The sequence below is a fragment of the Schistocerca serialis genome, chromosome 7 (genome assembly GCF_023864345.2).
Source record: "Schistocerca serialis cubense isolate TAMUIC-IGC-003099 chromosome 7, iqSchSeri2.2, whole genome shotgun sequence".
Classification (NCBI taxonomy): Eukaryota; Metazoa; Arthropoda; class Insecta; order Orthoptera; family Acrididae; genus Schistocerca; species Schistocerca serialis.
In genome coordinates, this window is record NC_064644.1 from 225,931,605 (window position 1) to 226,075,783 (window position 144,179).

At 41.2% G+C, this 144,179-nt stretch overlaps 1 protein-coding gene across 1 annotated transcript; it reads right to left on the reverse strand.

Moving 5' to 3' along the window:
* Window positions 1-32,681: 32,681 nt before the first annotated feature.
* LOC126412988 (octapeptide-repeat protein T2-like) lies at window positions 32,682-113,629 on the reverse strand. Its single transcript, XM_050082879.1, has 6 exons — window positions 113,594-113,629; window positions 96,709-96,911; window positions 79,657-79,921; window positions 42,727-42,919; window positions 32,824-32,883; window positions 32,682-32,731 (listed from the first exon to the last, which is right to left on the reverse strand). The coding sequence occupies exons 1-6, from the start codon at window positions 113,627-113,629 to the stop codon at window positions 32,682-32,684; spliced, it is 807 nt and encodes a 268-aa protein (XP_049938836.1).
* Window positions 113,630-144,179: the final 30,550 nt, after the last annotated feature.

Consider the following 144,179-nt stretch of genomic DNA (forward strand, 5'->3'; position numbering starts at 1 on the left):
ATTATACATACAGGAACAGGAAGCTAAGACAGGCCTGTGCGCTTGAAGCCCGTCTGTGTTCTCCTGTTGTAGCAACCAGGTAACGTGCTCGTAAAGCTATTCAGACATTCGCAATGTATACGGCAGTCTAAAAAGTGAATATCGTTTAAGGCGAATGTAGCCAAACTATTAGAGCTATCACGCGCTTGTATGCTGAAGAGTATCCAGATCGCGCCAAGCACCCACGCTCTATCTTTGATAAGATTATAAAAAATGTTCTTGAAACTGGAAGTGTGGGGAATAAAATACGCCAAGGAAGAAGGAAGAGCAACTGATGAAAGAAATGAAACTAACATTTTAGAAGCGGTAACATATAATAAACGTCACTGAGAGGCATCTCGAAAACTACATTCCATCGCATTTCATCCTCTTCACATTCCGCTACATCTACAGACTCGTGGCGATGACTTCCAAAATTGGTTACAGTTCACCGAATGTTCTCTACGAAAAGTGCAAAGTGATGTAGCACACTCATGAAAAATTTAGTTTAAAGAATAAGCAGCGTTTACAAAGCATAGGCAAGTCAGTCTTCCTAATATGCACTGATCGTCAACTGAAAATCCGCGCTAACAAAAGAAGTAAGCCGGCCGTTGTGGTCATGCGGTTCTAGGCGCTACAGTCTGGAACCGCGCGGCCGATACGGTCGCAGGTTCGAATCCTGCCTCGGGCATGGATGTGTGTGATGTCCTTAGGTTAGTTAGGTTTAAGTAGTTCTAAGTTCTAGGGGACTGATGACCTAAGATGTTGAGTCCCATAGCGCTCAGAGCCATTTGAACCATTTGAAAAGAAGTAAATGAAAACAACGAACCTGGTCTGTCAAAGATTCTCAGAACTTGCATTATTGACCCCTGTTTCATTGAGGAGAATCAAAATACACTCGAGTATCTCTAGTTCCTAAGATGTGCGGCTGCCGCAGTCATTGGAAGACATCCCTCTGGAACTAAGGCAATCAGTGTAGCATCAACATGACGGATGAAGCGGAGCATATGTGGACGGGGGATCACCCTAGCGAAGATATGGCCTGAAAATGGGGAAATCCGTTGAGATAAATGACGTTAACAATAATAACAGACTCTCTTAAGAGAACATTTGGAGAGCTTTAGACCGGTCATTCAGGAAGCGCAAAACGGTCTGAACACTCACCAAACTCAAGACTCTGTACTTTCATCCGTAGGAGAAACAGAAACAAGATGTCTGTTAGAAGACGCAGGCGGCTCCCGAAGGTATGAAATGCTTTCTGACACAAACAATTATATCGCTTTATTCGTCAGGTCTTCTGACAACGGGACTACTCTCCTTATTTCGAGTAAAGTTTACAAAAGTCGTTTTTCAGTCATTATTCTCACAGGCATGCTTAAATTAATTATGTTGACGAAATAACCGACTACGCTGGTAGCGTAATAGCGCAGTCAATAGAGACAACGGGAATAGTTCGTTCAATCGGGACATTTTGTAAGGTGGTTGGAGGGAATGCCACAAACAACATACTTGAAATCCTGATTGGTGATGAATGTGTGGGATGTACCACTGTTGTACATTTTTCTTGAATAACTCGAAAACCGTGTCCTCCAGGAAAAACGTGTCCCAGTACAAGACTAAACTACGTTAAATTTCCTTCAAAAAGATCTTCCTCATTTTTTCTGTAGGACAATAATTTGTGCGTAGCGAGCGAGAGAATTTAAAATCTCGCACTTGACTTATGAAGCCCAGCTATAACAGTGCGGGCTGCTTAAAACGACGGCAGTAGGGGGCATCTGGCTAACCCTGTATTTGGCATTAACCGAGCGGACGTTTGCGGAACTTCAGCTGGCGGCGGAACAGTGGTTTGCTGCGTTGTTATCTTAACGCTATTTTATCGAGCCCCATACATAAATTGTTGTTAAAGTTATCGTAGAAAAAAGTATATAATTCAATGAGAAAAAAGAAAAACAATGTTGGCGTCGAATTCGGCTACTGTAGACGATAAAAATTACTAGAGAACATCAGGAAATTCACCATATTGTCCGCTATAATTTGGTGGAAACCGCACCTCGACATATTTACACTACATCTACATCTACATCTACATTTATACTCCGCAAGCCACCCAATGGTGTGTGGCGGAGGGCACTTTCGTGCCACTGTCGTTACCTCCCTTTCCTGTTCCAGTCGCGTATGGTTCGCGGGAAGAACGACTGCCGGAAAGCCTCCGCGAGCGCTCGAATCTCTCTAATTTTACATTCGTGATCTCCACGGGAGGTGTAAATAGGGGGAAGCAATATATTCGATACCTCATCCTGAAACGCACCCTCTCGAAACCTGGACAGCAAGCTACACCGCAATGCAGAGCGCCTCTCTTACAGAGTCTGCCACTTGAGTTTGCTAAACATCTCCGTAACGCTATCACGCTTACCAAATAACCCTGTGACGAAACGCGCCGCTCTTCTTTGGATCTTCTCTATCCCCTCCGTCAACCCGATCTGGTACGGATACCACACTGATGAGTAATACTCAAGTATAGGTCGAATGAGTGTGTTGTAAGCCACCTCTTTTGTTGATGGACTACATTTTCTGAGCACTCTCCCAATGAATCTCAACCAGGTACCCGCCTTACCAACAATTAATTTTATATGATCATTCCACTTCAAATCGTTCCGCACGCATGCTCCCAGATATTTTACAGAAGTAACCGCTACCAGTGTTTGTTCCGCTATCATATAATCATACAATAAGGGATCCTTCTTTCTATGTATTCGCAATACATTACATTTGTCTACGTCAAGGGTCAGTTGCCACTCCTTACACCAAGTGCATATTCGCTGCAGATCTTCCTGCATTTCGCTACAATTTTCTAATGCTGCAACTTCTCTGTATACTACAGTATCATCCGCGAAAAGCCGCATGGAACTTCCGACTCTATCTCCTGGGTCATTTATATATATTGTGAAAAGCAATGGTCCAATAACACTCCCCTGTGGCACGCCAGGGGTTACTTTAACGTCTGTAGACGTCTCTCCATTGAGAACAATATGCTGTGTTCTGTCCATTAAAATTGCTACACCACGAAGGTGACGTGCTACAGACGCGAAACTTAACCGACAGGAAGAAGATGCTGTGATATGCAAATAATTAGCTTTTCAGAGCATTCACACAAGGTTGGCGCCGGTGGCGACACCTACAACGTGCTGACATGAGGAAAGTTTCCAACCGATTTCTCATACACAAACAGCAGTTGACCGGCGTTGCCTGGTGAAATGTTGATGTGATGCCTCGTCTAAGGAGGAGAAATGCGTACCATCACGTTTCCGACTTTATTAAAGGTCGGATTGTAGCCTATCGCGATTGCGGTTTTATCGTATCGCGACATTGCTGCTCGCGTTAGTCGAGATCCAACGACTGTTAGCAGAATATGGAATCGGTGGTTTCAGGAGGGTAATACGGAACGCCGTGCTGGATCCCAACGGCCTCGTATCACTAGCAGTCGAGATGACAGGCATCTTATCCGCATGGCTGTAACGGATCGTGCAGCCACGTCTCGATCCCTGAGTCAACAGATGGGGACGTTTGCAAGACAACAACCATCTGCACGAACAGTTCGACGACGTTAGCAGCAGCATGGACTATCAGCTCGGAGACCATGGCTGCAGTTACCCTCGACGCTGTATTACAGACAGGAGTGCCTGCGATGCTGTACTCAACGACGAACCTGGGTGTACGAATGGCAAAACGTCATTTTTCTGTTCACTGCGTCACGATGGTCGCATCCGTGTTTGGAGACATCGCGGTGAACGAACATTGGAAGCGTATATTCGTCATCGCCATACGGGCGTATCACCCAGCGCGATGGTATGGGGTGCCATTGGTTACACGTCTCGGTCACCTCTCGTTCACATTGACGGCACTTTGAACAGTGGACGTTACATTTCAGATGTGTTACGACCCGTGGCTCTACCCTTCATTTGATCCCTGCGAAACCCTACATTTCAGCAGGATAATGCACGACCGCATGTTTTAGGTCCTGTACGGGCCTTTCTGGATACAGAAAATGTTCGACTGCTGCCCTGGCCAGCACATTCTCCAGATCTCTCACCAACTGAAAACGTCTGGTCAATGGTGGCCGAGCAACTCGCTCGTCACAGTACGCCAGTCACTACTCTTAATGAACTGTGGTATCGTGTTGAAGCTGCATGGGTAGCTGTACCTGTACATGCCATCCAAGCCCTGTTTGAGGCATATCAAGGCCGTTATTACGGCCAGAGATTGTTGTTATGGGTACTGATTTCTCAGGATCTATGCACCCAAATTGCGTGAAAATGTAATCACATGTCAGTTCTAGTATAATATATTTGTCCAATGCATACCTGTTTATCATCTGCATTTTTTCTTGGTGTAGCAATTTTAATGGCCAGTAGTGTATTCGTTCAGGACGTATTTAGACTGGCTTGTCTTAACTACCTGGGGAGGTAAACAACTACATCTACATCTACTTAGATATTCCGCAAATAACACTTAAGTACCTGGCAGAGGGTTCATCGAGCCACCTTCACGATAATTCCTTATTATACCAACCTCGAACAGCGCGCGGAAAAACTAACACCTATGTCAAAACTACTTCGAAAAAACCTTAAACCTAACGTTGGTAGCAGGTAACGAAATAGCTTCTCTTTGAAAGTCCTGTAGAAGTTCCTAGTGTTGTTTTTGAGTATGTTCTGTTCTATTTTTAAATTTCTACTACACTCCTGGAAATGGAAAAAAGAACACATTGACACCGGTGTGTCAGACCCACCATACTTGCTCCGGACACTGCGAGAGGGCTGTACAAGCAATGATCACACGCACGGCACAGCGGACACACCGGGAACCGCGGTGTTGGCCGTCGAATGGCGCTAGCTGCGCAGCATTTGTGCATCGCCGCCGTCAGTGTCAGCCAGTTTGCCGTGGCATACGGAGCTCCATCGCAGTCTTTAACACTGGTAGCATGCCGCGACAGCGTGGACGTGAACCGTATGTGCAGTTGACGGACTTTGAGCGAGGGCGTATAGTGGGCATGCGGGAGGCCGGGTGGACGTACCGCCGAATTGCTCAACACGTGGGGCGTGAGGTCTCCACAGTACATCGATGTTGTCGCCAGTGGTCGGTGGAAGGTGCACGTGCCCGTCGACCTGGGACCGGATCGCAGCGACGCACGGATGCACGCCAAGACCGTAGGATCCTACGCAGTGCCGTAGGGGACCGCACCGCCACTTCCCAGCAAATTAGGGACACTGTTGCTCCTGGGGTATCGGCGAGGACCATTCGCAACCGTCTCCATGAAGCTGGGCTACGGTCCCGCACACCGTTAGGCCGTCTTCCGCTCACGCCCCAACATCGTGCAGCCCGCCTCCAGTGGTGTCGCGACAGGCGTGAATGGAGGGACGAATGGAGACGTGTCGTCTTCAGCGATGAGAGTCGCTTCTGCCTTGGTGCCAATGATGGTCGTATGCGTGTTTGGCGCCGTGCAGGTGAGCGCCACAATCAGGACTGCATACGACCGAGGCACACAGGGCCAACACCCGGCATCATGGTGTGGGGAGTGATCTCCTACACTGGCCGTACACCACTGGTGATCGTCGAGGGGACACTGAATAGTGCACGGTACATCCAAACCGTCATCGAACCCATCGTTCTACCATTCCTAGACCGGCAAGGGAACTTGCTGTTCCAACAGGACAATGCACGTCCGCATGTATCCCGTGCCACCCAACGTGCTCTAGAAGGTGTAAGTCAACTACCCTGGCCAGCAAGATCTCCGGATCTGTCCCCCATTGAGCATGTTTGGGACTGGATGAAGCGGCGTCTCACGCGGTCTGCACGTCCAGCACGAACGCTGGTCCAACTGAGGCGCCAGGTGGAAATGGCATGGCAAGCCGTTCCACAGGACTACATCCAGCATCTCTACGATCGTCTCCATGGGAGAATAGCAGCCTGCATTGCTGCGAAAGGTGGATATACACTGTACTAGTGCCGACATTGTGCATGCTCTGTTGCCTGTGTCTATGTGCCTGTGGTTCTGTCAGTGTGATCATGTGATGTATCTGACCCCAGGAATGTGTCAATAAAGTTTCCCCTTCCTGGGACAATGAATTCACGGTGTTCTTATTTCAATTTCCAGGAGTGTATTTCAGTTGTCTAATGTTTCTATTTTTAAGAACAGTGATTATGAAGCCATTCGCGTGCCTGCACGCTTTACGTCCTTGCTCAAACTAGCCACGGAAGAGATGTTGTTTCCAGAAAGATCTCGGAACTTGGAACAATGGACGTGCTCGAGCAGGATGCGGTATACTGACAGTAGCGTATTCGCTCTTTGATGTCATATCGCGCACAGTTTCTGTCGGAGAGCGGGATGCGAAGATGCCGCGAGAACCGTCCAGCCTTACCTTACGGTTTTGTGTTTCCAGAGGCTTTATGTAGCCGTCACGTTACCCGCAGGTGCCGGAACATGCCAGCCGCGGAAGGGCAGGCAGGTAACGGCGAGAACGCAACCCTGACCGCCGCAGGGTCAGCGGCGCCGAGTCGCCGACGTAAACAAGAGGAGCTGAAAGCCCTCCTAGCTGTCCCCGCCTGCTTTTGTGCGCAGCGACACGTGGGCGCGGAAGCCATTCACACAACAAACTGCGCAGCAGTATCTCCGTCCACGACCGATGCCAGAGGTTGGATCTCAGAACGTGATGCCGGCGCCCGTCTCCGTCTGGCAGATTCTACTGCCACGTCTGGCGAATGCGCAGGGCAGGATTGCGGCAGTCGACATGGGATCCTCATTGATTCCATTTTTCAGGATAAAATTCTGTCAGCAGTTGCAAATATATTTTTATTTTGCTTTACCATTTCCGACAAACTAATTCGTTATCTTGAGAAGCTTACAAAATCAGGGATATTATAATTCTTTAGGTCTTGGCTATATATTTATATAAACTGTAAGAAGTATATTAAAGAAACGTATTTAGTATTGGTTTAGCAGATGTCAGTATCTTCTTCGTAGAAGCAAAATGCCTTGATACGTCCAAACATGTACATATTGTATATGGTTATCAGAAACACAGATTAAGAGATTTTGACAGAAATGGTACATAGTTCCAATAATCTATAAAAAGAGAAGATTAGCCCATTCATTTTATATATCCCGCAAATAACACTTAAGTGCCCGGCAGAGAGTTCATCGAGCTACCTTCGCAATAATTTTTATTATACCAATCTTGAACAGAGCGCGGAAAAAACGAACATCTATATCAAAACTACTTCGAAAAATCCTTAAACGTAGCGTTGGTAGCAGGTAACGAAATAGTTTCTCTTTGAAAGTATGTATAACAATAATTTCATTATATACCTGATTTATACTTTTTATACGCTTTCATTTGTGTTCCTTGGTTCTAACACACAGCTTGACATGAACAGAGATGTGATTCAGTTGCTGTAAATTATCAATCTATCAACATTTGTTTACAATAGTCACATAAAATATGCACATTTTTTGACATATCATTGCATTATTCTTGTATGAGGAAGATATTAACATCTTCTAAACCAAGTAAGTTTCTACAATATACTTCTTATAATTTACATAAACATGTGGCCACGGTCTAATGATTTATAATATCCCTAATTGTACAGGCTTCTGAAGATGACAAATTAATTTGTCAAAACCAGTAAAGCAAAATAAACATATAAATATTTGCAACTGAAACTGAATTTTATTCTTTTGTTTTGAAATACAGACTTAATTTTATTATTTAGCAGTTAGCTAATTCCCTATACCCTTCCCCCCCCCCCCCCCCCTAGAGCAGAATAAAAATTATGTGGAGCCATTGTGAGGAACAGCTCGGTGACTTTGTAAGATACCTGAACAGCCACCACGTCAAATTAAAATTTACCATGGTAGTAGAAAAGGACAAACAGCTACCTGTTCTACATGTACTGGTCACAACGGATGGTGAAAACCTTGGACACACCGTGTATCGAAAACCGACACACACGGACGGGTAACTGCAGAAACTGTCAAAACACCACCCGACGCAGAAAAGAGGCATGATTAATACGCTCGAAACGCGAGGAAGACGAACATCTGATCCGCAGCACGTCAGACGCGAGACGCAACACCTGTAAAGCGTTCTGAGAAGTAATAGATACTCCAATAGTTATATAAGAAGTTGTATTGCACAACCCTTTGGATATCACTAACGCCAACTTTATACTATGTTTCAGTCGTAGGAGATATACCGAATGAATAGCATTGCACAGCAATACACAGGTGAAAAGCAAAGTCGGCCAATATAGCTCACTCTCGTAATAGTACAATTAGTTGTCCTGATAAGATCTTGCCTACACTCAACGACGTAATCTGCGTGACTTGGAACAATCGTCTATACTAATACGACGACGTCACGTATGATTATATTCAGCTTCTCACGCTATAAATTACGCACAAATCTCAACTACTTCAGGCGTTGACTTCCGCGACCCACTAATATTCACGAGGGGCGTTTGAAAAGTCCATGCAAAACTAAAAACTACTTACGTGTTTGGGGTAAACCTTTTTTATTTTTCGACACAGTCTCCTTTTAGACTTTTACACTTCGTCCGACGCTTTTCTAATTTGTTGATCCCTTCCGAATAATAGGAATTGTCCAAGTCTGCAAAGTAGCTATTAGTTGCTGCAATCACCTCCTCGTTTGAATAAAATTTTTGTCCCACCGGCCATTTCTTCAGATTGGGGAACAAATAGTAGTCCAAGGGCGCCAAGTCTGAAGAATACAGGGAATCTGAAACGAGTTGGAATGCTGTTTCCAATAATTTTGCGACCACATCTGCTGAGGTATGTGCTGGTGAATTGTCGTGATGGAAACGGACTTTTCTGCGGTCCAATCGCCGGCATTTTTCTTGCAGCTCGGTTTTCAGATGGTCCAATAACGACGAATAATATGCACCTGTAATAGTTTTACCCTTTTCCAGATAGTCGATGAGGACTATACCTTGCGAATCCCAAAAGACAGTCGCCATAACCTTTTCGGCCGAAAGAATGGTCTTCGCCTTTTTTGCTGCAGATTCTCCCTTGGTAACCCATTGTTTAAATTGTTGTTTGCTCTCAGGAGTATAGTAATGTATCCATGTTTCATCCACAGTGAGGAAACAGCGCTTAAAGTCCTGCGGATTCTTCCTGAAAAGCTACAAACCATCCTTGCAACACTTCACACGATTTGGTCAGGCATGAGCAATCGCAGAACCCATTTTGAGGACAGCTTTCTCATGTCCAAATGTTTATGCAAAATATTATGTACCCGTTCATTCGCCAGCCGGAGTGGCCGAGCGGTTCTAGGCGCTACAGTCTGGCTCCGCGCGACCGCTACGGTCGCAGGTTCGAACCCTGCCTCAGGCATGGCTGTGTGTGATGTCCTTAGGTTAGTTAGGTTCAAGTAGTTCTAAGTTCTAGGGGACTGATGACCTCAGAAGTTAAGTCCCATAGTGCTCAGAGCCATTTGTACCCATTCACTCGAGATGCCCACAGCACTAGCTATCTCACGCACCTTAACTATTCTGTCATCCATCACCATATCATGGATTTTATCAATGATTTCTGGAGCCGTAACCTCCACAGGACGTCCAGAACGTTCAGCATTACTTGTACCATATGGCCACTCTGAAAATTTTGAAACCATTTATAAATTGTTCTAATTGAAGGTGCAGAGTCACCATAATGTTTGTCAAGCTTCTCTTTAGTCTCCTGAGGCGTTTTGCCCTTCATAAAGTAATGTTGAATGACCACACGAAATTCTTTTTCGCCCATTTTTTGACAATCGCTCGACTTCCTTGATTCACACGAATGTCAAACACAAAGAAATAGACCAATCTGGCTGAAACTGTGCGTTCTTTCCAAAGATGCTACTAAACTAAACATGACCTCGATACGCACCAGTGGTGCCATCCCTCGACTTTGCACGGACTTTTCAAACGCCCCTCGTATAAATCAAAACACAGCACTCGATTATCTCTTTGAGAGAGAATTATCGTGTTCTCTTCTAAATGGCCCTTGATTTGTCGTTTATGACCAAAGGAAAAAGCTATCACATTCTCAGTAAACTTCCGGTTGTTTCTCAGTAAATAACTATTGCGTAGGACGACTGTTCTCTCTAATATAGACTACACCTTCAGTGCATCCAATGAGATTTCCGGAATTTACTATATTGCGACGCTAACGCTGAAGTCACACAATAAATCCTAATCGAAACATCGCTAAGTCACTATTCCTTGGTCCTTGCGTACGCCTATACAACAACAATAATACAGTGCAACGCTACTAGCCCTTGTGTATGTATGTGTGTTTATTGAACCGGGGACCTAGAAACGACGGAGAGGCTTCGTCCCGCCCCAGCCACAGTGATTCACAACCCCACAACATGCTACAGCAGTCCACCCACCCCCTGCCGCCCCACACCGAACCCAAGGTTATTATTTCTAAATAACAGGGTGTAGTATTCATCATTTGGATTTGCAGCTCCTTGTGTTTCCTGTGTTTGCAGCTAAAATTGCAGGATGTGAGGCGCCGCCAGTTATGCAAAACACCGGTTTTTCAAGTACCCAAACATGTTTCAGCACCGCTGTGCCACCATCAGTAGGTTTCCGTTTTATTTAATCTGAAATGTGAACAGTTTTACTAAATGATTACAAAATTATGTGGATATTTAGTTCAAACAATAGTTCGTTTCTTTTTGTTAATATCCTTACACTTGGTGTGCATGATTTTTCAGGACCACTTTTGTAGTATGTTTAAGTGAAAAATGTTTAATTGTATTGGTTCCAACATCTATGCAATGCAGCGATGCACGAACCTTGTAACTAGAACTGAGATAAAAATTACGCAATGATTACACTTTTAGAATATTATAAATGAACATGTGTGAGGGTGAAAAGCTCTCTTGTCCTCCTGCTTTCTTGTTATTATATCTTGGATGGAATTAGAACTTTGTCACTCAGCTGCACTGATAAAAGTGAGTTTCATCTATTTTTTTAATACGTGTTATTAAAGCGTAACAAACAAACTGCATGTTACAACTATATTATTTGAAGATCCTCCTTCATTTTAGATAAATGGAAAAAACATATTTCATTCATTAAAACTGAGGAAATTAAATGGGAAACTTCTCATTTGGTTATTTCAAATGACATTTTGTGTGTAATTACTATTTGCATATTGTATTCATTAGAACCTGCAGTCATTTATTTTTCTCGAAGTCCGATCATTTTTCTGAGTGCAGTTACTATGAAAATATTTCTTTTCACGGTCAGCAAAATGTCTAACGAATTGTTTCGAAGTTAACTGCGGGCATAGCTATTTTTCAGTTCAATAGTAAATAAAAGTTAACAACATTATAATCATTCTTGACGTCTACAAAAATAAATGTGATTGCACAAAAGAATATCAGGCCCCACTTTTCTTACAGTTTTACCATGAAAGATAAAATTTTTAGAAAAATTTTATGCAACATTTCATGCTCTTGAATAGCGGATACAGAAGAAGCAAATTTCACATAATTACAGGCGGAACGTTATATAGTCTTAGGCAGCTCACTAAGTATATTATTAAAGTACGCATTACCTTGTAAGTGTATGGGGTAAATTAATACTTATTTGATTCAGACTAGCACCCATTTCCTTGCCCGTTGCCGTCAACACATTTAGTAATGTGTGTATCGCATAAAAATACATTTGCACGCACAAAATCAGTTACCGGTAAAATCTTTGGGTTTTTTTCGACATTTCTCACACTTACCCGCTTTGATCGCGAGTAGTTTGCGAGGTCATTTTCGGTAAATCTGCGGTGACGTCAGGTTGGCTCCCTTGGATTGCTCCCTGAGCTCCGACCACGCTCATAACAACTGCTTATTTCTTCTGCACAACTACCACTGTCCGTCAAGAATACTATATTCTCCGACTCATAGTTGATTGTATGCGCATCAGTATTTGTACATTCTGTTTTTCGTGTGTATCAAACATTTGTTAACATGGATAATTTGACTTACGCAAAGGTTTTACATAATGACGCCGTATTCAGGCAACAAGCAAAAAACGTTATCACTGTCATGCGGAATGGGGAAACGGATTACTTCTTTCGCAAAGTGAGGGGATTGGAAAGGATTTCCCAACGGATTCTGCTCTAAGTAAAGAAAAGGTAATTCATTAAAGGCCAAATTTAACGCTCACCAGTCAACATTTTTAAAACCATTAACCAGTAACAAAGCAGCTACTGAGGCTTCATTCCAGATTTCAAAAATTAATGCACAGAATAAGAAACCCCACGAAGACGGTACTTTAATCAAAACTGAATTTTTAGAAGCTGCAGATTCATTATTTGATAATTTCGAAAATAAAATTGAGATAATGTCCGCTATTAAAGTTGTACAGCTTTCTGCAAATACAGCAATAAAAAAGGTTGGGGCTATGAGTTCTGACGTTACTTAATTTAAAATGGACTTTGATCACTGCATCTACTTTCTCTACAACTTGGCGAATCGACTGGTATAGCTGATATAGCTCAGTTGACTATTTTTGCAAGAATGACTTTTGATAATTTCAAAATAGGAGAGAAGCTGGTAAAGAGTGTACCACTAACAAGATACATTACATGACAGGGCACATTTTGAGCAGACAAGATCTTATCAATCAAAATATACCTGTGAAGAAATTGGTGGGCTTAGCAATTGATGGAGCTCCTGCCACAATAGGTGGAGAGAAGAGATTCATATAGCCTTGTGTCGTAAAGACAACAGCTTTCCGAAATTCCTGGCTTACTGTTGTGTGGCTACTCCAGCAGTCACTCAGTGGAAAGTTTTTAAGTATGAACAATATAATGAAAATAGGCATAACAGAAGTTCAAAAACTTTTGTTCAGGGCACTGACTGATGAACTATATTGCCAGTATGGAGATCTACTGCTTCATATGGAAGTTCGTTAGCTTAGTAGAGGCAGAGCTTTACAGCAGTTTAAAGAGTTGCTTCCTGCTTGTTGAGTATGTGGCAAGAGCCACACAGCAATACCACAGAGGCTGCCTCTGCACAGGCACATCACTCATCTGTTGTCTTCTCAGTTCCGAGCAGTCACCCCAAGATAACGCTTGCCTACAGTCTCCTTCCATATCACATCCATCAACATATCGTATTTGTCCACCGATTGTGTTTGCTAGCTGCCAGAGAGAATACTTTCAACATGGACTACACTGCTTCCGCCTAACTCTGCCACCAATGGCAAAAGAAGACACGCTGCCAACTTTCTCCCAGTACCTGCTGACCAGCAGTTCCTGCAGTTCAGCTTTCCCTTCAGTGCCAACATTTGCTGCAGTTGCACTATGGAGCACATTTTCACAAGTTCCGTTCAGAGGATACGTTTCTGAATTAGTAGTGACCATTTACGGAGTAATAAAACAGTCTGCTACAACTGTCTACGTGGAACTTCCAGTCATAATGACAATATCATCTGGCGAGAAGCAGAAAAGTTATTTATATTTCACTGCATTATGTATAGTACATCAAGTGCCATGCATGAAAAGTACAATTTTATATCCTGACTATTAATAAAAGTTATTGATTATTTTGTATTGTGTTGCCACATTACTGTTCTTGTGATGTGCTGTCAAGCAAATGTTAAACTGATTTTAAGTAGCATGCATCTGTCACATATTGACGATGTAATGACTTGCACATTCTTAATCTTAAAGTTACTGGAAGCCATCGAGTGCATTCCAGTATCGGAAATCAGAGACTGTGATGTAACAAAATAAAAGTGATGTTGTTATTCAATGGAAAAGTTGGAATGTGAGATTTCGCTTACTGTTTTATCAATCACAATTGGCATAAGAATCATGGATTGACCATTGTCATAAAATATTGCATTATGAAATGTGAATAGTTTTTACTTGCAGTTTCGCGTGGCTTGAAGCAGTCACAGCTAGCGTGCTATTGATTAAGAAATTGCATTATTGTCTTCCTAATTACTTCATGATCGTAGATACGATCATACCTGGTCGTGAAGTTATTCTTATGACAAAACAATTTCCCAAGGGACCAGAAAGTTCTTAAGGGCGCAAAAACAACTGTAACATCACACAAAAGGGAAATTCAATATTAAAGCTGATGCAAGACGACGATAAAAGTTTTCTTTTTGTCAATGTAACATGCACATTGGACTGCTGATCTCGGTGTCTGTAATCTTAGCAAAATGCATAATTAAAATGAAAATAATACTGAGGATATGACAGGAATGAGCACTGCTAAATGATTCAGTATTTCCAGAACAAATATTTATTATAACTAAAACATATATCGTACCTTAAGCTTAGTACTACACTGACGATAGATTTTTATGTCCGTTTCATGTCCATTGAGCGCTCTTTTATATAGCCATTGTCCTCTTTGAGTCGCTCGTGCGTCGTCACGATAAGTTATAACAGTTCTTCTTTTTACACTTCACTCAAACTTAGACATAAAACGTTTTTATACATGTAATAAAAAATTAGATCAGACCGCCACAAATCTGCGTCCGTCTTACTAAAGAAAAACAGTACAAGTCTTTAGCACTCAAGACTTCATTTGTTCTCCAGCGAACAAAATAGTGATGGAACGCATATCTATCCGTATTTTTCTGTTTATATTGCCACCCAAAGGCGACGAATTACATTATTTAGAAAATTCCACCATCGCTATGTGACACCTTATTATACATTAATCATTATTTATAAATAAGTATTTGCCTTCTGGCTGAAAGTATTAACTACTCGTATTTGCTGTTTTAATGAAGTCAAAAATAGCGAATATCACAAGACACAATGCGGAGAACAGTCAAAAGTGATAGCGTTTAGGTTATTTAAGGAACCATATGCACTCGAGCTCAGACGATATTTAATTTACTGAACTTAGATTATATGTATCGATTTTTTAAGACAAGAGAAAGCAAAACAAAGGAATTAACACCGCTCTCTTGTCGCAGCCAGCAGGCATCAGAACTCTTATTAAGAAACGTTAGCGACAGCCCTGGACATTTGCACAAGCCCCGCCCATTTACCCCCCTCCACACCAACCAAGAGCGCATCAATATGATCTTTGGTAGTCATCGTCGCTGTCGTGTTTTTGTTCTTCGTTTTTTGTTTTACCGCGGTTGTTCATACTAGCAGTGTTGTGCTGTTAGTACTTCTTACCAGTTTGTGTAAAACTGTCAAAATGAAACATAGATATGCACTCTCAATAAAGTCAAAACTGATTCTAACAGACTGATATCTAACAGACATTAAAGTACGATAAGATGTGTTGGAATGACACTGACGAAATTATGTATATATGTTTAACAATAGGCAGCTCTAAAGCTTTCAAACACTGAAGAAGAACTCAAAGTAATCTCGTGTCTGCTATAAGCAAGCAGTCATAAGAGTACACAAGCAAAAATTCACCCATTACACAGGCAAATATTAATGAAGAATGTCACTGTATAAATATCTGACTGCTTGGATTACGCATTTCTACATTATCCCACTCTTATATTCTTTAGTCTTAATGAGGTAATCAGAAACAAGCCAAGGCATCGACTTTGCCTTGTTTATGCACAACATTGACTTTAGACAATCGAGATAATGGACAGCATCCTTGGCGATACTATCTATTAATATTTCCCAACAGAATTTCTTACACTACGCGAGATGACGGAAATTAGGGCTCACTGCAGTTAACAAATATCAGATTTTTTGATATAGTGCAGATGAAAGCTCATGAAATAAAAAAGACAGTGTGGATACCATTTTTAATTTTCATTCTTGTTGATGATTTTTCAACTCGCATATTCACTGAACATATTTCTAATTTTTTTCACAATACTACCCGAAAAACTGTATTTCGTACTAACTACTGATTTTCTCCTTTGTTATGACTGCCATATCTGTGATACGAACAACTTTGATGTTGGAACATGCGGCAGACCTTGCGCGGAGCTTACGATATGGATTGGGCGGGACTTGTGCACTGTCCGGGGCTGTCGCTAACGTTACGTCTATTATGTCATTCGTTGTCCTAGAAGGACGTAATATTTTGTGTGGCTCCACAGTTATCCATACTGATACTTAATTTGCAGAAAAGAGGCGCAGAATTAAAAAGTCGCTCTCATTTGTGAATTATCTTCAATTATTTACGTAGAATTTTACATGTCATTCATATTGTAATGTATATGTTGAAATGAATAGATGTTTTATTTAATCATATGCTTTTCTCTGTTTTAGTAGTTTTAGTCACCCCATTGTCATGGTTGAAGCTGAGGTCAGATATCCGACTTTGTCTACAAAAAAATTATAATGAGCCCCTGGCTACGTTCCGTACATCTTCGGACGTGCGAAGCTCGATAAATTCACAGCGTAAATTGCATTTACTTTATTGTGTGACCTCAATGAACAATGCTACGTAAGATTTTATGAAACATTAAGAAATTCAATTCCAATCTTAAAGGCGAAACAAACTTTAATCTCTCAATTACTTATCCAAACAATTATTATTATTATTATATTATTATTTTATTTTATTTTTATTTGTTAAACTGGCGACTGTGTGCCAGGACGCATTATTATGTCTGTACTACAACTAATTGTGCTTTTTCATGTACTTCCTGATCGGCAACAACTTATGTGACGAGAATATTGAAGAAAACGAATAAAATCTGGAGACAATTTGGACTGGAAATGCAATATTCGCATCAAGACATGTACGGTAAGACGTAGCACTCGCGCATCCGCAATTGATTCCAAGCACTTTTTTCATTCAAAATTATTTTTCTCAACATTAAATTCAATATCGAGTTTCCATTCATTATTTTTTTTCAAATTCCGTGAAATCTCATTATTCAGACGATTACATTCCGATCCAACAAGATTCAAGCAACCTGGCTAGTCACCATTAACACGTATGCTACTTTCGATCTTTAAAGTCATCTCTCAATCATTCTCAGTCATTTAAAAACACACATAGGAAGTACATTTTCACACTGCGCGTTTAAACAGTTTTTTTTTCTTGCACACAATTTATTCACTATATGGTAAAAACTCGACACCAGTACACAATGGAACAACAAACAAGTAACGCAAACATGGATACAGAGACACAGAAATTAATACAGACACGCAAACACATCAAAATAACCCGCTAGAGACTCACACAAACGCCGAAAGGAGCAATTCAGAACCAAACCCGAGAGACCACGTCATGTCTAATGACGCGGCGGGGCACGCTCATTTTGCAATCAAAATGTTGCCGCTATACTGAATTCAATTTTGGAAGGCATGTCCAATATTAAGCAAGATGTAGCAACAAATCAAAGACAAAATGACGAAAAATTCGGACAATTAATGACAGACAATGCAGCTTTCAGAAATGAGATAAAATCAGACTTCGCCACACTGAAAGCATCAAATGAACAACTGACTCAAAAGGTAGATGGAATTCATACACGTCTTTCCAAACAGGTCGACGATCTTACGGAAAAATTTGAAAATTTAGAGTTACGACAAAGCGACAATGCCAGTCGCATCCATGAATTTTTAAACAAACTGTGAAGTTATTAATTGCAAATTAGAAGCAAACACGCACGGATGTGACGAAATTAATTTAAAGGTGAATACAATAGAAACAAACGTAGCTGACATTCACAGATTGACACAACAATACAGAGAGAGGCTGAACCCCATTTCTCTAAAGTGGAATACATGAACAACAATAGACAAGTAATCGGTGACGACATGCAAACAAAGACAAGTCAATGCCAAGCACGACAGAATAGTACACCGACTACACATTTTATCACACACATAAGAAAATCTCAATTCGGAAATGAACACATGTACAGACACGAATTTCAACACTCAAATACACAATACACTGACACGTATAGCAACAGATACCCATCACCTGAAATACAATACAATTATCATTTTGATGAAGAACCATGTACACACAGAGAAGAATTCAATGATTACACGGAAAGAAACAGACGAACACGCAACAAAGAAGAAGAAAGTCTACTCAAGGACCGTAAACTCCAACCCTTTATACCATGCAAAAACACTGTACACACTATCATCTTAAAAGCTTTTAGGAACGCATTCCCACGTTCGTGGAGCGACCACAAACGCATTGCACACGTTGTGGATCACATTCAAGGAGACGCTGCTGTCGATGTGTAACATACGAGCAGTTTGAACACGCCTTCTTGAATAAGCTTTGGTCTCACACTGTGCAGGAACGTATCCGCAAACAAGTCACTGAACCCGAACACTTCAATCCTAAAAACGGCAATCTGCGCCGATATTTCGAGAAGTACATGATACACTTCCTTAACGAACCAGTGAAACCAAAAGATGTGATCCGATCACTGAAAGAAAGACTTCCTTGTAATATTAAAGAGAAATTACTGTAGTTACCGGACGACGATCCTGAATATTTTTTGAAAAGGTAGATGCTGTTGATTTACTGTACGAAGAACAAGAATCAACACACAACTCACGTAATAGGAATCAACATGTCTACATTGCCACATTACCAAACACGCAGCAAAATTCACAACACACAGTAAACATGCAATACAATCACCAAAACTCACGGCTGCACACAAACAACAACTGTAACTATACACAGGGAGATAACCCGTACAAAAAACGAAGAAACGACAATTTTAATTCAAGAAGGAAAAACGGAAACAACAACGGACACAAAGCCAAACAGAAACACTGGCAAAGAAACAACAACACAGATTACACAAGAAATGGAACAAGCAGAACAACAACCAGTATTATGCGAGACAGTGTTCCTCAGTCACGACCTGGGGCTCAGTAATGACTGGTTCTATATAGTTTACCTGGTTTGTCTGGTCATTGGTAAGTGTAGTTGTAGTTTCATTAGCTACCTCAATAATATTTACATTAGGATATTGTCTTTGCCAATCGCCTGTCTGTTTTCGGTTGGCTGATGTAATTTGTTGGTTTGTGTTGCTTGTTTGTGCAAAATTCCCTTGTGGCATCTGAATACGATTTTGTGGTGGCGGTTGCTGTGTTTGCCACTGTCTCGCATAATACTGGTTGTTGTTCCACTTGAAGTGCGGTGTAGGTGTTCTATTTCTTGTGTAATCTGTGTTGTTGTTTCTTTGCCAGTGTTTCTGTTCGGCTCTGTGTCCGTTGTTTCTGTTATTCCTTCCTGAATTAAAATTGTCATTTCTTTGTTTTTTGTACGGGTTATCTCCCTGTGTATAGTTACAGTTGTTGTTTGTGTGCAGCTGTGAGTTTTGGTGATTGTTTTGCATGTTTACTGTGTGGTGTTGTGAATTTTACTGCGTGTTTGGTAATGTGGCAATGTAGACATGAAATCACACTGACAGCAGCTCCTGTATCGATAATTATGTTAGTAGGTATACCTCCTACAATGCCTGAGGTGGAAGACAGTACAAATCTTTTCTTTACATTCTGACATTGTGTGTTGTCATTTATCAGATCATCATCTAAGTTTCCACTTTCATTCTATCTTAAGAATAGTGTAGGCAGCTCTTGTTGTGTAAATGTTAATTTTTCTTGTTTCATTAGCAAGTATGTATTCAAACATAATTTCTAAATTGAAGTTGCAGCCACACAAACCAACAAATGACATCAGCCAACCGAAAACAGACAGGCGATTGGCAAAGACAATATCCTAATATAAATATTATTGAGGTATCTATTGAAACTACAACTACACTTACCAATGACCAGGCAAACCAGATAAACTAGAACCAGTCATTACTGAGCCCCAGGTCGTGACTGAGGAACATTTGGGGGGCAACTTCAATTTAGAAACCATGTTTGAATACACACTTGCTCGTGAAACTGTGAAACAACAAAAATTAACATTTACACAACAAGAGTTGCCTACACTATTCTTAAGATACAATGAAAGTGGAAACTTAGCTGATGATCCGATAAATGACAACACACAATGTCACAATGTAAAGAAAAGATTTGTACTGTCTTCCACCTGAGGCATTGTAGGAGGTATACCTACTAACATAATTATTGATACAGGAGCTGTTGTCCGTGTGATTTCTCACAATTTTTATACTATGATGAAGGAAACTTCTAAGATACCAGAGTTCCCAGTTCAAAACTGTTTAATATTAACTGCATGAGGTAATAAGTCAAGTAGGGTTAATAGGCAGGTATTTGTGACTGTTAATATGGTAAATGGAATCAATTTTTTTTTCACTTTTATTTAACATGTATGTAAATATTATTTATGTATTTGTATAGAGTTATGATATTTTATATATGTTGAATCTGTGAACCATGATACGTAATAACTTATGATTCATGGCATGACAAATAAAGAAAATAAAGTCAACAAATTGCTCAGCTGCAGGTGGTACACCTTCGCCTTCGCAATTTGGGGGGCAGTTTAAGGAACCATTTGCACTCGAGCACAGACGATATTTAATTTACTGAAATTAGATTATATGTACCGATTTTTTAAAACAAGAGAAAGCAAAACAAAAGAATTAACTTCGCTCTCTTGTCGCAGCCAGTAGGCATCAGCACTCTGTCATTCATTGTCCTAGAAGGACATAACATTTTGTGTGGCTCCACAGTTAGTCATATTGATACTTATTTGCAGAAAAGAGGCGCAGAATTAATAAGTCACTCTCATTTGTGAATTATCTGCAATTACTTACGTAGAATTTTACATGTCATTCATATCGTAATGTATATGCTGAAATGAATACATGTTTTATTTAATTGTATGCTTTTCTCTGTTTTAGTAGTTTTAGTCACCTCATTGTCATGATTGAAGCTGAGGTCAGATATCAGACTTTGTCTACAAAAAATATATAATGGCCCTGGCTACGTTCCGTACATCTTCGGACATGCGAAAAAAGCTCGATAAATTCATGGCGTAAATTGCATTTACTTTATTGTGTGACTTCAATTAACAATACTACGTAAGATTTTATGAAACATTAAGAAATTCAATTTCAATCTTAAAGGCGAAACAAACTTTAATCTCTCAATTACTTATCCAAACAATTATTATTATTACAATTTATTATATTATTATTATTCCAGTTATGCTAGAGCCCAGCTAATTGCAGACACTCTGGGCAGCTGCCCTAGGGGAGAAGTATCACTTCAGAGAATTAACTGGTAACTCCACCCACCACCTAGACACTGTTGTAAGGCATCACAGTACAAAATAGTCTCTAAAAGTCAGGTTTTAGCAGATGCTGCCAGTTTGATACTTGCCCATAATGTCAGTGGGCTTACACTGTTCAGAGTGCTACATCAGTGGTCCCACTCATGAAAGGCCTTTGAACAGGGCCCAGTGACATAAAACACTGTTGTTGCTGGCTGTAAGAGGAAGAGCAGTGACACCTAGCTTTCAGCTGAACACTATTGCTATCAAACATGGAAATTTTTAATGTTAAGTTCAGACACATCCGCACCTACCTACCTACCCAGTAGGAGAAGGGGAGGACTCTTGTTGTGGTTGGCCAGAGGCTCCCTGGAGGTGCAGAGCCACTCATCAAATTGGCTTAAGACTGTAAAGTGCCAGTGGAATGATGGACTGACTATAGGAAAGGAGAAACAGTGATCTGCCACAATCCTTTAAAAACTCATGTCTTTGTATTCAGACAGAGTTTTCAGTCAGAGCATTGGGATGCCAACACCATGTCACTCATTGCTAGCCTTTGGTAGACTCCGACAAGTGTGTTTCTCTCACTTGGAGTCCTGATCTCAAGTTCGTACCTCAAATGCAGCTAGTGTTTACTGCTTCTATTAGCACTCATCTCAAAGGCTCTGACACTGACTTCCCTTGTGTAACCAGTTGCACCCTTTGTTTGTCTAATGTTTAGAGTTAGTCTTGAGTGTAGTCGTTAGTTTGATTGCAAATAAAAAATGTTAATGAGACCCCGAGTATCCGTGAGCCTCTTGCTGCAAGCATGTTACTGCGTCTTAAAATCCACGCCGCCATAGGTGCCTTGTGACAGTGCTTGGAGCTACTGCAAACAATCAACCTGTTTTCACTGAAAGTTTCTTTTTCTACATTTTCTCCCAAACACTCTAAAATTGCCGTCTGTAACAGCTTGTCTTCCTTCTGTCCTGTGTTAGGACATGACAGTACTGCCACCTTAGTTTCATTCAGTTAAAACATCTCATCACTGCATTAATTTGCAATCTCCAGATAAGGATAAAGATATTGGCAGAACAATTTCCGATGTTGCTTCATTCTCAAAAAAGTTGGAACTGTGGATAAAATCTCATCCAAGATGAATACAAATATTTCGCCTGTTTGAAAAAAATGCTCGACAAGCAAAAGGCTCTTCATTCTCTCCTTACATCTGCAAACAATAAGTCAGAATTCTTTCTGATTTGGGAAGCTAGTTCAACAGACATGTCCACGGTATCAAAAGCATTTCAGTTGTTGCACAGTTTGCCAGATCCCTTTTGTAGAGACTGAAACTGAAGAGTTCTGCACTTGTATCATGAAGCATTTTAATTTTCAAGAAAAGAAGGCTGCAATGGAGCTGAAACTGATTGATTTTCAAAATTATTTATCCATAAAATCACTCTCTTCCAGGTCTGAAAATATTTCGCCTCTGGTTGATAAAGAAAAATAGTCTATTTTGGTCCAGGTTGTTCTCAAACTGAAGGCAGCGATCATCTCAATACATCTGTGTGGAGTTTCTTTTTCCAGTAGGTGTTAAATTTTTAAAAACCAAGCGCAGAAAGAGACTGACTGGTGAACTCTTGGACAACAACTTATTGTACTGTTTCTCCTGAGTGGACTTGGGTTTTAAAAAAATGTAAACTAAATATTATGACAAATTTTATAATCGACAAGTACGCCAAAGAAGAAGAGATAGAACTACAATGGACATGTTATTCCATGGACTCTTGCGCTTCTATGCATGAAATATCTTTCCTTTGTCATTCGCTTATCTTATCTGCTTGGATTCAGACCTAAGAGGACGTTCTTGTGTAAAGCTCATCTTGCTGTACCAGCTGATAATGTAAGTTGTACTTAAAACCCGAAAAATATAATTGTTATTTTGTCAAAAGAATTTGTGTATGTGGTCAATCTATTGTAAATCTGATACCTTTATTGTCTTAAGTAGATATGGGCCTTAACAAAGAATTTTCACTGTTAGGCGCGATCTTAGAAAAATCTTTAACATTTTCTTGTAGCTCATCTACAAGACACGCTGTTGGTTAGGACTATTAACTTTATTTCAGATCCCACGAGACCAGAGGCAGCTACTAATACTTTAACAATTTTACTTACAGATTTTCTTTATATAACGAGATAACATCCCAGGCAGAAAAGGTCTGGTCACAGGATTCCAGTTCCATTATAGGATTTCATTTGTAGATGCTACTCTTGTTATCTTATATTGGGGAATCGAAACAAAACCACAGTGTATCGACGATTACGTAACTACCCTGAGAACTGAGCTAGTTTACTGAGTACTTATACACATCGGGCTAAATTAAACAATGTATTACACTGTTAATAATATTCCTACATTAGTTATTTCTCTTTTATGCTGAGCCATTGCATTAATGTGTGTTTCTTTTCTGTATAAGTCACAGCTCATATTTTATTTTATTACATTACACAAATAGTCACAAAACAAATAAAAAAATTATATTTTATTACATTACATTATTCAAACAATAGCTACTAACTACTCTCCTAACATTAAAAAACTTGTTTATGACAATAAGAGTATTATCTTTCTCAAAAAAATTAATAAGTCTGATAAGAAATTCTGTTCTTACATTTATAATTTAGTACCTAGTTAGATTTCTGTTTCTTTCTTATGCTCCTTCCAATTTCTATTTCTTACACGTATGAAGTTCAATTCGAATTCACTTCATATAGACTAGGAATGTAAGTCTGTAGATGATACAGAAATGTAAGATTTTTTTAAGTTGTTATTTCTGTCACATTTGCTTTTGGTAGCGCACAGTAGGATTTAAAAACAGTAGAGTAGCTCAGAAGCGTCATAAATGTGGCGACCACTGCTGTAGAAGATTACATTTTCCCACTGCAGACAAGAGTGGTATAGTGTGTGGGCTGCCTCCTAGATTAAGTTAGAACAGAGATGATGTAGTGTACACAGCAGCACTCCAGCTGCTGCCTACACCTGTCTGGCAGCGGCTTTTAGCACAATCAACAAATACCAAACAAGATCAAATGAGAGAAACAATTTGTGCAGTCACAAATTGTTGTACAATGGTGGGTGACAATGCCATAAACAACATACTAAAAGTCCTGACCAGTGGGGTGTGAGTGTGGGGGTGAGCAGGCATTTAAAGACATTGTTTTTTATGTTTTCCTTGAATAACTCAAAAACCATAGTTTCTAGTGAAAATTTTCCCAATACAAAACTAAACTACATTAAATTTCCTACAAAATGGCCCTATTTATTATTTCTGTAGGTTTCATTGTGTCTGGGTGTACAGAGGATGGAAAATCACGTATTATTATGAGGGCATGCTCAAAAGTAATGCCTCCAAATTTTTTATTCAGTTCTTAATATCAGCTGAGGAATTACATGTCATGCATATTACTCGACTGTCTTTCTCCCTTACAGAAGTGTGTAACTTAACTATGTCAGTGCATGAGGAACATTGATTAATTGAGTTTATAAACACAGAAGAAGTACCTCCAATTAAAATCAATAGAAGAATGGAAGGTGCATATGGTAATGTGTGATGCTGGGTTGTCTGTGCTCACTATTTTGACCCCAAAAACAAGAGAGCACCAATGGAGTTCTGGCACAAAGAATCAGCAATGCCAGGACAGTTCAAGACCATGCCATCAGCAGGCAAGTCAGGCTCACAGTGCCCTGGGGTGTCCAAGGCGTGGTGCATTTGGAAATCATGCCTAAATGCACCACCATAAAGTGTGCGAAGTACTGTGAGACCCACAGAAAACTGAAAGCATGAAATTCTAGTGTTCACCCATACATGGAGCACCCTCTCCCTCAGTATGGTAATGCCAGACCACATAAGAGTGCTGCAACGTTTGCTACAATCTTACACCTTGGGTTCACTGTCATCGATCGTCCTCCATACAGTCCCAACTTGGCGCCATCCAATTTTCACCTGTTTCCACAACTTAAAGAACACTTTTAAGGACTTCCCTTTTATAATGATGAATCAATACAAGCAGAGATGAGGTTGCAACTCTGTGAACAAAATCAGACATTCTACAATGATGGTGTCAACAAACTGGTCTCTCATTGGGAGAAATGTGTTCATCACTAGGGTGTTGAGGATAAAATAAATAGAAATGAAGAATAAAACTGTAGAATAATAATAAAGTTTTTTTTATTTAAGAGCTTTTAAGATTTTTCACATAAAAAATCCAGAGATATTGCTTTTCAGCATACCCTCATAAAAATTGTCTTTTAATGGTATAAAATTGATGCTTGTTCTTAACAAAGTGGGTTAAGAACATTAATTAAACATGTGTACCACTACTAAGTACAGTATAAATCTTTTAAAGCATAAACAGTGTTCTGTGGATGTGACTGGCTGGTGGGAGCAGTGGGTGGAGGGCAGATGTTTGAGAGAAGGCAGGTTGCAGCATTGTGGTCATACACTTCCTTCTCATAGGTCTGCAAAGTGGAGAACCAGCAGGTAAGTCCTTATTAGAGAACCAGGAGATGAGTCCTCACCTCTATATCCCACTACATCACAAGAACCAACTACAGGGCATTCTACAAAGTTATACCACCTCTTCCACAGCCCCCTTTATGCATCACTGGCAACACAGTGTGCAAACAGGCACAGGGTGTTTATTTTCTGCAGAGTGCATTAACACTAGATGGGATACAGATTGGATCTACTAATAATACTAACAAAAGAAATGCATGTGGACAGAATCTACATAAATCTCTTCACAACATTGCACACTGATAGAGCGGAAATTGATTCTCAGTCATCCAGTACAGCAGTTGTATCAGGCAACTTTCCTCGCCAAAAGCAGGTAGTATTGCTGAAATAACTACGGTAATCTTGAGATGCAAGGAGAGCAAAGCAGATACTTCCCACCTACCATTCCAATTGATGACCTTTTCGTCCAGAAGTTGATCACCAAGATGGGTCCAACTACAGCTGAAAATGTCACATGCACCTTGTCCTCAGATCGATCACAACCGCTCATTGCTTACCACAACATACAGTCACTCCTACAACCCACCATCTCAACCAAAGCAACAATAACCTTTCTTTTTATTGTGACCACTTTGTGTATCATAACATGTGACTATGCTGTATAGAGAAACGATTAACTGATGAACAAAGCATGTAACATATTTGTAATAAAAACTTATTGCAAAAACTTAAAACTGCCGAAGTGCAGTGTGTTGTTTCGTGTAAAGTGAATACTACATCAACTTGTCTTTCAAATGTTTACCTAAACAGTTAAAATACCAGCTGTTCATACTAAGCCATGATACCTAACACTCTATTACCAAGATGTTAAGCAGTCCATGATGATTACCTTGTTTAACAAAATATCATGGTAGGTGGATTACAACTTCCACTTGAACTGTCTGAAACTATTTACACAAAAAGGAAAACTGTTGTGCGACAACATCCAAACATTTGTTGATAAAGCACCTTTGTACTCAAATAAATGTAACTACTTAATTACTACTACTATGTACCAACACTGTAATTAAAGAACAGCTGAGTAATGCAGTCGAATGGCTCTTTGGAGATCTATAACAGACATTGCCTTAGCCATTCAAGGAGCCATTGTAAAAAATTAATATTATGTCAGAGATCAAATTTTAATCTGTATCATTGCAAATTATTAGCACTGCTTCTGTAATTTCCTGTTTCATATTTTTCAAAAGAAAAATTGTGCTATATAAAGTCTCCTTATTATCTTTTGCCTCACAACTGTCTTCATGTAAGGATGAAAATCCTTGTTGTCTGTAATTATGGATATTATAATAATCTTCCCCCCCATGAACCATGGACCTTGCCGTTGGTGGGGAGGCTTGCGTGCCTCAGCGATACAGATAGCCGTACCGTAGGTGCAACCACAACGGAGGGGTATCTGTTGAGAGGCCAGACAAACGTGTGGTTCCTGAGGAGGGGCAGCAGCCTTTTCAGTAGTTGCAAGGGCAACAGTCTGGATGATTGACTGATCTGGCCTTGTAACAATAACCAAAACGGCCTTGCTGTGCTGGTACTGCGAACGGCTGAAAGCAAGGGGAAACTACAGCCGTAATTTTTCCCGAGGGCATGCAGCTTTACTGTATGATTACATGATGATGGCGTCCTCTTGGGTAAAATATTCCGGAGGTAAAATAGTCCCCCATTCGGATCTCCGGGCGGGGACTACTCAAGAGGATGTCGTTATCAGGAGAAAGAAAACAGGCGTTCTACGGATCGGAGCGTGGAATGTCAGATCCCTTAATCGGGCAGGTAGGTTAGAAAATTTAAAAAGGGAAATGGATAGGTTGAAGTTAGATATAGTGGGAATTAGTGAAGTTCGGTGGCAGGAGGAACAAGACTTCTGGTCAGGTGACTACAGGGTTATAAACACAAAATCAAATAGGGGTAATGCAGGAGTAGGTTTAGTAATGAATAGGAAAATAGGAATGCGGGTAAGCTACTACAAACAGCATAGTGAACGCATTATTGTGGCCAAGATAGATACGAAGCCCACGCCTACTACAGTAGTACAAGTTTATATGCCAACTAGCTCTGCAGATGACGAAGAAATTGAAGAAATGTATGATGAAATAAAGGAAATTATTCAGATTGTGAAGGGAGACGAAAATTTAATAGTCATGGGTGACTGGAATTCGAGTGTAGGAAAAGGGAGAGAAGGAAACATAGTAGGTGAATATGGATTGGGGGACAGAAATGAAAGAGGAAGCCGCCTGGTCGAATTTTGCACAGAGCACAACATAATCATAACTAACACTTGGTTTAAGAATCATGAAAGAAGGTTGTATACATGGAAGAACCCTGGAGATACTAAAAGGTTTCAGATAGATTATATAATGGTAAGACAGAGATTTAGGAACCAGGTTTTAAATTGTAAGACATTTCCAGGGGCAGATGTGGACTCTGACCACAATCTATTGGTCATGACCTGTAGATTAAAACTGAAGAAACTGCAAAAAGGTGGGAATTTAAGGAGATGGGACCTGGATAAACTAAAAGAACCAGAGGTTGTACAGAGATTCAGGGAGAGCATAAGGGAGCAATTGACAGGAATGGGGGAAATAAATACAGTAGAAGAAGAATGGGTAGCTTTGAGGGATGAAGTAGTGAAGGCAGCAGAGGATCAAGTAGGTAAAAAGACGAGAGCTAGTAGAAATCCTTGGGTAACAGAAGAAATATTGAATTTAATTGATGAAAGGAGAAAATATAAAAATGCAGTAAGTGAAACTGGCAAAAAGGAATACAAACGTCTCAAAAATGAGATCGACAGGAAGTGCAAAATGGCTAAGCAGGGATGGCTAGAGGACAAATGTAAGGATGTAGAGGCCTATCTCACTAGGTGTAAGATAGATACCGCCTACAGGAAAATTAAAGAGACCTTTGGAGATAAGAGAACAACTTGTATGAATATCAAGAGCTCAGATGGAAACCCAGTTCTAAGCAAAGAAGGGAAAGCAGAAAGGTGGAAGGAGTATATAGAGGGTCTATACAAGGGCAATGTACTTGAGGACAATATTATGGAAATGGAAGAGGATGTAGATGAAGATGAAATGGGAGATATGATACTGCGTGAAGAGTTTGACAGAGCACTGAAAGACCTGAGTCGAAACAAGGCCCCCGGAGTAGACAATATTCCATTGGAACTACTGACGGCCGTGGGAGAGCCAGTCCTGACAAAACTCTACCGTCTGGTGAGCAAGATGTATGAAACAGGCGAAATACCCTCAGACTTCAAGAAGAATATAATAATTCCAATCCCAAAGAAAGCAGGTGTTGACAGATGTGAAAATTACCGAACTATCAGCTTAATAAGTCACAGCTGCAAAATACTAACACGAATTCTTTACAGACGAATGGAAAGACTAGTAGAAGCCAACCTCGGGGAAGATCAGTTTGGATTCCGTAGAAACACTGGAACACGTGAGGCAATACTGACCTTACGACTTATCTTAGAAGAAAGATTAAGGAAAGGCAAACCTACGTTTCTAGCATTTGTAGACTTAGAGAAAGCTTTTGACAATGTTGACTGGAATACTCTCTTTCACATTCTAAAGGTGGCAGGGGTAAAATACAGGGAGCGAAAGGCTATTTACAATTTGTACAGAAACCAGATGGCAGTTATAAGAGTCGAGGGACATGAAAGGGAAGCAGTGGTTGGGAAGGGAGTAAGACAGGGTTGTAGCCTCTCCCCGATGTTGTTCAATCTGTATATTGAGCAAGCAGTAAAGGAAACAAAAGAAAAATTCGGAGTAGGTATTAAAATTCATGGAGAAGAAATGAAAACTTTGAGGTTCGCCGATGACATTGTAATTCTGTCAGAGACAGCAAAGGGCTTGGAAGAGCAGTTGAATGGAATGGACAGTGTCTTGAAAGGAGGATATAAGATGAACATCAACAAAAGCAAAACAAGGATAATGGAATGTAGTCTAATTAAGTCGGGTGATGCTGAGGGAATTAGATTAGGAAATGAGGCACTTAAAGTAGTAAAGGAGTTTTGCTATTTGGGGAGCAAAATAACTGATGATGGTCGAAGTAGAGAGGATATAAAATGTAGGCTGGCAATGGCAAGGAAAGCGTTTCTGAAGAAGAGAAATTTGTTAACATCCAGTATTGATTTAAGTGTCAGGAAGTCATTTCTGAAAGTATTTGTATGGAGTGTAGCCATGTATGGAAGTGAAACATGGACGATAAATAGTTTGGACAAGAAGAGAATAGAAGCGTTCGAAATGTGGTGCTACAGAAGAATGCTGAAGATTAGATGGGTAGATCACATAACTAATGAGGAAGTATTGAATAGGATTGGGGAGAAGAGAAGTTTGTGGCACAACTTGACCAGAAGAAGGGATCGGTTGGTAGGACATGTTCTGAGGCATCAAGGGATTACCAATTTAGTATTGGAGGGCAGCGTGGAGGGTAAAAATCGTAGAGGGAGACCAAGAGATGAATACACTAAGCAGATTCAGAAAGATGTAGGTTGCAGTAGGTACTGGGAGATGAAAAAGCTTGCACAGGATAGAGTAGCATGGAGAGCTGCATCAAACCAGTCTCAGGACTGAAGACCACAACAACAACAACATAATAATCTTATCTAAGTTCATTTATGTTTTATTTAGAGGCAATTGGTCCAGATTCCTTTGCTAATGATGTATACAGAGTCAGTTTGACCAGCTATTTAACTACGTTAGGAAGCAATTGGTTTGGTGACATGTCGATTCCATAGCATCACATACATATTTGCATACTACAAACATAACCTTCCTATCTAAACTTCTTATTATAAATTTCAATTACTGTTTCTATGTAATGCAAATAATCTGTTCCATTATACTTCATAATACCACAGTTTGCCATCATTAAGCTCTTCCACTCCCCAAATCCCCAATGATGGCTCTGCACCATCTCTAAATGGAATAAATAAATAGCAGGTAATGGAACAGTCTTTGGCCTAGTAATAGTCTTACAAGTTACCACAGAAATTCAGATTATCCTTATTTTTAATGTGCTTTTGCTGGGGTCACTGTGACGTGTCCCACCTCTAAACAATTAGCTTTCAGAGGATTTAAGTTCAATTGTTTTATTAGACATTCATTCTTTGATAGGTACATTACATTTCAATGTACAGTGGCTGATAAAAAAAGTAAAGAACGAAGAAGGGAAGGAAGAAGTAAAATGTAACTTCATGCTTTATGATGTCATTTCAATGACAACAAAATCAAGTAAAATTTACAAAGTACTTGGCAGTATTGGCCCACTTATGAGTAAGATGTTGCACCCACTCTGTCCTGGATGAATATACTGATTCTGTTGGGAAGGGTGTTATAAAGCCGTTGTGCCCTCTCCTCAGGCAAGTTTGACCACATTCATAATTGGTCCTCAATAGTCTTTATGCTGGCAATGGAACAGAATTGACATACAAGCTGCTTCCACACATGTTCTACTAGGTACAGATCTGAAGATCTTGTTGGCCACAGGAGTACCTCAGCATCGCACAGACAGCTGATTGAGTCTTGTGCCATGTGTGGCTTAGCATTATCCTGTTGTAAAATGACACCACAATAATGTCACTTGAGAGGTAACACATTAAGACAAAGGATATCTGTGACATAGCATTGTGCCAACAGAGTTGCCTGAATCACTACCTGCCATGACCTGAAGTCATACCTGATGACTCCCCCCATGCCAGGAATGACATGGCTGAGCCACTCCAAAACACTGCAGAATGGGACATCACACTATGTAGCTGCCATGTTCACCAGTGATGGTCATCTGAGAGAGTGTAGAAACATGATTCATTGTCAATCACAATGCAGTGCCATTTATCTGCAGTCCATGCTTCTCAGTCATGGCACCACTCCAAACGCAGGTGTTTGTGTTGTGTTGTTAATGGAAGCCTACACATGGGACAGCAACTGCCTAGTCCAGCTGCTGCTAGTCTCTGACCAATGGTGCGGGTTGACAAATAATGTTGCACATACTCTATTACTGGTTCTCGCCTGACAAGAATAACGATATGCTTGATGCAGAACACGATGATCCTCCCTTCTAATAGTTATATGTGGTCAGCTGGGACATTTACTATAAGTATGCCTTCCCTTATGTTCTGCAGAATCAGGCCACTGTCACATCTGAATGCCCCAAAAACCTGGAGATTGGATGATTCAACCAGCCAGCCAATTGAGGACCCTTACGAGGCCCATTTCAAACTCTAAAGGTGTTGCTGCATACTCATGTGAGACAACACCTCCAGGTCCTTCACAGTGATCACTCAACATCTGACACTGGTCGCTCCCCTTATATACCATACCAGACCACCTAAAAAAATTTATGAACAACACTAATGTGCTCCAGTGACTGTTCTACCTATAACAGAGAATTGCAACTCTAATCACCTATATACACACTGTGGCCTGTATAGGTACGAATTTGCACTGACATCCAACATGTCTTCTGGGTTCTTCACTTTTTTTCTCAGGCAGTGCAGAATTATTCTTGTGCAGGTAGTAACGGACACTTTTCCCTCCTTTTTAAGATAGCAACATTAAAAAATCTATGATAGGTCAGAAACAGCCTGTAATGATATTTACCTCATTAAAAACAGCATATTAGTGATACTTTTTCATATATTCTTATTTTTTATGAGGCAGTAGGTGCACAGAATGTAATCAAGAGTGAAATGTCTACTACATTTTCATAATCACAAATTATTTTCGAACTTATTAAATGAAACAGAACAATTTCGTACTTTGATGTTCTGATATGTGATGTATATAACTAGAATTATCGAGGAATGACATAACAACATAGTATTTTAATGCAAATAATTTTTTGTGGAAGATATTACAGTAATATACACTTAATTTGGAATCTGACTGTCATCAATCACATTATCACTTGTGGTCTATGTTTGCCAAGGGATGGGATTAACATACCCATCAAATTGATAAAATTCTGAAACAGAAAATAGTTAACAGTTAATCAATCAACATTCAAATATGTGAATTTCTGAAGCAACTAAAATTATTTTTTCTGTTCTTACATACCTGCAAGATTTATAGCAGGATGTGGTTTCCCAGTATTCCTCTGATTCTTATTTTTCAACTCTGCAATAAATAATGAGAACTGACTCAATTTTTGGTTATCCACACTTTGAATCAGCACATTAACAGAATAATATATTGCACGCTGTCTTCAGGACATAGCGGAACAAAGGTATGTGTCAATAAATTCACAATAGATTTTAACCACACAGTTATTATTAGAACCTCATAATATACCACAGATCTCGCAAACAAAACTTACCAACTGAGAAGGCCATACATAATCTTATGAACTACATTCCAGTAGAACTAAACAGTTAAAAATACCCTGTTGACATTTTGTATGATCTTGCCAGGCCTTTCTGTAGATTATTAAGGTCTGCTAGGGAAACTAAAATGGTATGTCATGAAAGTTCTTCCCTTGCATGGATGGAGTCATATGTAAACAACAGAAAACAGAGGGTTACACTAGCAAATGATAGGATATGATTTCATTCAGAGTTCAGAAACATGAAATATGGTTTGCGACAAGGATTGGTGTTTGGCCCACTCCTGTTCTTGGTCTAAATACACAATTCGCCTGGGACACTGGAAGAGTCTTTAAAAACTGTAATGTTTGTTGGTAACAAGTACATTGACAAAGGACATTCATACCAAAACAGCCAAGAGAGTAGTGGAAAAATATTGCAGCTTATTCATACCTAACATTTAACCCTTAATTTTACAAAACCACATACTATGCAACTTGAGACAACTCAAAAGGACTAACCAGAAGTAGAGGTCAATGGACATACATGAGAAGAGGCTCCATGTGTGAAGTTCCTAGACATCCAGGTGGATAATAAACTGATGTGACATCATCAATGTGGACAAGTTAACTGTAAAGCTCAGTTCTGTCTGCTCTACACTCAGATACCTCTCTCGTTGTGTTGACCTGCAGCTGCTATTGCCATCATACCTAACATGCTTTCACTCATTACTGCCTGATGGCATAATCTTCTGGGGAATTTCATCTGAGGTGGAAAAAGTGATTTTCCTACACAAGTGTGCAACAAGAATATTGTGTATATAACCAGACATCTTGCAGAAGCCTCTTCAGGGATCTAGGGATTCTTATACTCACACATCAATCCGTCTACCACCTAAGACTGAATTTAGCATTTCAAAACCATGATATTAGAGGTATAAATGATATGTGTACACACTATGCATCCTTCTCTAAGGTTCAGAATGGAGTTTTACATGCTGGAGCAAAAATCTATAACAGGTTGCCAGTGGGCATAAGGCAGGAAATTTAAAATTCCCAAATATTTGTAAAAAAGTACAAGGATATTTTATTAGCCATTCCTAGAATTTATCAGGATAATTGGACTGAAGAATGTAAATTCAGCTAACTTTAGTACTTGTATTAGCTAGGCTCTCACTTCACCAGTATACAGACAGCTAATGGTGGTCTGCGTAAAGTTAAACAAATGTTTTGTTTCAAGTATCAGATAACTGCAGCTGAGTAGTACAGGAGGAGGAGCAGGTGCTTTGTCCATAGTAGCTGTTTTCCTCCTAACATTCAATTATTTATATAAAGTAAATTCACATAATTATCAGGAAACTATATTGGCACTAGCTGTAACTGTTATTAGCATACTTTACAGCATTATTGGCATACTCCACAGCTGTTAACACACCTCTGAAACTCTCCTTTATTATGGGATTTACAGAACATAATGTGTAAGGGAGAGAGTGAGAAAAAGATTGAGTATGCCTCGGAAAAAGGATTTTCTTAATGGTGGGTGTAGTGCCAACTGAGCAAAATCTAATAGATATATTTTAACTTTTAACTTGTGGTGCACTACTGCTATTAGAAAGATTTTGAAAAATGAAGAAAACTGCATGACAGTTGCTTAATCCATAATCTTTTATTGAGTACATGACCAATTTCGGAACAGTTACAATTCCATCATATGGTGAAAACTGCAATAGTAAAAATATTCTGTTACATGTGAAATGGAGGGGATCCTCAAGTCTGAAATACCAAATAATAGAAAGAGCAGAACATTAGTTACAAATAAAATCATTTAATTATTGAGGTCATCTTTACCCCGATGGTGTCATGGAACCAACGGAATGTCAAATGAGTAAACTGGACCTGTAACAATCCAAAAAACAGACATCATGCCTGGACACCAGAAGTTACCCAAATAATGAGACATGTAAAATAACAATAAAACTGGGGGGAGGGGGGGAGAGATGAATCACATATTGCATGGAATTACTTACAAAAATTCCAGAACAGCAGATCCCCTGTGCTGCATGACTGGAAACACAAACAGGAAAACTATATAATAGTAAATACTAGGCATGAGTACAGAAGCTGCACACAACCCAAGTGCAGGCACTGTACAAAACAGACATGAGAGTCATGAATTGTGGAAAAGCAGGAAGTAACAGCAGAAAGGGGATGGAACCTTCAGAACGTCAAGAGAGAAGAGAATGTGTACGTGTAAACAACCCAGGAAAAAATTACATTATGTGGACACCTTAATCTAACTGGATAATGTCATAATTAACTAAAATATTTTTGTGATACAAATCTGTTCATTCATTAATTGTATCAAGACAATGAGAATGAAGACTTCTTAAGATTCCAATGTCTTCATTCAGTATCCAATCTTTCTCTGCAGTGTGTGAGACAATTAAGTTATCACTAATGTGCTGCAGCTGATGCTTGTTTTCAATCAAATGCATTGTCATAGCTGACCTGAAATTGGCCAGGTCTTTACATAAAAATTCCTGGCTGTTTGGCCAGTGTATCTGCTCTTACACAACTGGCTTTTATCACTGTCAATACGATACACTCTTGGATAGGAGAAAGCACCCTTATGGAAGACTTCACAGTTCCTTGATATACTGCCCAAATCTTTTAGTATGAAAAGTGCCAGAACTATGTTGGCTGATATCCATTTCTTTCTGGTCCTCTCTGATATGTATCCATGATATGGAATTTTATAAAACTTTTAACTTTGCTCCTGCATTTTAATTATTTTAAATTTGGTGACCAAAGTCTGTAGAGGAAGACAGTGGACAGTGTATCACTTCAGAAGAGAACCTGAAATGAAAATGTGACAATTGTACGTACAGAGAACTAGCAAAATCATCCACTATATCAGAAACAAATGGTACAGTACCTTGTATAAATTATGATAAAAAGAGCAATAATCTTATAAATTGCTCCAAAAACAATAATTGACTATAAAAACCCATTCATAAATAACTTAGTACTGAAAGGGACCATCAAGAAGATACAATGATTATTCAGTGAGATCTGATGCAGTGTGATAAATTTGTTAATAGTCTAAGGCAAGAACCTAATTAGTATAATCAAAAAGGTTTTCGTATTTGGTAGAAGCATTTCACAATTATTACAGGAATCCCCAGATGAGATCAAGTCACTGAAACAATTAAACCAAATGGTGAACTAAGTGATATTACAAAGGATACAGGAGCCTTGGGGAAGCATCTTGACAAACAAGACCATACGATAAGTGGTGCTTGGAATAGTTCAGGCTACAACTGCAGCTACAGTGTTGAGAAAGATGTCTGTAACTCTGATGAGAAAAGAGAACACCGAAGTGAGGATGGTTTCACTCTTCCAACATTTAGCCATGGATGAAACATTCGGTAAAACATGACAATAAGGAGTTTAGCAGAGTGTTGCAGAAGTCAGGCCAGTCACAAATTGAAATGGTTGATGCAATATCACCAACCCAGCATCATCACATACGCCATGGCTTGCATTTCATTATAGCAGGGAGAAAACGTATTATAGAGATCACCAGCAACAGCATTAGATAGAATCAAGACAGCATCTACCCATCCCAAAAATTTCCAACATCCACCACAGATATTTCTTATGATAGAAGAAAGATGGGGTTCTAGCTGTTAATAATCTGACAAATACCAAAGTAGAAGTAAAGAATCTGACAATCACCACTGTTTGAAAATATTCCATCAGTCTACAAGGGGTCTGTTAAGCAAAAAGAAAGAGCTGCTGCTTTCATTTCAAGATGCTATTCATATTTAGATGAAAAAGCTTTTTATGTACTTTCCTTAACAGAGCATCATCTAGAAGTTACAGAAACTGAGCAGATAAACTTCAAAAGTTACAAAATTATATCTAACTATAATAGAACCAACTTAAGAAAAGGAGGTGTTGCTATTTTTATTCACAGCACTCTTAGGTCAGAGGCTCTAGATTTTAGATATCACTGTATTGAACAACATTTTGAATGCTATGCACTCAAAGTAGAACTAAAACAGTCCATCATGTAAGGGCAAATCAAATGTAAACCAGAATTTCTTTGTATAAGTTTATTTAATTTTCAGAAAAGTTCATATAAACAAACTTACAATTTATTGCACAACATATGATGGTACCTCTTGCTCTGCCACTGTGATTCTGACTAAAGAAATGGTATGATGTTCTAGCTGTGGACAACAATCACTGGAAATGAAAGCAGCAATGAGAAGAAATAATGCTGCTCTCTGTTCACAAAAAGGCATGTAAAACATAACTTCCAGTTTATATTTGCTTGATCCTCATAATTATAACAATATTCAGTGTACCAGTATGAAATATACCATGTTCCTTGCTTATTGTGTATGGAAATTTTAACATTCACTTTCTATCAAACAGCAGCAGTCACAGACAATTAAAAATATTGATGTATTGCTTTAATTTGCACCCAGTGATCACATTTATCCAAAATTTTTGAGAAAGTAATGTATTCAAGAGTAGCTTCACATGTCTGTAAAAATGAAGTACTAACAAAATGTCAGTTTGGTTTCCAGAAAAGCATATATGCTTTCACCAATCACATTTTGAATGATCTGAATAACCGAACACCACCCATTGAGATTTTTTGTGATCTCTTAAAGGCTTTTGATTGTGTAAATCATGAAATTCTGCTAGACAAGCTCGAGTATTGTGGCATGAGTGGGACAGTGCACAAATGGTTTAATTTGTGCCTAACTGGAAGAGTGCAGAAAGTTGAAATAAGCAGTTCTCATAATATGCAAAGATCAGCACATTCCTCAAACTGGGGAACTATCAAGAATGGGGTTCCACAAGGGCCGGTCTTGGGTCCTTTGTTGTTCTTAATATATATTAATGACTTGCCATTCTATATTCACAAAGAGGCAAAGTTAGTTCTCTTTGCTGATGATACAAGTATAGTAATCACACTTGACAAACAAGAATTAACTGATGAAATTGTCAATAATGTCTTTCAGAAAATTACTAAGTGGTTCCTTGTAAACGGACTCTCACTGAATTTTGATAAAACACAGTACATACAGTTCCGTACAGTAAATGGTATGACGCCATTAATAAATATAGACCTTAATCAGAAGCATACAGCAAAGGTAGAATATTCAAAATTTTTAGGTGTGTCCATTGACGAGAGATTAAATTGAAAGAAACGCATTGATGATCTGCTGAAATGCTTGAGTTCAACTACTTATACAATAAGGGTCATTGCAAATTTTGGTGATAAACATCTTAGTAAATTAGCTTACTATGCCTATTTTCACTCATTGCTTGCATATGGCATCATATTTTGGGGTAATTCATCACTGAGGAATAAAGTATTTATTGCACAAAAGTGTGTAATCACAATAATAGCTGGAGTTCACTCAAGATCATCCTGCAGACATTTATTTAAGGATCTAGGGATATTCACAGTAGCTTCTCAGTATATATACTCTCTTATGAAATTTGTTATTAACAACCAAACCCAATTCAAAAGTAATAGCAGTGTGCATAACTACAATACCAGGAAAAAGGATGATCTTCACTATTCAAGATTAAATCTAACTTTGGCACAGAAAGGGGTGAATTATACTGCCACTAAAGTCTATGGTCACTTACCAAATAGTATCAAAAGTCTGACAGATAACCAACAAGTATTTCTACTCCATAGAGGAATTTTTAGATATAAATTAAGAAAAAAAAGAAGAAAAATTATTTAAAAAATTAAAAAAGAAATAAAAAAGTTGTTATATTAACTTAATTACATTGTTAAATTAACTTAATTATGTCATGTATTGGAAAATTTGACTCGTTCCACATCATTATGAAATATCGTATTCATGATCCATGGAACTAGTATTAATCTAATCTAATCTTGCCTAAAACAGAGTGATAGCATAAATGAAGTAGTGAAAGTACACTGTAAGAAATACTGTAAAAATCTTAAACTGTGTAATCAAGGAGGCCAAAAACATTCATTATGCACAGAAAATTAACAGGTCAAACAATAAAACATAAACTATATGGAAAATCATAAAATCTGAAACAAATAGGACAAGAAATTAGAACAGTTAAGTAGAACGGTTCATAGAAACTGAAACAGATAAGAATGATTAGAAAAGGGTAGCCTAAGAATTCAATAACTTTTTCCTTTCTGCAGCTGAAAATACAGTACGTAAAACCCTCTGTTTTCATCAGGAGTCATTGAATTTTTTAACACTCAACAAACACCAACAATGACACTACACCTCAAATCCACAACACCTAATGATCCTGTTTAAAAAATCTTCAGATGAGTAAAACAGAATATCAAATAAGGCACTTAATCAGCAATATCTTGTTTTGTTTGTGGAAGCAGTCTATGAAAACTGTCATATTTCCTTGCAGATTTAAACATGATACAGCTATGCCAGTACACAAATATGGTGAGAGACATGTAATATCTATTGATCTTTCTGTTGCCAGTTCCTTCAAAAATATATGAGAAGGTAGCATACAACAGGTCTGCCTCTGTAGTTGAGTCATCAGCATAGACAGCTGCCATTTGGAGGGCACGGATTCAATTCCTGGTACTGCCAGGGATTTTTTCCTTGGTAGGGGGCTGGAACAGATCCACGTAGCCTTGTGATGCCAATGGAGTAGCTACTTGAATGAGAAATAGTGACTCCAAGGTCTGCAAGGTGTGCTGATCCCATGCCCCTCCACACTGCAACCAGATAATGCAATTGGCTGAGGATGACATAACAGTCAGTTGGTCCTGATTGTCCCAGCTGTGCTTCTATTTAAAATAAAGAACATCGACAACCCTCTTATAGTCAAGAGGAATCTCTCCTTCTGCATGTAATATTGTTCACAGTAAGCTTCTTTTGAAAATAAAGAACTTCAACAACCCTCCTACAGTCAAGAGGAAACTCTTCTTTTCCATGTAATATTGTACTCATTGACTTGTCCTATACTGCAGTACATCATTTGCACAGACTAAAATCTAATATCACTGAATACAGGAGATACGGTAGCTCAGAATTTAATCTCACGCCAGATTCGAGGTTTTTAAAAAAGAGTATTACCTCAGATGTGGAGACGTAGGGAAGATTTTCAGCTATGATTTTGTTGGCAGTACTAATGTGGCACACACATGAAAAGATTCAGGAAAACTATAAAAACCTAAGCCTGGGTGGACAGATGAGGATTTGAATCATGCTCCTCCCACCTAACTGGCCAACTTATTTGAATTACAGTTTTTTTTACCCTGTTTAATTATGCTCTAGTCTGTTTTTGTTCTATTGTTGGACATATCTTTAGTAAACAAGGCTGGCTGTTTTCTGTTTCCTGATATAACAGCAGATTTTCAATCACTGTGTGCAGCGTCATTTCAAAGGTTATTTCAAGGTAGTCCTCTGAATTAAGAGTTCTCTCTTTTCCATGTATTAATCATATTTTTCCCCTGTTTTTATTTAAATTTTCTTTCAACTGTCACGAGAGAAAACTGCATTAAGAGACTCAAGGAATATTCTTCAAGATAAACTATGATCTTAAACAAAGCTGAATTGATGAATCAAAAGAGTAATATATCAAATTTCTAATTAATAGAGGGAAAAGAAAATAACAAAATATTTAAGAATGTTGTATTTAATGTGCTAATATACTATAAAAATAGAGGGGGCAGAGGAGTTTAAAGTTCCATCAAACACAAAGTTATTAAAGTACAAAAGAAAAAAATAAAGATGCATAGGTGAGAAGTGGTAGCAAATAAGAAGCCAAAAATAAGACTGAAGGGTTAAGACCAGGTTTCTGAATTCAAAGAAAACATCTGTCATTTGTGAAGTATATCTGGACCAAAACACAATCAAATTGCTTATGTGGATCCTTTATGTTTCACACTTCCAATCTATGAAAAAGTGGTCAATTTGGTACATTTTCGGCCAAACGGCCTCCTTCACTCACACACACACACACACAAAGGACAACTCACACACACACAACCACTGTTGTGCCTCTCTGTGGCTCAACGTCTTCTCTACAGATTAGTCAGAAACAATCTGAAAAGCTTGTAAGGGTGTTGCAGGGGAGCTTGTGCTGAGAAATAATTGTTAAGAAAAAATACAATATTCCATGCTGTTTTTGAATTATTTAGTTTTGAAGTTAAAGAATCAGGTCAATGCATGCACAAGTTCAAGCTCTTGCATGTGCTAAAATGCGATAATGTGCAAACATCTGTGAGTCAGAAGCTCATTTCCTCTTAAAATGTGCCTTTTTCAGAAGTGATCATTTTAAGCTAGGTGAACAGAAGCTAACATCTAGAGCAAGTTTGGTGACACTGTCTTGGGCGGGCTGCTTCAGTTTGTGTGTGTAATTATCTTATCGGCTAACTTCAATGCTAAATAACTCAGAAACAGCATAACATATCAAATTTCTTTCTTAACAATAATTTCTCAGCACAATCTTCCCTGCAGTGCTTTTCAAACTGTTTCTGGTTACCCTGTATATGGTGAGTAGCAATCTATCCTTTTTCTAATAGTGTTGTTATTCCATTCTGTACTTTCCATTGTTTAAATTAGATCATTCACATTCACAGGTAAGAATGAACCATTTGCATCTTTCTTAATCCCAATTTTCCTTTATCACATAACTCAGCTGTCAGCAGAATTCCCTCTTTTCTTTCTTCAGAATGATCTGAAAGTGTGATTCCTCATATATCTTTTGATGTTGCCATTCAATTATGTTTTATAAATTAACTATTGAGTGGACCTTTTAGTCAGGTTTTGTGAGCAAACTATTGCATACATTCTTTAATCATAGTTATTCTACAATTTATTACATGATCATTTAATTACATTATCATCCTGTCTGCACCAACAGATTTTTATGCAGTATACATGTGCTGGCATACGCTTTCACCAGCACACAAATCAGCTCTTGGAAAAATTATATAGCAGGCACTGAACTAAGCATGCCTATGACAAGAGAAGACCATGACATGCACCCAGGTTACGTGCCGATAACACCCCTGGACAGCGTGCATATAGGCCGCTGCCACCAATCGAGCTCTCTCAGTCTCTCAATATTATTACCTCTGTAGGCCACATCGGGACTTAGTTTGCATTGCACCTCAATACGTCACACTATGCTCTAGTCTTCCACAGTGATAGTCATCGCCTTGCTCCTTAGCTAACTGTGAGGGAACGTTAGTCATTGTATATAGTAGTGATATGGACACGGACAAGAGCAAAGAATTAATGCACATTTTTTATTGCTGTTAACTGCACTGAAGTTAAGTACTCAATTGGTTCCCATAATAAAGTGTATTTTAACCACATGTGCATTTTATGTTGTAGTGAGTGAGATGAAACCGGACACCCACGTATCAACCATCCTCTCCTCATCCAACCAAGAACCACTAAACATTACAAGAGGGCACTGCCACAACAATACAAGCGCAAAGAATGTAAAGGGAAAACATTTTTAAGAAATTACCAAATATATTATCAGTATCTGTGATTTTACAATCCACCTACTGAAGTCTTTCTGATGAATAGTTTGCACTGAACCTTCCTGAAACAGCTGTGAGAGTTAAATACTAATGACCTGTAAGTATTGCTCACCTTTGTATCGGGCCTCACGTGCAGCTTGCAGCATCTTCTGGTACTCCTCCTGCTGTTGCAAGAGAATGGCTTCCAGTTCTTGTTTTGCCTGCTGTTTTTTTCTCTGCTGCTGAAGACGTTCTGCTTTCTTTCTGTTACACTGCTGTAGCAGAATTTTACGAAGCTTTTCCTGCTCTTCTTTCTCTTCTGCTTCCTGCATACCAAATTATTTACTTGTGAGTTATGCAAAATTAGTTAATCCTGCTATCAAATTACAAACTTTTCATAAGTGAATGACTTAAAATAAAAATGCACATTGTTCAATTGATGTAACAATAACAGTAGTAACTACCATGGCACTGTAGCCAAAATTAAAATATATAAATAAAAAGGTGGGCTTGACATCATTACTGAAAAGAAAAGTCAACAATTTCTTCACTCGGACAACTTGACCTGTGAATTCCATAATGAAGGAAGTTCTTCAGATACATGAAACACAGGCAGAAGCAATCACTTCTGGCAATTTCTGCAGAGTATCTAACAAAAAATGATGATTAGTGCTAATTTACTCCCACTGATAATTATGGGATTCACTCCTTGGATACATAAAGTATATTTAGAAAAGTGTGCCATTATCCTATAGTTGTCAGTACTGTTCAAGACAAGAAAAAGTGCTATAAACCTATTTCCAGAAAGAAGTATTTGTTGAGATATAGGGTATTCCATCCTGTGACACCTATCTGTATCTTGGCAATACAGGAGATCAATAATATTACTGTAACTCTTCAGGCTCTCCCAGTGAGATCTTGACATGTGGAATAATCGGGTCTACTGCCGGATGTTTGTGTCGCTCTGGCACAATATTTCGGCCAAGTAACTCGTTGCCTTCTTCAGGTGCTACCTGAGACTGTCGTGTTGGAGGATCTTGTCCAGTATTTATGCCCAGATGGCGCTGGGTGCTCTCTTTGGCGTCCGCACCCGCCTGGCGCTGCTCCTGAGGTGTTGTCATTTCCCTGGTGCTCCGACATTCGTCTGTGCTCGGCTCGTCCATCATCTGCGGTCGTGGCGGTTGTCAGAGGCCCGTCCTGCGTTGGGAGTTGCATTCATGGTCCGCACCCACCTGGGGTTGCTCCTGCGGTGTTACTACTTCTTGAGGAGTTTCTTGGTTCATTTCGTTGGGCCCTGATAATCTCCAGAGCCAGACTCCACGGCGAGCTGAGCTGGTAACCGCTGTCTCAGTTTATTAGGTTGTCTGTGACCTTGATCTCGATGGCCTCCTTTATGACACTGTCCCAAAATCTTGGCGTCTGTGTCACTATTTTGGTGTTGTTGTAGTCCATTGAGTGGCTGAGCTCCAGACAGTGCTCTGCTATGGCAGATTTTGTTGCCTGTCCGAGTCTGGTGTGCCTCTGGTGTTCTTTACACCTGACATCCACCGTCCTGGTTGTATGGCCAATGTATGACTTTCCACACTGGCACAGGATGTTGTAAATGCTTGGTTTATGTAGCCCCAGGCTGTCCTTCACACTCCCTAGAATTGTACCAATTTTAGAGGGTGGACAGAAGATACTCTTTATATCATATTTTGAAAGAATTCTGCTGATCTTTGCAGAAATAGGTCCAGCATATGGCAGGTATGCCACCTTCTTTGCCTCCTCTGGCTCCTCTTGTGTACCCTGTGATTGGCTGGTAGTACGAAGTGCCCTTTGGATGTCTGTGGAGGAGTATCCATTTCTGCTGAACACCAGCTGTAGATGTTCTATTTCTGTGGCCAGACATTCCGTATCTGACAGAGCTTGAGCCCTGTGAACTAATGTTTTCAAGACTCCATTCTTCTGTGCTGGGTGGTGGCAGCTACTGGCTTGAAGGTATAAATCAGTGTGGGTGGGCTTATGATACACACTGTGCCCCAGAGTGTCATCTGCCTTCCTGTAGACCAGGACATCCAAGAATGGGAGCTGTCCATCCTTCTCTAGTTCCATAGTAAATTTTATCCTTGGGTGGCGTGAATTTAGATGTTCCAAAAAGTCATCTAGCTTCTCCCTACCATGGAGCCAAATGACAAAAGTGTCATCGACATACCTAAGAAAGCACTTGGGTTGGTGAGTGGCTGATGCAAGTGCCTCCTCTTTGCACCTTTCCATGAAAAGGTTGGCTACCACTGGTGATAAAGGGCTGCCCATTGCCACTCCTTCCATTTGCTCATAAAATTGACCCCCATAAAGAAAATATGTTGAGGTCAGTACATGCTTGAACAGGTCGAGCAGGGCACCATCGAACTTCTCGCCAATGATATTGAGTGAACTGGTGAGTGGCACTCGTGTGAAGAGCGACACCACATCGAAACTGACCATGATGTCAGAGTCCACGATGTGTAGCTGCCTTAGCCATTGTAGGAAGTCCTCTGAGTTCCGAATGTGGTGTGCACATTTGCCCACATATGGTGCCAATATCTTCTTCAGGTATTGTGCAGTGAGGTATGTCGCTGCGCTGATGTTACTGACAATAGGTTGAAGAGGGAACCCCTACTTGTGGACCTTGGGGAGTCCATAGAGTCTGGGTGGTACAGGTGCTTTGGGATAAAGCTTCTTGATGACCTGTTCAGGTAGACCTGTCTCCTACAGCAACTTCCGGGTCTTCTTGTCCACCTTGTCATTGGGGTCACCATCTAGTGGTTTGTAAGCAGTGTATTCCAGAAGTTGTTGCACCCAACAAAGGACAGGCCTCAGAGAGCTGCCACAGATAGAGACCAAGTCGGGCGCAGATGTCCAAGGGAGCACTGGGGAAGAAACAACACCTTACAAGCAGCGCCAGGTGGGCGCGGACTGCGAACAGAACCCCCGACGCGAGACGGGCCTCAGACAGCTGTCACAACTGCAGATGGTGGACGAGGCAGGCGCGTACGTCTGTTGGAGCACCAGGGAAGTGCCAACACCTCAGGAGCAGCGCCAAGGGGTGCGGACCATGAACGGAACGCCAAACGAGGGTCCGTCCCCAGACATCTGCCACGGCCACAGATGGTTGATGAACCAGGCGTGGACGTCCGTGGGAGCACCAGGGAGGGGCCAAAACCTCAGGAGCAGCACCTGGAGGCGCAGACCGCAAACAGGACATCCGACACAGGACAGGCCTCAGGTAACTGCCACAGATGGCGACCAAGTCGGGCGCGGACATCCAAGGGAGAACCGGGCAAGAGACAACACATTACAAGCAATGCCAGGTGGCGCGGATGGCAAAGAGAGCACCCAGCGCCCTCTGGGCATAAATACTGGACAAGATCCTGCAACACGACAGTCTCAGGTAGCACCTGAAGAAGGCATCGAGTTACGTGGCTGAAATAGTTTGCCAGAGCGACACAAACATATGGCAGTAGACCCGATTATTCCACATGTCAATAATATTACTACTCATCATAACACATCTACATCTACATCTACATACATACTCCGCAATCCACCATACGGTACGTGACGGAGGGTACCTCATGCCACAACTAGCTTCTTCTCTCCCTGTTCCACTCCCAAAGAGAACGAGGGAAAAATGACTGCCTATATGCCTCTGTACGAGCCCTAATCTCTATTATCTTATCTTTGTGGTGTTTCCATGAAATATAAGTTGGCGGCAGTAAAATTGTCCTGCAGTCAGCCTCGAATGCTGGTTCTCTAAATTTCCTCAGTACTGATTCATGAAAAGAATGCCTCCTTTCCTCCAGAGACTCCCACCGAGTTCCTGAAGCATTTCCATAACACTCGCGTGATGTTCAAACGTACCAGTAACAAATCCAGCAGCCCGCCTCTGAATTGCTTCTAGCAGCCCACCTCTGAATTGCTTCTATGTCCTCCCTCAATCCGACCTGATAGGGATCCCAAACACTCGAGCAGTACTCAAGAATAGGTCGTATTAGTGTTTTATAAGTGGTCTCCTTTACAGACAACCCACATCTTCCAAAAATTCTACCAATTAGCCAAAGACAACTATCTGCCTTCCCCACAACTGCCATTACATGCTTGTCCCACTTCATATCACTCTGCAGTGTTATGCCCAAATATTTAATCAACGTGACTGTGTCAAGCGCTACACTACTAATGGAGTATTCAAACATTATGGGATTCTTTTTCCTATTCATCTGCATTAATTTACATTTATCTATATTTAGAGTTAGCTGCCATTCTTTACACCAATCACAAATCCTGTCCAAGTCATCTTGTATCTTCCTACAGTCACTCAATGACGACACCTTCCCGTACACGAAATCATCATCAGCAAACAGCCACACATTGCTATCCACCCTATCCAAAAGATCATTTATGTAGATAGAAAACAACAGTGGACATACCACACTTCCCTGGGGCACTCCAGATGATACCCTCACCTCCGATGAACACTCACCATCAAGGACAATGTACTGGGTTCTATTACTTAAGAAGTCTTCGTGCCACTCACATATTTGGGAACCAATCCCATATCCTCGTACCTTAGTTAGGAGTCTGCAGTGGGGCACCGAGTCAAACGCTTTCTGGAAGTCAAGGGATATGGCATCCATCTGATACCCTTCATCCATGGTTCGCAAGATATCATGTGAAAAAAGGGCAAGTTTCGTTTTGCAGGAGCAATGCTTTCTAAAGCTGATGCATGGACAGCAACTTCTCTGTCTCAAGGAAATTCATTATATTCGAACTGAGAATATGTTCGAGAATCCTGCAACAAACCAATGTTAAGGATATTGGTCTGTAATTTTGAGGCTCAAATGCAAGCTAAGTAAGGAGCCAATGCAGTAGAGTACTCTCTGTAAAACCGAATTGGAATCCCATCAGGACCTGGTGATTTATTTATTTTCAACCCATTCAGCTGCTTCACAACCCCAGGGATGTCTATCACTATGTCCTCCATATGGGAATCTGTACGAGACTGTACATCCTTCAGCCCTTTTTCACCAAGCAAAGTGGCGCTGTGGTTAGCACACTGGACTCGCATTCTGGAGAACGATGGTCCAAACCTGTGTCTGACTATCCTGATTTAGGTTTTCCATGATCTCCCTAAATCACTTCAGGCAAATGCCGGGATGTTCCTTTGAAAGGGCATAGCTGACTTCCTTCCCCATCCTTCACTAATCCGATAGGACCAGTGACCTCGCTGTTTGGTTCCCTCCCCCAGATTAATCAATTAACCAACCAATCAATCAATTAACCAACCAATCAGCCCTCTTTCTCAACGAATTACCAACTCATGTGAACACACCTGCTGCCCTTCAGATTTCATCATATGTACACTCATGTACATGGTTGAATGATATGGAACACCAATGCCTTTAAATGTCCACATGGTCATAAATTGATCGATTAAGGTCAGGCAAATGAGGAGGTTATGCTATAAACCTGTCCAACCAAATCAGCACTCATTAAACATTTGTGTTAGATACTGACAAACAGGACGTAGAAAATTGTGTTGTGCCCTGTCATATATAAACTACATCTACTGTCATTCTGCAAGAGTAGCATTCTCCAACAGAACAGTTCAATTAACATGCAAAGTTGCTGATAAACTGCATCTGTTTATTTGTCTGGTAAATTGATCCTATGAATCTTTCTCTCACAACCTAAACATTTCTTCCTCAATACTTCATGGATTTTGAGAATCTCAGCTCACCCATAAGTAAAATGCAAGTTGTGGACTTTGGAACTTCAGTAACCATTGGCAGAACTTTAATCTGACATTGTAGTCTAGTAAACCATGAGCTTCCACACTGTATAACTGATCTACATCTACATCTACATTTATACTCTGCAAGCCACCCAACGGTTTGTGGCGGAGGGCACTTTACGTGCCACTGTCATTACCTCCCTTTTCTGTTCCAGTCACGTATGGTTCGCGGGAAGAACGACTGTCTGAAAGCCTCCGTGCGCACTTGAATTTCTCTAATTTTACATTCGTGATCTCCTCTGGAGGTATAAGTAGGGGGAAGCAATATATTCGATACCTCATCCAGAAATGCACCCTCTCGAAACCTGGACAGCAAGCTACACCACAATTCAGAGCGTCTCTCTTGCAGAGTCTGCCACTTGAGTTTGCTAAACATCTCCATAACGCTATCATGGTTACCATATAACCCTGTGACGAAATGCGCCGCTCTTCTTTGGATCTTCTCTATCCCCTCCGTCAACCCGATCTGATACCGATCTGACACTGGTTAGCAATACTCAAGTATGGGTCAAACAAGTGTTTTGTAAGCCACCTCCTTTGTTGATGGACTACATTTTCTAAGGACTCTCCCAATGAATCTCAACCTGGTACCTGCCTTACCAACATTTAATTTTATATGATCATTCCACTTCAAATCGATCCGCACGCATACTCCCAAATATTTTAATGAAGTAACTGTTACCAGTGTTTGTTCCGCTATCATATAATCATACAATAAAGGATCCTTCTTTCTATGTATTCGCAATACATTACATTTGTCTATGTTAAGGGTCAGTTGCCACTCCCTGCACCAAGTGCCTCCGCTGCAGATCTTCCTGCATTTCACTACAATTTTCTAATGCTGCAACTTCTCTGTATACTACAGCATCATCTGCAAAAAGCCGCATGGAACTTCCGACACTATCTACTAGGTCATTTATATATATTGTGAAAAGCAATGGTCCCATAACACTCCACTGTGGCACACCAGAGGTTACTTTAACGTCTGTAGACGTCCCTCCATTGAGAACAACATGCTGTGTTCTGTTTGCTAAAAACTCTTCAATCCAGCCACACAGCTGGTCTGATATTCCATAGGCTCTTACTTTATCAGGCAACAGTGCGGAACTGTATCGAACGCCTTCCGGAAGTCAAGGAAAATAGCATCTACCTGGGAGCCTGTATCTAATATTTTCTGGGTCTCATGAACAAATAAAGCGAGTTGGGTCTCACATGATCGCTGTTTCCGGAATCCATGTTGATTCCTACAGAGTAGATTCTGGGTTTCAAAAAACGACATGATACGCGAGCAAAAAACATGTCCTAAAATTCTACAATAGATCGACATCAGAGATATAGGTCTACAGTTTTGCGCATCTGCTCGACGACCCTTCTTGAAGACTGGGACTACCTGTGCTCTTTTCCAATCATTTGGAACCTTCCGTTCCTCTAGAGACTTGCGGCACACGGCTGTTAGAAGGGGGGCAAGTTCTTTTGCGTACTCTGTGTAGAATCGAATTGGTATCCCATCAGGTCCAGTGGACTTTCCACTGTTGAGTGATTCCAGTTGCTTTTCTATTCCTTGGACACTTATTTTGATCTCAGGCATTTTTTCGTTTGTGTGAGGATTTAGAGAAGGAACTGCAGTGCGGTCTTCTTCTGTGAAACAGCTTTGAAAAAAGGTGTTTAGTATTTCAGCTTTATGCGTGTCATCCTCTGTTTCAATGCCATCAACAACCCAGAGTGTCTGGATGTGCTGTTTCGAGCCACTTACTGATTTAACGTAAGACCAGAACTTCCGAGGATTTTCTGTCAAGTCGGTACATAGAATTTTACTTTCGAATTCACTGGACGCTTCATGCATAGCCCTCCTTATGCTAACTTTGACATCGTTTAGCTTCTGTTTGTCCGAGAGGTTTTGGCTGCGTTTACACTTGAAGTGAAGCTCTCTTTGCTTTCGCAGTAGATTCCTAACTTTGTTGTTGAACCACGGTGTGTTTTTCCTGTCCCTCACAGTTTTACTTGGCACATACTTGTCTAAATCACATTTTACGATTGCCTTGAACTTTTTCCATAAACACTCAACATTGTCAGTGTCGGAACATAAATTTTCGTTTTGATCTCTTAGGTACTCTGAAATCTGCCTTCTATTCCTCTTGCTAAACAGATAAACCTTCCTCCCTTTTTTATATTCCTATTAACTTCCATATTCAGGGATGCTGCAACTGCCTTATGATCACTGATTCCCTGTTCTGCACTTACAGAGTCGAAAATTTCGGGTCTGTTTGTTATCAGTAGGTCCAAGATGTTATCTCCATGAGTCGGTTCTCTGTTTAATTGCTCGAGGTAATTTTCGGATAGAGCACTCAGTATAATGTCACTCAATGCTCTGTCCCTACCACCCGTCCTAAACATCTGAGTGTCCCAGTCTATATCTGGTAAATTGAAATCTCCACCTAAGACTATAACATGCTGAGAAAACTTATGTGAAATGTGTTCCAAATTTTCTCTCAGTTGTTCTGCCACTAATGCTGCTGAGTCGGGAGGTCGGTAAAAGGAGCCAACTATCAACTTAGCTTGGTTGTTGAGTGTAACCTCCACCCATAATAATTCACAGGAACTATCAACTTCTACTTCACTACAGGATAAACTACTACTAACAACGACAAACACGCCACCACCGGTTGCATGCAATCTATCCTTTCTAAACACCGTCTGTGCCTTTGTAAAAATTTCGGCAGAATTTATCTCTGACTTCAGCCAGCTTTCTGTACCTATAACGATTTCAGCTTCGGTGCTTTCTATCAGCGCTTAAAGTTCTGGTACTTTACCAATGCAGCTTCGACGGTTTACAGTCACAATACCGATTGCTGCTTGGCCCCCGCATGTCCTGACTTTGCCCCACACCCTTTGAGGCTGCTGCCCTTTCTGTACTTGCCCGAGGCCCTCTAACCTAAAAAACCGCCCAGTCCACGCCACACAACCCCTGCTACCTGTGTAGCCGCTTGCTGCGTGTAGTGGACTCCTGACCTATCCAGCGGAACCCGAAACCCCACCACCCTATGGCGCAAGTCGAGGTATCTGCAGCCCACACGGTCGCAGAACCGTCTCAGCCTCTGATTCAGACCCTCCACCCGCCTCTGTACCAAAGGTCTGCAGTCAGTCCTGTCGACGGTGCTGCAGATGGTGAGCTCTGCTTTCATCCCACTAGCGAAACTGGCAGTCTTCACCAAATCAGATAGCCGCCAGAAGCCAGAGAGGATTTCCTCCGATCCATAGCGACACACGTCATTGGTGCCGACATGAGCGACCACCTGCAGATGGGTGCACCCTGTACCCTTCATGGGATCCGGAAGGACCCTTTCCACATCTGGAATGACTCCCCCTGGTATGCACACGGAGTGCACATTGGTTTTCTTACCCTCTCTTGCTGCCATATCCCTAAGGGGCCCCATTACGCGCCTGACTTTGGAGCTCCCAACTACCAGTAAGCCAATGCAACCGCCCGGATCTTGCAGACTGAGGAGCAACCTCTGGAACAGGACAAGCAGCCATGTCCGGCCGAAGATCAGTATCAGCCGGAGACAGAGCCTGAAACCGGTTCGTCAGACAAACTGGAGAGGCCTTCCGCTCAGCCCTCCAGAATGTCTTTCGCCCCCTGCCACACCTCGAGACGACCTCCCACTCTACCACAGGTGAGGGATCAGCCTCAATGTGGGCAGTATCCCGGGCAGCCACGGTCGTAGTCCGATCGGGGGATGCGTGGAATGAGCTGGCCATCCCCGACAAACCCCCATCCGGACCCCCACAGTGATGCCCACTGGCAACAGCCTCAAGCTGTGTGACCGAAGCCAACACTGCCTGAAGCTGGGAGCGAAGGGATGCCAACTCAGCCTGCATCTGAACACAGCAGTTGCAGTCCCTATCCATGCTAAAAACTGTTGTGCAAAGAACGTCTGAACTAATCTACAGAGAGCACAAACAATTCGACACAAAATTTAAATGGTTATTAAAATACAAGATTGCCTAGTAAATGCAGTAATGCTGCTACTTGCGCACTGCTGACACACTGCTCGGCGGCGGAAGGAGACTACGCGATTTTACACTATTCAGGTACTAAAACGCAATGCTACAACTCTCAAATACTATAATATGCCCGAAATTTGTGAATTAAACAATGCAAATACCAAAAACACTCAAAGAAATTAAGAATTAAACTATGTAACAAATAAGTGAGCTAAGAGTATACGACTTGCTGCTGCAGCTGCTTATCCAATGGCGGCACAGAGAATAACAAACTGCTCTTGCTGAACTGACCACAGAAGAGTGTGATTCATTCCTTAGCAGCTTCAGCTCCCTGCACTTTTGTTTCAGGATCACCTGAAACACTAGTTCCTCCATATCTTGTGTCTGCTGTACCCTTTTTTCCTCACTGTGAATGATTCCCTGTCCCTCAATTGTTAGAACAACATGCTGAACTTCGTTTCAAATGAAATGTGGCACTGATGATGATGTTAGATTTACAAGAGATGTGCCTGTTTCTTGATGCAGCTGGCTAAGACATAGCAGACCACATCTGCCATTTCCCATGATAATAGGAATTCATTTTACAGATTACATTGTTCACATTCCATGTAATAACTGCTCCTTGTTCTGACACCTGCACAACCTCAAAACACCATGAACAGTATGGTTGATGCCTGACAACAACATAAGGGTCAGAGGACTAAGTACAGAAATACCACCCATTAAGGTTGGTTGGTTGGTTGGAGGGAGGGAGGGGACCAAACAGCGAGATCATTGATCCCATCAAATTAGGGAAGGATGGGGAAGGAAGTTGGCCATGTCCTTTTAAAGGAACCATCCCATCATCTGCCTGAAATGATTTAGGGAAACCACAGGAAACCTAAATCAGGATGGCCAGATGCAGGTTTGAAGCATCGTCTTCCAAAACGTGAGTCCAGTGTGTCAACCACTGTGCCACCTAGCTTGGTACCACCAATAAGAAATGAGCAATTAACATCAGCTGGAATGCAGCCTACACCACATCCTTTTTTTTTTTTTGTGTGTGTGTGTGTGTGTGTGTGTGTGTGTGTGTGTGTGTGTGTGTGTGTGTGATGTTTTCATCTACTACTTTATATTACACATTCATTGATGCTGTAGATAGTTTCCCTAGTGTGGTTTAAGGGATCATACCAATAACACACCGGATATGATATATAGATATACATGGATTTTATTCACATATGACACAGTACAATGTGTACCCCTCATAACATCTTCTGTGTGAGTGCCCATCATAACCACATAATCTTCCGAGGGAGAATGCTGGTCAATGATCCTATTTGTGGTGGCGTCCACACATCTTAATTAGTTTCAGAGACCACATGAAATATAGCATCAAAAGATACAAATATCTGAACATTACTGTGAGGAGCTAGCATTGTGTGCCTATTGTAACACTAAGGGAAAGTGTTGCAATACTAAGAGAAAAAGAAAGCAAGAGGGAAAACAGGTGGAATTTAAATTGACAATGAGAGGAATTGAATCAAGGTAACTGATCACATGGCTGCAAGAAGAAGTAGAGTTAAATGGGAAAGGATTCTATTTACACTTTTTAGGTTGTATAGAGACACAAAAATGAGAAAGATGTTCAAATTAAGATTGCAGGTTCTGTAATAACTAAGGCCAATAGATCTATAATGAAGTAAACAATTTTTTAAATGTTTTGTACTCTTATGTACGTAATATAAAAGTAGGACAGAGTGAAGATAGACTAAGTACAAACAAGGAATGTATCACCAAGAATTTGTCACATAATAAAAAAATACCCAAGTAGTTTATTTTGAAAAAGCATTGTGTAACAAGGAGAAATGGGATATTATCAACATTAGAGATTTGACTAACTGAGAGATCTGATTAATAAATTCTTTATTGAACTTTATATTGCAATCTAATAAACAAAACTCTACATCATTATGTTATTTCCAGGTGTGAGAATATCATTGACACTGCATTAAGAAAACTGTAGGCAGGCAGGTGCAATCAATACACATACATAACACCCACAGCAACAACTTGTAACTATTTTCTTTCAACATTTGCTGTGCCTCTCCATATATTAGACTCTGCTATACTACTCTTATCTTCTGCCCATACCACCCCCTGTTATACCCCCCTCTCCATACTTCTTTCCATCATTTTACACCTCATCGTTCATGAAACCGCTTCCCTACCCTCTTCACTCCTCGAACCATCAACCTACGTTGAGCTTTAGTTTTGAGTGAGATAGAGTTTTGTGTATAGCAGTAAGAATATTGTATATAGTAGTTATCTATATACCTTGCAGACTTCTTTTTAAAGATACTGAAATTTTTACTCTGACTCCCTAAAATATTTACTCCTTAATGGTCTGTGTGACTGACAACAAAAATTGGTTTCAGATGAACAGTTATGTACAAAATCACAATACAAGACACAGAAATAATTTTCATGCAGGCTCAGATTGGAATTACAAGCTCAGGTCACAAACAGTTCCACAAGCTCACACCTACCACAAAGCGAGAAACTGAGAATCCCAACCAGTTCAAAGGAAAATTAAATCATTCTTCACATTATCTGAATGTCTAAACAAAAGGAGTGAAGAGTTCTGTTAGTTATGTGGCAAGTAACACTGTTTGTTGCAGAACTGCATACAAGTAGTAATATACTGTATACAGGACTCAGTATCAGTATGTGAGTGAAACTATTTTCTTTCAAAAATACCAATGAAATCAGGTACAGGTGCAGACTGAAAATCTAGTTTTCAGTGGTGTGGGAACCACAGTTCACCACTTCACTCAGCTCCCTAACTAAAATATAAGTTGACGTCATCCCAACTTTCAACATGCCACAGATACCTCAGATTTTTGTAATAATAATAATAATAATAATAATATGATGATGATGAAACATCTAAATTATTTTAATGCACTGAAGGAAAAAAATGCAACACCAAGAGGCAGTTGTGCAACATAAACAAAAGTTGGTAGGCATGTTTCTACATCTAAAAGATTGTGTCTATTCAAATTTCATACCAGCTGAATAAGAGTGGTGCTAGTAGCGCCACTATGAGTGCACAAATCATGGTTGCTTTAAATACACACTGTAAAATTCGTGAGAATTAGTTACCTTTGAGACTGGATGTGGTGAGTTGATGTTAATCAAGAATGCCTTTAAGGTGACAAATATGCCATTATCACCAGCTCATTGAGTCTGAATGAGGTCATGTAAGAGGGCTACAAAAATCTTGATGTTCCCTCTGTGATAATGCAGAAAGACTTGGCAGGAATGTAGACACTTTATATGATTGCTGGCAGTGATGGTCACCAGAATGTATGGTCACAAGAAGACCTGGCTCCAGATGGCCATGTACCACTACCAAGAGGGAAGACCATCATGTTAGTGTATGGCTCTGGTGTATTGTACTACATCTGCAGCAGCAATCTGAGCAGCAGTTGGCACCACAGTGACACGGTAAACTGTTACAAATTGGTTGCTCCAAGGGCAGCTCCAAGCCAGATGCCCTATAGTGTTCATTCCACTGACTCCAAACAACTACCATTTGTGATTTCAGTGGCATCAAGCAAGAACTCATTGCAAGGCAGGGAGGATGTCTGTTGTGTTTTCTGATGAAAGCTGGTCCTGCCTCGGTGCCAGTGATTGACATGTGTTGCTTACCAGGAGGCTAGTTGAGGGCCTGAAACCAACTTGTCTGCTTGCTACACACACTGGAATTAAACCTGGAGTTATAGTCTGGGGTACAATTTCATATGACAGGAGGAGCACTCTTGCAGTTACTTCATGTGCCCTGACTGCAAATTTGTATGTCGATCTGGTGATTTAACCTGTTGTGCTGCCTTTCGTAAACAGCATTCCAGAGGGTGTTTCCCAACAGGCTAATGCTTGTCCACACACCACTGTTGTAACCCAACATGCTCAACTGAGTGTCAACATCACCTTGGCCTGCTCAGTCACCAGATCTGTCACCAATCAAGCACATACAACAACTCCAGTGTCATGCATAAACAGCATTAAACATCCCTGTATCAACTGTCCAAGTGCAACGGGCATGGAACTCCACCCCAAAGACTGACATCCGGCACCTGTACAACAAAATGCATGCATGTTTGCATGCTTGGATTTTCAACATTCTGATAGTTACACCAGTTATTAATGTACCTGCATACATTAGCCTGTGAGCATGCAGTGTTTATCAATTGAATATGTTACCTACAAAAATGTATTCCTGAAATTTCATTACTACACATTAATTATTTTTTAGTGTTGTGATTTTTTTCTGGCATTGTATAACAATAATAATAATCTATTTAGATCAGCACTTAGTAAATCACTTCAGCAAAGCTCCCAAGAACTTTCAATTCAGTGAAACACTTCATCTGAAAAGCATTTATCTGACAGCTCAAGAAGAATATGTGTCATGCAATTGATTTAAGAACTATAATAGCAACAGGCTCTCATACCTTTGGCAATGTCTTTATTGACACAGTATAAAACTAGATGAGAATTCAATTATCGCAACAACTAAGGATACAGGTCTGCAGACAACAACTATGCAAGTGTGTATTGGGGAGTAACATTGTTTCTTCCTGCCTAGGTTTGGGAAAACCAGTCTTTCTGTTGTTATTTTTCTTTGTGGAGTGTCTCTAACAGTCTGTCTTGCCTTACTCAGCTTCCGATGGGATGCCAAATCTATCTGTTGTCGCATGAATCAAGTCAGGGATGTTGTAGGTATCTGATAAAGTTAAACTGTAATTGGCATGTTAATAACTCCACAGGTTGTGCAAATGGATGAGTCAGATGTACCAATATGTATAACGTATCCCAAGCTTAGCAAGGGCACCTGTTGCAGGAACACAGCTGTTACCACAGCCCAGTGGCATGAGCATCCATAGCAGCCAAATATAAGGCCGCCTGGTGGTGGTTTCTTTCCACTGTTGCTGTTATATGAGTTGCCTCTACTTGTGGAATCTGCAACTCGGTGACTTTATTTTGAGTAGAGTGCTGTGAATCTGGAACTTATGATTTCCACCACTGCTAGCCTATATGGAACTTTGATTATGAAATGCTTATTATTCAGCTAAGAGTGAAATTAAATTATTGTATGGCACTGATGGCCAAGAGTCCCCACCTGGGGAAGTTCGTCTGCTGAGTTGGAAGTCTTTTCAGTTGATGCCACATTGGGCTATTGTGTGTCTATGATGATGAGAACAACACAAAACCCTGTCACTGAATGGATAAAATCTCCCATTCAGCCTGGAACTGAACCCAGGCCCACTGCATGGCAGTCACTGACCTCTCAGGTAAGGAGAAAAACACTTAAGAATGATCTCACATGAAAATGCAATTTATTTTGTTCCACAGCTATGGCAGGCTCTCATAATAACTTCAGTTGTGACTCAGATGAATATTCTATGAAGAACTTCTATTGCTTGTTTCACAGACTAATGGACAATTTTATATTGTTGCTATGGAAGTTACTTACGTTCAGTAAACATTGTGGTCTAAAGCAAGGATTAGAATATTGGCTACATTAAGGTAACAATTTGGCTTCACCAAGCATTGTCATCAAAGACAGATATTTCAAGCTGTAGCAGCAACAACTAAAACGGTACTAGGACTTTGAGACATAGCAAGTTAGAAACTCCTCTATCTGTTACATTTTCTACTCCCATGAATAACAAAATTTTTCCTGATTTTTTTATTCTATTTTCAGTTTAGTTGCACATATAATCCATAATACATACATGAATATTGCAGAAAGTTACTTAGGCAGAGTTCCTGATTGCAACAATTGAATTAGTTTTACAAGAAGTGCACTTAATTAAAAGTTATAGATAATTGGAAATTCTACTACAGTATGTAATAAGAAAACATTATGAGCTAATCAACAAAATAGGAAGTGCTGTTACCACTTATTTGAAAGCAAACATTTAGCTCTTTCTGAGAATTCTGTCTGAACAGGCCTTGGAAGGCCCAATGGTACTGACTGGCCACTGTGTTATCCTCTGCCCACAGGTGTCACTGGATGCGGATATGGAGGGCCATGTGGTCAGCACACTGCTCTCCCGGCTGTATGTCAGTTTACGTGACCAGAGCCACTACTTCTCAGTCAAGTAGCTCCTCAGTTTGCCTCACAAGGGCTGAGTACACCCTGCTTGCCAACAGCACTCGCAGACCGGATGGACACCCATCCAAGTGCTAGCCCAGCCCGACAGCACTTAACTTCGGTGATGTGATGGTAACTGGGTTTACCACTGCGGCAAGGCCATTGCCTCTTTCTGAGACCATACTTTAAATTACTTGAAACTTATAAAATAACTGATATTGAAAGTTCAGGCCATCAAAATTTCCATTGCCAATTATTTCTTTGTGCTTGTCAGATTCTGAATATTGCCACTGTCTTTTGTTACTATATTTTTTTCCTACTCAAATCACACCCCTCAACACTTAATTAAGCCACTAACTAAGATTCTCATATTATAAAATGTCCACTAAAATGGCAAATGTCACTCTGGGCCATGAGAACAAGACTCATGGTGATTCCCAGCATGACACAAATCTTTTCAAATGCAGATATCACAAATAATTTAATAATCTATGATAAAGAGATAGTAGAAATAAAAAGAAAAACAAAACAATAATGCATCACTGTTTGAGGAAAACAAAACAGACTCTTATTCCCTTTCAATCTGCACTATGCAACACAATTAAAAGGGTCACTTTATCGAAACCTCATAATTGTCTCTCATTCCAAAGGAGAAGTTTGAAATTTGGCTTAAAAGTGCCTACAACCTTCCTCTGTAATGGTGCAAAAGCATGCTGCCCTCTGACATCACACTCACGCTTGGTGATGCTTCAAACAGCAACACATGGGGAAAAGGACAGAGCTCAGAAGTTCATGTGAGGTGTAAGGTGGATTAATGATGTTACATGGACACCAAATTTCACCACAATTCTGCCGAATGCCACTGTTGACCTGTCACCTGAAGGGAATATCATCACCCACATCTCACCCCTTCTTTTGATGCCTTTCTGTTGGAGGTCTGAATCATGACATCCAATGTTGAAATCCCATGGTTTCCTTAATAGTGGCCGAGGATAACATTTCAGTACACTGCACAAGACCAACACAAAAATACCTCAGGAAGTGGCATGGAAGGATATTAATGAAACCAGTCTTTCCCTTGGGGCCTTCATTTACACAGCTTTTTGAGATAAAAAATGACATTTTATGATTTATGTGCAACAGAACAATTTTCTTGACAATCTAGACCCAGTTGACATTCACCACATGATTTAACCATTCTCTAAGTATGTTATGGAGCTGCAATCCCACTGAACAAGATCTGACCCCTTTGTAGTGCAGCATTAGTGCAATTTTTATTCTGGTCTACAGGGTGGAAGTATTAAGGACCTTTCAAACCTTTAAATCAAATTTGAATGTGATCCGAAGCAGCAAAGGATGTTTATGCTTTCTCAGCCTTCCTACTTTGTGCCCTCCTGTGCCATGATCAAGTTGAGTGCAACATTGAATAAAAGAGCAAAGGGTCCCTCTAAGACACCAAGGTTCTGCATTTGAAAAATATGCCTGTACAGAGACATGTATTCACCAATGAATACACACCAGCAGGATAGGCTAAACTATCGACACAACTTCAGATGAGTGTCACTATATCACTGCATTAGCACCTTCTGCTCACTTGTGAAAACTCAGGGATATTGAAAATGTTGCCTATCCTGCCAGCACCTAGTCATCACAGTGAGTGCATTTTTCAAATGCCCATCAAAGGTGTGCATGTGGCATTGAGGGTGTTGCTGAACTGACAGGTCTTGTAGGGCCCCTATGCTGTTTTATTCATGCATGTGTCAGTGTTGCATGTGGTGCATGTGAGGCATGTGTTCAGCACACCACTCTACCGACCATTTGCAGACTTTCCGACCATGGAGGTGCTACTATTTGGCCAAGAAACTCACCAATTGGCATCAAGAGGCTCAGTGCACCCTGTATCACTGCTCCCAACAAGGAAAAATCCTTGGCAGTACTGGGAATCGAACCTGGGTCCTCTGTGTGGTTGCCATCTACGCTGACCACTCAGCTACAGAGGTGGGCTTCAGGAGAAAAGGCTACTTATAAACACAAAAAAAAAAAAAACACATTCCAAAGTTTCTGTTTCAAGCTGATGCATGCAAAACCAGTGTGACAATGAATGCCAACAAAATTACATCTTCCTTAGAAGCAAAGTTTTTACACCCATGGCTTCAAAATGACTTCAAATGGTGTACACATGTAAACAAAATAAATGGAATTCTGAACTAAATGTCCTATGCTATGTTTTTTCTCGATTAAAACAAGTTTTCTCACTTTCCAAATTGCCTACTTTGCCCTTTTCACAAGCATCCTACTGTACAGAATTATATTCTGGAGTAATATACCACATAATTCTATCATTGTCTATCTCACAAAAGAGCTGTATGGGAAATGCATCATGCTTGACAAACAGATTCTTGCAAACCCCTCTTTCAAATAATCAATCCTCCAACTCTCCTGTACGTATGTACTAGAAATTTGAAAATATTTCACAAATAATTTAAAAGATATAAATAAAAACTTTAATACTAGTGCTACACAAATTTACAGTAGCCTTCCTTGTATGTGTGTGTGTGTGGTTCAAAATGGCTCTGAGCACTATGGGACTCAACTGCTGAGGTCATTAGTCCCCTAGAACTTAGAACTAGTTAAACCTAACTAACCTAAGGACATCACAAACATCCATGCCCGAGGCAGGATTCGAACCTGCGACCGTAGCGGTCTTGCGGTTCCAGACTGCAGCGCCTTTAACCGCACGGCCACTTCGGCCGGCTGTGTGTGTGTGTGTGTTTGTTTGTACTGTACCCCACAATCTTGAATAAATAAATAAAATTTAACATAATATACAATTATTTTCAAGATAGATGCCATACTTATAGTTAAGATATTCCCAATCATAACAGGGTTCCATATACTTTTATAATTTACTAACCTACAACATTTCCCATAAACCAAACAACAGTCAAAATTCATCATTCATTCAAAACGACAAAATCTAACCCAGCCAGTTTTCAAAAAATTATTTAATTTATGAAATAAATCAGTCTTTAAATAGCACACTCCACCCCAAAACCACTAGTCTGTAACAGAAGTCATACACACAACAGCTATGTTCATTGGTATGTCAAAGTCAGGCTTCATATACGAAATGCGTGAAATGTAAAACTGTGTCAGTAATTTTTGAGAACATTTCTCGTGGAGAAACTTTGGTCTCACTAAAAGTACTTTAAAAATGGGTTACAAACAGTCTCAACTGCAATGAAACATTTATTTCAATGATTACCACTTTTTGTCAGTATGCGACCATCCTCAGACCCTTTATACCATGATAGCAGGCACTGGTTGTGAGCAGAGCACACATTATGACACAACAAACATCTTCTAGAGTTGACATTCATGGAGTCATAACACACTTTAAATATGTCAGTTAGACTGAAAGTACATGGTCCTAAATCTTAGAAGCTATGTCATTTTGTGTCAAAATCTCTGGCCAAAAATAATGCAAGCAACAGCAGTGGCAATTGGCATGAGAAAGTTTGTCACAATCTGTCCAATAGAGGTAACAGCTCAAAAAATGTATCACATTCAAGTAATATCTGGGTATAACTTATTAACTTAATGACAATATCTTGTAATTAATTTGCACTGAGAATTTACACTTGACCTTGATGATTGTGAGTATCTTTGACAATGGTATACTGCTATGACAAAGTCCAGTGTGGCAAGAGACAGTGTTAATTAGTGAGAACCTAAAAAACTGCGTGTTATCCTGTATCCTGGTGGAATTATTCTGCCACAAAGTATGGTGAATAATCTAATGACTATTATGCTGATTATCCTTTTGCCACACTAAACAATTGCTAATTATTTCACTGAGGGTAGGTCTACTGCACTAAAACTGGGTAGGTAGAACTGTAACCAAGTACACCATGTTACATCACTTTACCTGTATTAGAAGTGAACCTAGAACCTGAACTGGCCATCAAACATTAATATTTCAAAAGTGGTTTAGAAGTGATTAATATCCAACACACATACTATGTGGGTTAAATTGCTGGAACTATCCTTCTGCCACCAACAGTTTTCAGGTTGTCACAGTGATTGAGAGAAGAGACACCAACCATCAAGAGGAATAAAGCAGGTAAAGTGATTAGTTACAATTTGCTTATGCACTTAACTAGCTCACCCCTGCAACAGTCACAGGGGGCACTCTGCCAGACATCCTGGCATTTGAACCATTTGAGTAAGCTCAAGAAGACCAGTAATGACTTGCCAAACTATTTAACACAAGCTGATTGTGTACTTTTTGCTGATGATACAAGTCTCTTTATTAAAGCTCAGAATGAGACTGACCTTAACAGCAAAATTGAAACAACAGCAGTTGAAGCAAGTAAATGGTTCAGGGACAACAGTTTATTTGTGAATGAGGGGAAAACATTATGGATGAATTACAGACATGTTTCAAATAATATGAAGCCCAATATAACTGTGAAGCTAGGCCAACAGAATATACTACAAACGCCAAATATAAAATTCTTAGGAATTTGGTTACATGAGCATCTAAAATGGGACAAGCATATAGATGTGCTCAATAAAAAGTTAAGTAAATGTTGCTATGTATTTAGAATGCTCAAAAATTGTTGCAGTGATCAAACAGTATTGTGTACATATTATGCATTTATGCATAGTCTTTTGCGATATGGTGTCATATTTTGGGGCAATTCAAGTCAGGCAAAACGCTCCTTTATTATTCAAAAACGAGCGATAAGAATCATAAAAGGAGCTGCACTTAGAGATCCATGTAGGGAAATTTTCAAGGAATATAAAATCATGACTCTTCCATCCATTTGCATCTATGAAAGTATATGCTTTCTGAAGTCTCACCCCCAGTTTTCTTCTTTAAACAGTGAGTTCCATGACTATACAACAAGAGTGCAATATACCACCCAAAAATTCTCTATAGTGCTCTTCCCTTAAAAATAAAAAGGATTCAGCAGCTGAGCAGTTTTAAAAGTGAACTCAAAAGAATGTTAATCAGTAATAGTTTTTACAGTGTTAGTGAATATATGAATTCTTCAGAAAGATAGCGTGCCTTAACCTATCTTATAAGTTACTCATATACAAACTTGTGTCGTGGGGTAGACTCTTTTATGTACACACAAAAATTAATTAATCTGTCAATGTATAGTGTTATAATCATTGTTTCTTGTTGCTGTCCATTATAAACAGAATATATGTAACTTATTTGTGTCCTATATTGTTACAAATTTATATCATGTAAGCTATAATTGTTTAGCCCATATATTTAATTCAGATTATTCACTGATAGTTTTTACATAATATGTTGTTATTCATACTTTTTCTGTATGTAACATATGACAAATCCCATATCATTGTACATGATAAAGACGGGTGGTCAATAAACTGAAACTGAAACCAGTAAGTATATAAAAATGCCTTGGACTGCCTCTTCAGGTAATTGTGATGAAATGCCTGAACTACCAATGGACCTTTTTTGCTGTCTCCAAAAACCTCAGTTACAGCACTTGGTTCAAATATTAGCCCTGTTGTTCAATCCATCAGTGTTGCCATTGGGGATTGTCTTTATCATTTAAGCATTTTCTTTAAACAAAATCCACAAGGTATCCCCATGTCTGGAATTCTTAAGACTTTTTCAGCAGGCTAATATTTCACACATGGCCCAGATCCCACAATATAGCAAGTTTCCAAGTCTGACACTAAAGTGGTGAACCGGTTGCATGTAATGATGACCAAATGGCCACAGTCTCTGCAAATCTAGGCTAGTGCCAGGGTCATTCACTGTAACACACTTGGTCTCCCATGGGAAGATTGAACTAGGTGGTGTTTACTTCAGAATATAATTCTGTACAGTAGGTTGCTGTGAAATTGGGCAAAGTAGGAAATTTGGAAAGTGAGAAAACTTGTTTTAATGGAGAAAAAACATAGCATAAAACATATTTAGTTCAGAATTCCATTTATTTTGTTTACATGTGTACACCATTTGATGTCATTTTGAAGCCGTGGGTGTAAATACTTTGTTTCTAAGGAAGATATAATTTTGTCGGCAGTGGCTCCAGCCAGAGATCAGGTGCTGGTGCCAAATAAAATTTTGTTGAAAGCAACAGTGCAGAGATTCCAATGATCTTTTTTTTATACCAGTGCATTGGTATCACTGATAAACCAGTGTACACACTTAAGTGTGGGCAATCCTGCATTCAGTGAAGCGCCATTCAAAGTTGTGGGCATAGAGTCACCATGAAGTGCCACTTCTGTCTCTCTTTTTCCAGATCTGGTAAAGAATATTTTTGGTGTGTCCACTTTTGGATTTTCAGTGCATCCTGCTGCATGCTACCTCATATTGTCAATACCCTATGCTGCCATTGATTTGCTTCATACCCAGTCTGTGCCATTCTTTGACCCTGGTTTAGGGAAACCTGTTGACTTTCAGGTATTGTAATGTATTGTAAGCAATTTCCTTTGTTGAAGGACTACATCACTTCAGGAATCTACCAATAAACCGCAATCTAGAGTTTGCCTTACCCGTTACTTGTGTAATCTGATTGTTCCATTTGAGATCATTTCTGTTAGTCACACTCGGATACTTGACGGACGTTACCGCTTCCAAAGACTGGGCATTTATTTTGTACTCGTACATTAATGGGGATTTTCACATGGTTATATGCAGTAGGTTACACATACTAATATTGAGAGATAACTGCCAGTCATTACATCACACATTTATTTTTTTCAAATCCTCATTGATTTGTTCACAACTTTTGTGTGATACTAATTTCCTGTAGACTACAGCATCCTCAGGAAACAGTGATGCCACTGTCAATGCCATCAACCAGATCATTTATGTAAATCATAAAAAGCAGCGGACCTATTATTCCGCCCAGGGGCACACCTGATGTTATGCTTGTTTCTGTTGAATCTCTTCATTCAGAACGACATACTGCTCTCTGTCTGTTAGAAAACTGTTTATCTGACCGCATATGTCATCGGATAGACCATAAGAGCACACTTTTTGGAGCAAGCAACAGTGCGGAACTAAGTCGAACGCCTTCCGAAAGTCGAGGAATATTGCATCAACTCGGGAGCTGGTATCTAGAGCCTGCTGTATATCATGCACAAAGAAGGCCAGCTGTGTCTCGCATCACTGCTGTTACCTAAAATCATGCTGGTTTCTGCAGATGAGCTTCTTAGAGTCTAGAAAGGTCATTATGTCTGAACACAAAATATGTTCCATGATTCTACAACAAATCAATGCCAGTCCAATTTTCTACCCTTTTATAGATTGCTATGACACTTATAGTAGTAAAGGACTTTTGCGATTTGGGGAGCAAAATAACTGATGATGGTCGAAGTAGAGAGGATATAAAATGTAGACTGGCTATGGCAAGGAAAGCGTTTCTGAAGAAGAGAAATTTGTCAACATTGAGTATAGATTTAAGTGTCAGGAAGTTGTTTCTGAAAGTATTTGTATGGAGTGTAGCCATGTATGGAAGTGAAACATGGACGATAACTAGTTTGGACAAGAAGAGAATAGAAGCTTTCGAAATGTGGTGCTACAGAAGAATGCTGAAGATTAGATGGGTAGATCACATCACTAATGAGGAGGTACTGAATAGGATTGGGGAGAAGAGGAGTTTGTGGCACAACTTGACTAGAAGAAGGGATCAGTTGGTAGGACATGTTCTGAGGCATCATGGGATCACAAATTTAGTATTGGAGGGCAGCGTGGAGGGTAAAAATCGTAGAGGGAGACCAACAGATGAATACACTAAGCAGATTCAGAAGGATGTAGGCTGCAGTATGTACTGGGAGATGAAGAAGCTTGCACAGGATAGAGTAGCGTAGAGAGCTGCATCAAACCAGTCTCAGGACTGAAGAGCACAACAACAACAATGACCTGGGCCTTCTTCAAGTCACTTGTAACTTTCCGCTGTTCCAATGATCTCTGATAGATGATGGATAAGAATGCTCCTATATTTGTAGCATAGTCAACATAAAATCTTATGGGAATACTGTCTGGGTCGGATGCCTTCCTGACGTCTAAGGATCTTAACTGTTTTGCAATCCCAGATACACTAAACATTATGTCAGCCGTCCTTGCGTTTGTTTGATAATTGAAAGAGGGAATGGTGCTGCAGTCCTCTACCGTAAACGAGATTTTGAAAGCTAGGTTTAGAATTTCGGCCTTCTGTTTGTCATCATCCGTTACATTACCCGTACTGTCAGCAAGAGAAGGTATTGAATTATTTGCAGCGTTCATAAATTTTTATGTATGACCAAAATTTTTTGAGTTATTTTTAGAATCTGCAGATAAAATATTGCTTTCAAACTCGTTAACAGAATCTCTCATTGACCTTTTGACAGCTGCTTTCATTTCGCATAATTTCTGTTTGTCAGTGGGGCAGTGACTACGTTTAAAACGACTGTGCAAAATTCTCTCCCTTCTCAGCAACTTCCTAATATGGTTGTTGAACCAAGGTGAATCCTTTCCCTCCCCTATATTTTTGCTAGGCACATATTTCTCTAGCATGTGGTGGACAATACCTTTAAATTCCGACCAAAGATGCCCAATAGCTTTGTGTCCTGTGGTGAATGCTTGGAGCTGACTGTGAAGTTATTCATTAATGACACTTTTATTTGCCATTAAGGTCACTAATAGCTTCTTCTACATTAACTTCCTCAAAATGATCGGGTCAGCTTGTCGTCAAGATATCTAGTATGTTCTCATCTCGAGTTGGTTTTCTAACCAATAGCTCAAGGTTGTATGTTGAGAGTGCTCTTAGTATGACTTCACATGAATCTTTGCTTCTGCCCTCTGTGATAAATGTGTAATTTTCCAATCAATGGACACCAGGTTAAAGTCTCCACCTATAACTAATGGATAATTTGGATATTTATTTCCTATGTACTCAAGTCTTTCCCTGAAATGTTTGTTGCAGATGCTGGTGGTCTATAAAAACATCCTAATACAATAGTCACTCCTTGTCTGATTGACAGCTTTATTCACAGTCCGACCCATTATCGATCTCAATTGCATTTAAACAGCTTTTTACTTCAATGAACACCACCACCTCCCATGAGTTCAAAATTTCACTGCTTTTTATGTCTGGTTTCAACCATCTTTTGGTATGGTACCTAATACAATGTTGGCATTACTACTGTTTATTTCAGAGAGTAACTTGGGGATCTAGTTACAGACACTTCGACAATTTACTAACATGAGATTTAGCATATTTAAATCTTTTTGAATGACCTGTTTAAGCGAACTAACAATTTTTACAGTTGGCACACACACATCAGTGTCATGAGCTGGTAATTTTTCAGACCAACAGTTTGTTTCCCATGGGGAGGAACCCAATCTAAAAAAAAAAACATTGTGCACACCACAAGTACTGTGCTACCTGTGTAGGCGCTTCCTATGTGTAGTGCACACCTGATCTATCAAGGGGCATCCTACAAGCTTCGATCCCATAGCATAGGTCGAGGAATCTACAACCATTTTCATCACAGAGTCGGCATAGCCTCTGGTTTAGATTCTTCACTCAACTCCAAACCAGAGGACCCCAGTCCACCCTGAGTACAATGCTGCAAATCATCAGCTTGGCTTCCACTCTTTGAGAGATAGAGGCCGCCTTCACCAATTTAGCCAACCATAGAAAGGACCCAAGGATTTCCTCACAACCCCGATGACTGGCATTGTTGGTGCCAACATGTACAACAATCTGCAGCTGGCTGCACCCCGCATGCTTGATAGCCACCAGAAGAGCCTCATCCACATCCCGGACAAGGCCCCCCCAGCAAGCACACTGTGTGAGCGTTGGACTTTTTCCCCATCCTAGCCACTATGTTCCTGAGGGGCCCCATGACCTACCTGACATTGGAGCTCCCAATAACTAACAAGCCCCTATCGCCGCATGCTACATGCCTGTCCCAACCCCCTCCTCCAGAGCAGCCACTATCCTGGCAGAAGGTGCATTCTGATCTGGCTCAGCCTCCCCCCCCCCCCTCCCCCAGCATCAGATAGCACACTGAAACTATTTACAAAGTGCATGGGATTTGGCAGGAGCCTGCTTCCCCTATGCAGCCTTCACCTTGCAGCTTGAGACCTCGACACAGTCTGCCACCCACACTGGGGTAAGAGTGGGCCAGCCAACTCAGTCACACCTGAGGTTGGCTCAGTGATGGAGAGCTGTGACATCCTCCCCCCCCCCCCCCCCCCCCCCCCGCACATCTAGTACAGCAGAGGCTGCCCCAGGCACCCCATCCCCACTGCACCTCAAAGTGGCACTCTGGAGACTGTTGACTGTGGCCAACAAAGCTTCCAGCTGCGTTTGGACTGTGGCCAACTCATCCTGCATGCACACAACAGACACAGTCCCTATCCATCTAGCTAATATGCGATTTACTATAAGAAACTTAAGAAAATCTACTGCCACACAAGATTAACAGCTACACTCTAGTTGGCAGAAAGGACATTCAACAATGAAAAACAATAAAAATGTATGGTAGAAGGTAGATCTGGTGCTCATTTTCCTGCTAGGCGCTATCTAGTGAATACTAAAGAAAAAGTAAACTGCTAGTACTATCTAGTGAATATTATTAAAGAATTAAACAGTAACCTATGATAAGCTACACCTACTTTACAAAAGGTTTGAAATTATGCTTGAAATTTGTTGTAAGTGCTAAGTGCTCTCATTATGAAACACTGGATAAATATAAAATGGGTAATTTGCACTACATTTTAAGGGCAGATGCAGGGCAATATTGTGAAAAAATTCGATATTTTTGTTGCATAATTATTAGATTGATTCGTTATGAATAATATCGCAAAGTGTCATTATCGAATTCTGGGTGGAAATATGTTTTAAAAAAGTTTGTTTGAGGGTCTGCGCCTGCCGCATTCCCTCTTTCTATCCTGTGATCCATACCTTCTTTACACTAGAAATTTAATTTTTTTGTGCGTTAATTTTTTGTTCACACAATCGAAACGAACTGCAGATGACTCTAAAAGGCTATGAAAAGATTATCTTTACTCGTTCCTTTATTTACAATGTGGTTTTTTTAGAAGACAGAAAACCACTGGGAGGTGTTAACAGCCTGACAGACAAGGAAAGTCACACTTTACAAATACATTATGGAAAAGCTATTAGGGGTAACTTATATAGTGCAAAAACAATGTAGCAAGCCGTGTGAGCAATATTCTTTCACAAATGTTCCGCAGATTATAACCCTCAAAATTCCTTTTGTGGTGTATCGTGGTGCAGACATCTTCAGGCAGAAGCCAGTGGAAAGCCGTACACCCACAAACATGGTTCACCACTTGCTGTTTTAGTTGTTATAAAACCAACTTTCAATTACCTAGGCAATCCTGAACTGCTGAAAAAATGTGTTCATGGGAAAACACAAAATACAAATGAGAGCTACAATCACATCAAGCATTAAGATCGCGCAGTGGTAAAGTCGTAAGTGAAAACTTCACCAGTAAAAACGAACTTAAAAGTGCAAAAAACTGCAAGGTTACAATTTAGTAGCGAGGTTTTGTAGAAAAAAACAGTTTTGGAGGATCGTGCATTCTAGTAGAAGAATCACTAATCTTTGAGGTCAGGCAGACTTTTAATTGCTTGAACGAGGAACTATCATTTGAAAGCTGCTGCATTGAACTTTTGGAATATGGCACATTAATTATTAGTGTATATCATATTCCTGACTATCCCACTAATGTACATTTTTAGATAAACTTGAAACCTTGTTGTGTAGATAGCAGGTAGAAAAGGTATGTAAAAAAGTCATAATTTGTGCTGACTTCAACATAAATGTAAGAGTTGATAACAGGTTTGCTGTTTCTCTGAAGAACATGTTATCTACAAACTGCTTAACATTAAACTTTAGTGAGTACACTAGAATAACAGCATCTTCTACAACATGTATAGATATTATAGAGAGCAGCATCAACTATGGTGCTACAGAAAAGTTCATCTTAGAATTAGGTATATCTGACTATTCAGCCCTTTTTATCTCATTGCCAAATTTAGATAAAACTGTAACAGTGAAATGAGTCAGTAACTTCAGCCAACACAATGTGAATACATTTGTCTCAAGAGTAAATGAAACATCCTGGGCTTTCAGCAAGCAGTACTGAGTAACACAAAGTACAATGCTTTCGTATCAGAATTCATTAATGTTTTCAATTAATGCTTCCCCTTCATTACAGCACGTGACAGAAACTGTTAAAAAGAACTCATGGATAACTGAAGGCATCAGGATCTCTAGTACTAGAAACAGAAAACTGCACATGCAAGCAAAGAACAACATTGATGCAGAGTTTGTCAGCTAGATAAACAAATAAAAAAGAATATTTGGTAGAGTAGTTACCAGGCAAAACAAATGGCAAACAGTAAATACATATCAGATCCATAAATAAATCAAAAGCCCTATGGCAAATTGTCAGGAATGAAATAGGTGCAGAAAAAACAAAAAGTTTTAATCACAAATTAGAAATAGATGGGGAAATGTTTACAAACTCCAGACATATTTGCGAAGAATTCAACAGGTGTTTCATAAATTCTAACAAAATTGACAAATTTCTGGGAGTGACCATAAACAAAAACTTGTCATGGACTGATTATGTGGATTGTTTACTGAAGCAGTTAAATAGTTTTGTTTATGCAATGAGAGTTCTGAATAAAGTAACTGACTTAGCTGTTAGGAAAATTGTGTATCATGCATATTTTATATCAGCTGTAAGATTTAGCACAATTTTTTGGGGAGTTGAAGAAGGAAGCCTCCACAGAGTGTTCAAGCTACAGAAAAAAATTATCAGAGTTATGACTGGAACAAACAATAGACAATCTTCCAAACCTTTATTTGCAAGCCTTGACTTACTGACAATTCCTACCATGTTTATATATGAAACACTTTTCTTTGAGTTAAAAAACCCACATCTTTTTGAGGGAAATTCATTTACACATACTTATGAAACAAGGCACAAGCAAGATTACATGTTACCTTGCCACAGACTAACATTATTTCAAAATACTCCATGTTACATGGCTTTGAAGCTTAGCAATAAAATCCGTTCAAAACTGAAGGACTGCACGCTAGAATCCACCTGTCCAAACATTTAAAAATATTTAAAAAGCAAATGCTACTACAGTGTGGATGATTTTGTAAATGAGGAAGACAACTTGGAGATATTACATCTGTTTTGTTTTCCTGTTGTTACTACATTACGTTCTGTGTGTATGCTTACGTTCCCTTTTAATGGAGGTATATGTTCCTTTTATATGTGTCCATATTTATAAACTATGTATCATGTGAACTATGTACTTAAATATCTAGATGTAAACATATATATACTACTTTTATGAAAGTTTGTGGTCTTTGAGGTACGTCCATATTTATAAACTGCAGAAACAAACATGTAAAACACTTTAAAAGAATGATTTCAAAACACTGTGGAAATTTTAAGAAAAAGGAAGAAATCTAACATGCAATTATCTTTTTATGTTGTAATGTGCTTCTGGGAGCATCCATATGCGTCATTTTAATGTATCTTGTTTTATGTATACTTAGGTAGGCGTCGAATTATTCATTGATGAGTCGCCAATGTTTCAATCAAATGATTGTATATAATATGTCATGCGACAATAAAGATTCTATTCTATGCTATTACATTACATTATAAGGATGCGTTGTTCAAAATCAGCATTTGTGTCCCCAGTTGTTGCGAAAATAGCTGTATGAGATGCCTGTATAGTGTTCAATAGCAGAAATGTAGATAGGATTAAGAGCCCATAGAGACTTTGTTTCCATCCAGGTGCATCACACTGAAGATACTCAGAAGCATTCATGAAGTGTGACTGGACAAAACTCAGGCAGCAGAAGAAAAAACGCAATATTTGGACAGGCAAAGGAAGCAGGGGAAGAGATTACTCCAGGAAGACGTGGAAGAGAATAAAGATTATGGATATGGACTACATTAGTCACTAGAAGTATAACACTATTGTAAGAAACAAAAATTAAAACGTTAAATGAGAATTGCTGTAAACTGACTTTTTTTAGCTATAATGTATCTTTTACCAGGAAGTATAAAAGCTAACATCCTGAAATTTGGCATAGTTCTTAAGAAGTACTTATTGAAAAATCCTATGCAGCCCTTTTCCATTACCATTTCTCCTTGAAAACTTGAGGAAAATAGAACAGTCCCAGGTAACATAAAACTGAAAAATTGATTTCAAAGCAACTATGACCTTAAACAAAAATCTGTTCCACGCTTTTTTAGCTTCTTATGAAGATGCAAAACCGTGAAATTCCAGTTTTTTGGCTGATTAGTTTACAAGGTATATTACAGAAACAATGGTAATTAAAAATTAAAATCGTTATGAAATGTTTGTGGATGCGCATTTTCAGACAATAACTGCACACAATATCAAGTATTATGTTGTACTTAATAGGCTCAAGTACTACTATTTTAGTTGTAATATTTTTGGAGATATGTGTGTTTAAGTAAAAGAAAGCATTTTTCCCTACATCTGTCCTTAATAAATGGCTATATTTTCATGTGTCTAAATGTCTGTGACGTCACATCTCCTTAATTATGTTTTAGAGTCATATAATTGTACAGGTAAATTCTGTGACAAATTTAGATAATACCAACAAAGTGCGTTACTAGCAGAGTTAGTAGTAAAGAAGTAAGAAATTAAAACATCATGCATGGTGTTGAAGTTTTACTGCCCCCAATTTCAGGAAAATGCTAGTTTTTCACGATTCAAACTGTTGTGACTTCAGGTCTCCTTAACTATGTGTCATAGAATAATATAATTTTGCAGGCACATTCAGTGATATACGTGGATACTGTCTGCAAACTGTGTTGCGGTTAGAGTCAGTAATAAAGAAGTAATAAATTAAAACTTCACGCTTGATGCTGTGGCTTAACTGTGCGAACAGCGGAAATATATTAAGTGGTAAACATTTTCCTTACATCATTTTATTGGTGGGAGGGGAGACCGGATTGCATGTCGTCGAGAAAAAGTTATTGAACAGTTTGAAATTATATGTAAAGTGCTCCTCATCTTCAAATACTGGAAAAATGAAGTCCAGCCATTTGTGCGCCATCAGTTACATCGCCTTGAGACAAACCCCATAGTTTCTAAATGTAGTGTGCCCCTTATTGTAGTAAAGTTTCAAACTCAATAATGTACCTCTTCATGAGCAGATTATGACAGCATTTTAAATTTTTGTCTTCAGTCAGTAATTATGCGAAATATTGAAACTCAAAATTTTGTGGCTCCTGGAAGCTGTTATGCAAACAACCTGCAAGTCGCCTGGGTACTGTGTTCTGGGATACTCTTCTAGTAACATAGGTGTTACTTGGATGAAATGAACTGTGGAAATGAAAGTGAGGCAACAGTAAACAGTTAACAGTAATGCCCAGAGAGAAAGGCTTCTTCTTGTCAGTAGAAACACAATTGGTAGGAGAACTAATGTAGGGCTTGCACAAAATGAGTCTGCACCGTACCCGGGCAGATAACGTGGAAGGAAAGGGGACACTGACTAGGGAACCTCCCCATCGCACCCCCCTCAGATTTAGTTATAAGTTGGCACAGTGGATAGGCCTTGACAAACTGAACACAGATCAATCGAGAAAACAGGAAGAAGTTGTGTGGAAATATGAAAAAATAAGCAAAATATGCAAACTGAGTAGTCCATCGGCAACATAGGCAACATCAAGGAAGTTACAAGCTCAGTTGCGCCGTGGTCCCGTGGTCAGCGTGAGCAGCTGTGAAACGAGAGGTACCTGATTCAAGTCTTCCCTCTAGTGAAAATTTTAATTTTTTATTTTCAGACAATTACCAAAGTTCAGGCACTCACACATAATCAACGTCGGTCTCCAAAATTCCAGGACATATTCAGATTTGCTTGGACATATGCAGGATTTGACGGTCTACACACGGAAAAATTTGAAAGCGTTAAAAACATATGTTTTGACAGAGCACAGAGAAAACTGTGCGACTGTGAAACTGTTGCATTCATTTGTTGCAGTTTATGTGACACACTCTTATGTTTTCATCACTTTTTTGGAAGTGATTATCACATCCACAAGAAAACCTAAATCGGACAAGGCAGAAGAATCTTTTTAACCATTCGCCAAGTGTGCAAGTTAGGTGGGTCGACAACATATACCTGTCATGTGACGCTCATGCCGTCACCAGTGTCGTATAGAATATATCAGACGTGTTTTCCTGTGGAGGAATCGGTTGACCTATGACCTTCCGATCAAATGTTTTAGGTTCCCATGGGAGAGGCACGTCCTTTCGTCTACTAATCGCACGGTTTTGCGGTGTGGTCGCAAAACACAGACATTAACCTTATTGCAATGAACAGAGACGTCAATGAACGAATGGACAGATCATAACTTTGCAAAAATTGTAATTAAACTTTTAGCTCGAGGGAAGGCTTGAACCAAGGACCTTTCACTCAGCAGCTGCTCACGCTAACCACAAGACCACGGCACACTTTTGATCATTTGCTTCTTGTTATTGCCTATGTTGCTCATGGACTACTCAGTTTGTATATTTTGCTTATTTTTTCGTAGTTCCACACAACTTCTTCCTGTTTTCTCGATTGATCTGTGTTCAGTTTTACAAGGCCTATCCACTGTGCCAAACTATAACTAAATCTGAGGGGGGTGCGACGGGGAGGTTCCCTTGTGAGAGTGGTGGGGGCTGTGCGCTCAGCAACTACCGCATGGTTGGGGATGCGCATTTGTGCTTCTGAAGCCAAAGCACAAGCACAAATCTCACATGACGTATAAGCTACAGCTGGCAAGTCTGCAAATAATCGCGTTAATAAGTTGTCTCAGTACAACCAGTAACTCGACATATATACAGACGTTCAAAGAGGAACGAAAAAGAAGGGTTGCATAAAGAAAGGATCATTCAAAGCAAAACAAGATGACCATATGCTGCCCGAAAGATGTCTCATAAAACAAAAAAGGAGTGAAAACTGTAGCATAGGAGATTACGTCACATACTATGGTACTGAACTGTAAAATTAAGAACAGGGGTCACAAGGAAATTATGTGTCAGTCGCCTGATAACCTACTCGACAGTATTACCTATAAATAATTTTTTCCTCCCTCATCTACACCTTCTGGAACTATTAAAGGCTTGGAAAGAGTCTTCCCACACTACCTTGTCTGTCCTCTGCTAGAGTACTGCTGTGCAGCATGGAATACTTACACATTGGATTGATCGAGGACACGAAAAAAATTCAAAGAGCAGCAGCTCATTCTGTACATGCTAAGACAGAAAAAAAGCGACATATGACGAAGGAATTATCCAAATGGGATGGAAATCGTTAGATGTGATGTACAGATCCAGACAAACAAAGATTACAATTTCCGAAAAACTTGATGATTTGCTCCGGACAAGGAGCTTCACAAATTGAGCAGGTCAATAACGCTTTGGCCCACCTCTGGCCCTAATGCAAGCAGTTATTTGGCTCAGGACTGATTGATAGAGTTGCTGGATGTCCTCCCAAGGGATATCATGCCAAATTCTGTCGTATGGGTGCATGAGATCGTCAAAATCCTGGGATGGTTTAAGGGTTCTGCCCATAATACACCAAACATTCTCAATTGGGAAGAGATCCGGCGACCTTGCTGGCCAAATCATGGTTTGGCAAGCACAGAGCCAAGCAGTAGCATCTATCGCCGTGTGTGGACGAGCATTATCTTGCTGAAATGTGAGCTCCAGATAGTGTGCCCTGAAGGGCAACAAAACGGGGCACAGAATAAACGCTTTCTACATAAAACAAATGTTACCAACTTTCTACATCTTTATTTTTCGTGTTTACATATTTTCAGCCTCTGCTGCTAGACGGCTCAGAACTGTAGTGTGTAATGTAACTCTGCCAGTGTGTGAGAAGCAGCATGCTGTAATTCAGTTTTGAATTCAAATAGTTCATCCACACAGGAGCACTCTCTCCTTCAGCACGACAATGCCAGAACACACATAAGTGCTGTGACATCTGCAACAATCTGATGACTTGGGTTAACTGTCATCAGTTATTCTCCATGCAACCCCAATTTGGCCCCATCCAATTTTTGTATGTTTCCAACTTAAAGAACACCTTCGAGGGCTTTGATTTCATAGTGATGAAGTGGTGCAAGGAGATGTGAGACTGCAGCTCTGTCAACAAAGTTCAGCTTTCTACAGTGATGGTATCAACAAACAGGTTTCTTATTGGGAGAAATGTGTTCATCATCAGCATGACTATGCTGGGAAATAAATATATGGACACTAAGAATAAAGATGTAGAATATTAATAATACTTTTTTATTTAAAAAGACATTTACATTAAAAATTTCGATGCATTGCTTTTCTGTGCAGCCCCATATATATTTGCTGGTGAATATATAAAACTACTTATATCTGCATGTCATTTATAACATTCATTATCACATTACTGCAGCAATTTTCGCTGTTAATTTGGGCATGGTTCAGACAGCCATCTTTGTAGTTTGTTCATCCATATTACCTGGCGTGTTCAGAAAATCTAATAAACTCACTTCTGAGAGACAGCACTCCTATACAGGGTGCCAAGGGTGGCAAGGTAACATGTAATCTTGCTTGTGCCTTGTTTCATAAGTATGTGTAAATGAATTTCCCTCAAAAAGATGTGGGTTTTTTAACTCAAAGAAAAGTGTTTCATATATAAACATGGTAGGAATCGTCAGTAAGTCAAGGCTTGCAAATAAAGGTTTGGAAGATTGTCTATTGTTTGTTCCAGTCATAACTCTGATAATTTTTTTCTGTAGCTTGAACACTCTGTGGAGGCTTCCTTCTTCAACTCCCCAAAAAATTGTGCTAAATCTTACGATACATAGCCCATAGTAATTGTTTAAGGTGATGACTAACAGTCTCACTGTATGCATGGCAACAGCACACGAAGTTCTGCTGCACCGTCTTAAATATGCCTGATTTCTGTTTTATCAGGAGACAGGTAACTAGGACCCTATCAAGCAAGTCTTCATCCATTACTATGGGGGGGTTTCATACACCCATGTCTTGACATAACCCCAGAGGAAAAGTCCATATGTGTGAGATCCAGCGATCATTGTCTTGAAACTGCATCCTTTCGTGGACAACAAGCTGTACACACTTCAAGAACTGTGGCAATGCATCTCTCAGGAACACTATGTATGTGGACCAGTCAAATGAGGAAGCCTATTAGGTGATCCCGGTCAATGCCCACCCATAAGTTGACAGAGAATTGTTGCTGCTGGTCCCCGATTTGGGTGGTGTGTGGACTGTCCCGATTCCAGACATAGCTGTTGCATCTGTCGAAAACATCATCACAGGTGAATGAGGCCTCGTCTGAGAATGATACACACTGTATGAAATTTGGCACTACAGCACTGCAGTGGATAATCCATTGACAGACGTGAATGGGGGCCTCAAAATCCGTTGGTCCCAGTACTTCCACACATTCTTTATGATACAGGTGTAATGCATGTTCCACCAGCACTCTCCACACTGTATCCTTCAAAGTGTGCATTTCACAGGCAAGTTGATTGGCGCTTATTGCTGGATGGTTGCTTACATGATCCAGAACAATCTCCTCTAAGTGCTAGGATATGTTATTGGTGGGAACCTTAGCCAGCTGTCTGTGGCATGAACGATCCCATCTCTTGTAAGTTGATACATGCAGAGGTAAAGTTCTTCCAATTAGGATTTCACTTGTTGGGAAAGCATTGTTTGTATATCGTGCTGCACGGGCACTACACCCTACTGCACCACACATTAAATGTAGGTCTGCCAACTCTTGCGAAGAGTAACATTCCATCTTTGACTACTCGTCATGCACTGTATACAGAACATACTTCACTATGAAAACATCACAAGCTGTCTGATGCAACGAACAACTGGACCAGGTATAGTGATGTGCGTATGGCACAGGTTAACCCGCCAGTGCAGTGCGCACGTTTGTCAAGCTGTTTATCACCCGCTGCATCTTCCAGTGTACTACAGACACCCAGGATCTTTGCAAGAGTGCAGCAAAACTGCAAGCACCATTGCAATACATGCATTGATACTGGAGGGCATCACTTTGAACAATTGCTATGAGCTATGTTGTTGTTATGTGGTCTACACAGTGAATGGCCATAACACCATAAATATGCAGTTCCGATCATTGGTTCAAGGTCCCAATATAATCAGTTGTGGACCCGCTACCACGTGTTTCAATTTGACCCACGAGGTTTGAGATGCTCTGCACGGATAAATAATGAACATTAATAAAACTGACATAGTGCACGACGCGTTCCTGACTGGAAATGGAAGAAAAAAGATCCTGTGAACATTTGTCCAGAAATGCATCATTACCACAGTAGATGGCCTGATGAGTGAAATTTTCTTGACCTCATGCCACGTGTTCCTTGTGTGTTGCAAGTGGTGTGTCGGACACAGCTTACTGTGAGCAGTAGAATAGTCCGGTATTCATGTCAAGCACAAGCCGAGATGGTGTTTGTGTACAGCCAAGCAAATGGAAATGGTCAACAGGCAGTGTGGCTATACCAAAACTCGTACCCTAACACACACCAATCAAATCACACAACATTTCATTTTTTTTCGGCATTTGTTTGATAATGGGTACTTTCAGGTGATGGACTGTAAGTACAGCAGATCTGAAGGACTGTGCTGCCTCTCAACTGTTTCCATCTGGTCGGTCGTACACAAACACCGTGCCGGCTTGTTGCTGATACGAATATCGAACCATTCTCCAGCTTACAGTATGCTACTCGTATCACACAGCCTGCAACACACAAGGAACACACGGCACATGGTCAGACGAACTGTCATCCGTCAGCACCATCTCCTGTGGCAACAATGCATTTCTGGACACTTGATCATAGGACCTTTTTTCCTCCATTTCCACTCAGGAATCCGTCCCTGCAGCTTGTCACTTCGGTTTGTTTTTGCGCCCCCTCTGTGCATGCGCTCTCGGCAGTTGTCTGCCTCGCCACCCACTCTGTACGGCCCCGAGTGCAATCTACACAACAAGTGGAGCAGAACAGTAGCTACCTTCTGCGCGCGCTGGCGCTCCTGCTCGCGGGCGAGCGCCTCCCTCTGGGCCTTGCGGCGCAGGTACTGCTCGTGGCGCGCGCGCCGCTCGGCCTCCTGCCGGCTGCGCTGCTCCTCGGCCTCGCGCTGCGCGCGTTTGCTGGCGGCGTCCTCGGCGCGCGCGCGCGCCACCTGCGCGTCCTTGCGGCGCTGCAGTTCGTGCACGCGGCGCTGGCGCTCGGCGGCCTGGCGCTCGCGCTCCGCCAGCGCGGCCTGCTCGGCGCGCCTGCGCACCGCCTCCTGCTGCTCCCGCTGGCGCGCCGCCTGCTCGCGGCGGCGCTGCTGTAGCTGCTGCTGGCGCCGCTGCCGCTCCGCCTCCTCCTGCTGGCGCCGCAGTTGCTCCGCGTGCTGCTTGGCTAACTCTTGTTGCTTCTTTCTCAACTCTTCACGGTGTTTACGTTCCAGCCAAGCAGTCAAATTTTTCGCCTCCAACGGTTCTTCATACGTCTTCACTTTACCTGTAAAACTACTGCTACTCACTCCTCAATTTTCCAAAAATTATTAGTCTGTTATTATTGTCGTTATTATAGAAGTGGAACAGCTAAGACAGCTGACCATACGATGTAAGCTTATATGGCCAGTATTAACTTTACTTAAAATGACACTCCTGCTCATTTTTGTTATATTACTCTGTGGCATCTGTGCTCCAAACGGTTACAAGCAAAACAACTGAATAAGATATTGGATGAGTGTGAATAGGAGCGTTTGTATTGATTTATAACATAGTATTTACAATGAGGAGCATTGTGTGTGCCATAAAAAACGACGCTAACTGAAAAAATACACTTCATTTGTCTTTCTTTAGTTTCCTAAGGAAAGTTTGTTTACGATTCTCTTGTGATTTACAGATATTTATTTAAGAATGGCCTTTTCTTTTAAGAAGAAGAAGAAGAAGAACTTCACATACCTACTAAAGAACATAAAGTTTTGTGTACTACACTTCCAGTCACATTAGTGAATGTGGAACGCAGGAAACTTCTATGGAATGCAATAGGCCTGTGACATGCCAAACGAGCCACCACGACTTTAACTGAAAGGAAAACCACACAGACATGATAATAAAACTTCAAAAGAAATAAAACTTTTGTCCAACAAAGAGAACTCCACTATTGTTGCTACAAACAGCGAGAATCTTCAACATTTTTGCTTTAGAGGCGAAAATAGTTACGTTTAAAGAAATATTTGTGCATCGGAAAGTTGAGTCTAGTGTAGGCCTAATAATGTGTAACTTATTAGCCTCCACACGAAACTGTTAGGTGTTGAGGAAAACACCTAATGCGATTAGTGCAGGCACCAAAAATAAGTTTCTCGTGAATGAAATATGTGTTTATATTCTCTTGATTTTAGCGGTACACGTTGTAGTTATACATATATTCGACAGTATTTCTTCGTGAATAAGGTGTATCTAATGACACTGAATCGGGGAGATTCGGCTGTTTATCGATCCATAATTCGCGTCTCTTGATAATGTACTGACGCTCTGAACGCAAAAATATAGTAACCATTCCGTTAATGAAGCAGAAAAATAATTAAAAACGAACGTTTTCTCACTGCTGCTATGTGGCCGGTAGGAGCGCTTGTGTCGTGCCAACCGTAAAACGGCAATAATTTTCGCAGCAGTGAGTGTCGTGACTGTACGTGTTAGACTTAAAACTTTTGGGCTTACAGGATGTGGTCAATAAGTAAGACTATCCCCTAACATTCCGCCTCCAGTTGCAGGACATGTCCTCGCATGTGAAGTGGTAAATTGCAATCATAACTTGAGAGAGTACCCACCATTTAGGTGGTACAGAGGGCACCAAAGTCTATCACATGACAGTAGCTATCTCTGACAGTGTCAACACACTCTACTAAATGTAATCGATCATCATTCTGTCGGTGCAAAGACGACATTCATATTTTGTCCAATTTAACAACTTCCTCTCTTCTGTTAAAATTAGTACAGGGTTTGTAAATTCGATATGATGTTCATTACAATAAATTTCATTTCATGTCAGTACTACCGTCTTGGTAAATGTGTTCTGCTACGCCCAATTTATGCGTGTGTCCCAGACGGTGGTTCCTCTTATGTTCTACCAAACGTTATTAACACTTCTCTTCGTGGTATCAATAAATACTAGTCCAAAACTGCAAGATACTTTATATACACCCGCTGTAGTCAAAGGATGTCGTATATCTTTTGTCGTATATCTTATCTTCATGTTCCTCATGGGTCTGAAAATAGTTTCAACCTGTTGTTTTCCACACTTTGCCAATGTGAACTGTAATCCTGCTGATAAACGGAAGAAAAACTTTCCCGCTGGGAGGCCTTGTTGATCTCCTTCTTAGTATGACCATTCTTCTTAAAGGTCGACCATAGATGGTTAACCTCGTCCTGTAAATAAAACACTTCATAAATATTGTTAGCCCTGTTCACCAGGTTTCTGTGGCACTTCTTTTTTCCTGGGATGCTGTTTAGAATCCTTATGAAGGCCTCAATCAGTATGCATGGCCTTTCTGTCACCCTGTGGCTCAATGTGCCACCCACTCATTTCGTTAGAGACGCACCCAGAAAATTAAGATGACTCTTACTCTCCATCTCCATTGTACATAGGATCTTTTGGTTTATTCTGTTAAGATAAGACAATATTTAAGAATGGCAAAAGTTATACAACATCCTTTGGTTTCATCGGATGTATGTAAAATTCCTTGTATTTGAGGACTAGTATATACTGGTAGCAAAAAACGAAGTGTTAACACCCATTTAGTTGAACATAGGAGGAACTACCGTCTCGGACATATGGTTAAATCGGCCACAGCAGAACATGTGTATTAATACGGTAATCAAGATATAAAATTCAGTGAGACGAGCATCTTATCGAAACCATCCCATCATCATATGCAATGTATAGAAGAGAGGCTATTGAGATTCATAAACACCATAACAATTTTAACAGAGAAGAGGAAGGTGTCATATTAGATAAAATATGGCCGTCAACTCTGCACCAACAGAATTACGATTAGTTACTTTCAATTGAGACCACTGACACTATCAGAGATAGTCACGTAGTGTCACTTGATGTACTAAGGTGCCCTCTATACTGCCTATATATTCGGTGCTCCCTTGATTTCTGATTATAGCTCGTCACTCACCTCCCAGGATGTCTCTCGCAACTGGAGACGAAATATCAGGGCAAAGATCCACATATCGACCATGCCCTGTTAGCCTGGAAGATTTGAGTGAAGCTAGGACTGTTGTTTGTCGTGGGGTTTAGTCCAGAGACCGCCTTCATGCAGCTGTCCACGCTAATCTATCCTCTCCAAGCCTCTTCATCTCTAAACAACTACTGCAATCCACATCCATTTGAAAATACTTACAGTGGGTGCCTAAATCTCCATCTACAATCCTCACCCCTCAAACTTCGATCCATTACCAAAGTGACTATTCCTTGGTGCCTCCAACTGAGTCCCATCATATAATTTCCTATTTTAGATACGTTGTGCCATAAATTTCCTTTTTCCCCGTTTCGATTCACTACCTCCAGATTAAATATTCGATATACCCATCTAATCTTCTACATTCTTCTGTAGCACCATACTTCAAAATCTTCTATTCTCTTCCTGTGTGAACTGCGTATCATACACATTTAACTTCTGTAAAAGGCTACACTCCAAACAAAAACGTTCAAGGAAACATTTTTAATACTTGAATTGATATTCCCTGCTTTCTTTGCTATTGCCAGTCTACATTGTTAGTTTTACACAGTACAGTCTAGTGCCAGGTTTATATCGTCTCTGTTTAAGCGATCATCAGCTATTTTGCTTCTCAAATAGTAGAACTCATCTACAACTTTTAGTGTCTCGTTTCCTAATCTAAGTCCATCAGCATCACCTTAGTTAATTTTAGTGCACTCCATTATCCTTGTTTTACTATTCTTGACCATTCTCTTCAGCTGCTCTAACATGATATTTGTCATCTCTGACATTACAATGCCAACACCAGACCTCAAACTTTTTCAGCATAATTCTTCTGGGTACGTGACCACAGTGTCAGTGTGTAAAATTCTCCGACTTTCGGCCACTGTCGCAAATGGCGCAGTGGTTAGCACACTGGACTCGCATTCCGGAGGACGACGGTTCAATCCCGCGTTAGCCAATCCTGATTTAGGTTTTCCGTGATTTCCCTGAATCGCTCCAGGAAAATGACGGGATGGTACCTTTGAAAGGGCATGGCCGACTTCCTTCCCTATCCTTCCCTAATCCGATGAGACTGATGACCTCTCTGTCTGGTCTCCTCCCACAAAACAACCCAACCCAACCCAACTGTCGCAAATCCCCTCCTCGGGGCGTTTGTGGTAACTTCTGAATGAGAAAAAAAAGAGGCTTTTCGTATACTTGCCGAAGAGTCTGTTATCGTAATCTGACAGACGTATCAGGCGTCTTTTATTGGTTTTTGGAGTATTTCGTTTGAGTGGTGGAAACAGACATTCTTGATTGGTGTCTGCTTAATTGCTTGACACTGGTGGGAAGAGGCGAATAAAAAACGGGCAACAGTTGTGACGTAGCGCTGTTTACTTGCTGCCTTGTGCTGTCTGAGGTGTGTTAGTAGTCTATGCACTTGAGGCCGCTGATGTCTCCAGTGCGCCTGTGTGTATTGCTTTGCATGAGCTGCCGTTCTGTAGCACTGTTACCGCCGGCAGCCAAGCCGGAAGTCTGTATCCGTCCTGTCTATTCACGTTGGCAGGTCGCTTGGCTATTCCTACGCTATGTCATCAGAAGTATCAGGACACCTGGCTGAAAATAACTTAAAATTTGTGGCGCCCTCCATTGATGATGCTGGAATTCAATATGGTGATGGCCCACCCTTAGCCTTGATGACAGCTTCCACTCTCTCAGACATACGTTCAATCAGGTGCTGGAAGGTTTCTTGGGGAATGGCAGCCAATTCTTCGCGGAGTGCTGCACTGAAGAGAGGAATCGTGTCGGACGGTGAGGCCTGGCAAGAAGTCGGCGTTCCAAAACATCCCAAAGGTGTTCTATACGATTCAGGTCAGGACTATGTGAAGGCCAATCCATTACAGGGATGTTATTGTCGTGTAACGACTCCGCCACAGGCCGTTCATTATGAACAGGTGCTCGATCGTGTTTAAAGATGCAATCGCCATCCCCGAATTGCTCTTCAACAGTGGGAAGCAAGAAGGAGCTTAAAACGTCAATGTAGGCCTGTGCTGTGATAGTGCCATGCACAACAACAAGGAGAGCAAGCCCCTCCATCAGAAACACGACCACACCATAACACCGCCGCCTCCGAATGTTACTGTTGGCACTACACACGCTGGCAGATGAGTTCACCGGGCATTCGCCATACCCACACCCTGCAATCGGATCGCGACATTGTGTACGGTGATTCGACACTCCACACAACGTTTTTCCATTGTTCAGTGACCCAATGTTTACGCTTCTTACACCAGGCAAGGTGTCGTTTGGCATTTAACGGCGTGATGTGTGGGTTATTAGCGGCTGCTCGATCATGAAATCCAAGTTTTCTCACCTTCCGCCTGTCGTAGTACATGCAGTGGACCCTGATGTAGTTTGGAATTCCTGTGTCATGGTTTGGATAGATATCTGCCTGTTACACATTACGACCCTCTTCAACTGTCGGCGGTCTCTGTCAGTCAACAGACGAGGCCAGCCTGTACATTTTTGTGCTGTACGTCTCCCTTCACGTTTCCGCTTCACTATCACATCAGAAACAATGGACCTAGGGAAGTTCAGGAGTGTGGAGATCTCGCATACAGACGTATGACACAAGTGACACCTAATTACCTGACAATGTTCGAAGTCTGTGAGTTCCACGGAGTGCTTAATTCTTTTCTCTCACGATGTCTAATGACTACTGAGGTCGCTGATACGGAGTACCTGGCAGTAGGTGGCAGCACAATGCATCTAATATGACAAACGTATGTTTTTGGGGGTGTCCGGATACTTTTGATCACATAGTGTATCACCTCTCTAATCCCCCTCCTGAAGGTAGGAGGTTGTTCATCTAATATGTGGGCATCTCGGAGCTCTGTCTGCCCAACTCATCCAGGTGTTCTGTCACCGCTGACTTGGTGTATTGTCTCCGTCGGATAAATCTTTCATGTTCAGATATCCGTGTGCTGATCAGTCGCCCCATCTTGCCCATATAGACTAGCCCACACCCCCACCTCATTTCGTAAACTCCAGCAACATGTATCCTGTCAACCGCATCTTTCTTTGAGCCAAGGACATTTTTTATTCTGTTGCTGCTCCAGAAATTTGGCTTGATACCTGCTCAGCAGAGAATTTTTCCCACGTGTTGAATGACTCCTTGAAGATATGGTAATATGGCGATGTTTTGTGCTTCGTTCGACATTTCCCTACTGCCTTCATTCTTTGCCGCCATAGTCATCATCTTCATTCCATAACCAATGGCTCCAAAAATCGACCTGAAGTTCTGTAGTTCAGCCTTCAGATCTTCTTCAATGCTAATGCTGTGGGCCCTCTTGGCTAAAGTTCGAGGGCGGACTTCTTCTATGTTGGGTCATAGTGGGAGGAGGCATATAGGAACCTGTCCGTGTTGGTGGGCTTTCTATTTAATCCGTGTACAAGTTTATCATCAGGCTGTCGGTAAACTTCCATGTCGAGGAAAGGCAGCATTCCATTCTTTTCCATCTCCATAGTGAACTGGATTTTGCTGTGCTGCTGATTGAGGTGCCGGTGCAAGTTCTATAGCTCTTCTTCCCCAGGTGGCCAGATAACGAAGGTGTCACAACATATCAGAGCCAGCGTTCTGGGCCTCAGTGCTCAATACCCTATCAGATCACGATAACATCCTCTTTCGCCAGTATATAAGAACTAATATTTTCTCATCCAGCAGGTAACAAAAGCACACTGAGAAATGCCATTTACAAAGTTGCCGAATCGTTGTAGAATTTTACAAATTGACAATGTGCTCACATACCCAGGAGAATTTCACTGAGAAGAGTACAGTCAAAATTTTAATTTCTTCTTCTTGTTGTTTTTTTTATGGTTACAGCTTCCTGTGTAATCCTTGCCTGGCGATTCAAATGGGAGACTATTTGACCTCCGGAATACTTTCACCCAAGACGATGCCGTAATCATTAAGCCATACATTTGAGTTGCATGGCCTTAGGAAAAATATCAGCTATAGATTCCCCTTGCTTTCAATCGTTCACAATACCAGCACAGCAAGCCCATGTTGGCTAATGTTGCAAGACTGCATCAGTCAATCACCCAGACTGGTGCAACTAAAAGTACTGAAAAGGCAGCTGCCCCTGTTCTGGAATCATATGTTAGTCTGCCCTCTCCACAGATACCCCTCTAGTGTTGTTTCATCTACGGTGCAGCTGTCTGTATCTTTGAGGCATCAAGGCTACCCCATCTCGGCAAGGTCCATGATTCAAGGTGGGAGGTAGCTTTGGGAGATATAGTGAATACAGCAGAGGACCACATAAATAAAAAGACAAGGCCTAGTAGAAATCCTTCGATAACACATGAGATATTAAATTTATTTGACGAAAGCAGAAAATATAAAAATGCAGCAACCGAAATAAGCGAAAGGGAAAAACAAACATTTAAAAACTTGGTTTTACAGAAGTGCAAGTGGCTCAACAGAAATGGCTAGAGGACAAATGCAAGGCTGCAGAATCGTGCATGATTAGAAGAAAGATAGATGCCGCCTATAGCAAAATTGAAGAGAAGTTTGGAGAAAAGAGAACCAGCTGTACGAATAATTCATCAAGAGCGCCGGCCGGAGTGAGCGAGCGGTTCTAGGCGCTTCAGTCCGGAACCGCGCGACCGCTACGGTAGCAGGTTCCAATCCTGCTTCGGGCATGGATATGTGTGATGTCCGTAGGTTAGTTAGGTTTAAGTAGTTCTAAGTTCTAGGTGACTGATGATCTCAGAAGTTAAGTCCCATAGTGCTCAGAGCCATTTGAACCAATTCATCAAGAGCCCTTGTAGCTCTAGAAGAGCGTAGCGTTCCAAAGGATTGGAAAAGGGCACAGGTCATCCCCGTTTTCAAGAACGGACGTCGAGCAGATGTGCCGAACTATAGACCTATATCTCTAACGTCGATCAGTTGTAGAATTTTGGAACACGTATTGTGTTCGAGTATAATGACTTTTCTGGAGACTAGAAATCTACTCTGTAGGAATCAGCATGGGTTTCGAAAAAGACGGTCATGTGAAACCCAGCTCGCGCTATTCGTCCACGAGACTCAGAGGGCCATAGATACGGGTTCACAGGTAGATGCCGTGTTTCTTGACTTCCGCAAGGCGTTCGATACAGTTCCCCACAGTCGTTTAATGAACAAAGTAAGAGCATATGGACTATCAGACCAGTTGTGTGATTGGATTGAGGAGTTCCTAGATAACAGGACGCAGCATGTCATTCTCAATGGAGAGAAGTCTTCCGAAGTAAGAGTGATTTCAGGTGTGCCGCAGGGGAGTGTCATAGGACCGTTGCTATTCACAATATACATAAATGACCTTGTGGATGACATCGGAAGTTCACTGAGGCTTTTTGCGGATGATGCTGTGGTGTATCGAGAGGTTGTAACAATGGAAAATTGTACTGAAATGCAGGATGATCTGCAGCGAATTGACGCATGGTGCAGGGAATGGCAATTGAATCTCAATGTAGACAAGTGTAATGTGCTGCGAATACACAGAAAGATAGACCCTTTATCATTTAGCTACAAAATAGCAGGTCAGCAACTGGAAGCAGTTAATACCATAAATTATCTGGGAGTACGCATTAGGAGTGATTTAAAATGGAGTGATCATATAATGTTGATCATCGGTAAAGCAGATGCCAGACTGAGATTCATTGGAAGAATCCTAAGGAAATGCAATCGAAAACAAAGGAAGTAGGTTACAGTACGCTTGTTCACCCACTGCTTGAATACTGCTCAGCAGTGTGGGATCCGTACCAGATAGGGTTGATAGAAGATATAGAGAAGATCCAACGGAGAGCAGCGCGCTTCGTTACAGGATCATTTAGTAATCGCGAAAGTGTTATGGAGATGATAGATAAACTCCAGTGGAAGACTCTGCAGGAGAGACGCTCAGTAGCTCGGTACGGGCTTTTGTCAAAGTTTCGAGAACATACCTTCACCGAAGAGTCAAGCAGTATATTGCTCCCTCCTACGTATATCTTGCGAAGAGACCATGAGGATAAAATCAGAGAGATTAGAGCCCACACAGAGGCATACCGACAATCCTTCTTTCCACGAACAATACGAGACTGGAATAGAAGGGAGAACCGATAGAGGCACTCAAGGTACCCTCCGCCACACACCGTCAGGTGGCTTGCGGAGTATGGATGTAGATGTAGATGTAGAAGCCAGTTCTAAGCAAAGACGACGAAGCTAAAAGCAAGGGAAATGAACATGAAGCTAACATTATAAAAAGGGAAGAGCATGTAAGTGAAGATGAGATGGGAAATATGATACTGTGCGAAGAATTTGAGAAAGCACTGAAAGACAAATCAAAACTAGGCCTCTAAAGTAATGAACTGATCGTATAGCATTATTGGCTCGAAACCCTATCAAAGGTAGTTTGGCTGCCTTCTGCAAGTTTTCGGCTGCCTTCTGTAAGTTTTTCTATTTGATGTAACTTGGCGACTTGTATGTCGACGAAGATGAAACGAAATGGTGAGGACAACACACACATCCAGTCCCCGAGCACATTAAACATTCAGAGATGCAGCATCCAGAACTTCTGACACCAAAACCAGACAAGACGAGAACGCTTTGTGAGGTTCAGACTGCATGCACACAGAGAGTTGTTTCGCCACAGTAACTTGAAGAATTTCACTTATGCTGCCAGAAGCGGACAAAATTGGCACTACGTGACAGATATTCATTTGCCTCCGAGCGCTGTCAACTTCAAGCGGCGCCTAGACGCGAAGTATTATGAAAGGCTCCTGTCCACTGGCAAGTAACTTCTGTAAACACTTACTAAGGTGTTTACAGTAGAACAAAAACGTACTCAAGCTACTTCTTCAAGACACTGGAGTAAGTTTATTTCAGAAACTTGCTGCAAGTGCTTGTTCCAGAAGTGCAGTTATTCCTAAGACATCAGAGCAGTCGCCACTGTTGTTGCATTATTATTAATGAATAAAAATCGTGATGAACTACAAAAATAAAAAAATAGAAAAACGTTAGAGGAGTACACGTTGAAGTTACCAAGAAACACGATTCAGTTAACTAAAATCAGAGGTTTTCATTTAGATTAAAAACTTTGAGGTCGTATGCAAATTTCGAACATTTATTGTCTGTTGTATAACCAAATATGGGATAATAAGAAACGAAACTGCGGCTCGGCGTCTCAACAAAAGACTGCCTTTTAATTGCTCTTCGATTGTTGCAAGCAGTACTTACTGCTTTTATCACAAACATAATGCATTTACATTTGAGATAACATTAAAAAATTAGCTAAAATTTAAAGACATCTGTACTGCCATTCTGATTTACTCTCTGGTGAAAGAAATTTATTGGTAAACACATTTCGTATTTTCCTTGACTGGTAATGGCTATTGTATGTGTTTCGGGATTCCAATGGTACCTTTGTTTCGGAACATCTGTCTTTGTGCCATTCTTTTTTTCGACACTGATATTCTTGAACCGGTGCTGAACACACACATCTGTCAGTTTGAGAAAAACTTCCGCGAAATGACAAATTCAGCAAGTACTTGCAGCAAGATGCAAGAATATAGACTGCATTTTCACCCTGCAGCGGAATGTGCGTTTAACTTCCTGACAAATTACAACAGTTTGCCGCACCGAGACTCGAACCTGGGAAACCGGTCTGGCAATCAGACTTAATCTGTCAGGAAGTTTCATACAAGAAACTGTTTCCACTAACTTGGGAAACGAAAGTAGCGGAGGTCGACGGGAAGGTGGCCGGGCCGGGAGGGGGGGGGGGGGGGGAGATGATAATGTTCCTAATATTCCACCCAATTCTGTGATTCCACGGATAATGTGTCATAATACATCAGAAAGTTCGGTAGAATGCCTAATAAATATTATGTTAAGAGTGGTTACGTGACAAGCAAATAAACTGCAACGACTCAGAGAGGAAGGCTGAATTGCTGTCTAAAAAAAAGCAAAACAAATCAGCCGTGAAAGTGGACGGCGTGGAAAAATCGCTGAGAGCAAAGGCCACATAGTAGTCCGTTTACTCCCTTGCAACTGCTGTCAGGAAACATACATTGGCATGGCCAAAATAAAATACAATTTCAGGGAGAAGCAGTCACTCCTGATATGCCGAAGAAAATACTGCAGAACCTTGTTAATGCTGCTTTCCTTTCAGTTACTGCAAAGGAATGCCAAGGTTACTGCAGGCAAGTGCACCCGCTGGAGCAAGAGTATTGGACACAAGATGAAATAATGGAAGTGATGATCGATGAAGTTATCATCAATACAACGCCCTCAAGCGATGATGGTCTTGAATCAGGCGTTGGTGACAGTGATCTGTAGTGAACATTACTTTGACAATTGTTTCACGTATAGTTAATTACACTTTGTAAACGTTACTGAAAAAATGGTTCAAATGGCTCTGAGCACTACGGGACTTAACATCTGAGGTCATCAGTCCCCTAGAACTTGGAATTACTTAAACCTAACTAATCTAAGGACATCACACACATCCATGCCCGAGGCAGGATTCGAACCTGCGACCTTAGCGGTCGCGCGGTTCCAGACTGAAGCGCCTAGAACCTCTCGGCCACACGGCCGGCAAACGTGACAGTTGTGCCGCTTTTAGTAAATGTAATGTGCAGATAGATTCCGAAAGTCAGTTGTTGAGTTTCAGTTCATATTGTCCTAAGTTGTGCATACAACCGGTAGAACCAGACATGAAGAGGAACAAATAGCATTAAGAGTAAATGATGCATTGGTGACAGATGTGTATAGTGTTGCAGAACTTTTTAACAAACATTTTATAACTGTTACTGAAAAGATGGGGTTGTCAGGTTCGGTAGATGCTGCTATGGATTACCTTAGACCAGACATTTCAAGTAACTTCCATAATATGAATTTGACCCTCACTACCCCAACAGAAATAATGTCCATCATAAAATCTTTAAAATCAAAAACATCTAGTGGGTATGATGAAATATCAACAAAGTTAATTAAAGAATGTGATTCTGAGCTAAGTAACATATTAAGCTATCTGTGTAACCAGTCGTTTATCAGTGGAATATTTCCCGAATGGCTGAAATATGCTGAAGTTAAGCCACTGTTTAAGAAGGGAGATAAAGAAATAGCATCAAATTTCCGTCCAATTTCACTGTTGCCAGCATTCTCAAAAATTTTCGAAAAAGTAATGTACAGTCGTCTTTATAACCATCTTATCTCAAATAACATACTGTCAAAGTCACAGTTTGGATTTCTAAAAGGTTCTGATATTGAGAAGGCTATCTACACTTACAGTGAAATTGTACTTAATTCATTAGACAAAAAATTGCAGGCAACTGGTATATTTTGTGATCTGTCAAAGGCATTTGACTGTGTAAATCACAATATCCTTTTAAGTAAACTAGAATATTATAGTGTAACAGGAAATGCTGCAAAATGGTTCAAATCTTATATCTCTGGCAGGAAACAAAGGGTGTTATTAGGAAAGAGACATGTATCAAGCTATCAGGCATCATCCAACTGGGAACTAATTACATGTGGGGTCCCACAAGGTTCCATTTTGGGGCCCTTACTTTTTCTTGTGTATATCAATGACCTTTCATCAGTAACATTACCAGATGCCAAGTTTGTTTTGTTTGCTGATGATACAAACATTGCAATAAATAGCAAATCAAGTGTAGTCTTAGAAAGATCAGCCAATAGAATATTTGTAGACATTAATCACTGGTTCCTAGCCAATTCTTTGTCACTAAACTTTGAAAAAACACACTACATGCAGTTCAGAACTTGTAAGGGGTGTCCCAAGAGTATATGTCTAACATATGATGACAAGAAGATAGAAGAAGTGGACGGTGTTAAATTCTTGGGATTACAGCTTGATAATAAATTCAACTGGGAGGAGCACACCACAGAACTGCTGAAGCGTCTTAACAAATCTCTGTTTGCAATGCGAATTTTGTCAGACATAGGGGATATAAAAATGAAAAAGCTGGCATACTATGCTTACTTTCATTCCATAATGTCATATGGGATTATTTTCTGGGGTAATTCATCAAGCCAAGCTAAAGTTTTCCGGGCACAAAAACGTGCAGTAAGAATTATATGTGGTGTGAACTCAAGAACATCCTGCAGAAGCCTGTTTAGGGAACTAGGGATACTAACTACAGCTTCCCAATATATTTATTCCTTAATGAAATTTGTCATTAAAAATATATCACTTTTTCAAACCAACAGCTCAATTCATGGAATCAATACTAGAAATAAGAATAATCTTCACAAGGATCTAAAGTCACTTAGTCTTGTACAAAAAGGTGTGCATTATTCAGGAACACACATTTTCAATAACTTGCCAGCAGCCATAAAAAGCTTAACAACCAATGAAATTCAGTTTAAGAGAAGCCTAAAGGATTTATTGGTGGCCAACTCCTTCTACTCCATTGATGAATTTCTGAGGAAAACCAACTGATTTGTATATAAGTACAACATAACTTCTGCACAATTTCAGTGCAGTAATGTGTTCACTGAAAATTTGTGTGTGTGTGTGTGTGTGTGTGTGTGTGTGTGTGTGTAAGTATAATCTAACTTCTGCACCATTTCAGTGCAGTAATGTGTTCATTGTAAATAAGTATTACAGTAGTTGTATTACATGTTTCTTACCTTATAAATAAATAAAAAACTTTTTTATTTTAAATTCAGTGCAATAGTATTTGTAAAATGACTCTTAGTGTTCATTAAAAAATGACGATCATTCCACTTGGGACCTGTGGAATGGTACATTAGCTTATTTGTTTTAGTTTAAATATTTGTCATGTATTGTTGTTTTTCTGACATGTTCCACATCCTGGAGGACCTCCTCACTACGGATCAATTGGAATGAAAGTAAATCTAATCTAATCTAATCGTGATTCTTCTTGCAATGCGCTCGATGCTGCACATCTTTAGCTTGGGCCGTGCGCTGTTTCTATTTAGCTTCTTTTTTCACAGTTCAGTACATCTCCTTCCTGTTTTCAAGCTTGATCTGTATTCAGTTTTTGACGGGATATCCACTGGGCCATTTCACCAATAAAACTGAGGAGGGTGCGATGTGGAGTTTCCCTTGTAAGTGGTTTGGAGTTCCAGAGTTTGGTCGAGTCATTATTTATTCATTCCATTTTTAAGTCTGTTTATTTCATAGTTGGCTATTCCTTTAAATGGGCAAATCTGATGGCTAAATCTGAAAAAGCTGGGGGATCTCTGCACCTAGTGTATATCCCTCAAAAGAAATTACACAGACGGAAAAAATCGTAACTGTAGAAGGAGTTGTGGGACATAAACGAAAGTTTGTAGGCGTGTTTCTACATGTAAAAGATGTCTATTCGGTTTCGCAGTGGTTAGCACACTGGACTCGCATTCGGGAGGACGACGGTTCAATCCCGTCTCCGGCCATCCTGATTTAGGTTTTCCGTGATTTCCCTAAATCGTTTCAGGCGAATGCCGAGATGGTTCCTTTGAAAGGGCACGGCCGATTTCCTTCCCAATCCTTCCCTAACCCGAGCTTGCGCTCCGTCTCTTAACGACCTCGTTGTCGACGGGACGTTAAACACTAACCACCACCACCACCATCTATTCGGTTTCGCGCCAGTCACACAAGAATGGCGCTAGTAGCGCCACTAGGAGGATGAAAATCAGGGCTGTTTTAAATACGGACTGTAACTGTCATGAGCGTTAGTTACTCCCGAGAATGGAAGTGGTGCATTGATGATTGTCAAGAATACCTTTAAGGCGACAAACACCCCACTATTAGCGCCTCTCTGAGCTGGAACGAGGTCGTGTAACAGTGCTACGAGGAGCTGAATGCTTCTTCTGCGATACTGCAGAAGGCCTTGGAAAAGAATGTAGCCATTGTACGTGACTGTTGGCAGCAGGATCTACTGTCGCAATAAGACCAGGCTCCGGACGGCTACGTAGGAGATCGTCGTGTTCAGCGTACAGCTCTGGCACATCGTACTACATGTGAAGCAGCAATTTGAGCAGTAGTTGGCGCAACGAACTGTTACAAACCGGTTACTTCGAGGACAGCGCCGACCCATACGCCCTGTAGCGTGCATTCCACTTACCGCGAACCACCGCCATTAGCGACTTCAGTAGTGTCAAGCGAGAGCTCACTGTAGGTCAAGGTGCAGGTCTTTTGTGTTTTCTGATGGCAGTTGGTTCTGCCTCGGTGGCAGTGATGGTTAGGAGGAGGCCTAGTGCGCGCCTGCAACCAACCTGTCTGCATGCTAGACACACTGGTCTGTGGCACTATTTCGTACGAAAGCAGGAGCACTCCCAAGCACCCTGATTGCAAATTCGCACGTCAATCTGGTGATTCAGCCTTGCTATGCTCCCATTCATAAACAGCATTCTACGGCCTGTTTTCCAACAAGATAACACTCTCCCACATATTGCTGTTGCGACCCAACATGCCCTACAGAGTGTCGACATGTTGCCTTGGCCTGCTAGATCACCAGATCTACCTCCAATCAATTACATATGGAACATCATCGACAACAATCCAACATCGTACACAACGAGCATTAACCGTCTCTGTATGGACCAAGTGCAACATGCATGGAACTCCATCCCACAAACTGACATCCGGCACCTGTACAGCACAATGCATACACGTATGCATCCTTGCAGTCAAAACTCTGGCAGTTACACTGGTTATTAATGTATTGCATTTCACATTTGCAATGGCTTATCTCGCATTTACATTATCCTGTGATCTGGCATTGTCAATGTGTCCCCGGAATTTCATTACTCTATATTATTTATTTATTGGTGTTGCGAAAGTGTTGCGATTTTTTCCCTGAGTTTATGTCGAGAAGTAAGGTGAGTTGCTTACGAAACAAGCATTTTTTTCCAGCTTTTTTACCAAACGTATCAAAGCAGCTTCCAACAGAGAAGGAATGGGAATAAAAACTAAAGCTAAACTCCGCCAGAACAAGTCATGAAGGCCCAATGGTACCGACCAGCCGCCGTGTCATCATCAGCCCAGAGACGTCACTGAATGCGGATACGGAGGGGCACGTGGTCAGCACACAGCTCTCTCGGCCGTATGTCAGTTTACGAGACCGGAGCCGCTACTTCTCAATCAAGTAGCTCCTCAGTTCGCGTCACAAGGGCTGAGTGCACCCCGCTTGCCAACAGCGCTCTGCAGACCGGATGGTCACCCGTCCGCGTGCTAGCCCAGCCCGACAGCGCTTAACTTCGGTGATCCGACGGGAACCGCGGCAAGGAATGCCGTCGGCAGGAATGGAAATGGGTTGATATTACATTAAGTATTGTATTGTATGTTAACCGGGGACCTAGAAACGACGGAGAGGTCTTAGTCCCCGCCGTAGCTGCAGTGGTCCACAACCCCACGATGACTACCGCAGTCCACTTCACCCCTCCGCCGCCCCACACCGAACCCAGGGTTATCGTGCGGTTCGGCCCCCGGTGGTCCCCCCCACCCCAGGGAACGTTCTCACCATCAGACGAGTGTAACCCCTATGTTTGCGTGGTAGAGTAATGGTGGTGTACGCGTAAGTGGAGAACTTGTTTGCGCACCAATCGCCGACATAGTGTAACTGACGCGGAATAAGGGGTACCAGCCCGCATTCGCCGAGGCAGATGGAAAACCGCCTAAAAACCATCCACACACTGGCCGGTTCACCGGACCTCGACACAAATCCGCCGGGCGGATTCGTGCCGGGGACTAGGCGCACCTTCCCGCCCGGAAAGTCGTGCGTAGACCGCACGGCCAACCGGGCGGGCTTTATATTAAGTAACTGGGCAGCGCTGGGTATTGGTAGTGCTCGTGCAGCACGAGGCGCCTGACTTACCTTGTGGGTCGGGCACAGCCCGCACGAGGTTCGGCGGCAGGCTGGTGAGGCTGCAGCTGATGGCGGGGCCCGGGCAGCGCGCCGCGCTCAGGCTCTGGCTCCTGAGGCCACGGCGGGGCGGGCGCGGCGGTGACGCGGCTCTGCTGCGGCTCCTGCGGAAAAGCTATCGAGTCCTTTCCCGCAACCGAAACTTTTACTCGTCTCTGTAGTTTATAGCAGGTATCATATCGAATATTCCCAATAATCGGTATCCGTGCGAACAGCATGCGCTAGCAGTATGTCCCAATTAGGGCTGTTGATTAATCGAAGTTTTCCAAAAAATATCGATGTACCGGGTGATCAAAAAGTCAGTATAAACTTGAAAACTGAGTAAATCACGGAATAATGTATTCAGAGAGGTACAAATTGACACACATGCTTGGAATGACATGGGGTTTTATTAGAACCAAAAAAGTACAAACGTTCAAAAAATGTCCGACAGATGGCGCTTCATCTGATCAGAATAGCAACAATTAGCATAACAAAGTAAGACAAAGCAAAGATGATGTTCTTTACAGGAAATGCTCAATATGTCCACTATCATTCCTCAACAATAGCTCTAGTCGAGGAATAATGTTGTGAACAGCACTGTAAAGCATGTCCGGAGTTATGGTGAGGCAATGGCGTCGGATGTTGTCTTTCAGCATCCCTAAAGATGTCGGTCGATCGATCACGATACACTTGCGACTTCAGGTAACCCCAAAGCCAATAATCGCACGGACTGAGGTCTGGGGACCTGGGAGGCCAAGCATGACGAAAGTGGCGGCTGAGCACACGACCATCACCAAACGACGCGCGCAAGAGATCTTCGCGCGCAAGAGATCTTCGCGCGCAAGAGATCTTTCATGCGTCTAGCAATATGAGGTGTTTTTTTCTGGTTCTAATAAAACCCCATGTCATTCCAAGCATGTGTGTCAATTTTTACCTCTCTATCTACGTTATTCCGTGGTTTATTAAGTTTTCAAATTTATACTCACTTTTTGATCACACGGTATATCGGCGATACTTTCTTCACCGATATCTCGAGGTTAAAATGGCAATATCGAATGCCGATATTTTTATTTTATTTTACATTTTTTTCCACAACTTTCGGTAAATGTTTGAAGATGTTCTTCGGATGTTGCAAAAAAAATGGCTCTGAGCACTATGCGACTTAACTTCTAAGGTCATCAGTCGTCTAGAACTTAGAACTAATTAAACCTAACTAACCTAAGGACATCACACACATCCATGCCCAAGGCAGGATTCGTACCTGCGACCGTAGCGGTCGCTCGGTTCCAGACGGCAGCGCCTAGAACTGCACGGCCACTCCGGCCGGCTTAAATGTTGTAGAACATAATTTTACTTTCACTGTGTGAAGGAGTAAAAATTGGAAATTTGTGTCGGTAAATTCCTATGGCACCAAACTACCGAGGTCATTGGTCCCAGGGCTTACACATTAATTAACGTAACTTAAACTAGCTTACGCAAACAACAACAACACACACACACACACACACAAGCCTGAGGGAGGACTCGAACCTCCGACGGGCGAACCGCGCGAGCCGTCGTAAGGCGCCTCAGATCGCGCGGTTTCCCCTCGCGCCTTGTGAAGGACTCTTACTACTATTTGAGCTTTCATCACGTCCCATCGTTATCTTTTGATTGTGTGAAGCAAGTACACGTGGCACAAAAGAAGAAACCCGATTGCACTGCGGGGTGGCGGAGCGAATGGAATAGCAAGATTTCCGAAGTCAATAAATAGCACGCTAGCTGTGTTGAAAGTTTTTTTCTAACGAAATTGGTGAGCTATTCACGCTAGTTGTGTTCAAAGTTGTTTTCTAATGCAATTGGTGCGCTGTTTCTTCACATCGGCTTTCTTCAAAAATAGCTGCTGAAAATAATGAACAAAGATCTAAATAACAAGACTTGTCTGGCGGCTGGTGGAGACGTGTGAGGGGAAATACTGACGTAATCGGTGCTCAGCGTTACCAACAGAAACTGCAACGTTTACCTTCACTACGTAATTTTGAAGCTAGAACTGATACGTCGCTGAAATGAAAAAAACAGGAGAGTCAACATGAAGTATTCCAGACAAGTCCTATATGTGACGGAACCCAACGACGGACCCATCCGACACCTTTTATTGTGCCACTTACATGCAGTTACCATTGTTAGCAAAGTGGTTATCGCCAAGCGTGAATGTGCATTTTTTTACTGCCAATTCTTGCTCAAAGGGGGATAGGCAGGCTGCTAGCTTATTGTCGTGCAGAATATCTACTAATAAATCAATGCCGGCCGAAGTGGCCGTGCGGTTAAAGGCGCTGCAGTCTGGAACCGCAAGACCGCTACGGTCGCAGGTTCGAATCCTGCCTCGGGCATGGATGTTTGTGATGTCCTTAGGTTAGTTAGGTTTAACTAGTTCTAAGTTCTAGGGGACTAATGACCTTAGCAGTTGAGTCCGATAGTGCTCAGAGCCAATAAATCAATACTTAAATATATAGCTCTAAAACCGGCAGTGTATATAAAATGTGCAGGTGATGTTTTTATAGGCAGGTACGTCCATGATTTTACGTCGATGCATCTAAATATCGTAACACTTCTTCGATACATCGAGACCTGACAATGAAACATCTTTAAATATCGGTATATCGGATTTCCGACATTTTTAAAAATACCAACAGGCCTATTTCCAACCGGGACTTCTCCGGGGCTCATTCCTTTGGTCGTATTGGTGATAGAAAGGTAGGGTCAACTGTTCTGTATAGCCTTTGTCTAGGGACTGTTTATATACCTAACAGAAGGATTGTTTTACTGTAACTGTCCTACAGTACAGATGCACAACATTTAATCAGAAGAAACGTCAGCAACGCAGGAACATGTTTGTAGAATGAATATCCGCTTCAGTTGATAATGATTTTCATAATTTATTCCACGACCGGTTTCGAAGCTGGCTGTGGTTGCTGGTCCTACGCTCACATGCGTTTGTTTGACGCGGTTGTGATCCCCATTGACTGACTGGCCCAACCGCCACATTTTCATGTTTTCATAATTGTTTGGTGGCACCTGAAGATGACACTTTAACCTTCGGAATCGGTCATGGAATAAATTAAGAACATTACCAGCAACTGAAGCGGATTTTTCTTCTATAAATACAGTACAGAGTCAAAATTTGATCATTACATGCATCCCCCAGCTTAGGCAAATGGAGCAAATCGGTGGCTTACGATACGCCTTAAGGATCTTATGGAAGCTTTACTTCATGGACAGTTTGTCAGAAAAACCGAAAAAAACATTTTCACCAATTTTTCGCCGTCAGCAACGGATGTATAAATAACTAACCGCAGGATATTGCTCAAATTTTAACGGCATATTCTCTATGCGGTCATATAGAATTTTCATTTTGCCGTTTCCAAAATTCTTTATCAGTTACCGAAAACAACCCAAAAACACTGCTTCTGGGCGCTAAAATCGAGCTTCGACTTCGAAGACGGCTTCGCACAGTAATTTTTATGGCTTATTCCTAAAATCCAGGTCTCGAAGAGATTTGAAAATTTTCTTGATGTCTCTATCCGTTTCCGAGGTACAGAGCTTCAAAGTTACCCTACTCGTACATGTAGAATACGCTCGCAAAATCCGGTGTGAGACGAAAATGTAGTTTATAAAGTGACCTAGCTCGGGGAAATATAGTGTAATGCGTCTCTGTTACCATCAGAAGGATTCTGGTAACCTTGTCTTGTAGTACTGAAGCACATGCAAAATTTTTGTGCTCGTAAATTCCGGTCTGAGATTTAAAATTAGTTTTGAGTTATTTGAATATCACTTAAGTACACTATCAAAATTTTACTGATCCATAAAGCCCTTTTCATATGAATGACATGCCCTGCCGTAGCAACGAAATGAAAGAAACCAGCGGAAAAATAGTCCTTTTGGAGAGCAAAAAAGGTGAATGCGCTCCTGTAGAGTCTGGCTGAAAAGTGGGTACCGGCTGCCTCATTCTACCCTCCAAGCACGCGCTTTTCTATGCTGAGAGAGAATGAGACAGTGGCAGTGGAAAAGAAGCAGAAAGGTAATAAATACTGAAGAAAGTAGACAGTGGTTGTGGTTTAGAATGAGCGAAGGAAACAATGGCAGAGTGAGAGAAAGAGTGGGACACAGTTGCAGTGGGACATAGTTGACAGTGACGAAATAGTACTAGGAAAAGAGTGAAGGAGACAGTTCCAGTGGGAGAGGAATGAAGAAAAGTAGAAAGTAGAAGCAAGTGAGAGCTGATGACTTTGAGAGACAGAGTCTATGAAAATGACAGCGAAAAAGAGACAAACAGTGATAGTGAGGAGAGTAGCGGTGGGAAGGAATAAATGAAATAGTAGAATAAGAGAGAACAAGAGGGAGACAGCCACAGAGAGGAGACAGTAGTATGAGTACAGAATTAAGAATACTGTTTCTGTGAGACAGAAGATAGTGACAGCTAGAGAGACAGTAAGGGGTAATGACAATGAGTTGGGCTGAACGAGTAAGATCGGGGAAGTGTGCGTGCATGGATATGACGACTTACCGCGATGGACAAGTGGGTGTGAGTAAACTACTGTTAGCAGAGCTTTGGGAGTGACAGGTGAGTTCCATGTTAAAAGGAGCGCGAATATCTTCGCATACCAAAGTTTTAGGGAAAATTTTTAAAGTGTTCCGGAACGTAGAACGAGGCATCTGGTACCCCACTTTTCAGTCAGAATCTTTGAAAAAGGAGCATATTTACCTTTTTTGTGCTGCAAAAGGAGCATTTTTCCGTTGGTGGTTTATTACTTTTTTATCATTTACCCAAAATTTTGGCCTTCTCACTCAGTTCTGACACTGTCAACAATTGAACGCACGACCATCAACAGGCCAACAACCGCGCAAACGGTTTGCGTGCGAGTATCAGAGTGCCGGCCGGAGTGGCCGAGCGGTTCTAGGCGCTTCAGTCGCAGGTTCGAATCCTGCCTCGGGTATGGATGTGTGTGATGTCCTTAGGTTAGTTAGGTTTAAGTAGTTCTAAGTTCTAGGGGCCTGAAGACCTCAGCAGTTAAGTCCCATAGTGCTCAGAGCAATTTTTTTGTTTTTGTTTTTTCTTTTTCTTTAGTATCAGAGTGATGGTAATATTCTCTAAGCCTTCGCAACGTTTGAAGAAGTCATTCCGCTTTGGGCGCTTAAAATATTATTTACGGCGATAGCGATTTCACCACATGATCATTTTCAAGCATTATGGAGTATTGGGACCCACAACAAAACAGAGCTGTTGCATGCTGGAGCACAGTTCGTAGCGGCGTACAACAGTACATGTGGTGGCACAAACCTACCAACTGTTTCGTACATCATGGAACACACACAAAAAGCTGGCAAAATAACGGCAAACAGCTAACACGACAATAAAAACAACTTCCAATACAAACACTAATGTCAAAATTCGTGTAGCAGACGTGGTGGCTGTTTCAGCCAGTAGATTTATACATCCACATATATTTGGTTTTACACAGGTTTGAACTGTGTTCTACTGTAGTCACAACTTTTCGTTGTTGAGTGTCCCAGTACCCTACAATGCTTGACGATGACTATGTGTCGAAATTGCAATCGCAGTACATAATATTTAAACAGCCTAAGCGAAATGACTTCGGTCAAAAATTTCACTGAAACAATGTACCCAGCCCTCATTAAAATTCTGGAACCTTAGCAATGTTTCGTTCGCAATTTGTTCACTTGGAATTCCCTCGTTTCCACGACTCGACGTTCTTGTTTAGTTCTGTATTGTTGTTTAACACAGTCCGAGTCCAAAAATTACTGAGTCAGCAAAAGTGAAACTTGACAGTGTTTTGATAAACTGGATAATAATGAAGTGAAGTGCAAGATGTGTTTAAAACTTTGAAGTCTTTGGAGACTGCTTCACATATGAAGAAGTATTTAAGAAAACACATCACCATAATAGCGAGGTAAAGTTATAAGCGGTAATCAAAAAGTTTCCGTTTGAGGGCTTTGCTGCAGCGTATATGCGATGCAGTACGACATCCCTTACAAAGTTCTAGGACTTGTAGAGGATATTGAGTAGATAACGTTTTGAATTGGAAACCATTTCCGGAAGCGTACCGCTTCCATGTTATAGTCGTCTGAAAACGTGTTTTTTAGGTAGGTATGCAACACGGTAGTCTTGGTGGGGGATGTTTACGTCGGATCGGCTGATGTTAATTGACGTCTAACCTACGTCACTGACCTGGTTCGAGTCTCATTCACATGTCTGTGAGTGTTAAGGTACCTTGACACCGAAAACCAACTCCAACAACCAAAAACATACAACAGTTTAAGTTTGGCAAATTGCAACTGTTGTGAGTTTGACAAACTTACAACTGTTGAAAAATGTTGACAACAGTTTCAAACTCTTGTAAACACGGGTTCGGTGTTTTTATTTTCTGTTATAAAAGCAACGGAAATGGATTCTGACTGTGAAGATTTGCCATTTGTTATGGTGGGAGATGATTTGCCATTTGTTATGGTGAGAGATGATGTGTTTGCTCTTCAAGAGTACATGATAAAACCATACGCAGGATGGCAAGAGAAAGGCAGCCAGGAAAGAATGTTTAATTACCGAATATCACGCGCTAGACGAATTGTGGAGAATTTTTTTGGAATATTGTAAACACGCACTAGACGAATTGTGGAGAATTTTTTTGGAATATTGTAAACTGTTTTTCTGTATCTTAGAACAACTGTACACGTAAGTCCAGAAAAAGCAAAATTAGTGACTTCTGCAACTGTGTCTTTGAACAGTTTTCTTAGATGAAATAAAGAAAGTGCCACAGTTTACTCCCCACTTGGCAGTTTTTATGTGGAAGATCCAGAAACTGGCAGGGTTTCGGATGGCAGTTGGAGGATATCTCCGCAAAATAAATGTCTTCAGAGAAAGGGAGGCAACGCAGGAAGAACCGGAAGGAATATAAGGGATGAATTTGCAATCTACTTTGTATTGCATGTGGTAAAGTGAAATGGCAAGAGGAATATGAATAACTTAATATCGAGTGAAAAGGCAAATGTAATTAAAAACTTACGAACAAAACCTTTATAGCTTAAGTTATTCACAATCTAAGCCATTAATTTTCAAAACTACTTTGTATCAGATTTTGACAAAATGATATGACAAGAGAAATAGATAAATTTCCTGTGAAAATACAGTTGTAATTACAAAATTTCCGACCAAAAGTCTTACAGTTTCAATTACGCTAGTACATGACATTTTACTTACGATTGTAAATATTTTCTCGCTGGCTTGTTCACGCCTTCCAAATACTTCATATGCTCGTAAAATATCCGTTTCGGAACGTACGTCTCAGTTGTCCCAGACCCACTTCTAGTTTTGACCATTTTACACTGCTCACAATTTCATATTTGTCCATTTCCTTTCACACTCCACAAGTGGTACACCAATTTTATCCGAAACTTTCAACAAATCTTTCCTTTTATATCTGTCTTTATATGGCAAAATAGAAGGATCCTACAGAGGTTTCCTCATTTCAGTTTCTAACAAAAACAATTGTTGAATTTGGTGACTACTCTTGAGTTGCCGTTGTCGAAATACAGCAGACGACACGGCAAATGCGCATGCGCAAGTCACACAACTCTGCCGTGTTTTTGCTCAATGACCATAAACTACAAACTGGAAACAAAACTTCCCTCATCTAGTTGTTCAGACTCACGACTTCAAACAACTGTTGGCAACAGTTGAAAACTAAGTCAAACTTCGAGTTGAAAACAGTTGTCAACAGAGTTTGTTGGAGTTGGTTTTCAGTGTGAAGGTACCTTTAGAGCAACATCCTCGAGAACACGTTTGCATAATACACCGACATGATCGTTCGGTAGGGCGAAGCTCAAGGTAATGGAAGAGCTGCTCGTCGCCTTTATCAAGATCTTTATCCACAACGTACGACTTCATTGCATGCCATTTTCGCCACAATTACTCAGTACCTTTGAGAAAGGGGTACATTCTCCGTCAGCAAGCGTGACTGCGGTGCTACAAGGAGACGCACAAAGTGGAAGAGGCTGTGCAGCATTACGTTGAAGAGAACCAGACAGTGAGTATAGAAACAATTGCACGTGCAGTGGATGTTGCTCTCAGCAACGTCCGGTATGTTTTGCATAATTAACAACTACATCCATACTACTTTAAACACTCGGTACCCCCTCTAACACTCACAGACACGTGAATGAGCCTCGAACCAGGTCAGGGAGGTAGGAAAGACGTCAAATGACATCAGCCAATCCGACATAAGCACCTCAGAAGATAAGCCAACTCAAGTGGGACGCACTTCAGCACCCGCCCTATAGTCCTGATCTCTCCCCATGAGGTTACCACACCTTCAGTCCCCTAAAAAAATGCCTTGAAGGCTCGAAGATTCCTGTTGGATGAGGATGTGCAACAGGCACTTATGGACTTCTTCACCCAGCAGGATACAGTGTTTTACCAAATAGGCATCTTCAACCAAGGGCGTCGGTAAGATGATTGCCTCAAAGCTCACGGCGATTTCGCCTGATTGGCATACCGATTCTGGTCCGTGCGGTCTTCCAACGTAAAAGACTGAATTTAAGTCAAATTTGTCCGACACTCAGAGAACGAGCGTAGGGGAGTAGATGCAGGATTTCTGCGTCGCCATTCTAGGCGAGGTGCTAGTGGAGGTGGTTTGCCATTGCATTTCTCTAATCTGTTATGAAGTGTCAAGTGCATATCTGCGTCGTGGGGATTACTGTGATGAGTCCATGTACTACACAGTGTAGGGTTTGTGTTATTACTGATGAAGGTTCAAATGGCTCTGAGCACTATGGGACTTAACATCTATGGTCATCAGTCCCCTAGAACTTAGAACTACTTAAACCTAACTAACCTAAGGACGTCACACACATCCATGCCCGAGGCAGGATTCGAACCTGCGACCGTAGCAGTCGCGCGGCTCCGGACTGAGCGCCTAGAACCGCTAGACCACCGCGGCCGGCTACTGATGAAGGGAAAGGAGAGGGTGGAACCCGGTGCCAGCACATAACCTGCTTCTCTCGAATAGTAGCTACGGGGCCGCCAAGCATAACGTTCCCATCCCATGAACAAAGCAGCTTCACTAATGTCACATGCCCTCACTTCATCAGACGCAGCGGAGAGGTTTGGAATATAATCCAGGGCAACAGTACAAGACATGATCAGGAATTTTATATCGCCACCTGTCTTCTCCTGGACGGCCAGATTCTAGCAGTGAAAATTTTCTACCACCAGGACTGAAATTTGGTTACCTCCAAGTTTGGCGTCACTTTTAGCGATCTCGGATACGGAGGCGTATAACAGAGCGACTAGAGTGTGACATATTTGTTAGTATAGCCATATGACGACATGTATGGAACAAGGGTATAAATCAAGGAATGTAGATTTGAAGTAATCGAGCTTCGAGTTGGATGTTATCAAAAATCTGTAATTGGAAATCATATCTTAACAGTGCGATCTGCCATGAATTCTTGATTAAGCTAACGAATTCACATCAGATTAGAAATCGAGTCCGAGTCTTGATCCGGCACACAGTTTTAATTTGCCTGGAAGTTTCAGATTAGAAATAGATTGAAATTCATAGATAGTATCTACTCTTGTCTTCTTATTAAAGATAACTATCGATACGTCGAGGAATCGATACTTTTACAGAGTGAAGTGGCGCAGTGGTTAGTACATTGGATTCGCATTCAGGAGGAGGACCACTCAAATCAGCGTCCAGCTATCCAGATTTGTTTCCCGTGATTTCCCGAAATCGCTCCAAGCAAATGCCGGGATGGTTCCTTTGAAAGGGCACGGTCGCTTTCCTGCCCCTTTCTTGAAACATTAGGAACTTGAACTCAGTCTCTAATGACCTCGGTGTTTACAGGATGCTGAACCCAATCATCCTTGCTTTTTCTATACTTTTCTTTTGATACTTTTATGACTAAGATGCTTACAATCCCACTCATGAGTAGAGTATAGATAATTTTCGTTCGATATTACGACGCCGGCCGCGGTGGCCGAGCGGTTCTAGGCGCTTCAGTGCGGAACCGCGCGACTGCTACGGTCGTAGGTTCGGATCCTGCCTTGGGCATGGATGTGTGTGATGTCCTTAGGTTAGATAGGTTTAAGTAGTTCTAAGTTCTAGGGGACTGATTGCCTCAGATGTTAAAGTCCCATAGTGCTCAGAGCCATTTGAACCATTTGATATTGCAACTTTACTCCTGGAGGCATCACACCGTGAGAACAGAGACTCTAGCCGATTTATTCGTCTTCGAAGGAGTCGGCAACTGCATTGATATTAGCGTTCATTTTCGATCCTCAGTTGCATGTTTCTATATTATGACTAGTTTCGAGCTCCCCTGGATCAACTTCAGATCTATGTACACTGATGAAAAAAAAAAAAAATGCAACTCCAAGAAGAAGTTGTGCAAGACAAACGGAAGTTGGTAGGTATGTTTCTACAACTGAAAGATGATATCTATTCAAATTTCGCGTCAGTCGCATAAGAGTGGCTCTAATAGTGCCATTATCAACATCTCAATGAGTTTGAGTAGGGCTACTAGAAGATGGATCTTCCCTCTGTGATACTGCAGAAAGACTTGGCAAAAACGAAGCCACTGTACACGACTGCTGGCAGCGGTGGCCACTGGAAAGTACAGTCACAAGAGGACCGGGCTGCGGATGGCCATGTGACACCGAATAGGGAAGACCATCGTATTCAAAAAGATTTCGGGCTTGCAGCGGGTCGTCGTTAGCTTCCATCCACGATATTTCGACTAGACAGCTGCCTGCCATCCTCAGGTGAGCCATCCAAGACTGACGAAGACGCTTTTTTTTCCTTTATTGAGTTTCGATTCCCCCTAAAGGGGGCGGGCTGGCAGCAGCTTATTACGCCGCTCTTCAGCCTACAGAATTTGGTTTAAAAAGATGAAGATAATAAAAAATAATAACAGTTGGCGATAAAATCGGTGACTTAAAGGTAAAATGGCAGAAAATTCTGGAGCGTAAAACATGAAACACAGGGTTGATGATGCTAATAAAATACACAGGAAGCAGAAAAAAAATAGACAGACAATAAAAAAAAAACGGCGACAGTCTGGGTTTTGTTCGCAAGAGATAGAAAAAGCACACCCAGCGACAGCATGATTTCAGTTTGCAACACTGTGGAAAGACACACAACACTGAACACTCACTCAAACACTGCACTAAAAAGTTGGCACAAATATGACATACCACACCCGAGAGCAGGTGGGGGGAAACTGGTCAGATGACGGGAAAAAAAGGGGGGACAGGAGAGGAAAAGTGACGGGGGATGGGGGAAAGGAGCCAATGGAAGATGAGGATCCGTAAGAGGGGTGGGGGGTGCTGAGCAGACGGGCCAGGGAGTGGGGAAGGTAGAGGAGGGGAGTACAAAAGGACTCAGGGGGGGGGGGGAGAAAGGAGATAGGGAGAGGGTAGGCGGGGAGAAAACACAGGATGGAAGGGGGGAGGAAGAGGGAGCCCAGGGAAAGGACGGAGGAAAGGAGGGGGGTGAGGATCAGAGTTGATAGGAGGGATAAATGGAGGGAGAGAGGGCACCATCTGGGAGGGGGAGTTGATGGAACCCACCTTGGGAAAGGAGATGTAGGGTGTAGAGATGGAGGGTAGGGGGGATACAACAGTGAAGACGTGGGACGAAGACGCCTTCCGTTTTGCAATATATAGCGTGCAGCGAGTATCCCGTGCATGCGTCAAAATCATATTTACAAACGAACCACACATCCCGCGAGCAGCGCCCTCGCTGGTGGAACTGCAGAACTCGGCTGTCTTCAGCGTTGTCAATTGCCGCGGCAATGGGAGTACTCTGACGTCTTCATCTGGAGCAGATCTTAGAGATGACGGGGTTCCACGCATTATCTAGCTGGTAGCCATTGTTACGGTTCATGGTTCAAAAATGGTCCAAATGGCTCTGAGCACTATGCGACTTAGCTTCTGAGGTCATCAGTCGCCTAGAACTTAGACCTAATTAAACCTAACTAACCTAAGGACATCACACAAATCCATGCCAGAGGCAGGATTCGAACCTGCGACTGGAGCGGTCGCTCGGCTCCAGACTGTAGCGCCTAGAACGTTACGGTTCATTGAGATTGTCTGTGATGCGAATTTCCACTGATTCTTTTATGACGGAGTCCCAAAAGGATGTTGCTGTGACCAAAATTGTTGTTTGTCATACTCCATTGAGTGTCCAGTGGAAATGCAACGCTCAGCAATTGCAGACTTGCTAGGTTGCAAAAGGCGAGTACAGCGTTGATGTTCAGTGCAACGTTCTTCTACTGTTCGCAATGTTTGTCCTATATATGTCATTCCACACTGACAAGGTATTTTATAAATTCCTGCCTTCCGCAATACCAGATCGTCTTTCACTGATCCCAGCAGGCCGGAAATCTTCAATGGTACACGGAAAATCACTATCACTTCGAAATCATGGAGGTTTCTTGCAATTTTGAAGGAAATGTTGTCAACAAAGGGAAGAAAAGCTAAAGATTTTGTAGGCGTGCTCTCTTCTTTTTCCACTCCCTGTTTCTTTGGCTCAATTGCAAGTGCCTTGCTAATTTGCCTTGTAGAATATCCATTCTCTTTTAAAACCCTCTTCTGGTGAGCAAGCTCTTCAGGCAAACTATCTGCATCTGACACTACATGAGCTCGGTGTACAAGTGTCTTAAGTACACTCATTGTTTGCGATGGGTGATGGCAGCTGGACGAATTTAAATACAAATCAGTATGTGTGGGCTTTCGATAAACTGAATGCCCCGGAGAGCCATCACTCTTCCGTCTAACTAGCACATCCAAGAAAGGGAGGCAACCATTTTTCTCTAATTCCATGGAAAACCGAATGTTCCCGTGAACGGAGTTGAGGTGATCTAAAACCTCCATTAATTTTTTTTCTCCATGAGGCCACACTACGGAAGTGTCATCCACGTACCTCCAAAAAACAGTTGGTTTGAGGGCTGCTGATTCAAGTGCTCTCTCCTCAAAATCCTCCATAAAAAGGTTGGCCACCAAGGGAGACAAGGGGCTACCCATGGCGACGCCGTCAATCTGTTCCAAATATTCTTGGTTGAACATAAAATATGTTGAGGAGAGAGCATGATGAAACAAAGCAGTGATTCCCACCTGAAACTTATTGCCAATCAGTGCCAAGGAGTCTGCGAGGGGTACCTTCGTGTTTGGCGTATGGTTCTGGTGCTTCGTACTACATCTGCAGCAGCAATCTGACCAGCAGTTGGAACCACAGTGACGCAGTGAACAGTTACAAATCGCTTACTTCAAGGACAGCGCCGAGCCACACGCTCTGCAGCGTCCGTTCCACTGGCCCCCAACCACCGCCATCTGCGACTTCAGTGGTGTCAAGTGAGAGCTCATCGCAGGGCAGAGTGGAAGTCTGCTGTATTTTCTGATGAAAACTGTTTCTGCCTCGGTGCAAGTGATGGCCGTGTGTTGGTTAGAAGTGGGAGAACTGAGGGCCTGCAACCAACTTGTGAACGTGATAGACACACTGGACGTACACACGGAGTCATGGTGTGAGCTGCTATTTGGTATGACAGCAGGAGCACTCTCGTGATTATCCCTCACACCCTGACAGTAAATTTGTACGCCAGTCTGGTGATTCGACCTGTTTTGCTGCCGCTCATGAACAGCATTCAAATGGTTCAAATGGCTCTAAGCACTATGGGACTTAATATCTGAGGTCATCAGTCCCCTAGAACTTAGAGCTACTTAAACCTAACTAACCTAAGGACATCACACACATCCATGCCCAAGGCAAGATTCGAACCTGCGACCGTAGCGGCAGCGCGGTTCCGGGCTGAAGCGCCTAGAACTGCTCAGCCACAGCGGCCAGCTGAACAGCATTCCATGGGGTGTTTTCCAACAGGATAACGCTCGCCCACATATCGCTATTGTAATTCAACATGCCCTACAGAGTGTCGACTTGTTTGCCTTGACCTGTGCGATCATCAGATCTGTCTTCAGCCGAGCACATGTGGGACATCATTGGACGACAACTCCAGCGTCACCCACAAACGGCATTAACTGTTCCTGTATTGACCGACTAAGTTCAACAGGCATGGAACTCCATCCCGTAAACTGACAACCGGCACTTATACAACAATATGCATCCACGTTTGCCAGCTTGTATTTAAAATTTTGGTGGTTACACCGGTACTTAGTGTAACAGCATTTCACGTTTGCAATGGCTTATCTCGCGCTTACATCTTACAACGTTAATCTCTTAAATATGTTACTTAACAAAATGCACTCCCGAAATTCCATTACTCTACTTAATTATTTTTTGGTGTAACGATTTTTTTCTGCGTCGTTGTAGTTGCGTCAGCAACCTTTCAAGTGTGCATTGTAACTGTTGATGCAACTACATAGATCTGAAGATGATCTATGGAGACCGAATGTAGACGTACTGTAGACAAATTCAACTCAGACTCAAAAATATACGATAAACAAATTTTTTTGAGATACGTTGACTTCTGTCATCTTCTGCCACGAGTCAGGACGCGAGAGACTAGAAATCTACTCTGTAGGAATCAGCGTGGGTTTCGAAAAAGACGGTCGTGTGAAACCCAGCTCGCGCTATTCGTCCACGAGACTCAGAGAGCCATAGACACGGGTTCACAGGTAGATGCCGTGTTTCTTGACTTCCGCAAGGCGTTCGATACAGTTCCCCACAGTCGTTTAATGAACAAAGTAAGAGCATATGGACTATCAGACCAGTTGTGTGATTGGATTGAAGAGTTCCTAGACAACAGAACGCAGCATGTCATCCTCAATGGAGAGAAGTCTTCCGAAGTAAGAGTGATTTCAGGTGTGCCACAGGGGAGTGTCATAGGACCGTTGCTATTCACAATATACATAAATGACTTTGTGAATGACATCAGAAGTTCACTGAGGCTTTTTGCAGATGATGCTGTGGTGTATCGAGAGGTTGTAACAATGGAAAATTGTACTGAAATGCAGGAGGATCTGCAGCGAATTGACGCATGGTGCAGGGAATGGCAATTGAATCTCAATGTAGACAAGTGTAATGTGCTGCGAATACATAGGACGATAGTTCCCTTATCATTTAGCTACAAAATAGCAGGTCAGCGCAGTTAATTCCATAAATTATCTGGGAGTATGCATTAGGAGTGATTTAAAATGGAATGATCATATAAAGATGATCGTCGGTAAAGCAGATGCCAGACTGAGATTCATTGGAAGAATCCTAAGGAAATGCAATCCGAAAACAAAGGAAGTAGGTTACAGTACGCTTGTTCGCCCACTGCTTTAATACTGCTCAGCAGTACCAGATAGGGTTGATAGAAGAGATAGAGAAGATCCAACGGAGAGCAGCGCGCTTCGTTACAGGATCACTTAGTAATCGCGAAAGCGTTAGGGAGATGATAGATAAACTCCAGTGGAAGACTCTGCAGGAGAGACGCTCAGTAGCTCGGTACGGGCTTTTGTTAAGGTTTCGAAAACATACCTTCACCGAAGAGTCAAGCAGTATATTGCTCCCTCCTACGTATATCTCGCGAAGAGACCATGAGAATAAAATCAGAGAGATTAGAGCCCACACAGAAGCATACCGACAATCCTTCTTTCCACGAACAATACGAGACTGGAATCGAAGGGAGAACCGATAGAGGTACTCAGGGCACCCTCCGTCACACACCGTCAGGTGGCTTGCGGAGTATGGATGTAGATGTAGATGTAGATGTAGAGATGGGCGGAATAGCGACCAATCACGCGAGAGGTGGACAGAAAAGCGATCATTGATCCAGTGCTTTTCCAGTGCATTGTAAGATGATATCCTCTCCTTCTTTGTCGTGTTCGTTTACAGTGCTGGAAACTAAACTGCAACACCATGAAGACGGTATGCAGCTAACGCCAAATAGATGTGGAGTGTACAACGTGCTTGGATATGAAGCGGAACTGCACGGTGTAGGTAGGGGTAACGACATTTACATTCTGTATATGAGTGGCTCGAAGACTTATTAAATAACGGAACCCAGTGCGTTATACAGTACAGCGAGTGTTTTGCGGAGAAACGGTATCGTCCGGGGTGACCCAAGCATGTGTTATAGTACCTCTTGTCTTCTCTACTGAAATAAACGATCAGAAGGATAGGGTGCCTAGCAAAAGTTTGCTGATTGCGCTGTAGTGTACGGGAAAATTTCGTCTTTGGGTCATTGTAGGAGGATACACGTTAACTTGGACAGAATTTCTGTGTCTTGTGGTGAGTGGAAGCCTGCTCGAAATGTAGAAAATGTAATGTGCAGTGGCTGACACAGTCAAGTCGATTAAAGATCTAGACATAACAATGAAAAGCAGAATGAAAGTGAACGACCACGTAAGGTCGGATATAGTAATCGCAAAAGATCGAATTCTGTTTACTGGGAGAATTCTAGGAAAGTGTAGCTAATCTATGAACGACCCCATGTACAAGACTCTAGTGCGACCTATTCTTGAGTACTGCTCAGGGTTTGGGACCCCGCCAGGTCGGACTAAGGCAAGATACTGAAACGATTCAGAGGTGTACTGCTAGATTTGTTACTGCTAGGTTCCATCAACGCGCATGTATTAATAGAAATGCTACGTGAATTGAAATGGGAATCCCTGGAGGGGAGAAGACGTTCTTTTCGCAAAACACTGTTGAGAAAGTTTAGGGAACAGTTATTTGTGACGGACAGCAGAACGCTTCTACTACCACCAGCATACGTTTCATTTAAACCTTATAGCCAAAGTGGTTTCGTAGCGAAACCATTGCAATATTTTCACTTTGTGCCCACTAAAATGGTGATTTCTCACTGGGTCCACCATGACATCATTAATCTGTGCAGCCATCTTGTGGTAAAACGGGAACTATGGGCTCTAGGTGGATGAAGCGCTATTTAAACAAATGGAAGTCAATAAAAAGTTGCCATAAATATGTTTTTATTTTGAAAGTAAGACTTTTTATGATTTATATAATCAGCAACAATGACGATTAATATATTTGTATAACTTAATGTTAAATATGTATAAAGTGATTCTAACGAATGTTTTCAGTTACATTGGCAGTTTCAATCAAAACCACCATGCCACGAAACATTTTCGATTTTGAGGTTGTATATGTTGCGAATCTTTGAAAACAGAACACATTACTGAGTAAGTCTGTAAATCGCTGGCTTACTGTGGAATGCTATTAGATATTTGTTTTATAAATTACTATGATATTTAACGGAAATAGGAAGGTATATAAGCTTGTGGTACAGTAAGCGCAGACAGACATAACCTTCCAGTTTTACCAAGAGACAATGATCTCCAACAAGGTGAAAGTGCAGAATTTACAAGTGATAATGGTTTTGCATGCCTCAAGTGAAAGGACAAACGCTGTGTTACGCTACTGTCAAATATTAAGTCACCTAATGAAATAGACACTGTGAACAGAAAAGAAAAAATATGGGGGGATAACTACAAGCAACTGTCCAAAAATTATCAAGCACTATAATAAAAACATGGGATTCGTTGAAAAAACGGACATGTTGAAAGCAACATGCGCCATTGAGCGCAAAACCAGAAAATGTGACAGAATATTCCAACCCTCACTGATGTATTATGGAAAGTTATCAATTTTCCAATGAGTTCTTCAAGTTGCCACTGAAATCTTTCACATGTGAGATAGTTAGAGGACGTATTTTGGTTCATGTTTCACGCCCTTTGTGAAGGAGGAAGTTAGACAGTCCAAGAAAGATAGACCAAGAAATCATTTCAAGCTCTACATCTCAAAGGCAGGTGCATACTGATAAGGCAGCATACATGCCTGTGAAGGGCACTTCCAAACGTTGTTCTTGTTGCAGCAGCAAGCAAAATCCGAAACTAACAAGACGGATGTGTTCCGTGCGCAAAATTAAATTTTGTCTGTTGAAGGGAAGAGTGTGTTTTCAGATCTATCAAAAAATGGTGCTCTCGCTTGTGAAATTAAACATGAAGAACTGAAAGGACTTTTTATTTGTCTGAAATGTAGGATCATCCTAAAATTTTATGTTATGGGTTCTGATTTTGTGATTGTATTCTTTGTTCTATTTCTATTGCAATAATACTTCTGTCTAACATATGGCTAATATAATTAAAAATATTCATCTATGAAAAAAAATGTTTTTATATAAAAATATTTTTATATACGAACTTACTGAAAATGGTATTGCTACAGTGATTTCACCCCGAAACCACCAGTTTATGCCCTAATGGCATATTAAAATTGAAAACAAAAGTTATATCCCAGTTTGTCTTGTGTAATTCTATAAGTAAAATATAATTCATTTTTGCAACGGTCCAGTTGCAGGCGGAACAGGAAGGGGACCGACAACTAGTGGGACAGGGTGTTAATTTTTATTCATCTTTATTCGTCACTGACCATTTATACAACAGAGTAGGCTTCATCTCTCATACACATTACCGTTATACTTAATTACATACACTATTACAGACAGCCTGAGAGTGCAGCTTAAATTATCGATTGAGAAGCTAGTAGGGATTATACTTATATTTTTTTCTCACAAATATTTGACTGTTTCTTTCTGATTTGGTACGTTTTCCGAGGGTTAGTTTACGCAGGAACTTAACAGTACAAGTTAAATTGTTGCGAGTGAAACGATGAGTGGTTATAATTATCATGTTGTTTTCTTACAGTCAATTGGTTCTTTTCGGAACGTGCCAAGTTTGTTGATAGGAGGTTAGCCAGAAAGTGGTCGTGAGTGAAACAAGTAATAATATTACCTTTAATTTTGGGTTTTACAAATACTTGGCTTTTTTTTCGAATCTGACGTCGCTGAGGTGCCGGGTATAGGAAATGGGTTGTTCTTTTACGTTTCGAGTTGTTGTTAGTGGTGGGTCCCTCTTGGTAGCGTAGGTGTCTTTTTGTTATGTGGTTTGCAGTAACGATTTACTCAAACGGAATTAAATCTTTGGTATTTATTGGTTAAATTTTCCCCTTGTGGTTATTTACTTGTTAATTTTCGTTTGTATTGCGATTTTAATTTATATACAGGGTGAATCACTTAAAACTTGCACCGCAGATATTGCGGAAATGGAAGGTGCAATTGATATGCCTCGTCTGTTGTTTTGGTGCTGAGATTTCGCGAGTGTGGCATTTAGTTCTGCAATGACTTTTGCAGCTGTCGTCCCGTGATTTATCGTCATGGTGCTCTTCAATGACTGTCTGGCATGATCGCTCAATAGACACTCAAGTCCGCGTTGTTGTTGTCGACGGGACGTTAAACACTAACCACCACCACCACCACGTTGTTAGTTAGCGGGTGATGTTTTCGTGGTTTCCTGTGAATCCTGAAGAATGGGATACAGCCCGTCGGCTTTAAGTAATGACGTCTCAAGTTATCACAGACGATGCATTGCAAACCCTTAAAAGCATGGACGAATGTTGAGAAACAAACGTACTGTAGTACAGAGGAAAGAGATCGTGGGCATGTCATGTACATCAATATTTCGAACGTAGTGTTATGTATATCGCGTTTTTCGCAGTAGAAACCCCTAGTATAAAGCGATATACGTTACACTGGCATCGGGCACCTCAGTTGACATACATGGAAATTTTACATATGTTGGTTTTTTCGACTTCGCGAGTACTAGTATCAACTGAAGAATAGGATACTAGTCCTAGCAAAGGCTAAAAAACCGACAAACGTAAAATTTGTATGCTGTACCTCGGCTGACGTATATAGTTCACTTGAAGAATAAAATACTAGTACTAGCGAAGGCTAAAAATGCGAGAAACGTAAAATTTGTATCCTGTACCTCAGTTGACCTATTTAGGTCAATTGAAGTATCGAATCCTTATAATAACGAAGATGAAAAACACGACAAACGTAATATTTGTATCCTGTACATCTGCTGATCTATATAGATCAACTGAACAATAGGATACTAGTATTAGCGAAGGCTAAGAAAGCGACAAATGTAAAATTTGTATCCTGTACCTCAGTTGACCTATATGGTTCAACTGAAGGATCGGATGTTAGTACCAGCGAAGGCGAAAAAAGTGACAAACGCAAAAAATAGGACACAACCTTCGTAGCTCAGCCGAGATACAGCATACCAATGTCACGCAGGTCCCGTTTTTATAATATACAAATGATTTAAAATTAACACAAGTGACAAAAAGCGTACCAAAGTATCTGTCTCTTAATAAAACATTCATTTATTTCTATTTACTATTATGACGCTTCGCCACACAAGATAACCGATTAATTATCTATGGCTAGAAAATAAACAAATTAATATCTACGACTAAAATATGACGTCATTGGTCAAAGCCAACGAGTTGTAATGAAACCACAAACCCTTCGGCTACTTTGGTTACGGTAGTGCCCACCATATGAGCACCAACAATTTACCCACGTTCGAATTAACTTAGCTCCGACATAATCCGCTCACAACTACACAGAATACTTTTCGGACCACAACAGATACTTGCAACGTATCGAGGGCATTGGACAAGCGCCGTGCGTAGTCGGCTTTCGTTTTACCAGAATGCCGAGGAAAATTAATGTGCCGTGTTTTTCCACCTATATCGTAAACTGAATAATCGAATGGATGGAATTTGGATGTTGCACAAATGTAGGTAACGCGTCAATTCCACGAGGCCACACCATAAACGTAATAGCAACGTACCTTCAAAAGCCAGACCGTTTTAAAATGAACGACTGTATTTGTTTTCTCTTCAAAATCTTCCGTGCAATAGTTATCTACCACATGAGATGGGGAGCTTTCCTTGGCGCCTCTCTTTAGTTATTCAAAGTATTCGTTATTTAATTTTAAAAATGTTGAAATTAGTGCCTGTTTAAATAGCACCACAATGTCCTCAAACTCATAGCCTATGAGCTCCAAACTAATAGGCGGCAATGTGTTATTACTGAAATACTGTACTATCCGATGACTTATCTAAGAATATATATTGAAGAAAGACGAACTTATATTTACAGCATTTCTAGATTTCGAAAAAGTTTTTGTCGTCCTTAACAAGAATAGATGTTTCGAAATCCTAGAGTGAAAAGCTTTCTATTAACTGAAGATAAAACTGAAGCCAACTAACGAAAGAGCTTAGCGATTAACGCATAGTGGCGTGAGAGTATGGTGTAACACCGCAGTGTTCATAAACATACGAGCTTGTGCCAAAATGAAAATATGTGTACTTTTACAACAGCTGATAACTGTGTTTTGATGAAATGAAACATACATGAACAGAGATCTATCACTCCCAAACTGCGTGTCTTATCCTGTTTACTTATTCTAAAAAAGTAGGCCAACAGCAAATGCAACGAAAGTAACTTAGCAGCACAAATCTCTGTATTGCGCAAAGAGCGTCGCATATAAAGGCAAATGGTACTCACGGACGATCCATGACTTAACGCCGAGCTTTAGAGACGTAGTTGCTGGGCAACGAACTCTATTGTGCGTTCCCATTGTAGGCTCGTTGTTTTTCTTTTTTTATTTATTTGGTTTTCGGCGGTGATCCATTTAGCCAGAAACAAATTTTTCTCGGTTACAAATAGCCATTCACAGAAGCTTCATTAACAATGTAGATGTCAAGTAGTGTCATATCCTGAGTTGATCTACAATCTGCGACAAATATTCTAGGATTTTCCATGTGGAGGAGGGCTTTGGAAGAGATTAGTTACGAAAAGTCATCTTTAGCACTTTCTTCAGATACGTTTTCTTAGACATTCGGTATTTAGAATGTGAGAATAGAATACGATTCTTAAGTTCTCGTAAGAGACTACCACAATCATAGAACGGCAAATCCTCAAGGTGAGAGGACTATCATGGTTAAATCTGAATCGAATGATAGTGGTAATTGCTTGACTTTGGAAATTACAGGTAATTACAGGTTCTGTTATTGATTAGCTTCGACGTGTGTTTGGACTGGAATGATTCCATTGTGCCTGTCATGCTGCTACGGCTCTTCGTCTCACAATCTTCTGAAATTTCGTGTGTGGTAGTTCAACGGTAAGTCTTGTCCCTCTTGAGACAGCATTTTTCACCAAAGCATCGAATAACTCGCTCCTCTCAGTCCAGCAGTGGGCTCGAATCTATACAAGATTAATTACTCGCATAGAACAGGGAGCGAGTTCGTAAAATGTACATATCAGTGTTTTAGAATATTTACTATTATAAAACCGCTTCCAGTGCAGTCAGAGTCTGACAGAACAGTACAGTTACCCATAGTTTCTGAATATTTGTCTTTCTTTATAAATTACTTTTCTGCTTTTGTTTATACACGGTATATCAAAAACAATCATCCGATTTTAAAAAACCATAACTATTATTTTATTTGAGATATGTGCGTGAATAACGTACTGTTAGAAGGAGCAAACACTCGAGTTTTACATTTTCCCGCTGGTAGCAGCAATGTGCGCCCACTTCAGTTATCGTAAAAATGGTGTCGGGACAACAGAAAGTGCTTTGTGCACTACGTTTTGCGCAGTGCGGGTCAGTACTAACTGTTTAACTGTTCAGGGTGACTTTCTTACTCGGTATGATGTGGGTACTTCTACAGCGAGGAGAATTAGACGATGAAATCAACAATTCCGAGTCTGTCACAGACGTCGAACGCATCCGCCATAGTTTCACAAGGAGTCCGCAAAAATCCGTTCGCAGTGCAGCTCGACAGCTCAACACGCCCCCAAAGTCCGTCTGGCGTGTGTTGCGTCGACGTTAACGCATGAAACCATACAAAATTCATCTACTGCAAGTTCTTCGTGAAGGCGACAAACACCAACGTGTGGAGTTCTGTAATTTCTTGGCTAGATGGAGGATGACAATTTTCTTCCACGCTTAGTGTTTAATGACGAAACAAGATTCCATTTAAATAGAAAATTTGAACAGTCATAATGTGAGAATATGGGGTACGGAACAACCATATGAAGTTGTACAACATGAGAGGGACTCTCCAAAATTTAACGCGTTTTGTGCAGTTTCACGGGAAAAGGTGTATGGTCCATTTTTTTCTTCAGTCACAGGAAGCACATATGCTTGAGAACTTTCTTTTCCCACAGTTGGAGACTGATTCTAACGACTTCGTTTACCAACAGGATGGGGCACCGCCACACTGGCACCTGGAAGTGCGGGAATTCTTAAATCTTAAATCTGAACGATGGATCGGTCACACGAGCTAAAATGATTCAGCCTTACATCACTGCCTCCAAGGTCACCTGACCTGACTGTATGTGATTATTTCTTGTGGGGCTTATAAAAGACAGTTTATGTGCCTGCGTTACCAACAACAATGAATGAACCGAGACTTCGCATAACAGCAGCTGTGGAAGCTGTAACTGAAGACATGTTCGCTCCAGTGTGGAAACAATTTGAATACCACATCGACATATGCCGTGCATCTCAAGGGGGGCGGGGGAGGGGGGGGGGGCACATTGAACACCACGAAAAGGTATGCAAAAAAAGCTTTTTGAATTTCCCGTTCATCAGAAAACAAAATTCATTTTATATGTTCACTAGTTTCAGAAATATACACGTGCCAAATCGGATAAGTCTTTTCGATACACCCCGTATTTTGCACAACGCGTTTCGGGAAATAATTTCCAGTTTCAAGTGCGTTTTCTCTGTGTATTACGCAATTTTTTCGTAATGTTTTTGATATTTGTAGCTCTGCATTTTTCCGTTGTCTTTAATTTTTTTTGTCCACTTGTGCAGAGCCTCACACGTATTAAACATCACACATAATTTTTCGTACACAATACTCGAACAGAGATAATAACAACCGTTCTACCCGTTTGTTTATGTAAGTTTGTTATTTTCGATGTATTCTGCGTAATGTTTAATATGTGTGAGGCTCTTCACAAATGGACCACAAGAAAACTTGAAGAGAGCAGAAGAGATCAGAACCTCACACATCAAAAATGTTATGAAAAAGTGGCATAACGCACAGAGGAAACCGGAGTTGGAAATGGGTATCATTTCGGCAGTGCGCCGTGCAAATTATAAATAAAAGAAACTCATCACTGATAGCTGAAAGTTATTTACAATCAAACCCATTGTTTTCAAACCTACAGCCTTCCACGTAAATTTGTAATGAGTGAAATAAAATTCTGAGTAGTTATTAAAAATTGCGTCTTTTTCCAGATGGTGATGACTTCAGTACGAAAAGTAGAAGAAGCAGATGGAAAAGCCAGAATAAGCATCCTGTTACGAGCGCTAGATCACATATTTAAGTAATGAACAGTACAAGATCAGAGTGTAAGTGCGAGATAAGCTATTGCAAATGTGAAATGCTGCTACATTAGTAATTAGTGTAACCGCTATAATGTTGAATGCAAGCATGGAAACGTGCAGGCATTGTGCTGTCAGTTTGAGGGATGGATTTCCATGCCTGTGGCACTTGGTCAATACAGGGACGGTTAATGCTGTTTATGGATAATGCTGAAGTTGTCATCCAATAGTACCTCATATGTACACGACTGGAGACAGATCTGGTGATCGAGCAGGCCAAGTCAAAATGTTGGCACTCTGCAGAGCATGATGGGTTATAACAGCGGTATGTGGGTGAGTGTTAGCGCGTTGGAAAATATCCCTGGAATCCTGTTCATGAAAGGCAGCACAGCAGGTCGAGGCACCACACTGACGTACAAATTTGCAGTCAGGGTGCGTGGGATAACCATGAGAGGGCTCCTGCTGTCATATGAAATCGCTTCCCAGACCATAACTCCAGGTGTGGGGTTGCGGGCCCCCAACCGGCCTCCTACTAACCAACACACGGCCACCTTTGCCATCGAAGCAGAACCAGCTTTCATCAGAAAACACAGCAGACCTCCACCTGCTCTTCAATGAGCTCTCGCCTGACACCACTGAAGTCGCAAATGGCGGTGGTTTGGTGTCAGTGGAATGTACGCTGCAGGATGTGTGGCTCTTGAACTAACCGATTTGTAATAGTTGTGTCACTATGGTGCCAACTGCTGCACAGATTGCTGCTGCGCCAGAGCCATAAGCCGAACACCATTGTCTTCCCTTTCAGCAGTGCCACATGGCTTTCTGGAGCCTGGTCTTCTGGCAACTGTACATTCTCGTGACCACCAATGACAGCAATCATGTACAATGGCCACATTTTTGTCTTTCTGCAACATCGCAGAAGGAACAGCAAGGTTGTTGTAGCCATTTTACACGACCTCGTTCAAACTCGGTGTGTTGATAATGGCGTCTTTCTCGCCTTAAAGGCATTCTTGACTAACAACTCACCACGACCAATCTCAAAGATAATTAACGCTCACTGCCGTTAGACTGTGTATTCAAAGCAAACATGATTTGTTTTATCGTTGTGGCGCTATCAGCGCCACCCTTATGCGACTGGTGCGAAATTTGGAAATCTGTGTTAAAGTTCTGTGGGACCAAACTGCTAAAGTCATCGGTCTTTGGACTTATGCACTAATTAATCTAACTTAAGCTAACTTACGCTAAGGACAACACACACTCACGCCCGTGGGAGGACTCGAACCTCCGACGGGGGGAGCCGCGCGAACCGTGACAAGACGCCCTAGATCGCACGGCTACCCCGCGCGGCGAAATTTGAATAGACATCTTTCAGATGTAGAAACAAGCGTACCAACTTTCTTTTATGCCGCATAACTCCTTCTTGGTGTAGCTATTTTTTTCCGTCGGTGTATATTCGTAGGAGTTGGAAGAAATTTCTGCGAATGTACATGTGGCGCGCAATATTGTATGACAGTGAACCAATGACAGTGGAAAATCGGAACAGAAGAGAATCGAATAGCTTGAGATGTGATGCAACAGAAGAATGTTGAAAATTAGATGTACTGATAAGGTAAGGAATGAGAAGGTTCTCCAGAGAATCAACGAAGAAACGAACATGTGGAAAACACTGACAAAAAAGAAGGGACAAGATGAGAGGACACATGTTAAGACATCAGGGAATTACTGACTTCCCTGGTAGTAGAGAGAGGTGTAAGGTGTAAAAACTGTCTAGTTTGACAGAGACTGGAATAAATGCAACAAATAATTGAGGATGTAGGGAGCAAGCACTACTCTGAAGTAAAGAGACCTCCAAAGGAGAGGATTTCGTGGCATTCCACATTAAATCAGTCAGTAGACTTCGCACCTGATCATGTTAGCAACTGTTTTGCTTGTAGATCTCTACATCTATATCTGTTTCTATATAACCTACAGACTATGATTCTAGAGCATGGCAGAGGGTGCTTCTCATTGTACCACATTTCTTCTCATTCGATTCACATATTAATAGTGTTGCCATCCTTCCTGATATATCGGGACCATCACCGTTATTGACCTCCTTGTCCCGACAAGATGCGTTTTTGTCTCTGTTTTGCAAAATACGTTATGAGCTTGGCTCCGGTACTGAAATAACGACATCTCTTAGCGCAACATGTAAATGCAAACTTAGTTTTATTTATGTCAAAGAGTTATGTTGACAAGGTCGCCTCACAGATGGCGTTGCAAGTTGCATATCCTGTATCGATGATGCAAGCACCTTCTAGATCTATCGTCATCATTCGAGAGAATACCAGACTTCTCCAGTTGTACGCGGCTGGAACTATTTAAGTAGCGCTACGCGGGAGATCGGCCAGTACCCATTTCAATAGCGATCTGATAAGACGATTCTTTCTAAATGTAATACGAACAACGGTTGCGAGTTAGTACTGTTTGGAGTGTTAACTGCCTGCCTATAGGGCGCCGCCGTGGAAGGAGTATTTTCGCTGACGTCGACCCAGTGGACTGATGAAACAAATCGACTGCTGTCAGGCATTGTGGAATCAATTTTACAGTGCCAGTTTAACTTCGAGTAGACTTGCATGCAGTTTTATAAATACATAAAAGGGAAAAAAGACTTGCTGTAGAAGGTCAAATCTTCCGGAAAATATTGTGTACCAACTACTTCCGCCGCAACAAGTTCCATGTAATTGTGTTGCAAATAAAAAGTAATTGTATTAAATACACTTTTTACTTCATTACTACCCCCCCCCCCCCCCCGCACCACCACCACCACCACAGAGTCTCCCAACGAGGTCCTAGCTAGATATGGCAACCCTACATACGCAGTAGGTTTGTGTGTGTATGTTTATTTTTGTGTGTATGTGGTTTAGGAGCACTCAACGGCGAGGTAATCAGTGCTCTAAACTGACTGCATATTGCCGGCCGAAGTGGCCGAGCGGTTCTTGGCGCTACAGTCTGGAACCGCGAGACTGCTATGGTCGCAGGTTCGAATCCTGCCTCGCGCGTGGATGTGTGTGATGTCCTTAGGTTAGTCAGGTTTAAGTAGTTCTAAGTTCTAGGGGACTGATGACCTGAGAAGTGAAGTCCCACAGTGCTCAGAGCCATTTTTTTTAACTGCATATTCCCAGTATGCTACCAACGAACCGATATCTGCCATCTGCTTTCCCTACAATTGAGTCCATGTGACTGACCTATTTCAAATCCCCAAAAACTGTTACACCCAAGAATTTGTATGAGTTGACTGATTCCAAATGCAACTTACTTATATTTTAGTCATACGGTACTATGTTTTGCGTTTTGTGAAATGCATAATTTGCGGTTATGAAGAGTTAAAGCAATTAGCCAGTTTTTGCTTCAATCGGTAAAAACATGACGCTTACAGGTCTTTTTCTCAATCTATTAAAATGCCTTCTTCCCAGGAATGTGTAAAGGTATCAAGTTGAAATTTATGTCAAACACTAAGATCTACAGCCACCGGCGTTGTAAAAAATTAAGTTTCTAATTCAACGCAATCAAAAGATATGGCCTTTTATTTCACATATTTTGATACTCGTAAATAACTTATCAAAACCAATAGATGAACTATCTGTATTAGGGTGTCCGTTCGGCCCGTTTTTCCCTGTACAGTCCCGGTTTCTTTTTCCAAAATGTCCTGCTGCTCTGGAAGTTCTTTTGGGGACGCTAAAATATCCCGCTTTTGTGATTCTGCTTGGCGACAGTATTTTACGCGAGCAATTTGCTGTGCAAATCTAGGAAGTGCCACTTGTTCAACTTGCCCTACATTATTTCTTTATTTACTGTTAATACCGAGCGGGGTGGCGCAGTGGTTAGCACACTGGACTCGCATTCGGGAGGACGACGGTTCAATCCCGTCTCCGGCCATCCTGATTTAGGTTTTCCGTGATTTCCCTAAATCACTTCAGGCAAATGCCGGGATGGTTCATTTGAAAGGGCACGGCCGATTTCCTTCCCCATCCTTCCCTCGCCCGAGCTTGCGCTCCGTCTCTAATGACCTCGTTGTCGACGGGACGTTAAACACTAATCTCCTCCTCCTCCTCCTCCTCCTGTTAATGTTCTGCAATGTTGGTAATATCGATTCATTTTAAGTCGTATTTTCGATTGGTTTTTGAACTTTAGATAGTAAGAATTTCTGTTTAAGTTGTGGTAATAAATCTGAAAACATTATAGTGGATACCTGACAATGTCAAATCTATGCAGTCACTATTTCATCATACAAAAACAAATGCGTAGTTTTAACAGCAATGTAAAAAGTGTGTTTCCTTTTACCACCGGTACACGATCGCGTGTTTCCCTCAGTAAACTCTTTGTAGTCCGATGAAAAAAAAAAAAAATGAAAGTTGAAACAGTGAAGGCTTTGCTTATTGTCAAAACACGCTTTAAGCCGCGAACGCTCGTGCTATTAGTATTTTGCTCACAGAAATTCTACAACACCCGGCATTTTGTCGGCATTGCCTGCAGGATTCTGCGCGCAGCAGGTGCCGCTCGCAAATGTCAGTTGGTTGCGCCACTCATCGCCGTGTAGCACTTATCTCATCGCATGAGCGTCGACGTAAGTATATACTTCGATATTCACATTTTTACAAAGGTCATTTTATGTGTATTTGTCTTGGTTTATTGCATTTTTTATTATTTACGATTGCTACGTATATATAAAACGAGTAAACTAACATTATTTTGTATTTTTATAGACTGATAGACAAGAAGAAAGAATTTTGGCGCGGCTGGAAGATGTTCTGAGGAGTACAATCCAGAATGTCCTTCTGCAGCAAGTTATAAAACGATGTACCCATGAAACTGAAGTTTCAGGCGCTGAAAAACCCAGTGGTATATAGCAATTCTGTCCAAGACGCAAAAATCTGAAGATAAAAAATGTATTTATTCATTGCCAAAAATTTTTGTGTAATGAACATGCTGTAACATTATGTGATGTTTGCAAAGATCAGATATATGATTAAGTCACAGAAGTTAAATAACAAGATCTACTAGTTTTTTCCAATTTTCTTATTAGAGCCTTAGAAGACTGTCGATTTTAATTGTCCCAAGATATATAATAACCTTGGGAGCAGTGCCAGATTAGCCACGTAGCAGGAGTTGGCAAATCCTACGGGACCCATGCATTGGTTGGGCCCCGCGCCTGCGCGCGAAAATTCTTGTCAACTTAGAGGGTTTTTTCTTTTTCTTTCGACCGTCATTTCAAGTATAGCATTTATTTTTTGCAAGTAGACTAGTGAAAATGCTGAATTATCTCACCATTTTGTTAAGTTCGCAACATTCTGCCAACTGATTAATAAAGTTTCTGGCGTCACGATGAAGAACAGGGTAATCGGTGTGTCGGAGCTATCCTCGATGGCCAGCAATAGCTTCTTAGTGACATTTAGTTCATGCAACAAACCACTTGCATGCAACCGACGCCTCACAGCACAACAATTAGAAATGTAAAAGCGCGGGAGTGTTGACGTTGGCAACAGCGATTCAAAAAGGGCAGTCGACAGCGACACACAAGTCCCGAAAGGTACTGACATCTAACAATCGGTGCTTGGAGGCCAATCATCAAATTCTTTTACTATGTAGAAGATTATTAAGTTGGTGACATCGATTTTATATAGTGATTCCAAAGTTGCTGACTGAAAAGAGGGAACCACTGAAGCATAAGGTAAGGTCCTTGTTTGCTCATATATACGCCGAAATTTAAACAATAAAAAGTATGTTGATGCTCCATGTGTAACTATGTAGGGATCAGCTATTTGTATTTGATATCATCGTAAAACACTGTAGTTTTTGTTTGGATTATGTCGAATACTGCAGACATATATTTAGCGCTCAGAATTTGTTCACCCTTGGTACTGGTATATACGGTAATTGAGAATTTTTGATACCACAATATTTTAATGAGGAAAACAGAACACTGGTGAAATGACAATCTTGAAATCGATTTTGCGTCAATATTTGAGTAATAATTTTGATACTGCGCAGCGTTGACCATCTGTGATGTACATTTTAAGCATTAGCACATTGCAGTACCTCACCCCAATGTATCCTCATAATGGTAAAGCGTGAAGCATGAACACAGATAATTGGTTAAACAATTATTTTAATAACAGGTTAATAACTCTCAATTTACAAATCAGTAGCGTTGAAGAATGGTGTACTCTTGAATCTGTACTTCGCATTAATAGTCAGCTTTACGATTTAACGGAAGCGTCCCCTTAACGGTACCTCTAGCAATTTTTCAAATGATGGTGATCTGGAGTGACGTCCACCCAGCTACTCAAGACACTCGCCGCGATAAACATTCAATATTGGACATAGCTTTGCTGCATGTGAGCCGATACTCTTTGAATGATGCGCTCACTGGTTTCCACTGCATTAATTGTAACTTGAAGATGTCTGTACGCAAAAGATATTTAAGAAAGATGAAAAAAAAATTGCTCTGAGCACTATGGGACTTAACATCTGTGGTCATCAGTCCCCTAGAACTTAGAACTACTTAAACCTAACTAACCTAAGGACAGCACACACATCCATGCCCGAGGCAGGATTCGAACCTGCGACCGTAGCAGCCTCGCGGTTCCGGACTGAGCGCCTAGAACCGCTAGACCACCGCGGCCGGCAAGAAAGATGAATGTGAGGGTGCTTTTTATGACAGCTATCGAAGCGAAAAAAAATATTTTTAGAATTTTTGTGTGTATGTCTGTACGTGCACCACGCAAAAACTAATGCACGGAATTGGATGCGTTTTCAATTGTATTTTTGCAGGTCTATCTTAAACTGTCTTACAGCTTTCATATTGACACGCCGAGTAGAATCAAAGTTTTCGTGGTTTTGCCACAAAAGCATGTGCTGTTACACACTGTTGCAAACAATCAAGCTTTGTGAGCCGCCGCCCTCGCCTGCGTCTTTTATGCGCGGACGAGGTCATGGGTAAAAGCTAGTCGCATTGTAAAAATGTACAAAGTAAAGATGTCTCTGGCACCAGTTACAGACTAATAAAGCACGTGAATAGTCTCAAAACTATATATATCGCAGGAAGTGGCGAAAAAATACGTATACAAGAGGGCGGTTAAGTGTGCGTGGCACTGGCTTTCTTTTTAATGCCCGTTGAACGAAACTAGGTACACAACCGTCACCGTTTAGTAAATTTTTAGCAAAGAGTGTTTATTTAAGTGTTGCTTTCAATCATTTTAATTTCTTCGACAACAGAAACAAGTCCGGGCTTATCTCAGACCGCCCCTCCCCGCAATGGGCAACCTTGGAGGCGGCAAATGCGAAGATAGAGGAAACGGCAAACTCTTTAATGGCATGTTCTTCATTCGTTGACAAGGTTTTGTGACCTGAAAACTATTACGGAATGAAAACTAATCTACTGTAATCTTGTATGGTTTTAGAGAACACGTCTTCTCGGGACATCCGTCAGTATTCCTTGTTTATAAAATTGCCTGTCTGCTAAAATATGATTCCAATAAAACAAACTTTCATCATCTCGCGCCCCTAGTACGCACGTAGCTTCTTTTAAAAGTAGAAAAAGAGGCGACAGAAAGTGTCGATCTGCAGATACCATTGGCATATTGTGTAGATTTGTACAGTAGGCCTATAACTGACGCACAGCCTGCACGAGCGTATCGTCCTTCGTCCCTTTTGGTAGGAGGACGACCATACGTGATCTCTAAAATGAAAATACACTTATACATATTCTGCTCATCGAAAACTCACATAGTGATAGTAGCTAGGGTGTCGTTTAAAATTGAAAAATTCTTCAAAAATGGCTCTGAGCACTATGGGACATGGTCATCAGTCCCCTAGAACTTAGAACTACTTAAACCTAACTAACCTAAGGACATCACACAACACCCAGTCATCACGAGGCAGAGAAGAAAAATTCTTCACACACAGTAAATATGACTGTTTCGTAACGATACCTAGTTGTTTTGTTGTAGTAAGATGGGTTACCTTTCGCACCGCAATTGAATTGTTATTGAATACGTACACCCACGTAACATTATTTTAAAAGATTGAGGCCATTGTATTGCGGCTATGATGTCCCAAGGCTCAATATGTTATTGTCGCGTACCATAATGTTATTGTAGCATACGATGTTAAATTTATGTGTATCGATTATGTTGACCTTTGAAAACCTTTGCACACTTGTACATCGCTTTCTACCCTATTTACTGTTAATTTACAGATCGTTTTTGTTATAATAACTAAAAAATCTTAGCGGCCCTGAAAGATTCTCTTCTTTTTAGTCTTCCAGAAAGTGGCAGACCGTTTAGTATACTCCTTCGATATCATCTCGAGCTATTACTGATGATTTTAAATCTTGCGAACAATCTTCATTATCATGTACTTCCTCATTTTAGCATCAATTGCCCTTACCACCATTGGAGGTTGTAAAGAAGCATCGAACGTCAGTCCATTATTTGGATCTTCATTTGGAAAGTTGTCTATGGTATCTGCAACGAAAATGAAACGTATAAATAAGAGCACAACGAAAATCCCATGCACTTCCATTCCTGTGTGAAATATCCGGAAAATAACGATTTTAGTTAGTCATGTCTTAACTAGCTCTCGCTATTTTACATTCAACCGTTTCAATTTGACCGTCTTTCCATTCGAATCCAGGAACTGCTGCAATGTAGCTCATGGGTAGCCGGTAAGTTACGTATGTATTTCCCGCTTAGGCCACACTTGTAGATCTAAGTAAAGCTTTCGATTCTGTCAACCACAGAATTCTATTAAATAAGCTCTGCTCATATGGTTTTGAAGACAAAGTACTATCTCTGATTACGTCTTATCTGAGTGGGAGAAAACAAATAGTTCGTTTTAACAGAAACAAATCAAACACATTGGGTATAACACGAGGTGTGCCACAAGGGTCCATGCTTGGACCCTTGCTTTTCACAATTTATATAAATTATTTGTCCAATATGATGCCTTGTAAGTCCATACTATATGCAGACGACACCACCTTTCTTACAGTAGATAGGACCTTGGACATACTCAAGCACAAAAGTGCAGAACAACTCAGAATATTCAGTGTATGGTTCAGAGCAAATGAATTACAAATTAACCACTCTAAAACTGTAAACATTCTATTCAGCCTATGTAACAATGACAACTGTAGTTCCTCAGTTAAACTTCTTGGCATTCATCTGGACCCAAAATTATCCTGGGAAACTCACACCAATTATGTATGCAAAAAGTTATCCCGAGTCACCTATCTGCTAATAAGCTCAGGATTTGTGTGATGGACAGGCTACTGCTAAATGCTTATTATGACTTTTTTCGTAACCACCTCACACATGCAGTGCTGATATGGGGCAACGCCTCTGGGGTAAAAAGAATTTTTCTTTGGCAGATAAAGGCCATTAGGTGTATTGCTGGAGTGAGAAACCATGTATCATGTAGAGACTATTTCAAAGAGTTAAAAATACTGACACTTACATCACAGTTTATTCTCAGTTGCTTAGTGCACGTAAAGGAAAACCAAGAAAGCTATAAACTGCGCGAGTCTGTACATAGCCATGACACACGCCAAAGGCAGATGATGGACATCCCAGTTACTAGGCTTAAAAAAAAAGCAAAACAGTTACACATACACAGGGATACAATTATTTAACATGCTACCACCTACAGCACACAGTGTATCACTGAATGTCTTCAAAAATATTACAAAAAGGTGGCTTGGACAAAAAGCATTCTATACAATAGAAGAATTTAAATTATGTAATAAAAATGAGCTAATCTATTAAAACTGCTGTATGACATGACCACCATATTACATGAGCACTTCTGAAAATGTTATTGTATCATGCGGTTGTGCTTTATTTACATAATGTATTTTTACTCAATAGTTAACTGCTGTACGACATGACCACCCTATTACATAAGTTCTTCTGAAAATGTTATTGTACCATGCTGTTGTGCTTTATTTACATAATGCATTTTCCCCTATGGTTAACATGTATTAAGTCTGTCTCATTTATATTTGTTAAAATGTTTTTCTTAGTATTTGTATTGTGTTACACATACAGTATCTCCTTTTGTCATTATGCATGACACATTTATGTTTAATGACAACTAAACATGTGCAGTATAAAACATATTTACTCATTCAGAATGTTAAAAATGTATGACTTATTTTGTAATTATATAATGTATGTAAAATGATGACATCAAGTGCATGAAAAATGCTTAAAGATGGATCAATAAATCAATCAATAAATCAATCAATTAAAATGGCTGCAGTGTGGCAGAGCGATTAACGAACAACCAGGGCGCACGAATATAGCCTGGTCTTAAGTGCATACTTTCACTATATGGCCCACATTCTCACGCTAGGTCGTTTGTGGGAGCCGACATTTTACCAGCGTGCTTCCCTTATTAAATATAAAACATGAAGCCAGGTGGATTATGTTTTGTTGAGAGCCCTAATTACGAATAATTTAAATATGTGCATGAGTTTGTGTTGACGGGTAGATAACAGCTGAGAGCATATTCTCAACTCGTTTTCTTCCTCTGACATATTTTTTATGGGCAGATATTTAATAGATCTCGATAGGCGGGAAGATGTAGCAGTCTAATGTACAGGTGCTGACAGATTGAGTACGGGAGTCCTTTATTTTCAATAAAAGAAAAGGGATTCTTTTTCCTAAATGCGTGAGCTATGGATGGCAATGAATCTTCACAAAGCCGTGTACGGGCCCTGGGTTGGCGACACATCAGATTTTTCCAGTATGTGCCGCTATCCCACGGCCTGTTCACGTGCTCGACGAACGAACAACCTTTCTGCTGACAGGGTGACGCTTAGGGAAGCGTCGCTTGCCTAGGCAGAACTTCTACAGCAGCCAATCAGAAAGGTCCAGGAGGTCACGTGTGAGCGTCCACCGCGCCGAGCTGCGCGGACGAGGCGTGTGGATCGCTCTCTTTTACTGACAGGCTCCCGACGAGATCAGACGCATTGGCCGGTTGCCGCCGTGCACTTTTCGAGCCCCGGCTCAATCTGTTTGCGCCTTAGGACCGCTAAACTCGCATTAAAGTACCCCGGCTAGGTCATCGGTAAATGTTTGTTTTTTTTTCAATAAACGGGAGGCAGTTTGCCGACCGGAGTTGAAAAATTAACTTGTTCTTTTTTAGACCCCACTTACACCTCAGCCACATCCTGGCATGTACAACTGGTGTCAGTGAAGTGGGATCTGCCCCACCATGCGGTCTAACAAGTATTGAAATTACGGCTAGATGCCGCTGAGCCGCAGTCAGCCGGGTGCCACTGTATCAGATGCTGCCGGGGCAGCACTTCTCACCGCCGCTGTAGCGTCGCTGCGCAGCTGGCGGTCAACTCCCGGCTGCCGCTTCGTCTGCCTTCGCCGCCGCCGCCGCCGCCGCCGCCAACGTCGCCGCCTCCAGCATAATGAAGTAGTGTAAGTCGCGAGCAATTGCAGTAGCCTGGCCTCGCTATCTTTGTAGCAATTCCTTGAGTTGTGTGTGAAGTCATTTTGTAAACATGCCTGACACCCGTTCAAATAAGCAAGCAGGAGCTGCTGCCGCAATTCCTGGCGCAGACCGTGTCACTATGTTAGAAGAACAGATAAGACAGTTAACTATGCAAAAGATGGAATTGCAAGAGCAGTGCAATGCGCTTGCGGCGGAAAGCAACAAAAAAGTTACAATTGAACAAGCAGCTGTAAGCGCTAGTCGCGCCCCTGCAGTTAGCACAGCTCCGCCAATGTCTACTCTTGTTGGCAGTTTCCCTGCCGTAAATTTCATCCCGACTTTCGCGGGTAAAACTAACGAAAATGTAACGACATTTTTGCAGTGTGTCAAAGATGTAGGCAGGACTTGTGGGTGGCCTGATAGTTTCCTTTTGAGTGTGCTGAAACTGAAACCAGCAGGAGACGCTCGAACATATGTTGAGTCGGTCGACGCTCTGCGAGATGCTATCACTTTTGAAGCCTTGGCTAAAGGGTTAGCAGAGTGCTATTCCAATAAGAGAGGTGTCAGTTATTATCGGGATTTGCTGTCTACCTTACAACAGAAAGCCAATGAAGATTTAGAAGTATTTGCTGATCGAATCCGCACGGTATCGTGTCGCACTTATGTGCTTAGCAACTGCCAGACCCGTAATGAAGTTTTAATAGAGGAAGCAGAAGCAAGGGCTATAGATGTGTTCATTCGAGGAATTAACCCGCAAACCGGGACAGAAGTGAAAATGGCTTCCCCTACTACATTGCACGAAGCTGTGCGAATTGCACTGCTACGTGAGGAAGCAGGGAGATTTGTTACTAACCCGTCGCGAAGTAACGAGTCGCAGCGCGTGTTTCTTAATGATGCAAAATGTCAGCGCTGCGGGAAGCAGCGCGCTCCGTGTTGTGGCAGGTGCCACAAGATCGGGCATACTAGTGCCACATGCCCCCAAAACAATGTAACCAGACAAAGGCAGCAAAATGTTCCACAGACAAACAGGCAGTGGGGTAGTTACCAACAGGGAAATGGTCGGGGGGCAGGCTCAGCCACCAACCCTCGCCCCCGATAAAAATAATGACACCGGTGTATAAAAAAACAGCAGAAAGATGAGGTGGCAAATGTTTTGCTAGAGGGTAAACTCAGGGGTAGAACAAATAGTGTTAGTAGATACGGGAGCACAAATTAGCGTGCTGTTTGTCCCCTATCACGATAAGCGGAGGTTGAAACCGCCCCTCTATCACATTGCTGGATTGGGTGAGGGACTGATCATTCCTGCGGGGTCATCTTTCGTTAGCTTTCAGTTAAGTAAAAAAACATATGGTTTTAATATGGAGGTTGTACGGAAACGTAGGAGGGACTTTGATATCATTCTAGGCAATGATTTCCTCAGTGAGTACCAAGGGGTAATCGATTATAGCACGCACACCGTCCGATTTAGTGAGGAAACTCACTTTTTCGGCGGCGTTCGGACCGAAAACGCGCAAGGAAACTGTGAGGGACGCCCGCTCTCACAGGATCCGACAGAACCGCGTACATGGCCCATTAAATCGTTACGCCCAGTTACCATTGAGAGTGGGACAGGCAAGGTTCTATGGATTGATATCAAAGCTCCACTGCCTACTAGTTCAATCGTTTTTGTGGATCCGCTCCGTCAAAACGATGTGTTGGACAGGTTACAAGTTCATGTGAAGAGAGGTTTATGTGCTGTAGAGAGAAAAGGAAAGAAGTTTTGTGTACCTGTATGTGTCGATAATTTTGGTTTGAGAAAGATAGAGATTCCACGTGGAACAGTTTTAGCATGTGGTCAGGAAATAGGAGACGATGATTTTTCAGTGATAAATGAAGGTAAGAGTCAAAATAGGAAGCAGTTCCCTATTAGAAGTGTGCGTACCCTGATACCCTCTTTGCAAAAGCAATTTAATGAAAAGTTAGAGCTTTTGAGTAAAGCAGAGCCGAGGCTAATATGGTCCGTATTGGAAGAATTTGCGTGGTTGTTTGACGAAAGGCAATATTTGCCTGCTACTGACCTCATACAGCACGAGATTCCCACCGGGGATGCTAGACCTCAATCTCAAAAGGCATATAGGATCCCTTATATCCATTATCATTTACAACCAATAGTGGAAGACACAGTTAAACAGCAGCTAGCAGCAGGGATTATTCAACCCTCTGCCAGCCCCTGGTCGTCCCCAATCGTTCTGGTTCGTAAGAAATCAATCAGTGGCGAGAAGAGTTATAGGCTATGTGTTGATATGAGAGCGGTGAATAAAGTAACAACATCTGATACTTATCCTTTGCCTCGTATTGACGAAACCCTAGATCAATTAGGAAACTGCAAGTATTTCACTACTTTAGATATGTGATCAGGGTATCATCAGATCCCTATAGCTCCCAAGGACAGACCTAAAACCGCCTTTATTGTGCCTTCGGATTTGCAGGAGTTTTTACGCATGCCATTTGGCCTCAGGAATGCTCCTGCAACCTTTCAAAGATTTGCTGATTTATTGTTGCGTGGTTTAAAACCCACTACATGCTTAGTTTATTTAGACGATATTATTGTATTTTCTAGAACTATTGAAGAACATGCAGAAAGGTTGAGGTGTGCTTTGTCACGTTTGCAGAGTGCCAATTTAAGTCTGAAGATAGAAAAATGTTCATTTGGACAGTCACAAGTCCAGTACTTGGGACATGTCATTAGTGCTGAAGGTGCAAACCAGATCCTCGGTTGACTGAGGCTGTGAGAGATTTTCCCACCCCAACCAATGTAAAAGAGTTACAGTCACTGCTTGGTCTGTATAATTACTATTGTCGGTTTGTGAAAGATTATGCCACCATAGCTAAGCCATTAACCAAGTTGTTGAAAAAAGGTGCAGTTTTCGAGTGGTCAGAAGAATGTGAAGTAGCTGTAAAGAAGATTAAAGAAGTACTAACAAGCTCACCTCTGTTAGTCTATCCAGATTTTGAAATACCTTTTATTCTTGCAACCGATGCCTCAGATTTTGCTCTAGGTGCAGTCCTTACCCAAGAATATAACGGAGAGGAAAGACCTGTTGGGTATGCCTCCTGCCAGATGAATCAGGCTGAAATAAATTATAGTACTACTGAAAAGGAATTGCTTGCACTTATGTTCGGGGTAAACTATTTTAAATGTTATTTGTATGGTAGAAAGTTCACCGTAATTACAGATCACGGGGCATTAACTTGGATGTTGAATCTGAAAGATCCTAGCAGTCGTTTAACTAGATGGGCTTTAAAACTTGCCGAATATGACTACGAGGTTAAGCATAAACCTGGTAGACTGCATTCTAATGCTGACTCCCTGAGTCGTAAAGTAAGGGTAGTTCAAATAAATGACGTTTTGATTGAGGAACTGAAAGAGGCGCAAAGCCGAGATGTTGAATGTCATAGGTATGTTACCAGTGTAGATTTCATTACTGAAGATGGTATTTTATACCGAAAGACTCCGGGTGGTAATAGAGTTGTAATTCCTAAGGAACTGCAGTCCAGAATAATAGCTCAATGCCATGATAGTTTGCAAGCATGCCATAATGGGCGAAGAGCAACAAATGCAAGGATAGCTGCACGGTATTGGTGGAAAAACAGAAAAAAAGATGTTCAAAAGTATATTCAAAATTGTTTACCTTGTGCTCAAAGAGCACCCCCTCCGAGGACCAAAATACCTTTACAAAGCCTTCCAGAGGCGACGAGAACGTTTCAGAATATTTCTCTCGATATCGTCGGTCCTTTTCCACAAAGCAATCAAAGCAATAAATATATCCTGTCCATTATGGACCACTTTTCTCGATACCTTGTTTTAGTACCTCTCGCTGATATGACAGCAGAGACAGTTGCTAGAGAATTTGTCAATCACTTAGTTTTGCCTTTTGGCAGCCGTGACGCTCTTCTAACAGACCAAGGGACGAACTTTATGTCGACTTTATTTGTTCAAGTGTGCAAGCTTCTAGGAATCAAAAAGTGGAGAACCACCCCCTTTCATCCAAAGGCAAATGGCCGCCTGGAACGTGTCCACAGGACAATTAAGAAAATGTTAAGTTACTATGTAAACAGAACGCATTCAGATTGGGACCGTTATATCAATATAGTCGCTTCAGCCTATAATAGCCGTGTCCATGAGTCAACAGGCTGTAGTCCTTATGAGATAATTTTTGGCAAACCTATGAACTCACCTTTTGAATTGGACAAATTGCCGCCAGGTGTGGACATAACTGAAGTCAAGAGGTTAGCTCGCCGTTTCAAGTCAATTTGGAAACAAGTTCAAACCAATAATTCCAAAGCCACCCAAAAACAATTACAGCAGAGTAATAAGAATGCAGTAATGCCCCTCTACAAGCCTCAAGATTTAATCTTGTTGCACAACCCAACAGTAAGACGAGGAAGAACAAAGAAGTTTGCACCTCAATATGAGGGACCGTACCCTATCATTCGGTTAACCTCTCCAGTAAATGCTGAAATCCAGTTGCCAGATCGGTTAGTGATAGTACATTTTGATCGTCTGAAACCCTTTTATGGAAAAGCACCTTCCATTCCGACAGTTTTGCCTGATCCATCGCCTAGTAGTGTATCAACTATGCCAGGACCTACAGTGACTAAAGTAAAGAAAAAGAAGGTAAAACCTTTACCTGCCAGACCTAGATATTCCTTAAGAAACAAGCATCCTTATGCATTGAGGTCAAGAGACTAAGTTTGTATCTTGTTTTGTAGTGTATCAAGCTTAGCTGTTAAATCATATTCATTTGAAGTTTCATGTAATACTTGTTCAGTTGCTTGCGCTGCTGCAGCCTTAAGTGTAGCTTACTAATATGTAAGTACAAAGTGTAGAGTTAGTAGTGAGCAAGCAAAGTGCTGGAAGTATGGGTTGGAACGGCAGTATAATTATATTCGATGAGGAGATATCTGCTCAAATAGTACGATAAGTTGTCGCAAGGGCTCCTAACCACTTCCTGAATGGAAAAAGTAATTGACAAATAATACGAGACTATCATGATCCTACATAACACGAGTTTAAAACTCAATCCTGGGATATTATTAGATCAGTTATAGCCACTGCTTGTATCTTCCATGTAATTAAATTCTCCAGAGCTTAAGATAACGGAATGATTACAACTTCCCACATTTTCTGCAGTTCCTGTTTATCACACTAGAGAATATCAGACCCAATGCTTGTAATCGCTGGATCACTCTCATACTAGCTTCATCTGGCTCGTCGTAAATATCACACCACATCTCTCTCTCTCTGTTTCCCACCCTGAGAGTACAAATCCATGCTGGAACTATGGAGTTTACCCCAGAGTTTAATCTATGTAACAGGACGAGAATAGTGAGGTTTTGGAATCATTTATTATCGAAAGAAATAATTACACAGTACATACAAACCTAACATTCAGCCAGGAAGGACACAGCAATATTAACTATATTTCTTTTCACACGTTGCACTGTCCATCTACACCTATGCAAAGTACGTCTGACTATTAGTAACAAAATACACTTACCAGTGCCACTGTAATGAAAGTGAGCTGGTAGCTGCACCGAAGTTTTAGCGCGTCATATGCCTACACTGAAATGCTGGAAAGTATGACAAAGAACGTTGAACAGTAAGTGTTATGTGAAGAGGAGTGATCTGTGTTACGGTACCTGATTATGGGAACTACACTTGTAGTATTTATGCCATTCATCCTCCATACGACAGTACTGGTAACTTCCCTTTTGAATATCGCTGCAATAGCTATTAACCACAAATCATTTTGCCTAATGCTAAAATAAAGTACACTTTTTCATAATGTCTGCCGACGTACACAACACAAATTACTATCTTTTAAGAGGAACTTTTATTGATTGCCTAGCAGAAGCTAGTGAAAACTTTTCCCAGGTTACAAACCAAGTGGATATTCAATGTAAATTCTTCAATACTATGCGATGAAAAAGTAACTTATTTAGTCAAAGTTCACATAGAAAGATACTGGCACTGCTACGTAATTGGTAGAAGACACAATCATTTCTAATGCAATGTATCTCAGTTTGTATAGCGCCCTATAATATTTTTCCGCTATCTTGGAAAACAGGGATCAAAAGTTTTTGTGCTCCACCGTTAAAGAGACTATTGGTATTCGCGGTTGCACGTTAAAGGAAGTAGTGCCGCTCTTGGGCGTCTTCGGGCGTACTTAGCTTAGTGTAGACGGCCACTACGATGTGCATTTCTGCATCCAACCTGGCTATGTACGGAAGGGAGTTGGGCTCGGAATCGTCCGATAGAGAGCACTACTTTAAGAAGAATAGAATCAGAATCGTAGTTAGAGTTGAAGTATTGAGTATCGCAACTTCACTAGTTTGGCATAGACAAACACTAGTGTACTAAAGTCATTCACCCACATAGTGACAAATAACAGGCCACGCCATCGCAGGCAAAAACAAAACATAACTAAGCGTACGAAGAAGCGCACAGCTGACTGATGGAGCGTCCTTGCTGGAGGCGCCAGAGCAGCGCATTCCGTCTGATACGCAGCCGCACGCATACCCACACACCAGTACACACTACGTCGAATGAATTACTTCGAATGAATCACTGCGCCACATTTTGCCATTTGTTACATCATCTAATGAACCACACACGTCCTAGTTGATGAATTACACTACTACACGAAGTATCTTGTACCTACCCAAACGCAAATTACATAAAACACACTAGTAAACAAAATTATTCCTACCTTATCTACAGCCTCGCAACTAATTCACACTCTTATGCTGTCTTAAATGCAGCCTAGGGTGTTCAACAAGCACGTATGAGAATTATAGGATACACAATGACGTGATACGCCGTGAAACGGGTTCTGCACTACTAGTGTAAATACATCTCACATTTACAAATTTGCTGTCCTCTACAATGCAGGTACTTATTTTTGTTAGCTAATGAAGAATACAACACTATTAGCTTTCATACAAGTGATCATTATAGAAGGCTAACTTAGAGAATTATTCACTGTTTACATACGACACACCTATAAAATTATGTCTTACTGATCCCAACAGCGGCTCACCGAGCAGACGCCACAGGTAAGTCATGGATAAGAGTCAAGCTCAATAGGGTATGCGTACTTTACCATAGCAGAGTAACTGGATTTAAAGAAAGAACCACTTATTAGAGAGTGTGGCAGGGGTTATAGGTGGTACAAAACAAGTGAGAGAATCTCATCATTTCACTGCCACGATTTTATTACAATTTAAAACCTCAATGAATTACATTTGACCCACATCACCACAATCCCACCCGGTCCTATTTGCTATTACCGTCATTTACGCACTTTGTACCGATCACACCACCTTGCATTACAAGTAATGTTTTCACACACCCAGTAATGGATGTCCTTAGTATTAATAGCCATGGGTCATGACAGTCTCCTTTCAATTGACGTAATTCATCTGGAGTTAAATGTCTTAATGGCAACTCGTAGCAGATTGCATATCTATTAGTCCTGAGACGACTATACTGCCTTCCAGTCGCTTTGCAATGCTTGCTCACTGATCTAAGTCCTAAGCTAATTTATGCTGTGTATTTCATTTTATTGTTTTGTATTATTTTATTGTGCTGCTAATTGCATTATGCCTCATGTCAGTTTATTATGTTGTATGTGTGCATTTTTTTGTCATTTTATGTTGTATACCTTCAGTTTGTATACGCAGGGAACACGGGGCCATCTCTCAACCCTCCCCCTCTCCTCATTTTATTATGAGATAGTTGCTTACTAATATCTTTCTTTTATGAGTCAAATAGCACCTAAGCCATGCCGGTCACCCTGCTACCTTGCATAACAAGGAGCGGCTCCGCGATAAAGACTAATACACCTGTTTGTCTGTGGGAATGTTTCGCTGCCACCGCAGTCACTGACTTGTCAGATTGATTGGTTAGTAAATTGTGGGAACTACTCGGGAATGGGCTCAAGCGCTATGTAGTAATTGGCCAAGGGTAAAGGAACGCCTGCTGAGTTGGCCTGAATCCCAACTGGCTAGTTCAGCGAGAGACAGATCCGCACTCACAATGGACAACGAGTAATAGGGACAACTATTTTGTTGGCTCGGTTTTTTCACGCTACTGACAACACACGACATGCTGGTATCCGTGCTGCCGAATCGGTGGATACCTGCAGTCGCCTTTTATTACTTACTCTACTGCCGAGCCCTCGGATCTATCCTGTCTTTCTTCTTTTGTTAATGAGTATGCAATGGTACTGTAAATTACTCCAACAATACTGGTCCTATCCGTCTTTCCAGCCATTTTTCTCATCGAGGTATCACTCCTCCCTTGTTGCAGTGTCCATGTTTAAGCTATTCTCCGATGATCTATCGTGAAGTGAGAATCGTGTCTCTGCTATCTAGCCAAGCGAAGAGTCAGTGTCCTTCAACAGTAGGCGAAAACCTGCGTTGGAAATTTTTTAAGACGTAACCATGGGCATTACTTGGTTGTTTTTAAGGAGAGCTATGTCCATCCCTTAAAGTATATAAATACAATCATCGTGTTCGCATTTTCACTTTTCCTTGCTGCTCGTAACTTTTCGTGACACTAAACACAAGTGCAACGCGTAATTTGCGTCGTAGCAACGATACGATACGTACTTGGAAGAGCCACCACACAGTTCTTAGTGCCAACATAAATTATCTCTCATCGTAACTCGCTAAACTAAGTACGCCAATACTCGGTCGTGTAAGAGGGAAGTTTCATTCCCCGCGCGTACTACTGTGAAGCAGTGCAGCACACAACACACGTGTGCGTACGGGCACGAGCTGCCTGATCGGCAGCCACGCGCGTACGTATTGTAACCGGTAAACTTTACTGTTCAGCTAAGCTTCACCTCTCAGAATCTTTATCCACAGAATGGACAGTAAGTCACTCTGAGCTTTAAAATTCTATACATTATTAAAATGTTGATCCGCCTTTTCTTGTACTTCAGTCATTACATACTGCGTTATTTCGCTGCCTTCTTAGAACCCGAGTATTATGCCAGATGTTGGCACATTTCTCCAACAGTCACGTCAGCGAATCTCAAGTTTGCATAGAAGTAAAGAGCTGAAGTATCTGTCTTGTTAAGCTGCTGTTCCCAATTTGCCTGAAGCAATCGGGGTGTAGTCACCACTTCAGTCATGCTGTTAATTGCTTAATGCCTTGATATCATAACGAGTATGGTTCTCGTTTGTTGCCAATGCTTCTCTCGTAACCATCTCTCCGCAAATGCTTGCTATTTCATCCTTTTCTGCCATGCTCTGCCTTACTTTTACCTGATGCCAGGAAACATTTTGTTATCCTCGTAAATATGCACTGGTTTGCTTAATCCACGAATCTCGACCACTGAATTACAGCAGTAGCAAGTCCTTCTTCAAGTTAGTTACTACTCAGCCCATCTGGTAATCGCAACCTTGTACACCAGAAGCTCTTTCACGGCCACTATCATCGGTTTTTCCTCTCATTACCTCTGGTGCTTATATGATGATGAAGTCCCATCTCACTTTGGCAACCCATAGTGAAGAATAGCCACATATTGTCAGATATAGTGTAGGAACTACATGTTATCGCTTCATAAACGCACACACAACGTTCCTTTCACATTCACAGACACCTCATCCACATGATACGTACACAGTCATACTCACCCCACCCTGAAAGGGAGAGTATAAATTCTACTACAGGAGATGTATTAAAAGGGTTCCACTGCACTTGTTTTGTTTGCATTTCTGGCGGTTAAACACTCTATCTGGTTATCGCTTTTGCATCTACTCACTTTATTTGGAGAGAATTATTCGTTAAATACTTCTCACTGGGAAAACCTGTTACAGTTCGCGCAGAAAACGATTTTCAACATAGTGCACAGTGTGTTGTCTAGGGTAGCTGCAGCGATGTGAACAGTCACCCCGGAAATTAAAACTCCGTAGATAAAGGGCCTACAGAATTTTCTGAAAATTGTTATCACTTACAAAATGTAACTACTGCCATTCTCTACCTGCGTGTAACCTTCTCTGTAAAGGATACAAGCAGTCATGTACTTTATCACATGGTTAAGTGCTTCCATCAACCGTTTATCGGCATCTAGCGGCTAAGAAACCTTCCACCTCAACAGATTGACTCTCATTGATATCGCACCAGCAATTACACCTCACCCATATTGGAGAAAGTTTATTAGCTGCTACTAAGCAAATCCGTGTCGTGGCAACTGACCTTGTACACCGGTACGAAACATTTAGGAATCTTATGCAATGGGACCTTGAGTATTTACATCATACCATAACTAATGTGACCTACACTTTGGAGATAACGAGAGCGCTACAGATCTTACTATACAACACCCATGCCATTCAGTTACATATTAACACCTTCCACATTATTACTCTGCTAGGACTACAGCATAAGCTTAGCCCTACGTTAATGCCTGCAGAACTGTTCCTGCAAACTCTGGCTAACATTTCATTTCATCTGGCATCGCCAATGCAAATGCCTTACCCCGTATGGGAATCTTCGCTACCCCATTATTATGCGGCAGCTACAGTACATCTTGTGCGAACCTCTCAAGGACTGTGCGCACAGATTTCTCTACCCATCACATGCGCCAACTGTGAGTTTGAATGCTACTGACTACACACCTTTCCAGATACTTGGGTTGCCCTACGAAAGCAAGTGACTTGGCAAACTAATGATATCTTAGCTATTAGCAAAGATCGCCAAAGACATTCTGTCATGCAGCTGACTAACCTCCATCAGTGCCTTCACACTAATTACTATATGTGTTCAAACTTATCCATTCATACTGGAACTAAGGACTGTGAGGTGGCCTTGTTTTTAGAGGAAGCAAAAAACCCCCCCTGTCCTCGTATGTTATTGACCTTGCGTGAGCCTTGGTTCAAACCAGTAGGGGATAGTTTATTATATTTTGTACCTCAGACATCTACAATTGCTTTAATATGCTATGACCGTGTTTTCATGTCTCGGACGTATCGTTTCACACTAGAAAACAGTGGATTACTGTTCAACATGTCCACCTGTGATTTAATAACACCTACTGTCAAACTGTGAGCACACCTAACACAAGTGAGAAATTTGAGCCTCGGACCCCTTTTACTTTATTTACCTGAGGTACCAGTGGTACTACCATCACCCGATAGTGTACCCAGGCTATCCAATGAGTCCGATGCTCGATTACTTCAGTCAATTGATGAGTTACTAGCTCACGAAAAGGGCCAAATCGCCCTGGATCAAGCTGTTGCTCACATGGCTACCTGGCGGACACAGAAACACTTGTATACGGTTACTCTGCCTAGTGCCGTGACTGTTCCAACCCTGATTGTCGCAGGAGCCATTCTCTGGTGCCTGTATAAGAAAGGATATTGTAAACACATTACGTCAACACAACCAACTGTCCCCGAGGCACAGGCCGAGGGTGAATTTCGACAAGAGTAATGTCAGGCATGGTCTACCATAGTGAAATACGGTACTGTACACTCTTTAACTGAAATAAATTTTGTATTGTCTGATGTTCATTTACTATTATTGTTATCATGTATCAATGTATCTAATCATGTAAGCTATTGGGTAAAGATACTAGAGATGACCACTGAATGTAGGAAACCTTAGTTTATTTGCTACTGAAGCACACCCCTGCAA

Bases quoted from the DNA above. Each gene is read 5' to 3' on its own strand.
- LOC126412988 (XM_050082879.1), bottom strand. From the start codon at position 113,629: ATGGCTGCACAGATTAATGATGTCATGGTGGACCCA. The intron at 96,912-113,593 runs GTGAGAAATCAC...TATAAACTACAG, and splicing joins ATGATGTCATGGTGGACCCA to AGACGAGTAAAAGTTTCGGT. The intron at 79,922-96,708 runs GTAAGTCAGGCG...GGCGGTGCGCAG, and splicing joins GGCTGTGCCCGACCCACAAG to GCGCGCCGAGCAGGCCGCGC.